The following is a 142,802-nucleotide window of genomic DNA, read 5'->3' on the forward strand; positions in this document are numbered from 1 at the left end:
AAGGACGAGGTGATCAACATCCAGATAGCTGCCCGAGGATGCAACATGCAATCCCTCAAAGAGGCAAGGAAGTCCGAAAAAGGAAAAAGCCCGTCCTTACAGCAGGAAGGCGACCTCATGGATGCAACTAGTGGCTGACTGGGGAGGGGTACCTGTGATGAGCCATTAGGGCATTGGCAATCTCGTAGGAATTTATGTAGTCGCGGAGGTGCCCAAAATAGTGTGGACACCCCAACGCATGTTTTTACCTAATGAAAAACCAGCCAAGCCTTCCATCAAAGCAAAGTTTTCACATCAGTTATCTATCAAGATACCGACGCCGCCACACCGTCATACCGACAAGAGCGGCAGTCGTTGCGAAGACATTAGCGCCGTCGCAATCACCCCAAGTAGTAGACGCCACGGTAGTCACCCCAAGAGGTAGACTCCGTCGCAGTCACTCCAAGTGGTAGACGCCACGTAACACGCTATCAAGATACCGACGCCGCTCACACCGTCATACCGACAAGAGCGGCATCGTTGCATGAAGACATTAGCGCGTCGCAGTCACCCCAAGTAGTAGACGCCACTAGATCACCCCAAGAGGTAGACTCCGTCGCAGTCACTCCAAGTGGTAGACGCCACGTAACACGCTATCAAGATACCGACGCCGCTCACACCGTCATACCGACAAGAGCGGCAATCGTTGCGTTTGAAGAAATTAGCGCCGTCGCAGTCACCCCAAGTAGTAGACGCCACGGCAGTCACCCCAAGAGGTAGACTCCGTCGCAGATCACTCCAAGTGGTAGACGCCACGTAACACGCTATCAAGATACCGACGCGCTCACACCGTCATACCGACAAGAGCGGCGATCGTTGCGAAGACATTAGCGCCGTCGCAGTCACCCCAAGTAGTAGACGCCACTAGCATCACCCCAAGAGGTAGACTCCGTCGCAAATCACTCCAAGTGGTAGACGCCACGTAACACGCTATCAAGATACCGACGCGCTCACACCGTCATACCGACAAGAGCGGCAGTCGTTGCGAAGACATTAGCGCCGTCGCAGTCACCCCAAGTAGTAGACGCCACTAGCCACCCCAAGAGGTAGACTCCGTCGCAGTCACTCCAAGTGGTAGACGCCACGTAACACGCTATCAAGATACCGACGCCGCTCACACCGTCATACCGACAAGAGCGGCAGCTCCATCAAGACATTAGCGCCGTCGCAGATCACCCTAAGTAGTAGACGCCACTAGCCACCCCAAGAGGTAGACTCCGTCGCAGATCACTCCAAGTGGTAGACGCCACGTAACACGCTATCAAGATACCGACGCCGGCTCACACTGTCATACCGACAAGAGCGGCAGTCTCCATCAAGACATTAGCGCCGTCGCAGTCACCCTAAGTAGTAGACGCCACGGCAGTCACCCCAAGAGGTAGACTCCGTCGCAGTCACTCCAAGTGGTAGACGCCACGTAACACGCTATCAAGATACCGACGCCGCTCACACTTTGTCATACCGACAAGAGCGCAGTCTCCATCAAGACATTAGCGCCGTCGCAGTCACCCCAAGTAGTAGACGCCACGGCAGCCACCCCAAGAGGTAGACTCCGTCGCAGTCACTCCAAGTGGTAGACGCCACGTAACACGCTATCAAGATACCGACGCCGGCTCATACTGTCATAACGACAAGAGCGGCAGTCTCCATCAAGACATTAGCGCCGTCGCAGTCACCCCAAGTAGTAGACGTCACGGCAGCCACCCCAAGAGGTAGACTCCGTCGCAGTCACTCCAAGTGGTAGACGCCACGTAACACGCTATCAAGATACCGACGCCGCTCATACCGTCATAACGACAAGAGCGGCGATCGTTGCGAAAAAATAGAGCGCCGTCGCAGTCACCCTAAGTAGTAGACGCCACGGCGATCACCCTAGAGGTAGACTCGTCGTGATCACTCCCACGGTCATTCCGACAAAAGCGGCAATCTCCCTCGTAAGGCGGATACCGCGACAGTAACGGCCATCGCACACTACACTCGCAAAAACAAGCGAAGTGTCTTGGAAGCGTTGAAACACAGTTGAGATACGCACTCTAAAACGGCCCCGGCTAAGTCGAGGCGGAAACAAAAGGGGCGCTCAATTACAGGAAGGCAACTCTGACAAAGATGAGATAAAGACCTCGGCCTGGCCGAAGGCGAAAGAAATGAATTATTATTAGATGTCACAAGGTTACAAGTAAAAAGAATACAGACGACGGCCGTCCCCACAGGGATAAGCCGAAACGTAGCCTACAAAAGTTGTACAAAAAAAAAAAAAAAAAAAAAAGAAGAGATAGCGGGGAGGAAGGGCTGAGTAATTGGCTCCCAAACAGCTGAAGCAGATCTGCTGTAAACTTGTTCTCATCAAGCAGCACATGGCAGTATGCGAGGAGCTGAAACAGATCTGCTGTAGGCTTGCTCTCCTAAGCCTGTCGCTGCCTGCCATCAGTATCGGTAGCCGCATTTTCTTCAGCAGGCAACCCAGCAGCTGTTTTAGCAGCCTCCGCCTTTGCCTCGGCATCCTCAGCTGCCCTCATCCTTGCGGCTTCTTCCTTAGCCACCCTAGCCCTCTCAGCCAGAGCTGCTTTCTCCGCGGCCGCCTCCCTCTCCATCTTCGCCTTCACCGCCTCCTTGGCCTTCTCCACCGCGGCATTCTCTTTAGCCTCGAGCTTGTCATCAAGCAGTGCTTCGAACCTGCCCCACGGGAAGGAACCATCCAGAGGGAAGAGCTCCCCGATAATTTCCCTAGCAGCATCTTCGGCCAAATCCCGGAACTGGGCGCACAGTTTGGGGAGCATGACGGTTTGGAGCATCTCGATGTCCACCTCTTTTTGCTTAATGATGGCCTCTTTGCCCCGAACCACCTCCGCCTGAGCCTTAAAAAGGCCCCTGAGCTCATCCCTCTGCTGGAGATAGAGGTCGACACGCCCCTGAACAAGGTCACATTTCCTCAGCAGCTTTGCAACATCGGCCGCCGCAGACTCTGCCTTAGCCCTCTCAGCAAGGACCTCCTTTTCAGCCTCTGCTCATTGAGGAGCTCAAGCTTCGCCGACGCAGCCACCTGCTTAGTGGCGTTACGCTCATGAACAGCCCGAGCCACGGCCTTCTCTTGCTCCATGAGACGAGCACCGGTAGCCACGTTCCACCTCGCCAGCTCCCTAATCAGCTTCGTGCCCTCCTCTATAAGCTCGGAGACGGAAGCCTTCTGGGATGAAGGGGCGGTGGTCACAATTTGACCACTAGCCCGCGGCTGGGAGACGAAAGCCTTCTGGGATAGAGGGTTGACGGCGGCGCCTCGGTCACCAACCTGCGCAGAGGACCCCACCGCCACCGCCCCGACGTGAGCAAGCAAGCCCGATCGATTGGGCTGGTCTGCAGAAATTCAATTAAAACATCAGTGTCAACATTGACTTACCAAAAACACCTAATGGCACGGCTAAATTTAAGCCACAAGCTAGATAGGTACCGTGTTTGGCCTTCTTGGCCGGAGGAGGCACTTCCTTGCCAGCGGTAGAAACTGTCCCTCTCCTCTTACGGATAAGGGGAGATCCCTCCGCGTCAGAATCCCCCTCATCGGGAATGTCAACAATCTCCACCTTCTTGGGGGAGGGGATGGGAGCGGGAACCGCTGTCGACGCCGTTTTCCGCGTCCGACGCACTACGCCGCTAACAACCCTTGCCTGCGCCTCCTCCTTGCTCAAGCCCTTCAGCCGCTGTTCCATAAGGTCATTCGGCGACGTCCTGCGATCATGGGCTAGAGCCTTGGGATGCAAGTTAGCAACGGTTTTATCTTTGTGCAGCCCCATTCTCCGAAGAAGGTCCTCAGGTAGGTCCGGTCCAAAGTGGTCTGCAGAAGAAACGAAGCAAGAGTCAAGTAGAGGAAATAAATCGAGGTCCGAGAAAACAGGAACATTGAGAGCGGTGATGGGCCTCACACCGACCCCACTCACCCTGCGCCAGGGCCGGTATGAGGCCAACATAGCAAAGCGGCTCATCCTGAAGAATGATCTGCGTCGGGGGGATCCATCTTTTCGACATCCCACTCTTGTCCACCTCGAAGAGCCTCATCGCCAGCCTCTCGTCCTCCTTCAGATGGACCCTGCTGGCATCCATTTTCAGATGTTTCCGGGTGACCCATCTGTCGTGCTCCGCCCTAGTCTCACACCGCAAATTAACCTGGTGCTGGAAGGAGCAGGGCAGCGGATAGTCGTCCGGCACCTTAACGTACACCCACCGACCCTGCCAATCCTTGCAAGAAGAGAGTTTGTCGACAGAGACATAGCCCTGCTCCGTTTGCACACTATACCATCCAACGCGGCCAGAGATCGATGGTTTAAGATGATGAAGTCGGCGGAATAAATTCACCGTCGGAGCCTCTCCCTTAAAGAGACAAAGCCAGACGAAACCGATTATGGTTCTCATGGCCAACGGGTGCAGTTGGGCAACGGCAACGTTCATAGCCCTAATTATGGCCATAACATACTCGTTCAACGGAAACCGGAGCCCGTACTCCAAATGCCGCATGTACACGCCGGTGTGGCCCGGTGGAGGGCAACAGACGGACTGACCCTCCCCAGGGACAACAATTTCATATCCCCTACCAAAGAAAAAATGGCCCTCGAAAAGTTTCTCGCCGGAACAACTGGCAAACTTATGGGACCAAACACGGTCAAGACCGATCTTACAGACATAGCCGTGATCCATGACGTACTGTCTCCCCTCACTAGGACGAGATATTTCCTCCTCCTCACCGAAATCATCACCAAAATCACCACAAGAATCTTCATCCTCCCATTCCTCCAGAATTTGAGGATCAACTTCAGGAGAAGGAGACCTATGACCCTCCGACACAGGCCCACTAGGTCCAGCATCAGCAGAAGACATGTTCACAGCAAATTACTAGCAAGATAAAAGAAAAATTCGTTTGTTTACCTTAAAAGGAAAAAGTGCCCGCCGGATCAAAAACTCTGAAGATTGGAAGAAAAGGAAGCCCTTGAAAGTTTAAGAAAGATGAAGATTTTAGGAAAATTTGAGAAAATAAAATTAGTGACCAAAATCACGGAAAAACTGCCCTATTTATAGGAAAAAAGCCCATAAAGAAGGACCAATCAGAGCACAGCCCATGGAGCGACAGCCAATCAGCGAGCAGACACGTGTCGAGCATGCAACCACGGAATGTCAATCGTCGCAACAGTTAAACGTCAATCAATGCAACAGTGACCAAGCGTCTTCAACACGCCCATTCACATCTCTTCGACTATTCATCTTCCTCAAACAAATTCCTAGGTATCTGGTCACCGTCGGCCACCTGATCAACCAAGCCAGGAAGCACCGGCCGGGGGCAATCAAAATCAACCGGCACTCTCAGCATTGGTCTCGGCCAGCCTCATGTTCTTTTCCACATCGGATGCCCTTTACGCATCCATGTGGAGGGGGGATATGGTATACGGAACGGCCTAACAAGAGTCACGCCGATGCATAAGAAGTAGCCGATACAGAAAATTTTCGGAAAATACTTGTGCAGAATATATGCTCAACGTACATCGGAGCCCATACCACGGCATAGACTACGCTGGGGGCAAATTGATGGGGCATATTCTGCACCGCTGACCAAGTCAACACATTGAGCAAGGTCAAAGATATCCACAGCAAGTCAACGACTTAGACAGACTAGCCGATGCATCCCATCGGCCTGTCACCTGGGTCTCGGCATGACAGCCTGACAGCCGGGACACATACCCGCGTACTCATATCCAAGACCCCTCGGCGGCGAGTCAATACGGCCCGCCGGCCTGCCATAGGTATCTCGGCCGAGGGGTAGATCAGTCTTTCCACCTGCTAGCCACTTGGCCACTTGGCCACTACGTGACAAAAGGTGAAAGCCTATAAATACTCCTCAACCTTCATTGAGGAAAGGATCCCACAACTAAAACCTAAATACGCTATTCATCTGGTAATATCTCCCTTATCTCTCTACAATACGTATCTAGCCAAGTAACACAGCTTAATCCTTTAAGTTTACTGACTTGAGCGTCGGAGTGAGTACGCTTGGCACACAGCCAAGCCCTCAGTTCGTTCATTGTTGCAGGAGAGGCCGAGAGGGACGATAGAAGCAAGAAGGGTTCAACTCAAGACATTATTCTACAAGCCACGGGTGGTAACTAATAACTGCTCTGGAAATTACACCCGGAACAATGACAATACCATTTATTAGGATACTAGGCCCATTAGGGCCGACTATCATTAGGGTTAAGTTATGACGGCTACCGTCTAGGGTTTAGATTAATATGGTTTATTATATATATCCTCTCCGTTATTCCTCCATCCCTCGGATAGTCCGAGTCTCAAATTGACTCAAACAATGTTCAATGGTGAAAACTACGACCTATGGGCCGATGCAGTTCGTAACGGGCTTGACGCTAAGAACAAACTAGGCTTTGTCGATGGCACCGTCAAGAACCCCACTGATGAAGAATCATATGAGGCTGTCGCATGGCGTCAATGTAATGCGATGGTCAAGGGATGGTTACGTAGCGTTATTGATGAGAAGTTACATGCTAGCATAACCTTCTCTGCCGGAGTTAAAGGAGCGCTATTCTACGGGAAACGCGCCCCGTGTTCATCAGCTTAAAAGCGAATTAAGTGAATGCAGGCAAGGCACCCGTTCTGTTGTGGAGTATTACACTCACTTAAAATCCATATGGGATGAATTGGCGAATTATAGTCGAGTTCCAAACTGCACTTGTGGCGCTGCAGCAGAGCTAATTAAGGAGAAGGAGGAGGAAAAAGTACATCAGTTCATTATGGGATTGAACACAAGTTTATATGGTCATATTCGATCGAATTTATTGATGGAAGATAACCTTGGATCTCTGAGCCGGGCTTATGCACTGGTTTTAAGAGAGGAGCGTCACAAGGCGGTTACTCGAGTTCAAGAAGAGCAAAGTGAGGTGGCAATGGCCGCGCGTACTGAAGCAGGATGTGGACATGGTAGCTCTCCAATGCAGAAACAAAAGGAGTATGAACCACCTCGTTGCACTCATTGTAAAAAGTGGTATCATACTGAAGAAAATTGTTGGGAGAAACTCGGGATACATGGCAGAGGTCGTGGCAGAGGTAGGAGAGGAGGACGAAATGGATGTCGTGGTGGCAGAGGCTACGGCAATTCGAATCAGACGGTAAATGCAGCGACCACGAATGAAGGAGAATCGTCCAAGAAAGAATTCACGGCCGAGGAGATTGAACAGCTAAGGACCCTTCTCAACGCTAAGACGGAAGGTAACGAAAAGTTGACAGGTATGAACCATGTAAAATTAAGTGAATGGATGCTTGATAGTGGTGTTTCGCACTATATGACGGGATGTCGAGAATTACTTAAAAATCCGTGGCAGGGGGAGCCATCCACAGTCGGGTTGCCTGACGGATCAACAATCATGGCACAAGAGCATGGGAGTGTCATTTTAAATAATTTTTTCGTACTCCGGGATGTTTTATACATTCCCAATTTAACCTGCCACCTTATTTCGATTCAACAACTTATTCATGAAAATAATTGCTTTGTGACCTTTAATTCTGATTGTTGTATAATACAGGATCGGTCTTCGAAGACGGAGATTGGACGGGGTGAGCAGCGTGACGGTGTTTATTACATGACACGAGTAGAAGAAGTCGTGGCAAAAGCATCAGTCGAAGAAGGACGGGTATGGCATAGAAGATTAGGTCATCCCTCAAGCAATATTTTACCTTTTTTGCGCAATTTAATTACGAAACAATTGTCTTTTAATCAAGTTTGTGATCCTTGTTGTCGCGCAAAACAAACTCGCTCAAGTTTTAAGCTCAATAATAAAAGACATGCCATTTTGTTTAGTTTAATTCATTGTGACATATGGGGCCATATCATGCCAGTAATTTATCCGGGGCACATTATTTTTTAACTATTGTAGACGACCATAGTAGAAGTGTTTGGGTTCACCTCATGAAGGATAAAGGAGAAGTAAGCGATTTGATGAAGTATTTTTGCAAAATGGTACATACACAGTTTGGGAAGCAAGTAAAAATCGTACAAAGTGATAATGGTACCGAATTTCTTTCGGGACAATTAAGACAATTTTACAATGAAAATGGAATGCTTTTTCAAACGAGTACTATAGACACTCCGCAACAAAATGGACGGGTAGAACGCAAACATAGACATCTTTTAGAAAAAGCAAGGGCCCTTCGTTTCCATGCTAATTTACCCATCGAATTATGGGGGGAGTGTGTCTTAACGGCTGCTTACTTAATTAATCGAACCCCTAAACGAGTACTAGACGGTCGTACACCCTATGAGCTCCTATATGGTCACTTACCTAATCTTGATAACTTACGTGTTTTTGGATGCCTCGCCTATGCTCATAATAAACAACGACCAAAAGATAAATTTAAGGAGAGGGGAACGAGATGTTTGTTCATTGGTTACCCAAAGAGTCAAAAAGGTTGGAGGTTGTATGATATGAAGAACTGACGTCACTTTGTATCACGAGATGTCACCTTTTACGAGCATGTTTTTCCTTATGATATTGTGAATGGTACGCCTGACAATGGGATTCACATTGAGTCCAATGATGATGCTCAAACCGAATACACCACTGTTCTTGATACTAGCCAGCCAAATACTTACGGACCCGATAATAGTGAAGTTCGTGATGACGAACCAGCTAGTAATGCGAGTGAGGGGGAGCTCGTTGATGGTCATTCCATTCCCATTGAAAATGAACATGGTGTGGAAACTGGTTTGGAGGATGCTACTGTTGGAACAAATGAAACAGTGGAGGAAGAACCGAAACTCGGAAGAGAAGAACGACAAAAATTCGAGCCCGCATGGAAAAAGGATTACATTTGCAAGTCTACTCGTGTCATGTCCACAAATGCTCACTCGTCTCACACTCCGTCTTCTATGAAAGGTACCCGTTATCCAATAATTAATTATGTCACAAGTAATTGTTTTTCATTGAGTCACAGGAATTTTATCGGGGCCATTGATGCAGCAAAAGAACCACGAACATACTTTGAAGCAGTAAAGAAAGACGAGTGGAAAATTGCAATGGCTAATGATATAGAAGCACTAGAAAAGAATGGCACTTGGAAAATCGTTGAATTACCGAAAGGGAAGAGACCTATTGGTTGCAAATGGGTCTACAAAATCAAGCACAAGGCGGATGGCACAATTGAGCGATACAAAGCTCGATTAGTAGCTCAAGGATTCACTCAAGTTGAAGGGGTGGATTATCATGAAACGTTTGCGCCGGTTGCGAAGATGACAAGCGTCCGAATCTTTTTAGCCGTGGCAGTTGCAAGGAACTATGATATTGCACAGTTAGACGTAAATAATGCTTTCCTCCACGGCGATTTAAGTGAGGAAGTTTATATGAAGTTACCTCCCGGATTCGAAGCTACTGGGTCGAACAAGGTATGTCGCTTACTAAAGTCTTTATATGGGTTAAAGCAAGCCTCGAGGAATTGGTTCGCAAAATTGACGGGTGCACTAAAAGGGTATGGTTTTACCCAGTCTCTTGCCGATTACTCTTTATTCACAATGAACAAAGGAGGAGTATTTCTTGGCATTTTAGTGTATGTTGACGATATGATAGTTGTGAGCAATAATGCAAAAGCATGTGCCGAGTTGAAGCGTTTTCTCGACATACAATTCGGGATAAAAGATCTCGGTCGACTTAAGTACTTCTTGGGCATTGAGGTAGCACATGGCACAGCGGGTTTATTCCTTAGCCAACGAAAATATGCCATGGAGATCATTAAGGAAGCGAAAATGGAAGGGGGAAAACCGGTTACCACTCCTATACCACAAAATCATCAATTGGCGCTTGCAAAGGGCCATGTATTGAAGGACCCTATGGTGTATCGAAGATTGGTAGGGCGTTTAGTTTATTTGACCATTACGCGTCCTGACCTGGTCTACGTGGTCCACACTTTGTCCCAATTTGTTCATGAGCCGCGGAAAGAGCATTGGGATGCCGCACTTCGGGTAATTCGTTATCTCAAGAGTGATCCAGGAAAAGGTATAGTGATGCATCGAGATAACATTTTTCAGCTCAATGGATACTCGGATTCGGATTGGGGTCGATGTCCTCTCACGAGAAGATCTTTGACGGGGTATTTTGTCTCGTTAGGACACACACCTATCTCTTGGAAAGTAAAGAAGTAAAGACACAAAGTAGCTAAGTCATCCGCCGAGGCAGAATACCGAGCATTAGCGGTCGTGACGAGTGAGTTAATCTGGGTTAAGTCTTTTCTACACTCACTCGATATTAAGCATAATCAACTCATGCGTGTTTTATGCGATAATCAAGCAGCGATACATATCGCAAAGAATCCCGTTTTCCATGATCGAACAAAGCACATTGAAATAGATTGTCATTTCGTACGACAACATTTGGTTAATAAAAACATCGAGACAAGACATGTTCGGAGTAAGGAACAGATAGCCGATCTCTTCACTAAGGCTCTTGGTGGTGAAGCGTTCGCCTATCTACAGCGTAAGTTGGGTATTCGTTTACCGAATGCTCCAACTTAAGGGGGAGTATGGAAATATTATATCATATTATATCTCATATATTTTCATATCTTCTCATGTATAATATTATTGTGCATATCTTTCGGTTGCCTATATTGTAGGATATGTTTGACTAGGGTTTTAGGATATCCTTATGTATATATTATGTGCTTTGTATCCTTGTTTTGATTATCAATGAATGACGGCTAATATAGCCTTTCACCAAAGTCTTCTCCTTTCTTAGTTTATCAAAAGGGGAGATAGAATAGGTGATAAACTGATAACCCAACATTATTTCTCCTTTTCAAATTTATGTTTATGATTTTACACAAATCGGTAAAAGTTATATAACTTTATTTAAGAGTTTACGTAATCAATTGTGTTAAAATTTAATACAAAGTTGGTCACGTTGTCTTTCCGCCCAATCTGATATAGACTAGACTTGAAAAAAATAATCACCCACTCAAGATTATATAGTACTTCCTCCATTCAACTCCACTCTACCACTTTCTTTTTTCACGTTTGCCAATGCGTGTTTTACGCGCTAAATATCATTAGTTACGTATTTGCAAAAATTATAAAAGTTAGATATTTTTAATTTACTCGTAAAGACGAATCAAACAAGATCCCACATGAATATATTTTCACTTACGTATCGAGAGAAAATCGAAATTGAATACACAATTGTGAATAGTGTACAAAAGTGAAATAGGTAGAGTAGAGTTGAATGGAGGAAGTACATGATAAATAACTCTGTTTTTTTATTCTACTAGAATTTTTTACAATATTACAAATGTTAAATTCATCCTCGTACGGTGTGGGATAAATATCTGCAGCTATGGTCTATTGTCATCTGGTGTCGTGGTGTAGTTGGTTATCACGTCAGTCTAACACACTGAAGGTCTCCGGTTCGAACCCGGGCGACGCCATACTTTTAATCTTTTTAAATAATCTGTATTTTTTTTTTGGGAGCTCAAATCTGATTAACATGTGCGTACATTCACGTTCCCCATTTCTATAAAACTCCCACTTCAATCTTATGACCAAACAGCATGGCTGAAATTCTATATTCCGACGTATCCAGATTCCAGAAGCATAAAATGAAATGAGAAATGTGATTTATTTCTTTGTTAGGAACAATTTTCCGAAAGACTTTGGAGGGGATTCGGAATTTGTGCGCGCGCGCACTTTGTTATGATCAGCTAAGGAAATTTGGGAAGCAATGAAAAAAGTGATTCATTTGTTCGTTAAGAGCGACAATTTTCCAAAAGACTTGTTAGGGGACTCGGTATTTGCGTGTGTGCCATTTGTTATGATCCCCTGAACAAAACAAAGGAAATTTGGGAAACTGAATGACATTGTCGTACTGGACTTGGAACTTTGATTTAAGATAGGTAAATATACTCACATTACATACACCACATGACCAAAATGAAACATAATTTCAGAGTAAGAGTTCTCTAATTATTAAGAACAGATGATTGACCGTTGGGTCGCAAATCCCCCGTTCAGAAGTTTCAAGGGTTTGAGGCATGTCAGGAGGCGAAAATGGAAGATGAAGTCGAACTAATTACATTTTGGAATGACCGATCCGAACATGAACCCTATGCCATGACGTGTTAAGTATGCCTCTCAAATTCCATATGCTTTCCACACTTTCCGGTTGAACATTAGCTGCAATATCCACCTGCCATTGCGAAAAATTCAAGTTACACACGCCATAGTTCCAAATATTCAAGGTCTCCCACAAATGTCGGGGTAATGGGGGTCAAATGTACTCAGTCTCGCCCCTGTTTCAACAACTATGTTACTACGACACTAGACTTAGGCGTCATGTCGCGTGTTTGACATTCCGACACGTCACAACATTTTCACTTCTTAAAGTATGAACACTGGCGTAGCATTAGATTTTTGTTGTCACTTGTCAAGTCGGAGTAACATAGATTACTGGGAGTACAGAGAGGATATTTCCTATAAAAAAAATTAGGAATCTTAACTCACCGCTTTGGCAACTATCTCAGCACTGTGCAACACCTCGACTTTGGCCTCAAACAGTACCCATGCCCACTTGTCACTATAAGGTCCATCTGCTACATATGGAACATCCGGTTTCTGGTATCTGGAGGCTTCCACCCAGGTTTTACCACCATCTATTGATATATCTACTCTTTCAATTCCGCGCCCACCTCCTGATACTGCATATCCCTGGACTGTTACCTACACCTCATTAAGTAAAAGAAAAACTTGAGGTTCTGTGTTTGGGAATTTTGAGCCTATCTCAAATACAGAATGTAATAAAACGCATTTAGAGGAAAACATCACTGGTTCCAATAAGAAGAAGATCTATCCTAGCTCACTTGTTTTAGGAATAAGTGAAATATTCAGCACTCAACGTCTCAATGTTCAATGTTATACCATACAAGGCTAGATGAAATTTCAAAGCTGTGGATATTTGAACTCGAGCATCCCCAAAAGAGTTGAACTTTTGATGGAATCCGGACTATAAATACTTGGGTGAACGAACGGATTACTCCATCCATCGTAATATTATGAATCATGAACTCAACAATAACTATGGGTAATGTGCAAGAGATTCTACAGTATCAATCCACTGAAGATAGAAGCGAGGATAGCCATTCACATACCCCCGAGTCCTACGCTATATTACTCAAAATTTTACACTAACTTTTTGTATCGCGAAAGTGGTAAACAACCCCCTTAAGTTTACTTCTACGTGAGATTAAGCCCCTTAAGTTTGATTTGGAGTAAATAACCCCCTTAACTTTGCTATAAAGTGAAATCAAGCCCCTTTTATTTTTCCGGTCAAAATCTCACTGGATTTTTCAATTTCTCACCAATTTCTCATATCGCTGTACATATTAGGTATAAATTTCACTCCTTATTACTTTATACATGTAGATGTACCGCAATATTTATAACGTCTTAAAAAACACATGATCATACTCTTGATATTAACAATCAAAATACCAACTAAAATGAGTGAATGAAGAATAATTATGAATTCCAGTAATTGCGCGCACTCAATAATCGTACAACATATTTTTCCCTACCAACACACTTGAATGATGCTAAGAATAATAGCTGCATCGTGAACAATTTAATTTGTAATTTTGGAGGGAAGACCAATTTGGCAAACTATGGATTTGATCTTAGATTAGCGGGCATACAACTCGACAGTTTTTGAGGATCATCATCACCGCCCTTACTTGATGATAGGAGCACACAAATGAAAAAGTAAACGTATCCGAGAAAAATTTATACCTAATATGTACACCGATATGAGAAATTGGTGAGAATTTGAAAAATCCGGTGAGATTTTGACCGGAAAAATAAAAAGGGTTTGATTTCACTTTATAGCAAAGTTGGGGGTTATTTACTCCAATTTAAACTTGAGGGGCTTAATCTCACGTAGAAGTAAACTTAAGGGGGTTGTTTACCACTTTCGCGATACAAAAAGTTAGTGTAAAATTTTGAGTAATATAGCGTAGGACTCGGGGGTATGTGAATGGCTATCCTCGCTTCTATCTTCAGTGGATTGATACTGTAGAATCTCTTGCACATTACCCATAGTTATTGTTGAGTTCATGATTCATAATATTACGATGGATGGAGTGAATGGCTATCCTCGCTTCTATGACTTTTGTCATTAGGACGTGATATCACATAAACGATTCACGTAAAAGCAAAAAGATAGTCCAGTGGAGGCTATTTGGGACGTAGAAATTACCTGACCATCCTTTAAAATGTTGGAGTCTTCTAGGGAACAGATGACACACTGTTAAATAAAAAAACCGTCAGTTCCTAAACAACAAATTTAAATGAACCGCAATAAAACCAATGTGGATTTCTGTTTCCAGCAGACGCAAATTTCATTGTTGTTTGGCTTTTGACTTCGGAAGTAAGAAATAATTTATAGTGGCTCATTAAAGTATTAAACACTTCCGCTCTCATGAATAATCCTATAGACAAAAAAGAAAAGAGAGTTCAAGTTTCAGTGTGAATGAAGCACTTGTCTTGAAGACACCAATTATACAACTACTTCAAATGGCGCACCAAAAAAAAAATTGAACAGTATTTGCAAAACATAATCAATAAGCTTTTACTTTCGGTAGAAAATTTGTAAAAAACTTATAAACATCATCCACAAAAGCCAGTTACCTGAACAGGGAAATCCATTTGAGGCCTCCTGGTTGACCAATTTATATTATCCCAATTAACTGAAGGAGGGAACATTTTATAATCCTTTTGCATGAAGAAGCCCTGTTGATGCAGCCAAAAATCAGGCTTTCAAGTGCACCAGCACAAAAGCATATCAGTTATAAAAGTCAAGCATCAACCAACCTGACATTCTTCTGCAATCACAGCAATGGAATCCAACCATTTCACTGATCGTGCACCTATCACACCGGGGACAACTACACGTAACGGATACCCATGATCCCTGTTTAGAGTCTATTAAAACATCCAAGAAACAGGAAGATTGAATTAAGGGTAGAAAACATAATTCCTACACTTGGCTACAATCTAATTGGACATGACATCAAGTATAAGATACACGAAGCCATAATAATCAGGATCACAATCAACGGTTAGTCATCAAAGAGACAATTTATATCTTTTTTTTTTCCTTCATTGCATCAATAATCAATTTTATCAAACCACTGGAACTTTGGGTTGATAAAGAGAGAGAAAATAAGCTTAAACCACCAATTATGATAGATAAAAAAATGGTCACAGTCTACTGTTACTCGATCTTTCAGATTTCACAAGGATCCAGACAGACGAAAAGGAAGGAAGAATAGCGATCTGGGGCCTCATCTATTCATTTCTGTGTTTATATATCTTAAAAAAATCAATAGGTAAGAAACCTGTGGTAAAGGTGTTGAGCTCTTGGATTAAGTATGTTAATGACAAGAAATGTATAATACACCAGTTGTAATACAGATGTCACATCCTTAACTCTTAGATGTATATTTGGCTGTTTTTAAAGGGCTATAGTGGGGTGAGAGAGTCAATCTTATGGACATACCAAATAAATGAGTAGTTCACGATCAAGACATGACTCACCTCTCCATTCATTTCATAAGCAAGCAATACATCGTCTTCGGGATTAGTTGCTTGGATTAATGGAATTGATGCCTTGTAAGGACCTCCATTCTCCTCCTATTTTATTAAATGGAAAATGATGATACATTTGTCAATCAAGTAGATATAAAAGCAAAGATCCAGTCTTTTAGCTTGTGTGAATAAGAAATCATGAACCAAATGAAGCGTTGAAATCCAGGAAATAGAGATAGAACACGACTTCACCTTGCATCTGTCAACACTAACGAATTCAACATGCTTGCCACCGCTTGGTGTAGCACTTGACAGCTTAGGAATACCAACAAGTTCAAGCACATCCGCCAATTTGGCTCCACTCCATACAGCTGAAAACAGTTTGCCCAGTGTAAGTGTGTAGCTACAGTGGTTCAATAAGTTATTTACAAGTAGAGGGAGGGAATTGGATAAACAAATCCGGTACAAATGCCTACATAAGAATTAGGATCACAATGGCTCATCTTAAATGTGTGATATCTACAGTAAACCCTTCGATAAGTACGCGGCTTTTACTAGGCTACTGTACTTCTCCTTACTTTTTGAAACTAAACAGCTATCTCCCTAGTAAACCATAGTTACTTGAGTATTTTTACTTGAATAGTACTCCATACTGCATATGAGTCTTATGAAAGGTCACGGTATAACACAGCCACAATTTTTCCCCAAGTTATACTTCGTATGATTTACTCAATTGAGAAGCTCCTACCATTTCCAATAGCAGAAACGTCCCAGCCAACTCCTCTTACTTTCTGTACTTTGCTCATCGCTGTCCTGCGATTTCCTGCACACTGAAATATAAATAATTTAATCAGTCATCTTGATTGGTTTACAGAATTAGGTCACAAATTGCATAGGACATATTCAGACACTTAACATACTGACCAATGTATACCAACCTGTAAAGTGGCAGCAATTGTATATTTTGGAAGGTTCCTGGCATAAAGAAAACAATAAGTTGTGAACAGTGAGCTCACACTTGTACAATGTGAAGAAAGGAAAATATTATTGAGGTTAGGTTTGTAAGAAACTCGGGACTGCAACTCGGGACTGCAGAACCTTGACGTATAAGAAGATGCACAAAAGAGTTCAATAACACGGCTTTGTATAAGGGAATACTAAGTACTCTGTAACTATTAGTTTATGACCTCTACGGACACTGACAGGAAAACTCTTTCTAGATTATTTAAACCCCTACTAACCTGATGTCTTTCATTGTGAACTCCGATTGCGTTTTCACTAAGCCAGTAACAGAAAGACGATATCTGCATAACCAAGTAGAGTACATAAGATATAAGAGCATTAAACAGTAAGAGAGCAAAGAAGCATAAATGACATCGGAGTAAAGATGACCTCCCAATGTCATCAACAATAGGTATTGGTCCATGATTTCTCTTGTAAAACAAATCGACTGGAGTCACATAAGAAGATATGAGCGCAGATCGGTGTGGCTCCGCATTAAAAGGCTCCTGCCAGAAATGAATGCACCGATTACTATGGATTCAAATATCAACTATTATGGGACACATCCAAGTATATGTAACGGATTATCAACGCAACATAATGGTATTTTTATTGAAAGGAGCTGTCAGAGTCTCAAAGATGGGCAGTACAGGGGATCAATATGGCAGATACTAGACGATAATTCAACGTGAACATGAACGTGAACATGAACATGAACATGAACAGAGACATGTTTTCAGAGGGAGGCATATCACACGTATGCATATACCACTTTTAGGAGACTGTTGAAAGCTAGCTGTTGGTGGAGCATTCATGAACTAATGCATTAGGGCCTTATCGTGATATCAAATAAGCCAATTTGTCACGGCATAATCTTATTTAACGCAGCCAATACCACCTTAACATGTGATAAAATGTTGTCGTAATCATCTCCAAAACTTCTACAAAACATTTACATTTCAGACTTTCAGTGTATTGGTCTTGATTTAATATCATGCATTGTGACTGGTAACTGGAACTCGACCAAAACTAACGAATCAACAAACAGTGGAATCTTCGGTTTAGATGAACAAACAACTGAGTGTCTCATACTCTCTCTCTGTCCCAATCACAGGTTTAACTTATTTATTCTCTGTGAATAATATTTTAATAAAAGATAAACAAATGACTAGGACCGTATCCAAACCAAAGGAAAACAAATCTACCACTCGTACTCTGCCGTTAATCTAGTCGAGACTAGATATAAGGGTTTCTAATAAGGAAAACAATTCAATAAGGGTCCAAACTCCAAACCAAAGTCATTGGACAAACGATTTTACATATACTCCCTCTGTCCCGGAGATTTGTTATCCTATTCTATTTTTGGGTGTCTGGGTCAATTTTTGTCATTTCTATTTTAAGAATGAACTTTATGAGCAATTTGATCGATCATTCACACGGAACTTGTCCAATTGTCATTTAGTAATTGGTCATCTCCTCTTTCCTTGGTCTTTGTACTAAAACCAAAGGACAACAATTGACGGGGACGGAGAGAGTAAGAGCATCCACATTGAAGAGGATTGCCCATCCTCTTAGATGAAAGAGGGTGTTAAGAGGATGTCCTCTTCAATGTGGCAACATCCTCTTTGCATCCTCTTTAAAGAGGAGGAGGAAGACATCCTCTATAAATAGAGGATGTCCTTGTCTTGGCCCTTGTGCCAAATAAGAGAGAAAATGGGTGGTGGGGACTACTTAAAAGAGAGGAAATAAGATCCTCTTTGATGTGGAAAAGAAGAGAGGAAGAGGATGAAAAAAGTGGGAAATTGGGCAGTGAAAAGAGAAAGTAGTATGACCAATGAAAAAATTAGAAAAAATTGAAGAGAGGAAGATGACCTCCTCTTCAATGTGTATGCTCTAAAAAATATGAGCATTCTAAGTCGACGGGGCAAATACAATTCTAGTTTAATGACCGTTTGTGACGCCACAAATAACACCACTCCTATTATTTCAACTAGATAGAATAGTAGTACATCACACTATTTGCGTCTCAATCATTTGTTATCATTTGTATTCGTTACAAGAATCAAAGGTAAACAAATGATCGGCACATCAATCAATAATAAACAGAATACTGATATTATAAAGAAGATTGACGAAACAAATAAATTAAGGAGATGAATTAAATGAAATAGGAGAAAAGGAAGACGAACCTTGGAATTGATTTGAAGAGAAGGGTTTCGCGAAGGTTCACGGGTGTAATCGGAAGGTGCTCGGAGTCCCGGCATTTTTTGACTCGATCACTGAGTCGAGTACAGCGAGTCACTTCTTATTGAAATGTTGTCAATACCGAATATTTGCGATTGGTCACTCTTGTGAATTTGTGATTACAGTTGTTCGGGTTAATGCAATCCTGTCTTTTAAACCCCATTTATTTGATAGTTAAAACAAATGTATATGAACTGGTTGGTAGGGGCCTAGTACGGATGGGCAGATGCAGATCAGGTTCGAGTCGGGTGATGCCTCATTCGTCATCTATTTATTACTCTAAAATCTCGTTTGACCCATCCATCAATCCATGAAACTTATCATTCGCTATTTATCTTTGGGTGAAATGGGTGGATTGGGTTATATACGGCTGGTTGAATATTTATATGTTTAAAGTTAATAAATGATTTTTTATTCTCTAAAAAATAAAGTTAGATAATTATTTTAGTTTAACTTTCTTGTGTATAGTTACACAAAATATGTATTTTGATAGTAGAAAAATATTGAAAATTAAATATTTTATATCTTAACAATGTATTATATTTAAAATTCGTTAAAATTAAAAATAATAAAATCAAGTGATAGATGAATGACGGGTGAAATTTCTTCATACAACCCCTCGTCCATCCATCATTTGTTTCATCCATCATCCATCCGTCATCCCTTTAAGTCGGGTTTTTATTCATCTTTTAGGATCAGGTAAAATCGTAAAACCAAAGTAATGGCATAACATAAACTTAAACTAAATAGAAGTATATTTTGATTTTTATAATTATATTTGTTTCAAAATAATGTTTGTTTTTAGTTAAATTCAAAAAGTAGGAAAATCAAAAGAATATGATGACAAACCAAACTCAATTCAAGCTCAGTTAATTCCAAGAGGGACCTGAGCATTAATTTTTTAGGCTCGGCGAAATCTGAGTCAGCTCGATATTCTAAGCTGATCCCGATCATATCCGAGATCGAGCTCATATCGGCTTAGTTACAATAAGGATACACATGTGTACAATAGTTTTGCAATTTAGAATTACAACATAAGACGATGTATTCATGATAAAATTCATGGAAGTTACTAAAAAGTTGTTTGGCGATTTTTTGTTTCTATTCAAAATGGCGTTAAAAAAATTTATTTTACGAATTGGGTCCGGAATGAAAGTATTTTAGAGATATGGTGTCCTCATAAGATCAAATATTTGGGATGAGAATTGAGAGTGAACCGTCTTTGGGAATGACAACCTTAATAACCAAGATTCGCACTTCCGAAAGCGGTTATATGTTTGTTATGAATTGACCATGTTAAAATCCTCACTTCCAATGACGGTTCTATCATGTTAATACCCAGTAAGTCGTACATGCAATAAAATAGTTGATGGTGTCAGTGAGGTGGTGGTTGTGAGGGTTAGTGATTTTGGTTGTGGTGGTAATGTGGTATGGAATTATTGTCATTTAGTATGTGTTGGTTTTCAAATCGAACAAGTTCAACTAAAGTATGTTTTTTTTTTTTCCGATTTATTTAGCAAAAAGGACAACTGATTATCGTGCTCTTCCTCTTCTCGTTTTTCGGGGATGAACAGTAGAATGAGTCTTCCCATGCGGGGACATATGCTCCCGGAAAAGAAGAGGACGGAAACCTCTTCTTTAGCCCTTGCCCTCTCGTCTAGTTCATTCCTTCCTTATGATCTTCATATAGATAAGCGAGAAGGAGAATAACAAAATCAGTATACTTCCCGCCAATGTACGGCTGAATAAGTAGGACCTTCTCATCTGTGACACTCTTGTGATCAAAGTTGACTCGAGTAGGGCGACATACTTCTTAACAATTTAGAGAAGATCTTTCTTCGTTGATCTTAGAAAAAGTTAGATTAGACCTTGCTTTCCTTTGGTTTGATCACCTACTGCATGTAATCTTGATCTATAGTACGCTCTTTCTCTAATTGAATCCTGAAAAGCCCTCTAAAGGAGACCAGCTTTTAATAAGAGTTCTTACGTTATGCTTACGCTGCTCCGTAGAAAGATTTTTTTTTCGATATCCCGTTCAAGGATGGAGGTACCCCTGAATTTCCGAAGAACTAATAAGAATTGTACTGTAGAGCATTTGCTTTATCCATTCAAGTTTCGCTTTTCTATAAAAGATGAAAGACTAAAAAAGAAAGTGTTCGCAAGATATACCGAAAGGATACCAGTTACGCCGACCATTAGTGACTGATTCAAACATCACGAGGGGTCTGATCTCTCCGGAGTCGTTTCGACGGCTAAACACTCTTTAAAACTTGTCTTTAGAGGATATTTGACAATTTGAGGTGGTTTTGCACAAATTCTTATGTAGAATGTGTTACATATGTATTTGTGATGAACCTCTTTGTTCATGGAGAAAAAAAAAATCATGTTCGTATGACTCAAAACTAACCACGTTTATCTATGGATATAACAAAGATTAACATAATTTTATGAATTCTTTGTAAGACAAATGTAAATTTTGTAACCAATTTAACTTTATTAGCTGTGTATAAGGTAAATTATCATGTATGTGACAACATCCATTCCACGCATAATAACTTAGACACAATCTTAAGTCAATTACTTTTATGAACGTTTGCACTCCAAGGTTAAGACTATTGAGTTATTCCCCAATGTTTTATCCAACTTACCAGTTTAGTAAACTCGCACAATCATCGTGATTATTAACCAACACTATTATGACATGAAATTGGACGCATACAACAATTATATCCAAATTTCATGACTTATTTTCTCCGTGTTGTAAGTATCTTTATATCAATGCATATAACCATTTGTATTAGTTAGTAGTTAATGTAGTCATCAACTCTTTTGTTATTCATTGTAACAAAAAATTTCGAGTATTAACCACATAATCTATCGAAGTGGAAAATATGAGTTAGTAAAATGCTCTTCATTTGAAAGATATGTATGGTAATGTATTTTAACAGAGTATGCGCGCGCACAAGAGTAACATACTATTTTATTTTACTCGTCAGAAATGCTACACTATGTCACGCCGGGAGAGATGCTAAGTTAAGCTTCATGCTACTTCACCCACATCTCACTATTCGATGCAGATTTTCTACAGTGACCAATAATCAAATTCATGATTTGAAATTATTTTAGTCGAGATTGCGAACTAGATATTAAGTATAATGGTAGTTATTTCTCAAGATCTCACATTTCTACCTCTTAACAACTTGTACATATCCCAAAATCCAAATTCTCTCCATAATCCTTATACTAAAGATCTACAATCAATCATGTACAGAGTATCGACCACCAAACACACCGAATAATTATAATTATTACTGACACATTTTCTTCTTTCATATCGTCTCTATAGACTGTAACACATAATTTTTCTTCTTTTCCATCATCTTCGTAGCACATAATTATGCAATCAAACATAACACTCACATACGTCAGTCACCTAACTTAGTTGATGAATCCGCCAACACCACCTCCACAAGTCCACAACCCATCAACCATGTCCAATGCCTCTAATCCCACAACCCAAAAAAAAACCTGGCTGCTAAAGGTCGTCGACAAATTACTAAATATCGTCGACAATTTTAATGAACTTCCTAATTTGCCCCTCCCTCACACTCCCCCATAATATTTTCCTTTTTATTCAAAAACTACCTATCACATTCCAATTTTTGAAAAAAAAACAACCCGAGTCAGATTTTGAAGAAAAAAACCCGACACAAACGTATCGACCGCATCTTTTCCGTCACGAATTCAAACATTCAACAAGGTATGTGATTCGGGATTAAATTTTTTTTGTAGTATTTTGCTTAGTTTGTAAATGTGTGACGGAATTAGGATAGATGCCAAATTAGTGACGGAATTAGGATAGATGCTTTGATTTCAATCGGATTTAGGCGTGTTAAGCGAAAATCAAACGCAATTATCGTAACAATTAATCGAAAAAAAAAAAAAAAAAAAAGGAAACACGGATTTCTGGGCTGGGACGAGGAACTTCTTCGTCCAAGACCAGGCCCAGACGAAAGGAGATCTCGTCTCATATGGGCCCTGGACGAAGGAAGTTCTCGTCTGGGCTGGATGTTGGACGAAGGAAGTTCTCGTCTGGGCTGGATGTTGGACGAAGACTTCCTTCGTCTGGCCCAATTCTCGTTTTTTTTTTTTTTTTTTTTTTTTTTTTCTTTTTGTTTTAGAATATCTCGTCTTGTTTTGTTATATTTTTTCCGTCTCGTTTTGTCGATGTAAAATATAAATTAATTATTACTAATAAACTTCTTTTGGGGATATTTTGTTTTTTTATTTATTTTTTAATTTACATAAACTTATATTTATAAATTGTTTGTTTTATTAATTTAAGTAATCAAGTTGTTGTAAATATGTTTTTGTTGCGTCTCGTTTAGTTTACGTAAAATATTAATTAATTATTATTAATAAACCCCGTTCCGGATTACTTTGTTATTTTTTTTTTATTTTTAATTTACTTAAACTTATATTTATAAATTCTTTGTTTTATTATTTGAATAGATGGCCGGTGGAGGAAATGACCGTCACGTTCGAGCTCGAAAGGGGCTCCAGTTTGAGTCTGAGGTTGGAGATGGTAGTACCGATTCGTGGACTGATGAGAGGGTGGAGGAGGAGCTGGTTCGGTCAGGTGATGTGATAGGTGAGGAGGAGGCGGGTATTGAGCGAGTGCGTAGGGTGCCACGTAGACGGACCGAGGAGGGCGTTTCGGCGGAGGTCGGATGGTAGTTCTAGTAGTGTGGTGGCTCCGAAGAAGAAGTCGGGTAAGGATGTCTCTTGGTTGATCGATCATCGTGTTCCTGGTGGTCCTGACTTTCCCCACGTGATTCTTAGCTTCGGGGGCCACATTGCCAACACCATATGGTCGACTCCTAATGAGGTCGGTCGACCAGTTTTGACGGGTTACCACCGGTTTGGTAAGACGAGGTTGTTGAGTTGTTGGCAACTCCCTCCGGCCGTTAAGACTATTTATGACGATGATCTTGGTCTTTCTCACCTATTAGATTCCATGACCGAGTATTATAACATGCCCCTTATTTCTGCCTTTGTTGAGAGATGGCAACCCGACACCAACAGTTTTCACATGCCTTTTGGGGAGATGTCCATACTCCTTCACGATGTTGCGCAGATCTTAGGCGTTCGGGTTGCTGGTAACTGTTGTAAGGTGGAGAATAATGACGGGACGTTGGCGGATCCCCTTATGTATGTATGTGGCTTCTTTGGGATTTCATCAGAGCAGTTGAGGTTGCCGTTAAACTCTACTAAGAAGGTCCCTATTTACAAGAGTGGGGGTATATTGGTAGATGCAGTTTGTGAAACGGCGAGAGCTAATTGTGATGTTGTTTTTGCTCAGGGGTTTTTGGCTGTGGTGTTGGGGTCGACACTTTTTGTCGACAAATCAGGTGATAGGTTACGTCCTCAGTTGTTTCCTTTAGTGTATGATACTGATGAAGTACACCACTACGCTTGGGGAGCCGGTGTACTTGCCTTCATGTACCGACAGTTGGGGGTAGCTTCACGTGCTGGTGTGAAGACTATTGGTGGTTGCTTGACCTTGTTGCAATCGTGGATCTATGAGTATTTTCCTATGTTCAGACCCGGTCCACCTTCGGCAATTGACCCTACTCAGCCTCGGTCGTGTTCTTGGAGATCCGTTGGTCCTTTCGCTCAAAATGCGGAGAAATTGTTGGAGTATCGGAGGTTGTTGGATGGGCTTACTTGTGCGTCCATTAGGTGGGATCCGTACGGGCGCGTCGGGAGGAGTATCATCCTCGTACTTTGTATACCGGTTGTATTCGTTTCATGGACATAGCGGAGCCGTACCAGCCTGATCGGTGTTTACGACAGTTTGGGTATGTGCAGATCATACCCAATCCCATTATGAGATTGACAGCGCGTCGTCCTGCTTCGGGTTTCGGGTACGAGGTTAGTGTTGGGGTTGGGGAGACTGATCATCTTTGGGATTCTTTGGCGGGATCACGTGGTTCGACTTTCTCGTAAATCGAGACCGAGTTAGCTTCCCAGGTGAGACGGAGCAGTATGAGGCTTGGTTTAATGGGAATTCTCACCCGTTCATCATTGATCCCGACCACCATGATGCCCCCCTGCCACATGAGGATTTTGATATTCGCCGAGGTAATAATATTACTTACGATTGTTGTAATAATCGATATAATTTTCTTCTTGTTCCTCGATAATGTTTATAATGTTTTAGTTGTTCTTGTCAATTTGCAGATCGCACGTGTCTTTGTAATGTTTCGATTTACGAGGCGAAAAAAATTAAGGATGACAAGAAATGACTTGCCTTCTTCCGCAAGATGATGAAGAACGTCGACCCATTGATTGAGAGGGCTGGGGATATCATACGTCAGCGAGGACCTCGTCAAACACCCGGTGATGTTGTTCAGCGTAGAAGCGAGATGGTGTTTATATGCGATAGCGAGGAAGAGGATAATCGTAGTGGGAGACTAATTTGTGTTTGTTTTCATTTATTTTGTACGTTTTTGAAGACATTATTTATGTTGGATGATTATGTTAGTTTACTATTATTTCAAAAAAATTGACGGTTTTAAATTCTGAAATTTCTTAAATTTCTTAAATTTCTTGAATACATAGCAACTGATGCAAATTCATACATTTCTGAAAATAGTAACTACTTCATGACAATGGCCAACATAATGAAAACAAACAAATACAAGATACACTTGAAATAAAACTTTATCATCCTTGTCATTTCCGAAATCTCCTTTTTTATACCTATCACTTGCTCTTTCATGACATTTCCACTTGATGCATCATCACCTTCATCTTGACATGCTATATTCAACTTTTTTGTTATTGTTAAATGATCTTCAGTCAACCACGACACAAAACGATTGCAAGGTACGCACTTAAAAAAAGCTTTCTTCGGATTAGTAGCTGTCCCGGAAATCATATAGGGAAAAATGTGACCGTTATAATTCAAAAATAGCCGTTATAATTCAAATTTTACCGTTATAATTCAAAATAGCCGTTATAATTCAAAAATAGCCGTTATAATTCAAATTTCACCGTTATAATTCAAATTTTACCGTTATAATTCAAAAAAGCCGTTATAATTCAAAAATAGCCGTTATAATTCAAATTTCACCGTTATAATTCAAATTTTACCGTTATAATTCAAAATAGCCGTTATAATTCAAATTTTACCGTTATAATTTAAAAAAGCCGTTATAATTCAAAAATAGCCGTTATAATTCAAATTTCACCGTTATAATTCAAATTTTACCGTTGTAATTCAAAAATAACCGTTACAATTAATAGGTTATAAATAGGCCATTCTATGTCAATTTCAATCACAACATCCAAATCATCTTCACTCACTACAATACTAATTATTCACTCACAACATCCAATCCTAAAATGGTTCTCACAAATCTTTGAAAAAATCGAGTTTATCAAATAAGAATCGATTTAATTGTTCAAAATTTACCAATTCTAATTGAGCGTCTTGAATCAGTGGTTCCTAGTGACCCGTATGGCACCCGCTTGAAGAGCCTCCAATTGGTACCCTTTGTATAATTTTACAAGGAAACCTGGATCATGTTCTAACTCCAGCAGTTAGAGATGAGGTTGTTTTCGATGAAATCGAACGAGAAGATGTGGGAGTTTCGTAGGTTAAAAAGTGATATCTTTTCATATTTTGAGCGCATTCTCACCGTGATTGATTACCCAAGACTATCAGACTTATGTGCTGGTAGAGTGCCGGGGCAAGGAATTCTTTATCTCTACTTGAATGATTTATTGACTCAATATATGTCTACCCAACCTGAAGAAATTGAGATTCAAGATCATGAAGAAGATGAGGAATCGTCATCTTCATCATCGGAAGATAATTAAGTTCGGTAGTTATTTAATTATGTTATGTTTTAAGTTGGGGTTTAGGGTTTAGGGTTTAGGGTTTGGGGTTTGGGGTTTAGGGTTTGGGGTTTAGGGTTTGGGGTTTAGGGTTTAGGGTTGTTTTAATTAAATTACGTTTTAAGGATTGTTTTAATGAATGTTTTTATTTAAATATGTCAAATTATGTTTTAAGGATTGTTTTAATTAAATTACGTTTTAAGTCAATTAATCGGATGCAGACGATAATAAACTACAATAATCGGAAAATTAAATAAAAAAAAATATAAGGTACAATATTCAGATATATAAAATAGAAGGTACAATAATCGGACAAATAAAAGCTAAGATGAACTCGCAAATTCCCACATACGAAACTGATGTCGATACAGGCTATTATAATGATCTACGCTTGCATCATGTACCCAACAAGGGGCTAATGGAGGCATAGGTGACAAGGGGCGTACCCGGAGCCGCAAATAGTGGTTTCCCGCATGTAATACCCATAAGACACCATATGGGGTACGTACTCCGGGGGGGGCTCGTAAAGGCAAATAAGTAAAACAACCATTCCAATGTCGCTGACCTTCTTGATCGTCAAATGCAGAAATACAACATATCACCCAATTGTACATCGTAGCATAGCCATATAGATCGAAACCGTCCATCCAATTACCCGAGCCACACGGTGTCTGATCCATAAATGTAATTCTAGCTACCTCCGTATCAAATCTCCCTGGGCCATAGATATGATCACGGTAATCGGGACTACGAATTTCCCTAAGTAAATCTGTTCTAGCCATCGTGAAATGAGTTTGGTCACCCCGAACAGCATGTGAGATAACTCGAAAACCACAATGACCGTCTCCGTAAGGATTAAACCATGCTTCTACATACTCGTGAAAAAATGAAGGCAGGAAGTCACGATAAGGAAAATACCTCAAATCACCAATGGTGTAGTCGACCTCAAGAGGTGCGCAATACGTTGTGCCGAAACTCCTCGTAGTCGTGGTAGCAGTGGTAGACGGTGTACCGGGGCCCGTCTGAGTGGACCGGGGGGGTCGATACGGAGTAAAACGAACCGACGGAGTAGAACGGGGAGTAGACGACGGAGTAACAGGAATCGTCGGAGTAGACCGGGGGGTACTAGACGGAGTACGTTGGGAAGACGGAGTACCTACTCGAACACGAACCCGTGCATGCTCAACGGCGGACGGATCTCTACGAGTTCCCCTACTCGGACGTCCTCTAGGGTTCTCGTTAACCCGAGGCTCGTTTACATCCTCCTGATCCGGATGTATCTGAGAGTAAAGGGCATCGAACATGGATGATCTCATACTCGGATCTGCATTCCGAATTTCATCGAATAACTCCTCCAACCGATCATCATCACAAGTCGGCATTGCCTCCGAACCATCGTACTCCAACTTCCTCCAAAATGCATGTAACACATCAACAGGGACCCGAGATCCGTTTCTAGAAATGCGGTGAAGTGAACAAGCACATAACAAACCAAGTGTAGTAGCCTTTACACAACCGCAATCGATCGTCAAGGCATCTTCCGTCATCTTGGCACCTCTTTCGAATTCTTTACGCAATTCGTGGTGATGGCATTCTTTGATATTTTGCAAGAAAGTCCGGAAAATAATCGCTGAATCCCCGTCAACCGCCTCGATCTAGATAACTCCAACGAGTGTCGGATCTCAACATGTTGCGTTTCCATCAAAGAATGAAACCGACTCGGATGCTATCAATCGCCGGTTTCGCGCTATTCACCATCTCTTCAAATTCGCATGAGCCGACTCAACCCGGGATGTAGAAGTATTGCCAAAATGAGTTATGTTGTTCGTTCTATACTTGGCCCATTTTTCCAAGTGCGGGAACCATTGCCTCTCAATATAAGCCGCCACTCCCGCCCATTCCCTTGCCAATTTGCCCCACGCAACATTAAACTTATCTCCGGTCTCCGCCTCGACAACCGCAGTAAACAAGTTAAAAGTTACGTGCTTAGCCCAATTATCTTGACCCGTGATATCAAGTGCTTTCGTCTCCACGTTAGAATATATATGCCAAAGACATAGCAAGTGAGACGAATCCAGGAAAACAAGGAATCGCGTTCAACAAACCTTTCTCGCAATCGGTAACAATAGCAATAGGTTGAACGGCATCATTGAGCGGGGCCTTCGATTTCCGTAGGACCCACGAGATATTTCTCCTCCGACTCATGCGTCACAAGAGCATACGCGATGACAAAGCTCTTCCCGACGGGTGTGACTCCAACAATCTCAACAAGCGGAAGACGGTATTCATTTGTCTTGTACGTGGAATCGATCTGTACCACATAATAGTATGATCGAAACATCTTAACCGCTTCTGGATGAGCCATGAACACGTGGGTTAGCTCATCGGTCTCCTGATCAGTGACCCAATAATGAACGTACTTATGCTGAACCGCAAGTGCTAACATCTGTTGTCTTAGGGTTTCTCCCATCTCTTTCCTCGACCCTTACTTTCGAGAACGGTTGTAGATTTGTCGCCGATTAGGTCTTGACTTTTCCGGATTCGCCGATGTAAACCCGCACTAATAATTGCGGTCTAACGTGAGCTCTAACTTGGGCATCGATATAAGCCAACTCCTCGTCATCAAACTTTGCAAAGTATCTGTCGCCGTCACAATACAACGTTAAACCATGATTATGAAACCCGGATCTCATCACAAGCTGCCACTTATTCTCTTCTAATTCAACAACTTTCATTGAAAATTTGCAATTGCACCACGCGGTAGCGGTGTTACCCCTCATTAAAGAATCGGCATCCTTATTTACGGGACCTTTTCCACCCATCCGACAAACAAAATAACGTTGTCTCAAATTCGTGTTACGACCAACTTTCTTGTTGCTTGATTTTTTTATACCAAACCCGAGTCGGAGCCCGATCTCATATGCCCAATTAAACGCTTGGTACTAGATGCAAAAAATCGGTTGGCGTAAAATGATCCGAGTAATCAACACCGTCTCCATCGTTAATCACTGCGCACGCATTTCAACAAGTTAGTTATTAATTCAATTATTTGCTACGGGACTAGTCGAAGTAAATATAAAATAATATAAAATTAATACAAACACGGTAATAAGTTATTTTTTACAAAACGAGTCGGAAATGTTAAAGATAAAAATTTCATATAAAGACGGTAATTAATTAATTCAATTGTTTTATAATACAAAAAACGGCATTTAATTATTTTGTACACAACGAGTCGGAAATAACGGAAATTAATTATAATTATTTGAATTGTCGGAAACTATAAAAAATAAAAAATTTTAATACAAAGACGGAAATTAATTATTTTATACAAAACGAGTCGGAAAAAAAAAAAAAAAAAAAAAAAGTAACGAGAAACTAAAAAAAAAAAAAAAAAAAAAAAAAAACAACAACATTGGGCCAGACGAAGGAATCCTTCGTCCAACTCCAAGCCCAGACGAAGGAATCCTTCGTCCAAACCCATGAGGAGACGAGCCCATGCTTCGTCTGGACTGGGCCTGGGACGAAGAATCCCCACGTCTCGGCCAGATTCGATGTTATTTTTTTTTTTTTTTTTTTCAATTGCTTTTTATATAAATCCGTCACAAATTCTATCATAATTCCGTCTACATTCATGGCATCTATCCTAATTCGGGATTCAAACGATAATAAAACATAAATTTTTAACAAAACTAAATCGTAAACTAACCTCGTTACTATCTTCATTGTTGAAATCGTTGTTAAAATCGTTCCCGTTCATGTTGTTAATTACAAAACCCGACTTTTTTTTTTTTGGTTTGAAATATTTTAGTGAGACGGTGACTTGTGTTTTAGTGAGACGGTAATTTCATTTCTGTTTTGAGACGGAAATTGCATTTTGGTGAGACCAATATGGAGTCATGATATGGAGGGCAAACTTGGAATTTTACGTTAATTGTCGACGATATTTAGTAAAATGTCGACGACGTATAGCAGGACCCAAAAAAAAACATCAAAATTTCCAAACAAAATCCAAATGGGTTCATGACCTAACAAGACTTGGTCAATATCTCAACTCTCTAATTTCTCATGGTTCAAAGTCTCACACATTTACAAACACAAAAGCCATAGATCAAGCCTCAAGGCCCATAAGCCATAGTGGAGTAGTTCAGTCTTTGCTATTTCCTTGATGTTCTTGTAAAAACAAGCATAAAAACTGGACAATCCTCCACCTTTTTTCAGCAAAACCCTTTATCAATTGCACTTTAGAACAATTATTTCAATTTAATTTCATTTTCCCTCTTCAAATCCAACTCTAAATCGTTCTTCAATTTCATCAATAACCCTTCATCAAGTGCGTATATTTTCTCTCCCTATTTATTGTTTAATTTCTCAATTTTGCTGTATTGTTTTAGATTAATTGTGGGTTTTATTTGTTTTTAATGTTTTCTTGATTAATGATTAATGTAAGTTGTTAGATGATAGATTTACCCATTTGGGTACTAGTAAATTTGTTTTAATCATGCGATTAATTCTGCTGTTTTTACTGTATATATATGGTGTTTGTTAATTTTTACTGGGGTTTAAGGATTTGTACGTTAGAAGTTGTTTAATGGGTGGGTAATTATTGTACTAATAAATGATGCTCAATTGTTGAAAGAAATTTATCTATCGATGATACGAGTAAAATTTCTGTTGGTAAATTTTGTTAATTTTAAGAGGGTAAGTAAAATTTGCTCGGAAACCGCCTCTTTGTGTTCCGTAAGTAAAATTTGCGGGAGCCCTCGAGGCACTGGGTAATATTGTTGTTGTTTAAAAGGGTAAGTGTGGATTTTATGATTTCATCTTTCGAGATGGTGATAATTTTGTACCGATTTTTTTCGTTGTGGATACTGCATTTATGGTTCTTTACTTAATTGTTCGCTTTTTGTCCGATTTTATTGTCTTTTATGTTTTAGGGTTTGTGCGCGAAAATAAGGGATAGAAAGATCATTACTTTGTGTTCACCAGGCTTGGCGAACCAGACCATTTATTGTTGCAACGCAGGGGATGATTTCTGATTGATATCCTAAAATTCTGCAATGTCGGGCGTACTTAATGTATGAATTTCCTTCTACACAGCTAGAATTTTCATTAACGCTCTTTGCCGCATCATTGTGCTCTTAGAAGCATAATTTTATCCTGTGACATACATTTTTTTTTAATATGGATGGTACTTAATGCATTGCTGTCTTGCCACTCTTTTAGAGACATCTGCTTAACAGTCTTAGAAGTCCTTTTGGTTGCTTCATCAAACTTGCTATTGTTTAATGATCTAAAAGGGTAGCACATATATTAACATTAGAAGTTGGGGACATTGGGACTGTGTTCTGTTATGGGGATACAAGGACACGTCGTAGAAATATCATGACTTGTTGCAATTTGTAGGATCAACTTTCATAAATGTATGCGAGGTACCGGCAGAATAACTGGTTTTTGACTCACGGGGTTGATTGAACTGGAACAAAGCATTTTGTGTTTTAATGTATTTTCAGCGTACTCGACTTTTTGTATCATCTAGTTAAGGGTCACCACGCTGTACTCAGATCAAAATGAACCAATAAAATTGTGGTTACAAACCTATTATCTCAATCTTCAGGTAAATGGATCATGGAAATAGACAATTATCGAGTTTGTCATTTCTTGTAATTTAGATAGCAAGGGGTTTTGTCGATTCGTTGGTGGTTCCATATATTGTCACATGGTAGAGTGGTAGTAATGGTTTACAAGGGAGGTTTGCTCTTGTGTGGTGGTTGTTAGTTGATGCTTAACCCTGGCGTTTGACATGCATCATTCTTGTGCTTGTAGTCTTCTTTAAATGGATCGGCTACAAATATAACAGATGGCGCAGGGAGATCATTTTCCTCGTCTTTCTCTGCTCAGCCTGGTGCTGGCACTCCTGTGTTTCATCACACTGGTGAGTATAATTTTGAAGTTTCATATATTAAACTTCTCTTGATTCAGTGCTGAATTGATACGGTTCTTCATGTAGGAATTCAAGGGCTTCATAACATGCACACTAACTTCAACGTTCCCAGTATGGCTGGTTCACTTTCATCAAGAAATTCAGCAATAAACGGTGTACCTTCTGGAGGGATGCAACAATCTAGTGGAAATCTCCTTGCAGGACGATTTGGGTCAAATAATATAACGGATCCTCTTTCACAGGTACGTCTTATTTTCTCATTTGATATCATCATCGTGCATTCATGCTCCAATATATGTAGATTGTCTCTTCATATGATCTGTTTGTAAGATGCCAGGGTCAACAAATTTGGCGACAAATTGGGCACTGGCAATACTATTTAATTGAATTTTTTTTTCTAGATTTCTCATGGTGTCTCACATGGGCATTCTGGAATCAGTAATAGAGGAGGTATGAACATCGTCGGAAGCCCTGGCTATAGTAATAGCACAAATGTTGTTGGTGGTTCTATTCATGGGGTTCTGCCGACGTCTGCTGCTGCGGGTAACCGTGGAGCTATGCCAGGCCTTGGCGTGTCACCTATGATGGGAAATGCAGGCTCTCGAATCACAAGCTCAATGGGAAATATTGTGGGCTCTGGCAACATTGGAAGGAATATGAGTTCTGGTGGGGGAATATCTGTGCCTGGTCTTACTTCTCGTCTGAATTTCACTACCAACAATGGCTCTGGAAGTTCTAGTTTGCAAGGACCAAATGGATTAATGGGCGGTGTCCTTCAACAAGGTATACTTTGTTTTGTCATATCCTTTTTGTTTGTTTTGGCTGATGAAAGCAAATGTCATATAGTGGTTGTAACACTAAGCTTCCATATATTATTTATCAGCATAACTCTGATCATCATTTTCATCATTTTTGCTATAGTTTTTACCCGTGCATTATGCGATCTATTTACCGTGCCGAATTTAGTACTTTGACTTATTATCTAACAACTTCCAAGATACCTCAGTGAAGATAGATGTGTAACCCTGCGATGCTCGGACTTGGATACGAGGATCCAACACGGGTAGGGATCCTAGTGCCGGATCCTTGAAATCTCAAAAACAAGGACTCGGATACGAGGATCCAAATTTAAATTTGGACTCGGCTAATTTTTATTTATTTCTGAAAAATTTGATTATTAGTTAAAAAATCAAAGAAAAGAAAGGAAAAGTAGTTTCTTCATGTTTAACATGAATGAAGACTTTATTACAACATTAAATTCTTGTCAAGATCACTCCTGATATAGGGTTGCGGTACAAAACAGAGGTTTAAAACAAAACACTCTCACACTGATTTCTCATAGAAGGATCCGTCAAGGATCCATGTCCGGATCCTGTCCACCGGATCCTCAGGGTCAGGTGAAGAGTCCGAGCATCACACGTACTGTAACCACCATGAGAAAATTTATATTGAGTAGAGGTACTATTATCCGTGGCTGTTTGGGTGACAGTTAGTTTCTTTGCAATCACTCCAAGAAGGTTCTAAGATTCTAGATCAAGATGTGGTGTTCATTACTTGTGATCTTGTGCCTCACATCTTCAATCTACCTCACAAAGATTTCTTTCCGTCAAAATTTTGTTACATTTGAGAGACGCCGGGTAGTAATATGGCATGGCATGCTTATCATGTGTGTTAAACCATGCCCAAGATTAGCTTATATGCCAGTGCGAAATGACCTTTTATAAATGTTTATGACGTTTTTAGGCGGGCAAGAAAATGTTTTAGAGTACATTGGCTAGGGGGTTGAGCGAATCCTGACGAAATGGTCAAGTGGAAATTTAAAGACAGTATGACATTACACAGGGAAGAATTCTATGGGGCGTGATTTTGTATTTTATCTTTTCTGATTCTTTCACTTTAATTTTTTTTTTTGTTTCTCAGCCCGTTTTCTTTTCATTTGAATCAATTGTGTTACTTTTCCTAATGTCTTGTACTCCGTATTACTTTTAATTTGTCTTCATTCTTATTTTTCGCCATTCCAATTCATAGTACTGAACTATTCATTACAAAGATTTCATCACTTTTGCCTTTTTCTTTACTTCTTTTGAGTTACTCTTTTTTCTTTTGTATATCTTGCTTCGCTTTTTTACTTTTATTATTGTGTTTTCCATTTTCTCCACTTTTTCATTGCTTCCTCATTTCATATTAACGGTAGCCTAACTTGTCTCATATGAGTTCAATTTCCGGAGCCAAATTCTTGTTAATTTTTGCTTTGGAATAAAATCAATGGCTGATATTGCTATGTAGCAGTGGGTCAATGCAATTTTTGTTTTGGGCCATCTGGATGCATTTTGTGTACATCTGACTACCCCTTACCTCGCCATGGCTGGAGCCTTTTAAGGGAATGAGGCTAATGTTGTTGTAGTGACATTAATAGAACAGGAATTATACTAGTTTAGGTATTTTTTTCTTGGCACCCTTCGTGGGTCAATTGCCAGATATATTAGGCTTAAGAATCACTGAAAAGTGCCTTTTTTGCTTTCAGCATCTCCACAGGTACTTTCGATGCTTGGGAACTCCTATGTGTCTGGAGGAAACCTGTTATCCCAGAACCATGGCCAAGCTGTTAATAACCTGAGCTCAAGGGCAATGCTACATGACATGAACTCCAATGATACACCTTTTGCAATGGATGATTTTCCTTCATTAGGAAGTCGACCTAACTCTGCTGGAGCACCTCAAGGACAAATAGGTAACTTGAAGGCCTTATATTATATTTTCTTGGTATTTTGTTTTCCAGTGCATACTGGTGTTACTTGGCCTGAGAGACAAACATCATGGCAGGTTCAATGAGAAAACAAGGTCTTGGTGGTCCTATAGGTCAACGGAACCAAGAGTTCAGCATCCAGAACGAAGATTTTCCTGCCTTACCTGGATTTAAAGGTCAGTACTTGTTGAAGTTTGTACATAAAAATTATGAACGGGTAATTGAAATAATTGCATCTGATGATAATGTTTGTGAACAGTTGTCCGTGAAAGGGGGGTTTCTCTTTCTTGCTCTCACAATTTTAAGTTAAAATTATGACTAACATGAAAATCTAAGGACCGGACTTGAACAAGAAAGCGCCATATAGGAGATTGAGAGGAGGGCAAAATGATAATCATTTTTAAGTCCATATGCCTCATTATAATACGCTGTTACAGGTTGTGTGTTGGAAATTAGCGCCATCTTCATTTTGTTCCTATTGTTTTGCATTCACATGCATGCAGGTGGAAGCGTAGATTTTGGGATGGACTTTCGTCAAAAAGATCAACTTCAAGACAACAGCGTATCGATGATGCAGTCACAGCATTTTTCGGTGAGTAGTTTTTGTACAACTAGATGGTTCTCCTTCTCCCTATCAATGTTCTTATGCTAACAAGGCGTTATGTGCAGATGGGAAGATCGGCTGGATTCACTCTCGGGGGCACATACTCATCTCATCAACCACAGCACCAGCAGCAACATATGCCATCAGTCAGCGGTAGCGGCGATTCATTTACATCAGCAAATAACCAGAGACTTATACAGTCGCATGGATCTGACATGTTCCCTTCCTCAAATTCAACGTTTCATATTCAGGTGCATACAGATAATTCACTAAAATTATTATCCTCCATGCCTAAATTCTCTTTCTTAAGCAACTGCTTAGCATTAGTTACTGTTTTTAGCACCCACCATAAACGACGAATATTCCAGATAATATTTTGAGTTAGATTGTGTTTGTATGTCATGCTATGCAACAACACAGATTAAAAGTCACTACTGATGGCAAAACTTCATATTTGAGGAAACAAAACCATTACTCCAACTCCTCCGGGCTCTTGCAAATGGTGGGTTAGGGGATTAGTTGTACGCAAAATTACTTTGTGTTAATAACATAAACAGGTTTTTTCCAGATAACCCATACTGAAAATTACATCAAGAATTGCATCGAGTGATGGCTAGTAACTAGAAAGAGCTGTCAGTATAGTGAACCATTTTGCTATATTTTTTCCTAATAATCCAGAATCAATTTTGTAGTGCGTCGTTGACTCCAATGGATGAAAACAATGTCATGAGAAAAAGCAGAATTCAGGGTGTCCTTTGTATTGGTGGTAGAGTCAATTCTACATCTACAATGGTAGATAGTGTTTCTTGCATTGGATTATACTGGTATGGAAATGTTCCCTTTGATCTTCTCACCAGATTGATCATAGTGAAAACTTTCCTCGGCAAGGCATGTTTTATTATGAAGCTTCACATGGCTTTGGGGTGCCCTTTGGCTTTTTTCTCTGATCTTGGTTGAACTATAGGACATTTAAAATCACAAATATTCGATGAATGCTCTTTTGCTAGGTTGTGCAGATAAAAGGAATATTTAAGTGTTAAGTTGGTCGAGATCCTCTTACGGTCCTAGACTCCTAGCTATTTATAAAAGGCAAGTTGGTTAAGATCTGAATTTTGGCACGTCTAAAATATTGTTTGAAGGGTGATTGAAGATGATTCTGAATATAGACTATGGATTCTCTGGATACTAGAAGATAGTTATGAGTTATACTGTTTTTAAAACGGATTGAGTATGTCTAGTTTTTCTTTCAGTTACTATAAACAAGGCCGTATATGCTGCTCTCATCCCTTTCTGGATGAAGTAAAGGTTAAATATGCCTTGGCATGAGTCACGAGAAATTTCTTAAAAAGTCTTTCGAAATTAATAGGTATATTATAATATATATGTATGCCTCTCTAAGTTTTATTGTAATTATGGTAAAACAGTTATGGGCTCTTTCCAGGCAAATCTGTTAATGCTGAACTGCTGTTTGTTATACTCTTCTTGCTGTATTCATTTTTATGTGTGAGATAGGGTGGCGAAATTCACATGTCTGTTAATTTCACTGTGATTAGATGACATTTTAAAGGCTTGTTGTGAGGCGCAACTGGTAGCCTTCTTGCCTCTACAAGTCAATATTTGACCTAATCCGGTCCGCCTTTTAAGGTTGTGCACGTGTAAATCCTGACCCATGACTAAAACCCAAAATGAGCTACAATTTCACGGTTTGAACCTACCGGGCCTGTGATAACCCAACCCGAATTGTTCTGACATGAACTGGACCTGTCAGACCCTTTTGACATTTCTAGTTATTGTAGTCGATATCAGTCATAAGTGCATTATCTTGTTTTTTTAGCAGGGCAACAGACCGTCTGATAATAGCCTGAGGAGTGTTAACAATATAAGCACTATTTCTGGTGCGGGATCTTATGACCAACGAATGCAGCAATATCAACAGCAAAGCCAGTCTCAATTTCATCTACGCCAGATGCCCACGGTGAACCCGTCGTTTAGGGATCAGGGAGTCAAGCCTATTCAAGCTACACAACCTGCTGCTGATTCCTTTGGACTGTTGGGGTTGTTGGGCGTCATAAGAATGAGTGATCCTGATTTGACATCCCTTGCTCTTGGCATCGATCTAACTACCCTAGGCTTAAATCTGAATTCCTCTGAAGACCTTCACAAATCGTTTGGTTCACCCTGGACTGATGAGCCTGCCAAGGGAGACCCTGAGTTTGTTGTACCCCACTGTTACCTTGAAAAATTAGCTCCTCCTCTTAATGTAAGTGCTCTACTTATTCAAGGTGATTTTCATTTTGTAGTATAACTTTACTAGGAGGCCTTGGTCAGGGGAATGTCTTATGTTCCTTCCTTTTCCAAGGCCTGGTCACTCACCCTGCTGGGCTTGGGCCTATATAGTAGGCATCTAGCTAGGGGCCTGGTTCTTGCATATTAAAAAACGGCTATTTCGCATATGGGACGGTCTCATGATTATTTTAATATGAGAAGACCCATCTTACAAGAGACTAATTGATCAAAACAGAACTTCTAGTATTTAAGTTTTTTATTTCTTGTTATGGGATTCCTGCAGTATCTCAACTTCATGAAGTTTCCGATAGCAACATTGTTCTACATCTTTTACAGGTGGGTTTGTCTCACTTGTCCCTCTATTTCATTCCTGCAGTATCTCAACATATGGAGTATTATTTTGTTGCTATCTAACATTTTTTCTTGTCCCTTGACCCGTCCTGACGGGGCGGCAATACAGCATGCCGAAAGACGAAGCCCAGTTGTATGCAGCTCATGAACTGTATGTTAATTTTTTTTACTACCAAATTGATTTTCTTGTAATGGTTATTCGTCAGAGAGCTGATGTCACTTTGTGAATCGTTATGTCCTTTCCTTTATTCCCCTTAGTCAAGTCAAGCAATGTTCTGCTGTATGTTTGTCCGACTTTGCTGTTATAGATACGTGTGACCTTGGTTTGCAGTCATAGGAGAGGCTGGTTGTATCACAAGGAGCTCCGGCTTTGGTTGTCGAGGATAACTAATGCGGAGCCTCCGTACAAGACTGCAACATTTGAGCGAGGATCATACAAGTTCTTCGATCCAACTACATGGCAAGAGACACAAAAGGTACGCACGGTCAAACATAATTGCTTTAGGTTACATCGTGACTGTCATTCTTGGACTTGAGTATGGGTGTCAGACTTGGTATGTATCCAAGTGTTGGACTTCTGCGCAGCGTGAATTGAGACATGTAGACTGATCATAATCGAGGATACTGTACTGGTCTAATGGTGACACCTCAATGACCATATACAAGGTCGAAGTTTGAAATATATGGAGTTTTTTAAGCGATACTCCCCCTTCGTCCCAATCATTTGTTTACCTTTGATTAACATACTCCTCACAAAGAATATAAAAGGTAAACAAATGAATGATAGACAGAGGGAGTAACAAAATGTTTGAGGAACAAAACTTAATATCGCTAAACATCATATTTAATGCTTCCCACATCATCTCCTCCTTTACTAGCCTTGCTTTCTATAATTTCACGAGGAGAACTGTCGATTTAGGGGCTGGTGACGAATTCCATATTTGTATCCTGTAGGGTCGCTTGAAACACTAGTATGAGTATGACAGATGACCCTAGAAGTAATTCCTAATTAGTCAGAGTACCTGGATGCCTGAGGCGCCTAGGCTGGAGTGTTTTTCAGTTATCGTGGATATTGAATTATTGATGTTTGGCTTTATTTGCAGGATAACTTTGTACTGCAATACGAGTTGATAGAGAAAAAGGTGACCCTAAATCAACATTAGTTTACTAGTCGGGATGTAAATTCTAATGAAATTAGCAAACAACGGTCAGAAGTGGAGTTTAGTTTACTGCTGCAACAAAATCTTGCATTCAGGATTTACAGTTTATGATGTTTCATACTTCCAGCTCGCAGGTTGGCCTTAACAAATAGTAGTACTGTTTTAGGGAGTAACTGAATGTCATTATTGATAGTTCTATTCAATTACAAGTACTCTGTTGTCACCGACTTTCCGAATTATTAAGCTTAAAAACATCTGTAGTACAGTATATTAGTGTTCAGTTGTAAATTTTCTTTTTCTTTTTTTTTTTTTTTTGTGCCGTGTTTCATTTAGTGATGTAGGTTCAAGCAATTTACAACTTCATCCAGTCACCAAAAATGGTCATTCTTTCATGTGTGCATTCTTCAGCTTTGCATTCTCTTCTTTGAATCCATCTTCCCTTAACACCATCGTACCCACCGTCTCAATCACCTCTTCCGCCCAACGACAACCACCACCACAATCACAGGTTGGATCAAAATTGACTGACGGTAACACTGTTTGGTTCAGAATAATCAAAACATTTTGCACAAAATTATATTTTCGACAAAAAGGAACTAACATATTATGTTGAAATATGGTTTAAATTTTGTCTCGAGGACTGTACAAAACTAGATGAGATTTTTTTGTGAGGGAATATGAAATTCCTTTTAAAATACATCACTCTTATTACACTTTAAATTATATTATTCCTTTCGTCCCAGTTATTTGTTAAATTGTCCATTAAACGCATTACAAAAATAGAAAGTTCAGCAATTAAATGGAATAAACAAACAAATGACTAGATTGGAAAGAATATCTGTTATATTTAATTAACCGTAGTCGTGAGTTTCTCGGTTAACCTCTTTGACAAGGCACAAAAACTCTAATAAATCGCTTATTATTTTACGTAAATACCCCTATAAAATATCTAAATTTTTTTCAAACACTTAATAAAAAAACGATTTAAAATAAAATTATTACAAGGCACTCAGTCTTTAGTTAACCACGAATTCTCATTTATAACGGTAGTAACATCCCACAACCAATTAGATTAATGTTAAAAAGGGAAATGATAATTTCCTCTGAAAATAAATTATATTTCGTCATAAACAAGTTACGTTTCGTTACAAGCAACAATAACACCCGCTTGTGTTAAAAACGTGCCGCTTTATGACTTTAACTGCATTAATAACCATTTGACAATCGCTTTCAATAATAATCTTCCGCTCCCCAGCTCGTCATGCCTCCTTTAGCCCATGTAGAACTACCATGGCTTCTGCAAACTCGGGTTCCCACTTCTGCCGCACTTGAATTGCACATGCTCTTCTCGCCATACCATCCTCCCCACGACAAATTAATCCCCATCCCACACCTACATCCTTTAGCAAACTCGCGTCAACATTAATCTTCACCACACCCACTCCAGAACATCGTCAATATTATCTATTACATTTAATTGACCGTACTCGTGGATTTCTTGGTTAACCTCTTAGACAAAGCACAAAAACTAGTACTCCCTCCTATTCAGGGTTTTCTTCCCTATTTCCTTATTCGGTTATTCGAGTTTTCTTCCCTATTTCATTTTTTTGGGTTGATTTGTGTGGTCCAAATTCAATGGCATGTGGGGTAGTGTATTTTGTGTGGTCCAAATTCATTTCCTTATTTATTGGGTAAAAAGTAAAGAGGGAAAAATATAGTGAATAGGAGGGAGTATAAAGTCATTCTTAATAAATTGCTTGTTATTTACGTAAATACCCCTATAACATTTCCAAATTTATTTCACACTTACTAAATGACGATTTAAAATAAAATTACTACTCGTACATGACACCCGGTGTTTAGTTAACCACGAATTTTCATTTGTAACGGTTATAACGCCTCACAACCAATTAGATTAAAGTCAAAAAGGGAAATAACTATGACCTCACAATCCGTCATAAACAAGTAATCTTTCGTCACAAGCAAGAATAGCACCCGCTTGTCATGCGAAAAATTGTGTTAAAAACGTGCCGTGTCGATTCAACCAAAATTTGAGAGGGAAAATATTAAAAAATCCCGCCTTCGATTCATTCTCCCGCACGCTTCTCTTCTCAAATTTCAAAACTCCCTCATTTTTCAATTCACCCAACCACCTCTTTATAAACCACCCTCTTATCTCCATTCCATCTCAACCACACCTCCAAACCCTAAAAAAAATCCCCAATTCTCCCAAACCCTAAAAAAAAAATGCCTGCAATTATGGAACAATCAGAACCCTTACTCGCCCCAAACCCAGATCGATTCTGCATGTTCCCAATCAAATTCCCCCAAATCTGGGAAATGTACAAAAAAGCCGAAGCTTCTTTCTGGACTGCTGAAGAAGTCGATTTATCTTCCGATTTACGTCACTGGTCCGACACTCTGACATCCGATGAACGTCATTTCATCACTCACGTGCTCGCCTTCTTCGCCGCATCTGACGGTATTGTGCTTGAGAATCTCGCTTGTCGTTTCATGAAGGAAGTTCAACTTCCTGAAGCGAGAGCATTTTACGGGTTTCAAATCGCTATTGAAAATATCCATTCCGAAATGTACTCCTTATTATTGGAGACTTACATTAAGGATTCGGATGAAAAATCGGGTTTATTCCGTGCTGTTGAGACTATCCCTGCTGTCAAGCGCAAGGCCGATTGGGCCTTGCGCTGGATTGATGGCGGGGAGAGTTTTGCTGAGCGAATTGTCGCTTTCGCTTGTGTTGAAGGAATCTTCTTCTCTGGAAGCTTCTGTGCGATATTTTGGCTCAAGAAACGAGGATTAATGCCAGGGCTTACCTTCTCGAACGAGTTGATTTCCCGAGACGAGGGTTTACACTGTGATTTCGCCTGTTTGTTGTACTCGCTGTTGAACAATAAGGCGAGTGAGGAGCGCGTGAAGGGAATTGTTTCGGAGGCAGTGGAAATCGAGAGGGAGTTTGTTTGTGACGCGCTGCCTTGCGCGTTGGTTGGTATGAATGGAGAGTTAATGAGTCAGTATATTGAGTTTGTTGCTGATAGGTTGTTGGGAGCGTTAGGGATTGGAAAGGCTTACGGAGTTTCGAATCCGTTTGATTGGATGGAATTGATTTCATTGCAGGGGAAGACTAATTTTTTCGAAAAGCGGGTTGGGGAGTATCAGAAGGCTTCTGTTATGAATAGTTTGAATGGTCATGGTGGTTCTCATGTGTTTAAGCTTGATGAAGACTTTTAATAAGGATTGTTTATTTGTTTTTCGATTTGTTGTATTGGTTTTAAGTTAATTGTGTGTCGTTTTTCGGGTTTTATTTGATTATGAAGCAGCAGTAGTAGTAAACTAGTAATAGTAGTACTAATTTCTGGCTCCCTGCTAGTAATGTAAAATTGAAGTTCTATTGTATTCGAGTAATTTACTGTTCTCTATCTATCATGTTTGTGCGTTTTGCTATTAAATTTGATGCATCTCTGTTGGATTATTTCTAACTTGGGCTAGTTGGGTGTCTAGTCAAGTTGCTTGAATCGTGCTTGGTTAGTACCGATTATTTATGAATAATGAACATGGTTAATTGAAACGAGTCTTACAAATGTATAATGAATGATGCAGATGTTCAGCATCCTGTACATTATAGCAGGAATTTTTTCGAATATCTGGTTGACAGTGTATTGATGTTCAATGTTCCCTCTGATTTACTGGATACTCCGAATTTGTTACCAGTTAGAGCTATCAAGTTGTAATTAGACGGTTTCGTTCATCTTTGAATGTACCCACCATATCTTCAGGTTTAACAATTGAATAAGCTAACACCTTTGAAATGCCAGGTTTTCACTTCTCCGTTCTCATACCGAACTTGTATCCTCCCAATGTTGAAATGCTGCATTTCTAAGGGTCTCAAGCGAGAGGCTCTAGGATAAAATTGAAAACGGGTTAATGGCTTAATGCCTTCACTCATGCCCGTGACTTAAGGTTAGTGGTTCCTCAATCCTCATGAATGGAGTAGAGGTTTGATAATGGTTGACGAGGTGAAATGAGCGTACCTAAGAATTTCTCTACAATCTCAAAAAAACCCTTAGATTCGCACTCCTTCCAATCATGTTGTCTATTTATCGACTTTCTAACGGTAGCTTTGATTGTAAATAGGCCAAAAATTGCGAAAAAAAATATGAAGGTACTCGTATTATATAGAGAGTATAATATAAAAAAGCCTTTCACAAGGCTACATTGAATTTTGTACACGAGCAGGGGCGTCTAGGGCCTCAGGCAACCACGAGCTGTAGAGCCGGACCTTCGGTTTTAATCACCGAATTTAAAAGCTTTATTGATGAAGTTCAATACAAACCTCGACATATAAAGTTCATATTTGGGGACTCATTTATTTTTTAGTGCACCGAACATCCATTTACTTTAAGATGCCCTGCATCCCACATCCACATTCCCAAATAAATCGATTAAAAGGGTTGTATTCCGTTAAGAGCACAATAATTATGTTATACTCAATATATTAAATACAGAAGAATAAACAAGCAACAAGTTGAAATGGCCGAGTTGGTCTAAGGCGCCAGATTAAGGTTCTGGTCCGAAAGGGCGTGGGTTCAAATCCCACTTTCAACATCTTTTTTATTTTTTTATTTTTTCATTGTACCCGCGTGTGATTTAACTTACCACATCTTTTCAACATCTGAATCTTGAACCAAACACTGTTAATCACTCCGTTTTTCACGAGTCATCTTCATTTACGGTGCATCTAGGGAAGAATGTGGGAATCGGCAAGGAGCACGCGATCTTCTCAGTACTTGATGGGTTGGTTTTCTGTCCTAATTTTCATCAATATAAAAAGAGGACTATTTGAGCATAAAAGGTGTCTCTTACAGTCTTACATATGGATTGATACCCCCCTCGGCCACAAAACTTGTTACGAGCAAGGAAAAGAGAGTACTTGAGGGTACAACACGAGAAAAAGAAGGCGAGAAAGGAAGAATCTCGGGTTGCCATTGGAAAAAAGAGAACAGCGGCTACCAACATGGCAAACATCTACTACATGGGAATCGTCTGCAGAAACACGAGACTGCAGCAACGTACAAGTTTTATATAACAAACTAGTATTCCGGTGTATCTAATTAAACGAAATGCACTAGTCTACATGACAAACTAACATTATGTCTTCTACTTCAAAGTCATCTGATGACCTTGGTCGAGTCGTCCTTGAGGTGTTGCTAATATGTTTTGTATCGAGTCATGCTTAAGAACGTCTCCTCTTAAACTGTTTAGTATTGTGCAAAGACTGGAAATCGATTCATGCTAAACAACATCGCCTCTTCAACTGTTTAATATTTGTCCAAGATGGCGGGGTATGGAAATATAGATCCGATCAGAACCGTCAGTCATTGCTAATTTGCCTACAGAGATCATAACTTCTCTTGTAAGTACTAAGTAGACCTGGAAAATGGGTCAATCGGGACGGGTTCGGGCCTGATCATTTCGGGTCAGTAGACTTCGGGGTGGGTTACGTTCGGGTCAACTAGTATCAAGTTATTTGTGGATAATAATTAGTTTGCAACAAATAAAAATTCGAGTCGAGTTATACGGGATCGGGTCAATTCGGGTTCAGGTCATGTTCGGGTCGTGAGCTCAGGTCATTCGGGTCGGGTCCATTTTGCCAGGTCTACTTGTAAGCTGGTTGTGTTTAACTCGATAAAAATAACCAGTTTAAACTTAGACGGATAGTATCCGTCTTAAACGAGACCATACCCAAGTCCCAACCTAGATGCTTCACAATCACCAACTAAGTGGGACACAAGAAGCTTAGTTGGATCCAATAGAGTTCACTACAACCTTATCCACCTTCACAATCTAATCTTAGCATCATCCACTCCCCACATATCACATACCATTTCACTCAAAACCCAATCAAATAATTCCTCATCACACACTTCTTTACCCACAAAACTCCATTAAGAAACAAAGACATTAAGTGAGACTGTGAGTGTGTGTGTGATACAAGAAATGGCCTCAACAGCATGCTTCTTACACCATGCAGCCATCACCAGCCCTGCAGCTGGTAAAATCCCGTCTTCGCGCTACCCGGCTGTCATCATTAGACCTAACGTGGTGATCTGCAAGGCCCAGAAGCAAGAAGAAGAGGCCCGTATTGATAACGGTACCGTTTCGAGAAGGTTGGCTTTGACTGTACTCATTGGTGCTGCTGCTGTTGGTTCCAAGGTTTCTCCTGCTGATGCTGCTTATGGAGAAGCTGGTATTTTCCCATTTACATACATTCTTCGTCTTGTTTCACTAATTATAATATATGTTACGTGACTTGAGTTTAACACCCGTCAGCATTACAACTTATAGACTATAGTTATCATCATCATCTTCCTCTAAGGGGTAAAAAAAACTATCGGAAAATGCATGTAGTGCCTTTGAGGTTTGATATTTTGTCCGAAATACCCAATTTTTTGATACGAACAACTTTAAGAGACCATAACTCGTTTTATGAGTTCAGAAAGTGATAATTTTTTTTCCAAAACAGTCGGCTTTCCGAGAACTACGATTTGAAGAAAAAAAAATTGTCATGTTTGGATCCTGTACTTATGAGTTTTTGTATGTCAACGGGTTTTTGACCGAACAAACTTTGAGTGAACATATCTCTTGGTCACAAATTCCAAACTTTTTTTCCACGTCGTAGTTCTCGGAAAGATATCAATTTGAAAAAAAAAACAATTGTCACTTTCTGAGCTTCTAAACACGAGTTATGACCTCTTAAAGTTTTCGGAATAAAAAAATTGGATATTTCGGGCAAAATGTCAAACCCCAAGGACACTGCGTGCATTTTCCGAAACACTATGAACCTAAGGGACTTGGTTTCAGAGTCCATTGCCTCGGGCAATATGATCAAGATGTCGAATATCGGACTGAACTTAATCCTGAATCGGTACTAGCCCCATGAAAGGTTTTCGCGATCTATGATTTTATAAACTGGTCGCGTAAGAGAAAAATGTAATCTATTTTACGAAAAAAAATCCTATTAATTTTTTAAAGCATAACTAAATTGCAGCAAATGTATTCGGGAAGCCAAAGTCAAACACTGACTTCCTACCGTACAATGGAGACGGATTTAAATTGTCAATCCCGGCGAAATGGAACCCAAGCAAAGAAAAAGAGTTTCCTGGTCAAGTTTTAAGGTTCGAAGACAATTTCGATGCTACCAGCAACGTGAGTGTCATGATACAACCCACCGATAAGAAGTCTATCACTGATTTCGGTTCTCCTGAGAGTTTCCTCTCCCAAGTAATTCACCTTACTGTTACTCTCTCTTTAAGGGCTCCCTTGTTCTTATCTTCCGCGATATAATAGCTAACTAAACGATGCACTGATTTCGCAGGTTAACTACTTATTGGGACAGCAAGCTTACTTTGGCAAGACCGATTCTGAGGTAATTCCTCAAAAATCCTGGCTCGCAGTTTGCGTTGCAGACTTGCAGTTTCCGTTTTGTTTACTCATTGGCAAACTTTTAACAGGGTGGCTTCGACTCTGGAGTTGTGGCATCTGCAAACATCCTAGAAACAGACACACCAGTAGTTGACGGAAAGCAGTACTATTTCTTGTCAGTTTTGACAAGAACAGCAGACGGTGATGAAGGTGGGAAACACCAGCTGATTTCAGCTACAGTTAAAGACGGTAAGCTTTACATCTGCAAGGCTCAGGCTGGAGATAAGAGATGGTTCAAGGGAGCTAAAAAGTTCGTTGAAAGCGCTGCCACTTCTTTCAGTGTTGCTTAAACTAGCCTATGCCTATGTTATTGAGAGTTTCTATTGTATATCAACTTCCTACTTGTTTTGGGCATCTAATTTATCTGGACACTGTCAATTTGTTAAGATGTTGCCTCGGCAGAAGCTCGAATATATGAACACCAAAGTTCAAATTGTCAGCTGGTAAAGTTATTGAGACGTGGTACAAACGATTTAAATTTGAAACCTCAATTGTTCGTATACCTTTACACAAAAATCAGCAGTCCGCAAAGTATTTCCTACTGTTCACAGATTCCTAAAGATTATCTGATCATATCCATAAACTTCTACCAGTATGGCACGACTGTCTTCATCATCGACCCTTCATATTGTTAGGTTGCTGATTACAACAATAATTTCTCGCACCAACACAATCCACAGTTGCCATATACTACGTATAATTTTTTTTTCCTAATGTTAACAATTCAAAGTCATTCACTGAAGATTATGTAAATACAAGCAGCAGTTTCAGAGTGCATGGAATCAGTTGCTTTTCTGTAAGAATAAACACGACTTGCTTTTCTTACAGCCAAACCGATGCTTCCCTTGTGTGAGAATGCACGGCAACTTCTTTTCACAACCCAGGTCATTCTATCGGCCATTCTCCTTGGGTTGTTTTATTTATTTTATTTTTTGGGTTATTTCATAACAATAATCCATCATATTGGTGGTCTGCAATAATCACTCTATCCTATTAATAATCTCAATTAAATCCAACCTAACCACCATACCTTCTAATAACGAACCAGCTGATATTTTTTTGAAGTTTATGTTGGAATATTTGATAGTTTTTGGACAACCTAGCCGGTATATGTGAAGTTTATGTGTAATATTTTCAAGTGATGAATCAAGAACTTGGTTTATTTGATACACGTAAACTTCAAAAAATATCAGCTGGTTCGTTATTAGAAGGTATGGTGTTTAGGTTGGATTTAATTGGGATTATTGATAGGATGGAGTGATTATTGCAGACCACCAATAGGATGGATTATTGATATGAAATAACCCTTATTTTTTTCACCCATTTTCCTTCAATCCCAAGGGAAAAATCATTAATTGGTCTGAGGCCATGAATAAAAAAGGCAGTCGACTTCACTACCAAATTTAGGGCTTTCATCCTCCCGCCTAATGCAGGTCAAGTACTAATAGATGTATGTTGAAACCTCGACATGCACACGTCTAGGCCCTCACTTGACAGTCATCTGAGACCGAAAAGTTTGGCAATGTGATAAATTTGCATAATTCAATGTTTCAGTCAAATTAGAATCATGTTTAATCAACGCGGTTTTTTTTTTCAGAATATCTCATCTAGATGACGAAAAAGATACAGTTAGCCACACAAGGGGATAAGGAATTGCAGGGAAGAAAAAAAAAGGATAACAGAATGATTGTCACAATTAAAGGCATAATCCACATTTTCTTGGCATGTATAGTCATTGAGAGATATCTTAACGAAAATTTACAAGAAATGAACCACAATAGAAAAGAACGATTACATGCCTCAATAAGCTGATGATGGCTCTGACTAAGGCAAAGGTTTTAAATTGTGCCATTGCCATTGCAATGATGGTTTCCATTGCTCTGAGTAACTCTTGGCCTGATATTCACTCCATTTAGACCCCAAATCCGTATTGTACGGTCATCACTAGCCGATGCTAGCATGTGAGGGTCCGCCGGATTCCAGCTCACACAGTTGACAGCTCCAGAATGGCCCGGCAATACGTCTACGAGCTGTCCTGAACCCCGATGCCAAATGTACACCTACAAGATAAGTTGAATCGTAAATTGCAGTGGCAAATTATACCTTGTCAAGAACGTAGGAGTAAATACTCTGATCCTATGTTACTTCGACACTTCACTTTTGCAGCATGCTACATGCTGCATTCCTTACGCTCTGACATGACACGTTACGACACTGCACTTTAGACCAAAATTCAAAACCTTTTTCAAAAATAGTCGTGTCGATAACATGTCAAGTCCGACACTTGCAGCCAAGTGAGGTGCAATATGGCCCTATTAACTCAACGTCTCATTTTAGAAGGGCTATAGCAATCGTTGATTCTCGTTCAAATCCAGATGACAAACTTTTCTGACAAAGTCCAGTTTTGGTATCAAAGGCCATAAACAGTTGGAAAACCTAGTGATCATTTAAGAGTAACATGAGTATTTACTATAGAACAGATGAAAATCTATCAAACCACCCCACATAATCAAGCTGAAATGACCTATATTATATAGACAAATGCTCGCGCTATTTGTTTAACCATCCAGAAGTAAATCTCTAATTGCAATGTTTGGTACATGTGGCATTCCAAATTTCCATACTCATGAGTCCATGACCTCTTAAAGCCAATGTAGAGCTCCATGGGCTTAAGTCATGATCAGAGTACAAATTCTCACAATTAAGCTTCGATTATAATGAGAACAAGATCCCCGTTACTCCGACTAGGCTGGAAGTGTCGGGTGTAAAATGGCGTCAGAGAATTAGACATGGCCATTATGAAAAAGTTTTCATGTGTGTGGCCAAAAAAGAAGTGCTAAGTGTCGTGTTTGGATGTCGGAATGTTAGGCATGTGAACTCAGCCAAAGTGAAGTGGAGAACTTATAAGTGGGTAGAAAAAGGTCTCGCACATAAGTAACCCTATAATCAATGAATTCATCCGCCCACTTACACTCTTAACATTTCACTTGAACATATGTGCTTATTCCTCCATCAATTTTCGAAGTTCCCACTTCATTGGGCACATACATGAATTTACGAATATATGGTGGAAAATGCAAGCTGGAGAAAAATGTGGGTAACAAAACATAATGGCCACAAACAACAAACAAAAGAGGAAAGATTTTGAAGGCAAGAAGTTTGAGGAAGTTCGACAATGGCCAAAAATAACAAACAAAAGAGGAAGTTGGACAATGGATGAAGCATGAAATAAGTGTTTTCCTCCGACCTCAACCACAAGGTAAAGGTATCCAGTGGTGAGAAACATTATACCACCGCAAGTCCACACAACACAGTAAGACTACCGTAAGTCCCAACATACCAGAAACACAAGGCCTAACAATATAAGTATACACCCATGCTATTTGTCAGCAGATCTATTGAAACAACAAAATCTCACGTGACCGTAAGAAATCTGACATCAGATAAACACAAGTACAAAAAATAGAAACTCACCTGTGAATCCTCACTCCCGCTGGCAATGAAAGATTGCTCAAGCCCACCGAAGCAGGATCTTATTAGGAACCTAGATCGTTTATGGCCTTTGTACTTTGCCACAAGCTTGGCATCCCCATCTATTGTCCAAAGATGGATTTCCTGGTTAATAACACTAACCAGTAAAAATTTGCTATCGTTTGAGAGGCAGAATGAGGTTATTGGGTGGTCTTCCTCAATAAAATGTTCCACATTGGTTTCCTTATTGTATATCAGGATTGATTTTTCTCTGCACATGCTTATGATTTGCTTCCCATCACGCGTTATCTCCAGATCCGAAATCTTAAGTGTTCGGTGACCTTTCCAGCATTCAACCTCTTTCCCATTTAGATCCCACATGCATATGCTTTTATCGGACAAGCCACCAAATACTGTCTTTCCGTCAGGCGACCAAGCACAAGAAACTACAGGAAAACCTGCCTTCTCGTATACTTGAAGGCATTCGCCGGACAAAACATCCCATCGACGTACAGTCTCTTCTGTGCCACAGGTGAGAAGCTGTTGGTCATCTGGGCTCCACGATACTTGTGCAACTGATTTTTGGTGTCCATATAGTCTCTGCTTCAAAATAACTTCTCCGTTTACAACCTATTTACACAAAAATGAAAGACCATATCAGCTAGAAATCGAGCAGTGCACACAATGTGTCTCAACCACTTTCATTTGTTTAATTCCTAAAATGAAAGGCCAATTTTTCCTTTAACCAAAGCAAAATACCTGTCAAATACTCAAATTTCTTACAACCAGCAACAAATTTTGAAATGCAATACTCCAGCCAAAAGAAGAGGTTTATTTATGGGTACAAAAGATAGCCAATTATCAGCAGGCAGTGAAATCAAGCTAGCTACAACTTACAATCATCCAAGCTTGGAAGTTTGTATTTCTAAGTTGTTGCACTTCTAGAATGTCTTATTCATTAATAATTTCTTTTGACAATGTGATGTTGCATCACGCAGATAAGAAAAATCAGAAATAGATATTAATCCACCACGTCTTTAACTGTGAAGGGACATATTACCTCCCATATAATAGCTGACCGATCGTTGGAAGCTGATGCTAAATATTTTCCTTTATGAGAAAATTGTAAAAACCAGACTTCATCCTGATGTTCTTCTAATATCTGCGCATAAATCAGTAGAACATCCTTAGCAATTTGTTTTCAAGAGTCTACAGCATCTCATGAACTGTATGTTTTAGAGTTTAGACATCAACGTGAACCTGAACACGCTCAATAAACTAATTATACTATGATTTGTAAAGCAGTAGTCTGTGGATACAATTCTCATCAAAATTTTCACTGGCTCTGGCAAGAGCCTTGAAACATTGGGAACTTGAGATTATACCTATACCTAACACACGACACACGGACAACCAAATACCAGACCACCCGAAAGATACGTGACCTCATAAAAAGCTTACATCGAAATGCTTTTCTTTTACCATTATCATTAAAACCTATTCTTACTACAAAAGTAGGTGCACCCTTAAAATTGAAACCATCTCAAATTCTTTGACTTAATGCTTAAGAAAATCATCAGATTCATCACCCTTCCAAAAATTATAGATTGCAGTTTAGTTTCTTAGAATCAGGCATTCAGACAGCCACACTAGCCAAGTTAATTGGCTTGCTGCATCAACAAAGTCAAAGCGGGGCTCCATAGCCCAAGAACAATAGTTGGTACTCAGGTACAAAGACTAAACTTCGTTAGGTTAGACTAGGTTAGGTTAGCTTGCTTAGCTACTTATCATCTTTAGCTACCATATATATGGTGTGGTTCATGTCCACAGCTAGGTAAAGATTCAAACACATCATATGAATCAGGAGTGACAAGCCCCAAATGAGGCTTATACGACTTATAACTATCAAGAAACATGTGAATCTGCAAATGTAGGATGTATTGTGAAAAAAGAGGTCAAAAGAGATTGTGAATAGACTACAAACATGGACGATCATCTCACATTTCAGATTGTAAGACTACGCGAAAATTGAACACATTTGATTAAGGGTTTTTTGTAAAAAACTACCTTATATTTAGGGGTACTTGTAAAAATACTACCTTATATTATTTTTCCTGTTTTAGACTACCTTTATTTTCTCTTTTTTTGTTCAAAAACTACCAATGCTGAAAATATGGCGAAATTTGGTCGATTTAACGACATTAACCTATCTCACATTACTTTCTTAACACCAAACAACAGTGATCAAGATCGTTCAAACCACAATTTAACTTCAAATAAACATAATCTCTGTTTTCACATTTCAAAAATAACTACAAACATCTCTTAAAGTTAAGCGTAAGTATATCATGACTTCCCAAAATATGGTCTAAGCAAGTTTGAAACATAAAGGACTCATGCGCGAAAGGTTAAAGCCAGAAAACTAACCAATTCCGTCTAGACTCTTAGCATAGGTAGTTATTGTCCAAAAATAAAGAAACCAAAGGTAGTCAAAAACAAAAATAATAATATAAGGTAGTATTTTTACAAATACCCCTAAATATAAGGTACTTTCTGACAAAAAACCCTTTGATTAATGTTACAAAATTACGGCAAGAAGGATCAACTCATTACGTAACATCTACCATATCACGGATATAAACGCAATCGCAATTGATACTCTCATTGGGGAAACTTCACAAATATTAAATGATAACACAAGTTTAGAGTAGATAGAACATAAAGTGGGAAAAGATAAGGTAGCCTGATTTAGAGGCGAATATCCTTAAAAAGAAGACCAAAGATTGTCAAGGCATCACGTACATAAGGCACCAAATATGACAGGATAAACAGGATGTCGCTGAACAAAATAGATTCAAAATTCATGAAATACATTCTGACCTGAGAAGTGTGACTAGGAATATTATTTTTTCCACAGTGATGATCTGCATACAGCGACATCTCCTGGTCAGAAGAATTGTGAAATATGCAGGTCCCACGCTGCAAAGTCAAAGCCTGTTCAACTAGTTGCTCTAGCCTTCTCGCTGGTACCATTATAGAGGGAGGGAGCAGTTGCTGAAGTTCTTCAAGAAGTTCTGAGCGCGGTTTCGTTCTCAAAGAGTCCATGTGACCATTTTGACTCTCTGATTGAGAAAGGAGACAAGAAGAGAGCTCGTGTACTCTATTTGTCTTAATATGCAGAGTGGAAATTTCCATTCTCAGTGTCATTAAAGCATCCATGGTCTTTCCATCATTTAAAAGTTCAAAAAACTTCTGCTCCAAAATTAAAAATTTAGCTGACTTGATTATCGTTTCATCCTCTAAACCAATTTTGTGCAATGTGGAGACACTTTCATCCCATTTTCCATCAAGAACATGTTGCATAAACAAATTAACTGTAGTAGACTGTAAGGGTATATTCGACTCTTCCTCAAGACATGCACCCGTCCGCTGATATCCAAGAGCATACAAAGAGCCAGCAATGAGTCGAACAAATTCATTCCGTCTTATCACCCCTCTAGAACCAATCACCTCTTCTTCCCCTTGGCATTGTATGGGTCGGGCCATCAAATCCCCCAAAGAGGTAGAATCTATGGGTTCCTCAGCTATTAAGTCACGAGAAAGACTATTCGAACCTGAAAAGGACAATCTTAGCCGCTTCAATGGTGGTTGACCATCCTTTACACCTCCCATGAAAAGTACAAGTCAGCCCATGCATAAAATTGGAAGGACGACTTTCTTGAAGGGCAATTCTACACCTGAAATAACATGGAATTTAGGATGTTCAAATTTTCAGAAAACCAATCTCTACGAGAAGATAAGAACTATAAACTCTAGTGCTTGTTTACTTCTGCAATGGAATCAAAGACTCGCTATTCTTTGATTTTGAATTGAATAAAGCAAAACGAATCACTGAACTAGTTGCACCTAGCAATCATTGACACAATTCTTGACTCAATTGTTAACATAGGGTTAAGGCTGCTTACATCCAATCCCTAACCCCAGCATTTGCAGGACTCGCGTACCACCATTTATATCAAGAAAACATGACAGAAATACTCACATCATCAATAACATCAAGTACTACTAACTCAAATTCTACACAAATATTGACATTGCACATTCTGTTTTCTTCTCAATTTCTCATACTAGAAAGAACAGAGAAGTAAAATGGTCAAAAAATGCTCCAAGATACCCTCGAAACTTCCAAGAACTATACAGCAACATCAACATTACCCTTGTGCCTCAATAGCTCCAGCAAATTGCGGGGCAAGGGGGGTGGAATGTACTAAACATATATATCACTGAATAATCAGTAATTTTAGTGATGGATAAGGTATAGTCCAAAACAAATAGATCAACTACATTTAACACTGATAAATCCCTTTTTAACTTGGGATTCATAGTAAATAGTGATTACGGTTTTCGCCTCATGGAGTATCAGAACAACCATCATTCAAATCGGTAAATGTATAACCAAAACAATCAACACACCCAACAGATATCACATCTTCATTAAACTGATATCAATTGGGAAAAGATTTCATCAAGATTCAATAAGGGCATTTTGGGACATTCAACATAAATAATTAACATCTAATAACCCAATAATCAATCATCAAAAACAGCATTAATCCAAACAAACCCTCAAACAATCATAATCAATCATCTACTTTTAATCAAACTTAACCAAACCATCATCAAACAAACTGCCCTCAATCTTAACAAATCAACTAAAACATTCACAAAATCAACAAAACACAAAAAATTAATCAAAACCCACTACTCTAAACAGAAATCCCATCACAAAAACCCAGAAAATTACATCCAATCCATCAAAATTAACGATGAATTTCAGTAAATATTGCTTTTTTACAAGAAATTAAGCATAAAAATGAAAAGGGCATTAATCAAAATCAACATAAGTCCAACCTAATGATGAATAAATTGGAAAGAAAGAAATTGAAGGAATTTAGTATGAAGAAATTGGGTAATTTTGGGACCGATGAAATTAAGCACACCGCCTTAAGAGAGATCTTCGTTTCCGTGGTATTACAGCACTCTCATAATATGATATGATGGTATTGGTAGGGATTAGGGGAGTTTATAGTTTATACTACTTTGCTACATTTTTCTGATTTCCATTTTTTTTTTTTTTTTTTTTGATTTTGATTTTGTTATTGGGTTTTCTTTTCTTGAGGTAGGTGTCAACTTTCTAGTTTCTACTCCATCTTTTGTTATTGAGGGGGTGGGGGAAATTTGGGAATTGAAGAAAGGAATATTGGGATTATACTTTTATATTGGTATAAGAAATTCGGAATAATTTAAATGGGTATAAGTCGTTTGGTAAAAGAAAATGTTTGGTGTGCGAATGGGGGAAAGTTAAGGTAAAAAATGTGGTGGAATGTGTTTTCGACAAATAGTTGGGTGGATTAGGGGGGGGGGGGGGGTTGAAAGTGCAAGCTCACATAGTGAAGGGGTTAAGATGGGTCGACATCATGATATATGGGTCGATGAGTAGTAAGAGTGTAGAAGTAGGCACACAAGCTATTGGGATGGCATGCCTCACCAGTCACCAGTCACCACAATCCACAACACATGCCTCATTTTAACATGACACGAGATTGGCACGATGCAGCAACATGACATGCCATAAGCCATGCTTGAGTAGAAGTTTGAGAAAGAAAATTATGCTTATCCCAGGTATGGCATAACCCATCGAACACGCTTAAAAAAACAAAAGGTTGAAGGGGAGGAACTACCCGCGTCATAGGTCTTGTCTGGGCCGCCATTTCCATTTCATCGGCATGACAGGAATGTCACCTTTATGTGCACGGGCCGTTTTTCATCTCCCGACACTATGGGCTGGCACGAGGCACAACCCGACACGGTCCACTTCCATCTCTAATGAGAAGGGCGACCAAATATGAATTCCCAAGGTCTAAAAGAGCGTGGTGTCAAGGTGACATTAATCCATGAGTCACTAAATGATAAGAACACTCTTCTATAAGTCCATCGTGAATAGCCGTTTTGTAGCTTGTAAGATAACTTATCTTCAACCTGTGTACAGATGCACACTCTAAAATACTTAAGCGAATAACAAATTTTTAGGGGTTTTTTGTAGTCTCATTCATAAACCTCGATCATTCAAGACATATCCCCAGCCCAAATTATTGATAGTCTTCGATCATGTAAGAAAATACCAAGGAACAATTGATGCTCAAAACGCCAAGAAGTTTAATGATAGTTCTAAACTCGAAACAAGACGCACATGCAACCAATAAAAAATTAGATACAATTTACATAATCTTTTGATAGGTTTTTCATTTAGTTATATATCAAATTCGAGTAAGATATGGTCGGAATGGAAGTTGTTTGTTGGTTAATGGCCAAATAATGGTTAAATGGGAGATAATGGAAATGGATACCCTAAGTGATTTACTTTTTTTGGTCAAGAATGGTGAGTGTTTTAATGGGTGGTTACTAGTATTATATTAACGAGCTAACAAAACTAATTTATTTAAAATTTATTTCTACTACGTATATCCGCCTACAACAAATACGAATGATACCAACATCTAAAAATATCACTCAAAAACATTTCCCCTTTATAGTACACAAATTCTTGTTTGTGACGGCACATATCCGTCACTCTTGAGTGACGGATACCATTTTACCTCACAAAGTACCCACTTTTTCTCTCTCTACAACACTGTTCATGTGGTCCCCTTTTTCCACTAACCCATTTTGTTACCATTTTATCTCACAAAATATCCGCCAGAAATGGTAACCCGTCACAAGGGAGACCAATTGTTTATAGTATATGGTCCATTATCAACAAGATCACATTATCTAATATGAGCTCATATAGCAACACAATTTGTCTACATATTTGGTATTCAACCCCTTCTTTCGCCGTAAATAATCGAATTAATTAAGACAACATAAAACACATTATCAAAATCCAAAAACAAAGACAAATAATAAATACACAAAATCCAAATCCAAACAACATTCTTCCTCTTTCTTTTGCGAAATTTCCTTCCTTTGCCTTATTCCCACGTTCAAATTTTCACACAACTTAAGGAAAACAATAAAAAAACACACCCAAACAAAAAAACCACAATCAAAACTTCCCTATTGCCCTCGATCATCAATTCTCTGTTTTTTTAGGGAAATTTGATAAAAAATTGATTTGGGAATTTGAATTTATTTATAATTAATCTGGGATTTTGATGATGGAGACATTAGACCCTTTAATTGCTGTAAAAGCTTATATTTTGAAAGATGGTTCAAGTTGGTGGAATGATATTAATGCATCAGTAGTTTGGCAAGATCGAATCTTTCATGTTCTTGCTGCTTTATATGGCGTTGTTTCTTTTGTTGCATTGGTAATTCTCTTTTAATTTGTTTAATTTCGGGTTTTTTTAATGTTTGTTTGATTGATTTTGTTATTTTTTTGGGTGAAATATATTAATCTTTTGTAATTGTGGTTTGAATTGTGATTTTTTTGATAGAATTTGAAGTGGGGTTGCTATAATGTTGATGGGTTTGATGTAGAATTGGGTAAAGTTTGAATTTGGGGTAATTGATGTTTAATTTTGTATTGGGTAGTTATCATGTGATGAGTTTGGTGTAGAATTGGATAAAATTTGGTTCTTCGGATATTTGATTTGGTAGGTAATTGGGTAGATATTAGGATTTAGGAGTACTATTTTGAAGTTCAATTAGCCTTGTGTAAGGCGGTTTTGTGTGAAACGGAATTCACTAACATGAATCATAAACCACAAATGTTGTAAGGCGGTTCTACATTAGTATTGTGTTTGAAGCTTAATTTGGTTGGTTTTGGTTGTGTAAGGCGGTTTTACATTAGTATTGTGTGAAACATTAGTATTGTGTGAAACGGAATTCACTAACATGAATCATAAACCACAAATGTTGTAAGGCGGTTTTACATTAGTATTGTGTTTGAAGCTTAATTTGGTTGGTTTTGGTTGTGTAAGGCGGTTTTACATTAGTATTGTGTGAAACGGAATTCACTAACATGAATCATAAGCCACAAATGTTGTAAGGCGGTTTTACATTAGTATTGTGTTTGAATCTTAATTTTGGTTGGTGTTATAGGTCCAATTGGGGAGAATACAATATAGAGTTCCGGATTATGGATGGACCACTCAGAAGGTTTTCCATTTTCTAAATTTTATTGTTAATGGAGGTCAGTTAATTGTGTTCCTTTTGATTATTTAGCAATTAACATAGTGATTTTGTTGGTTTTTATTTTGTCACTTGAGCTAGCTTGACTGATTGTTCATGATGTGCAGTTAGGTGCGTAGTGTTTGTGTTTCGCCGTGATATTCAACACTTGCAGCCTGAGGTTTGATTTCATTCTTAGGCTTCTCTTTCAATGTTGACGTCTTTGTTTATGTTGTGTTGATTTAATTGGATCTATGTCTTATGGTATCCTATGTTACGTGATGTAGATACTCCAGCATGTCTTGCTCGATGTCCCAAGTCTTGCATTCTTCACAACCTACGCGCTTTTGGTCTTGTTTTGGGCAGAGATATACTATCAGGTTCGACTTGTTATATTGGTCATTTATTTATCTTGTAGTTTTCTCTTACCCTTTGGCGGTTAAGGGTAGTTGTCTTATATTCGCTTTCTTCTCAAATGATGTTTGTGGCAGGCACGTGCAGTATTAACTGATGGCCTCAGGCCTAGTTTCTATACAATTAATGCAATTGTGTACATGATTCAGGCGAGCTCACATTCCATACATACATAGAATATATTAGGAAATTTTTGGTTTCTCGTCCTATTTCTAAACTGATTTAATTACTCCAGGGTGTTTTGTGGTTGACCTTGTGGTGGAAGCCTATCCATGTTCTGCTTGTCCTGTCAAAGATGTTCTTTGCAGGTGGGCTCTTTATGCACGGTCCATTCATGGTTTTCAAATAGATTAATTTTTCTTATTATTTTCAACTCACAAATACATGCACTGTGGCAGGTGTGTCTTTGTTCGCAGCTCTTGGATTTCTTCTTTATGGAGGAAGGTGAGAACAAACATGTCTTTTACGATAAGAGGACTGGATATCTAATTTTTGCAGTCTATTTTCCATATGAATAATGCAGTGATGGGATTTGATCCTGTAATTAGTGATTAAAATGTAGTATTTGGAATTCCCTAATTTATGCAGCTGGGTTGAAATATCTTAGTTTAAAAAAGCGCGCCTAGGCGCAAGGCGAGGGTAGGCGATGATGCTAGGGCATTACAGCAACTAGGCGAGTCTGTGTTCAAAAGGCCCTAAAAGGCGAGCGCCTCAAGGTGATGCCCTAGGCGCAAAAAGGCGCGCCTTCTTAACTGGAGGCGCTGACAAGCTTTGTTTCATATATAGTCAGATGTCAAGCACATGACCCTAACTCCTTTTTAATAAAGTTTTATTTTATTACAAAATAACACTCTCTTAACCCTAATTTTTTAGAAGTACAACCTAATCAGCCGTTTACTTATTTCAACTTTCTACTTTCAACTTTCTACTGCAAGTTACTCTTCTTCTTCACATTTTTTTTAAAATTCTCCTGTTTCCTTTCATGTTTTCTTTCTTATAATTTCACTTCTCCCTCTTCTTCTCTCCTTGCTTATATACTTGTTAAATCCTCTACTGACTTACTGACTTCCTCTACTGCTGCCGCTGCTTTTAATTTTAGTTGCTCTCTTATCTTTTCAGTTTTTAACTTCTAGAGTAGTTTGCCTTTTTGTTTTTGCCTTATGTGCTATTTTGGATATAATGGTTAATTAGGTATAAGTGTTTAACGCTTAATTTAACGAATGATATGTGATATAGAACGTAATTTTCTTCCCTTTAATATATTTATGATGTGAATCTATGTTTTTAGTGATGCTTAGTGTGTAGAATTAATTTAGAGGCTCGTACAAAAAAAATGCGCCTCGCGTTCAAAAGGCGTGCGCATTCGCCTTGCGCCTTGCGCCTCATCGCTTTGACCCCTCATCGCCTCGTTGCGCCTTGCGCCTCCTCAAACTAACCGTACTTTATTTGAGTGTCAACGCTTGTGCCACCATCTTCAAACATTTAGAAGGCGCCGTTTAAATTAAAATTTCTTCGTTTGAAGAGCGGCTTATGATTCCCCATGTTCTGGTCAAACTAAGTTTACAGCTACACAGCTACCCACAATGATTAAGCTTGAGCTCTCTTACTTTTAGTTCGCCTTTGTGAGTTAGTTCAAGGCTCATTTCATCCTGAATGTAAGTCATGTCATAGTTTCTGACTTGAGCGCTGTCGTGGTGGTCAGTAGAAGGGAAAAAGGGTAATTCTATATAAGTTGAGTTACATGAAGCTTTGAAGTTCATCCTCTAGAGACCTGTCTCTTTATAGTCAGTCATCAGATATACCGTTTACTTTCAACAATGTATTTCTGTCCTTAATGTTGACAGAAAGATTAAAGTGAACGAATTTATGATAAGTAACATGGTTACTAATCAACGAGCCCCATGGTGGGGTACTAAATTACCCCTTAGTCACTGTAAAAGTTGGATGAATCTTTGATTAGCTAAGGGAACAGCTAGGAAACTTTCGGTTATCATATCCAAGATGCATTAGGGGTTGTTTTAGGCTGGAAGACTTTTATCAAAGTATTTTATCTTATTCTTTTATTTAACGGGATGATGATGTTGCCCTTCAAATGCGAGGAGCTTGTAATTTACTTCTTTGTTTAAGCTTTGGAGGCTCAAGGCAAAGATGCTTCTTGTTCTGGAAGAGAGAGAAAGACGCAATGGTTAATAACGTAGTTGCTGATAGTGAGGATGTGGGAGAAAGAGAGGGAGGAACTATTTTTTGTTTTTCTTTCTATCTCATCTCCTCTTGATTTCTATGTTTAATAAACCACATCGTCTTGTTAATGCGGAAGTTATTGACTTCCTCTAACAAAACAAGGTTATGAAGGAAACTTAATTACTCCCTCTTTTACATTAAAATATGTACACTGTTTTCAGTTCCTAGAACATCTTTTATGATCTTTCTTGGCAGACTTTTCTTAATGTTGCAACGTTTTCCGGTAGAATCAAAGGGGCGGCGTAAGAAGCTTCAAGAGGTACATTGCTTAACACTCTTTATATTGCCAGCGACACGGCCTGTCACCATATTGTGACCGAGTTATCAAGGTTTTGACGGCTGACTGCCAGCCGCATTTATTATACAGTGACCGAGAACGACCAATTCTAAAATGAACTTTCAATTCGATATTAATCCATGCTCTCTTTCCCTCGCTCTTATGTATTTATAAATATAAACCTATCTCTGCAACACTCGTATATCTCACTTTTCATCATTTGGCATCAGGCATTCCTGTACTTTACTTCGATGTTGATTTTGTTGTGACTTCTCGCAGGTTGGCTATGTCACCACAATATGTTTCACGTGTTTCTTCTTACGATGTGTTATGGTAAGTGAATGTATCTTCAAGTAATCTTTATTTAATTACTAGTCCTTTTCAAAATAACAAGATCAAGTAGCACTTTTAGTTTTCCTAAGTTGATGATGTATCATTAAATTATTGTTTCCATCAACTTCTCCTACAGATGTGCTTTAATGCTTTTGATAAAGCTGCTGACCTTGATGTCTTGGACCATCCAGTTCTCAATTTCGCTTATTACCTCGTGAGTTTCTACCTTCTAGCTTGTATTAGTTTGGCGTGACTTAAAATCGACTATTATTAACAATATTCACGCTGCCTTGTAAATACTCCACTGACTCAGCTTGGTTATTTTGTGATTGATGAGGTGTCAGATTGTCGGTATACAAGGGAAGAATAAGAATGTTCATGTGGACTTAGTTTTAAAATAAATAAATTCCAGGATGTCCTTGAGCACAAGGTGACAAGGCTAAGTGAGGTAGTAGTCAAAATGCCTAAGGTGCATTAGGTCATGCCTGACGCACAACGCTAAGCAAGCAATGTGCAAATGCTATGCAAATTCTTTAATTTTTTCTTCTTCCTCTTATTTTACCTCGATTTAAATTTTAAGTTTTTATAAAAGAAATCTGAAATTCGATTTTAAAACCTGTAAGTTTACCTTGACTTTCCATTACAGTTTCGCTCCCCCTTTTATTTTTCATTTTCCTTTTCTATTCGCTTTTTGAGGTGTACGTTCACCTATGGATGGTTCTAAAGGATGATTCATGTCAGCCGACCCCAAATCATTTTGGGATTAAGGTTCTGATGTTGTTGTTGTTGTTGTTGTTGCCTCTTATTTTACCTTTCCTTCGCCTAATTATCACTATCATACATTTTAGCTGTTCTTAAAATAAATAAAAAGGGTACTTTTTTTGCTCATTATTCTATTTTTAAAATAAATATTTTCTTTGTAAAAATGATGCGCCTTGTGTGCATAAGGCGTGCATCTTTGCTTTGCGTCGTATGCCTTGTTGCCATGGACTCTCATTGCCTCAATGCACCTCATGCCTTTTAAAACCGAGCTTGGAACGGGTCAGAGTTGAATTAAGGCTCCCTCAGTCCACAGTCGCCAAGTAAAATTTCCACTCACATCTCCACTCATACCCGCCCACTACACGGCTACACCCCACTGAAATGATTCAGAAAATATTCGCTCTACTACACCATTGTTAAAGTTCCCACACCACACCCAGCAAATAAAGATTTGGAACATACTGCTCCTTTTACCGATCCAATTGTTAACACTACATTCGCCATTATAATATGTTTGATTGAATTACTCGCTATATGTAACGATGCCAAAGGGTGACATCCCATGGGGAAGGGAATTTAAACGGGGAGCCTCCTGTACCAAGTTTCTTGATCTTAACTTAGGTCAAGACACCTCAAAAAAAAAAAACTATTAAGGCTGACTTGGTTGGCTCACCTTGATTTCGAAAAGAAGGAATGAAGTGTTTTGGAGCGGTCTTTGAGAATGGCCTCTTATTGGTCCTAGAGCTCCTTGGATACATCTTATTAAGTTATTAGTACCTTCATTTGTGCCATCATAATCATATATAGCTTCATTTTAAAGACTATATAAGTTTTTTGTATAATAGTGGAGCCTGCAACCAGTATCTTTGGTGCGTGGGGGTTACCCTTGGCATGCGCAATAGCCTGCAAAGGCTCTGACCCAACACAAATTCTCATTGAAGACGGGCATATCCGTCACAAGCTGAAGACGGGTCAAGTAATATCCAAGTGAGTAGATAAGACAAAAGCAGAATACTACTCCCTAGGCATTATGCTTTTGTCTTATCTACCCACTTGGGTATTACTTGACTCGTCTTCAGTTTGTGACGGATATGCCCGTTTTCAATAAGACTTGTTGCTGACCCAATAAGGAGTAATCCCAAACATAATCCACAAGGATTTGAATTTGAGAGATTTGTTTATGTTACAGCCACTTGAGGGTTGACTGTTGAGTCAGCAGTCGGCGTCCATCATATTACCGTTATAATGACGTGAATTACTTTTTTTTTTTTCTTATTAAAAATTTAAACGTCCTCGAGTAAATTCTCATACTCATTCGCATCTTTGTCTTTGAAGCTGGTGGAAATACTACCCTCTGCTCTGGTTCTTTTCATATTGAGGAAACTCCCTCCCAAGCGCAAGGACCTGTATCATCAAATTCGCTAAAGGTAATAATGATTTAAATGGATAATATATATATACTTATATACGTAAGGCTCAAATGATGATGCGGGTCCGCTTCTCTTAATTCTTGAAGACTCACGTAAGGACGGGCGGCAGAGGTGAACACCGTCTCATGTCCAACGGAAAGTTTTCGATAATCTGGCAAATGCTTGTAGATTGATAAAATTCAATCCGTCTCATTATGAGTGTATCAAGAGATTGTGGTGTAATGAATCCTTGTTCATTTTATACCCCGGGTTTCATAATCTGCATGTTTATTGAATTTATTTATCCCTATGAGACAACACTATCATTCATACATCAACAAAGAAAGAAATAAAAAAAGAAAGAAAAGGAATCAAATCTTTTGGAACAGTTTGTGAGGTGAATGTTTGTTTTTTGATGGTGGATGTTTGTCTTAGTCATTTGTTTAATGTAAATAGTTGACGATTGAAAATGGTTTCAGTTATGTACTCTACTTCCCATAACTTTGAGAGATGAATCTTAACAATTGCGAAAATACATACCTCGAGAAACTTGTGATGGATGATCGAGTCTGGACGTTGGAGTGATTTTAAGATCAGAGAGCGAGAGAGAGGGCGCTATCGGGCGAGCTAGAAATACTTATGGAATGGAATGACTTGCGTCTTGACTGGTAGAGATGTTGGACTGTTAGGTTTCTAGCATTTTTATAAAATTACAGTTACTATATTAAAATTATCATTTTTATAAAATTACAGCTACTGCATGTTGCCAACAAAAAATAGCGGTTAAACTTGACTGTCAAAGTCGAATGAGGATAACAGAAATGCGATTTGATGAAATATTAGCGTTGAAATCAATTGTTCCATCATACTATATGCCAAAGATGGAGTCTAAAGAGCATCTGCAAAGCTGAGGTTCCCCATATTTTTTTCTTTTCTTCTCTTATTCGTCCACTTTATTTTTCACTAATTTTTTCATTTACCTTCCCCAATTTATATTTATATCTCTGCAATAACGGGGTTTCCCAACAATATTAATTTACACCCAAAAATTTGGGAGCCTCCAAAAAACAACTCAAAATATCTTACTTTTTCTTTGGGAACCTTCCCTACAAATAGAGGAGCCCCATTTGTTGGGAGGATGTGTACAATAATGGGGTTCCCCATTTGAGGAGAGAAATGGCATATGGGGAGGTTAGCTTCCTACCTTTGCGGATGCTCTTAGGGGGGTGTTTGGAACGGCAGATTGAGAATGTTTCAGCATATTCAAGGCTTTTAGCATGTTTGACTCACCAATCTACTATTTTGAGTGTTTGGCAAATAGTATTGATGGGGCATATTCTGCACCGCTGACCAAGTCAACATATTGAGCAAGGTCAAGGATATCCACAGCAAAGTCAACGACCTAGACAGTTAGCCTAGCCGATGACCCATCGGCTGTCACACTGGGTCTCGGCCGGCAACCACCAAGGGACACATACCCAGTACTCATATCCAAGACCCTCGGCCCGCCATAGGTCCATCGGCCGAGGGTAGAAACGTCTTTCCACCTGCTAGCCACTTGGTCACTTGGCCACTACGTGACAAAAGGTGAAAGCCTATAAATACTCCTCAACCTTCATTGAGGAAATGATCCATAAATGAACCTAAGAATCACTATTCATCTGGTAATATCTCCCTTATCTCTCTACAATACATCCTTAGCCAAGTAACAACTTATCCCTCTAAGTTTACTGACTTGAGCGTCGGAGTGAGTACGCTTGTCACAAAGCCAAGCCCTCAGTTCGTTCATTGTTGCAGGAGAGGCCGGGAGGAACGATAGAGACGAGGGATCCAACTCAAGACATCATTCTACAAGCCACGAGTGGTAACAATACTTGCTCTGAAATTACACCCGGAACAATTGGCGCCGTCTGTGGGAAAGACACTAGAAGCTAGTCACATTCATTCCCAAACAAAAATACACACAAAAAACCCACCCCAAAAGCCAAGAAAATGTCGAAACAACAAGAGGCATTCGTGGATCGATTTAAACCGAATTTTACCAAGATGATACCGTCCACAAACCGGAGTTGTGCAACCCTCCGCCGGTCAAGTGATTCAACCGAGTACGGGATGCCAATAATACCGGACACTCGCCGCTCGCCGACTGTGTCACCATCATGGGACATGTGGTTGACGCAAAGAAAATCGAAGATGCTCCCGGACCTGGTGGGAGTACGCCGGCTCACACTGTCACATCGACAAGAGCGGCGGAAACCGTCCAGGAGACCAGGGCCCAAAATGTGACCCCAAGAAACTTGAATGGACCATTAGGAGAAGCTGACCCTGTCAAGACACCGGAGGAGCCCAAAGTGGACGTGGTAGACCTAAGTTCTTCTCGCACTCATGAGAAGACAGCGTCGCCGCGGCACGAACGAGGCACACCCCGGAGGAGCGAAAGAAGTCCAACCCGTCAGAGTTGGAGAAGAAGCCCAACCCGTCAGAGTTGGAGAAGAAGCCCGACTCGCCAGAGTCGGAGGAGAAGTCCTTCTCGCTACGAGGAGAGAAGCCGGACTAGGAATGCGAGGAGCCGATCGCCGCGTGTCGTTCGACATGTGGTCAGACAGCCCCTCAGCGCCTACGTCCTAGAAGTTCCGGTGCCGACTAAGCTGAAGTTACCACCTATAGCATACAAAGGAGAAGGTGACCCAACCGACCACGTCGAGGCTTACGAGTCTCACATGTCAGTATGGGAGCAACCCGATGAGGTTTGGTGCCGAATCTGTAATACTCCGTATTTATGGTCTTGGGGGTACTCTATCGAGTAGCCCTTACTCTGTCGAGTAAGGGTATGTTGCAGAATAAAATAGTTTCTGACTGTTGGGCACTCGATCGAGTAGTGGGGCACTCGATCGAGTAGGGTACTCGATCGAGTACCTTGGGTACTCGATCGAGTGTCCCGTTTTACGGGGAGTTTTCTCGGGTTTTGTTAATTACGCGATTAAGGTATTTAAACCAATTCGTCTTTGTTCTAAATCACTTTTTACAAAACCTAAAACCTGTTTAAGAGAGAAAGCAACTTGTCTTCTTCCTAATCGCGTTCTTGACAATTCCCGGAGTTCAGACGGTCGGTTTGCATCGTAGTTTGTGTCGTTGGATTCCTTGCGTCGAGGGTAAGCTTTTAATGTAATTTATATAATGTTTTGTTAAGATTAGTGAAACCCTAATTTAGGAATTGGGGGTTTTTATGAATAGTAATTGAATAGTAGTATCTATGTGTTGTATGGTAGGAGGAGAGTTCATAGAAGAGGCGTTTTGAGACAGCTGTAGATACCGTCTGCGTGTTGTGCTTTCGGGTAGGATTTCCTACTCAAGTATTAGTCCCATAATGGGATATTGGTGATGTCTTGTAGTTAGTTGATTGATATGATGATTGTAATTGTAATTGTGATTGTGATTGTGGTTGTGTTTGTGATGGTTCTCGAGATGCGTTCTCGGCTGAGTGGGGTCACTTGCGGGAGTGATCTCACGCCCTAGTTTCGCCCTTCGTGGAACCCGCCACGAAAGGGGATGTGCACATTAATGGACGGGGTTATCGCTCGTACGATGAGCGGGGCTTAGGTGGGAACGGCTGCGGTCCCCCCAGCGTGGTTGGTCCAAAGTGGGATCGGTGATTGAGACGGTTGGTTGGGTGTGTGTGTGTGTGTGGCGTTCATTTGTCTGTTTGTTTTATTGTTGTTATCTATTTTGATTGTGTGATTAATCGACCCGGTGTTGTTTTGAAAACTGCGGTGATCCATTCGGGGATGGTGAGCAGATATTGAGCAGGTATAGAGATGATACGGGGATATTTGCAGGATGGCCACGACATGACGATAGAGTCTTATTTGTGTTTAGCTTTTATTTCTATTTCGATTGAAACGAGTTAGTTTGGAATAATGTATTGTACTTTAAGTTTGGGTTTCAAGGATTGTACCTATTCATTAAATTACTTATAATAAATGTTGTTTCTGTTTTGTCTATTTGATTATCATACCTCGGGCAACCGAGATGGTGATGTCTTCATACCTGAGTGGTCCTGGTAAGGCACTCGGAGTATGGGGGTGTTACAAATGGTATCAGAGCGACGATCCTGAAACCTGTAACCAATGAATTTAATGAACATAGGGAGTCAATTAAAATGAACCCGGGGTAAAAGTTGTAGGAGCTAGTGCAAAGGCTTGGGAGACGTCCTAAAGTCGCGGGGGTCGCCCTACAACTTTGAACCGGTCACATGGGAACGTGTTTGTTGAGTCGTCTGTGTGATTGTTTAATTTGTGCAACAAAGTGATGAAGTGTGTTGATTGTTTGGTGTTGAAGTAGGAGGTTGAGCATGTGAAAGAGAATGATTATATGTTGAACATGTTAATGAGTGATAACAAGTTGAATGATTTACGATGTGGCTTTTAATAGCGTAATGAAATGATTTCGTAGTTAGTAGAAGGATGCGTAACATGTTTATGATGATATAATATGATTTATAAGTTTAGCATGTTAGTATGTGACGTAATATGCGGGTATCTCTTACGTATTGGGGTACTTGATCGAGTGGGGACCGACTCGATCGGGTAGGTTTTTAGCGATTTTGAGTCGAATCGAGTTTTGGGGCACTCGATCGAGTAACTAGGGGTACTCGATCGAGTAGGGGGTCACTCGATCGAGTAGCCTAGATACTCGATCGAGTGGGTTAGAGATCAGAAGGTCCGTTTGGTTCTGGAGTTTGGGTACTCGATCGAGTACATGGGGCACTCGATCGAGTAGCCCGTTACTCGATCGAGTGGGTTTGGATACTCGATCGAGTGGGTTACGGGCAACGCGTGTTCGTGTTTTGAGGTTTAGTACGCGTGTTTATGTTTATCCCTTTCTTCTATAGCTTCAAGATGCCGCCCAAGAGAAATGCCTTGTACGCGAGAGCTGAGCTTATGACTACGGATGACATCGTTAAGATGTTGGAACACCAAGACGCTCTTACAGAGACCCTGAAGAGAGTGAATGAGGACAAGGATAAGAGTAAGGAGAAGGAGGTTGACCATGCTAAAGTCAGCCTCTATATCGCGAGGTTTAACCCGAAGGAGTACAAGGGGGTTGAGGAGCCTAACCACCTTGATAGTTGGTCGAGGGAGATGGAGAACATCTTGGATTTAGTTATTTGTCCGATGAGATGAGAGTGGATCAGCTGCATTCTATCCGAGGGAGGGTGGCAAGTGGTGGGATTCCGTAAAAGTGAGTGCCAAGGAGATATATACCAACCAGGGGTTACCTGCTATACCTTGGGAGGAGTTTCGTAGGGCTGTGAGGAAGGAGTTCGTACCAGAACATGTGAGGAGCAAGTTGAGGGAGGAGTTCGACAAGTTTAAGATGACGGCTGAGATGTCGTGGTCGAGTACTACGGGCAGTTCAATGAGAAATCCAGATATGCCGAGGACATGGGTTTAAGTGAGGAGAATCTGGCTTTGAGGTTTGAGAGAGGGCTAACCACGAAGATTATGGATAAGTTACCCGTGGGAGTCCTTGCGATGTGAAGGAAGCATATGAGAGGGTGGGGAGAGCGAGAGACTAGTGGAGATGGCTCAGGAGAGGTCGGGTGGAGAGAAGAGGAAGTCGGAGAGCGAGGGTGGTGGCCAATCTAATTTCAAGAAAGGCAACCACAATCAATCTAAGGGATTTTCTTCTGGTTCTGGGTTTAGTGCTGGAACTTCCTTTGGGCGAGGTCGTGGGAGTGTGAGCAACAGCTGGGGAGTGACCTGCTTTGGTTGTGGTGGCGTAGGCCACAAGAGACATGAGTGCACGAGCGCACCGGGATCTTTTCGAGACCCGCACGAGCTTTGCGAGCAACGGACCACCGGTGGATCATGGCCAAACCGGGAGGTCGAGCTATCGAGTGGAGGCAACCGCAACGGCGGTAATTCTTATCGAAGACACCGATGAACAACAACAACAATCAAGGGTCGGGTGCTAAGCCGATCGCATCGCCTAGTACTTGTCCGGGAGGTGGGCGGAAGACCGATGGCAAGTTGTTCATGATGGACAAGAAGGCGGTGAGGAGGATGCGCACGTTATCACCGGTACATTTCTTGTTAATGGTATTCCTACGTTTGTTTTGTTTGATTCGGGGGCTTCTCAATCGTTTGTGTCTTCGAGTCATGTAAAACAGTTGGGTTTGAGAGTATATGAGTCTGTTAGGGAGCAAGTTTTCATACCTTCAGGAGAGTCTGTATCGTGTGGGAGGTTGTTTAGAGATGTATCCTTGATAGTTGGGCAAGTCGATTTCCTTGTAGACTTGCTAGAGTTTCCTTTTAATGGTTTTGAGATGATAGTTGGGATGGATTGGTTAGGAAAGTATAAGGCTAAGATAGACTGTCATCAAAAGAGAGTGTCCCTTAGAGGTCCTAAGGGTGTAAGTGTGTCTTATCGTGGGTTTCTAGTCAAACCCAAAGTTAAGTTGATTGCAGCTGTCACTTTGAAGTCGTATCTGAGGAAGGGATGTCCTCTGATTTTGTGCCATGTGAGAGATGACCGGATAGAGAGCCCGGCAGTTGAAGAGATACCAGTGGTGGGAGAGTATGCAGATGTCTTTCCAGAGGAGATTCCGGGGTTGCCGCCGAAGAGGGAGATAGATTTCACCGTTGAGTTGAAGCCAGGGACGGGGCCAATCTCTAAGGCACCGTACCGTATGGGTCCTAAGGAGATGGAGGAGCTTAGGAAGCAGTTGGATGATTTGATAGAGAAGGGATACATTAGACCAAGTGTATCGCCTTGGGGAGCACCAGTTCTTTTCGTGAAGAAGAAGGATGGAACTTTGAGGTTATGCATAGATTACCGGGAGCTGAACCGTGTGACGATAAAGAACAAGTATCCTTTGCCAAGGATAGATGACCTGTTTGATCAGTTGAGTGGTGCAACGGTCTTTTCTAAGATCGATTTGAGGTCGGGATACCATCAGGTGAAGAATAGAGATGTGGACATACCGAAGACGGCTTTCACGTCGAGGTATGGCCATTATGAGTATGTGGTGATGCCATTTGGGTTGTCTAATGCGCCGGCAGTGTTTATGGATTTGATGAATAGGATCTTCAGACAGTTCTTGGATCAGTTCGTAGTAGTGTTTATCGATGACATCCTAGTCTACTCTAAGACTAAGGAGGAGCATCTGAGGATCGTGTTGCAGACGTTGAGAGATCATGAGTTGTATGCTAAGCTGTCTAAGTGTGAGTTCTGGTTGGAGAAAGTTGTTTTTCTGGGGCATGTAATCTCTAAAGATGGGGTAACGGTGGATCCGGCGAAGATTGAGGCAGTGACAAAGTGGGAAGCACCGAAGAATGTTGCTGAGGTGAGGAGTTTCTTGGGTTTAGCTGGATACTACAGGCGGTTCGTAAAAGATTTCTCCAAGATAGCTAGACCGATGACAGCGTTGATGAGGAAAGAGAACAGGTTTCGTTGGGATGAGAGTTGTGAGAAGGCGTTCCAAACATTAAAGGAGCGTTTGACCACAGCTCCTGTCCTCGCATTGCCTGAAGGGAGCGAGAATTTCGAGGTTTATACGGATGCTTCGAAGAATGGGTTGGGGTGTGTGTTGATGCAGAGTGGTAAAGTGATCGCCTATGCTTCTAGGCAGTTGAAGCCTTATGAGGAGAACTACCCTACTCATGACCTGGAGTTGGGTGCAGTGGTGTTTGCTCTCAAGATTTGGAGACATTACCTTTATGGAGCAATCTTTAAGGTATTTTCTGATCACAAGAGTCTCAAGTACATCTTCACGCAGAAGGAGTTGAACATGAGACAGAGGAGGTGGATGGAGTTGATTGGCGATTATGACATGGAAATCATCTACCATGAAGGAAAGGCCAACGTGGTTGCGGATGCTTTGAGTAGAAAGAGTGTACATTCCATGTGTACAGCTCTATCTTTGATGAGGCCGAGGATGAGGTAGCGAGCTTTGGGATTCATATGATGCGAAAGGGGATGCTATGGGTGATATGACAAAGACACATGGAGTTTTATGATGATATTCGAGGTAAACAGGCTTTGGATCCTAAGATAGTGGAGTGGAGAGAGCGAGTAGAGAAAGGGACAGTGTCCCGCTTTTCCATTCATACGGATGGTAGTTTGAGGTTTGATGGTAGGTGGTGTGTTCCTAATGATGAGGAGTTGAAAAAGACAATCATGACAGAAGCGCATTGCACACCATATTCGGTTCATCCGGTGGAGACAAGCTTTACAAAGATTTGAAGAAAACGTTTTGGTGGCCTGGGATGAAGAAAGAGACAAATTTGAGTTTGTGTCCCGTTGTTTGACATGCCAGAGAGTTAAAGGGGAACAGAGAAGACCACAAGGTAAGATTCAGTCTTTGGAGGTGCCTGAGTGGAAGTGGGAATCCATTTCCATGGATTTCATTGTGGGTTTACCTAAGAGTCAACAAGGTAACAATATGATTTGGGTGATAGTGGATCGGTTGACCAAGTCAGCTCACTTTGTTCCAATGAAAGATACATGGACTAAGGCACAATTGGCTATGGCCTATCGAAAGAACGTGCTGAAGTTACATGGAGTCCCTAAGGACATAGTGTCTGACAGAGATGCGAGGTTTATATCAAGGTTTTGGAAGGAGTTGCAGGAATCGTTGGGAACAACCTTTGAAGATGAGTACAGCATTTCATCCTGCGACAGATGGGCAGACCGAGAGAACAATCAAGACTCTTGAGGATATGTTGCGAGCTTGTGTGATGGATTTTGGTGGTAGCTGGGAGCAGAGGTTGGACTTAATAGAGTTCTCTTACAACAACAGCTATCACACTAGTATTGGTATGGCACCGTTTGAGGCTTTGTATGGAAGGAGATGTAGGAGTCCGATCTGTTGGGACGACAATGCTGAGGCAGTGGTTTTAGGACCAGAGATAGTACATGAGATGGTGGAACAGATTAAGATGATCAGGGAACGGATGAGAGCAGCCCAGGATCGACAGAAGAGTTATGCAGATCTACATCGTCGGGACATAGAGTTTCAGGTTGGGGACAAGGTTCTTCTGAAAGTGTCTCCTATGCGTGGAGTCATGAGATTTGGGAAGAAAGGCAAGCTAAGTCAGAAGTTTATAGGGCCTTATGAGATCTTAGAGCGAGTTGGGGAAGTGGCTTATCGTTTGGCTTTACCGGCTGCTTTGGAGAGAGTGCATAATGTGTTTCATGTATCGCAGCTGCGGAAGTATGTGAGTGACCCGTCACATGTGTTGGAGGCAGAGAGCTTAGAGCTGGATGAGTCTTTATCGTACCTCGAGGTGCCTAAGCAGATCCTAGACCGAAAAGTTAGAAAGACCAGGAGCGGTGAGACAGTTTTGCTTAAGATCCTTTGGTCTAACCATGAGACTGAGGAAGCTACATGGGAGGCGGAGGATATCATGAAAGAGCGTTACCCTTTCCTTTTTGATCAGGTATGTATGGTTACGGGGACGTAACCTTGTTTCTTTTAGGGGGGTAGGAGAGGATCGCGAGAGTATTTAAGAGTTTTTACACCCCTTGTATATGTTGTGTCGGTATGTTTGTCGGGATAAGTTGGGTTAGTAGCATGTTTTACGTTGTGTTTATGTTGACCTTCGAGTCGGGAAGCTTATGGGAGTACCTTTGTTTGGTAGTGGTTTGAACTTCGGGGACGAAGTTCCTTTTAAGGAGGGAAGACTGTAATACTCCGTATTTATGGTCTTGGGGGTACTCTATCGAGTAGCCCTTACTCTGTCGAGTAAGGGTATGTTGCAGAATAAAATAGTTTCTGACCTGTTGGGCACTCGATCGAGTAGTCTGGGGCACTCGATCGAGTAGGTACTCGATCGAGTACCTTGGGTACTCGATCGAGTGTCCGGTTTTACGGGGGAGTTTTCTCGGGTTTTGTTAATTACGCGATTAAGGTATTTAAACCAATTCGTCTTTGTTCTAAATCACTTTTTACAAAACCTAAAACCTGTTTAAGAGAGAAAGCAACTTGTCTTCTTCCTAATCGCGTTCTTGACAATTCCCGGAGTTCAAACGGTCGGTTTGCATCGTAGTTTGTGTCGTTGGATTCCTTGCGTCGAGGGTAAGCTTTTAATGTAATTTATATAATGTTTTGTTAAGATTAGTGAAACCCTAATTTAGGAATTGGGGGTTTTTATGAATAGTAATTGAATAGTAGTATCTATGTGTTGTATGGTAGGAGGAGAGTTCATAGAAGAGGCGTTTTGAGACAGCTGTAGATACCGTCTGCGTGTTGTGCTTTCCGGGTAGGATTTCTACTCGTATTAGTCCCATAATGGGATATTGGTGATGTCTTGTAGTTAGTTGATTGATATGATGATTGTAATTGTAATTGTGATTGTGATTGTGGTTGTGTTTGTGATGGTTCTCGAGATGCGTTCTCTACCGAGTGGGGTCACTTGCGGGAGTGATCTCACGCCCTAGTTTCGCCCTTCGTGGAACCCGCCACGAAAGGGGATGTGCACATTAATGGACGGGGTTATCGCTCGTACGATGAGCGGGGCTTAGGTGGGAACGGCTGCGGTCCCCCATCGGCGTGGCTGGTCCAGTGGACAATCGATCGGTGATTGAGACGGTTGGTTGGGTGTGTGTGTGTGTGTGTGGCGGTTCAAATTGTCTGTTTGTTTTATTGTTGTTATCTATTTTGATTGTGTGATTAGTACTGACCCGGTGTTGTTTTGTAAACTGCGGTGATCCATTCGGGGATGGTGAGCAGATATTGAGCGGTATAGAGATGATACGGGGATATTTGGGATGGCCACGACATGACGATAGAGTCTTCATTTCGTAGTTTAGCTTTTATTTCTATTTCAGTTGAGAACAGTTAGTTTGGAATAATGTATTGTACTTTAAGTTTGGGTTTCAAGGATTGTACCTATTCATTAAATTACTTATAATAAATGTTGTTTCTGTTTTGTCTATTTGATTATCATACCTCGGGCAACCGAGATGGTGATGTCTTCATACCTGAGTGGTCCTGGTAAGGCACTCGGAGTATGGGGGTGTTACAGAATCTTCCCAACGACACTGCATGGGATGGCACAGAGTTGGTACAAGGGGCTACCCGACGGGTCGGTATACTGTTACGCCGACCTAAAGGACACGTTCCTAACCCAGTATTCCTGCAACAAGAGGAGAGCCGTGGAGACATCGGACCTCCTGACTATCAGACAGGAGGGAGGCGAGTCTCTCCGAAGTTATGTGAAGAGGTTCGACGCCAAGGTTCAGCAAATTCGGGAGCTGAACAATGAACCGGGCGACCTTGGCGCTGATGAAAGGCCTCCCAAGGGGAGACCTAAAAAACGAGCTCATCAAAAGCGGCGGCCTGACCTTGGACGCCGCCAGGAAATTGGCTGATCAAGCCATTAAAGTGGAGGACTACCACAAAACCTGGGTAGGCCCCAGCGAGGCCGAGCACTCGGAGAAGAAGAGCCGCCGGGAGGATAACCCGGATAAAGGACGCCGTGACAATAATCGGTCACGATCTGCTGAAAGACGCCGCGACAATGATAGGTCACGGTCTGACAAGTCCGCCAGAAATGAGCTCGGCAGCGCCGGGGAAGTTCGGGAACGATTACCAAAGATCGGTACAAAGATCGCACCCCCTGGTCGTATCGGCCGCATAGGTTTTCGCCCTGAGCAAGAACGAGGGCCGAAGTGGGAAAGACCCCAAGCCGAAGGGAGACGGTGACACGAGCCGATCGTGAGTACCACGGCCACACCGGTCACCTTATCGACAAGCGTCGGCATCGAAGAATGCCATTGAAGAGCTGATCCGGAAGGGGAGCCTCGGCAAGTACGTTGCCAAAAGCCAAAAGAGTGACGCCGGCAGTTCAGATAAGAAATCCGTCTTCGAACGAATAGGAGTAATCCATGTTGTCATCGGGGGCAACGAGAACGGAGGGTCCGCTCATGGACACAAACGGCACCTGAACGAGCTATATCAGGCCATCAACTTTGTGCCCAACGCAGCGATCCCCGCTTCCAACATCCCCGATATGACTATTGGAAGGAGGGACTACGAGGGAGTCATCGCTCCTCACAGCGACCCACTCGTAGTCAATTTGGACATATCCAACCACCTGGTCAAGAGGTGCCTAATTGACACAGGCGCCTACACGAACATCATGTTCAGGGAGTGCTTCCTCAGCCTCGGTCTGAAAGCCAAGGATTTAAGCCCCTGCACCAATCCACTATACAGCTTCTCTGGGGCCGGCCTGGTACCGTTGGGGTCAATCAGACTACCGATGATGTTCGGCGAAGGGAACGCGGCTAAGAATGTCCTAGCTGAGTTCGTGGTCATTGACGGCTCGTCCGCCTACAACGTTCTCATAGGCCGAGTCACCCTGAGCGAGGCCAACGCAGTAATGTCCATCCGGGCCCTAACACTGATGTATGTCTCGGACCGGGGGGAAGCGCATAAGCTCGTCTCCAAGGACGAGAAGGACGAGGTGGTTAACGTCCAGATAGCTGCCAGAGGATGCAACATGCAATCCCTCAAAGTGGCAAAGAGGTCAGAGAAAGGGAAAAGTCCATCCTTACAACAGGAGGGCGACCTCATGGATGCAACAAGCGGCTGACTCGGAAGGTGTGCCTTTGATGAGCCATTAGGACGCTGGTAATCTCGGAAAAAAACTTTGTATAGCGGCGGAGGTGTCCAAGATAGTTGTTGGCACCCCAACGCATGTTTATACCTAATGAAAAATCGTCCAAGTCTTCCATCAAAGTGTCCATTTTCCCCCATCAGTCATCATCAAGAAATAGACGCCGGCTCACACTGTCACACCGACAAGAGCGGTAGTCTCTATAAAGAGGCAGGCACCGTCGCAGTCACCCCAAGTAGTAGACGCCACGGCAGTCACCCCAAGAGGTTTGACGCCGTCGCAGTCACTCCAAGTGGTAGACGCCACGACCGTCATCAAGAAATAGACGCCGGCTCACACCGTCACACCGACAAGAGCGGTAGTCTCCATAAAGAGGCAGTGCACGCCGCAGCCACCCAAGTAGTAGACGCCACGGCAGTCACCCCAAGAGGTTTGACGCCGTCGCAGTCACTCCAAGTGGTAGACGCCACGACCGTCATCAAGAAATAGACGCCGGCTCACACTGTCACACCGACAAGAGCGGTAGTCTCCATATAGAGGCAGGCACCGTCGCAGTCACCCCAAGTAGTAGACGCCACGGCAGTCACCCCAAGAGGTTTGACGCCGTCGCAGTCACTCCAAGTGGTAGACGCCACGGCCGTCATCAAGAAATAGACGCCGGCTCACACTGTCACACCGACAAGAGCGGTAGTCTCCATAAAGAGGCAGGCACCGTCGCAGTCACCCCAAGTAGTAGACGCCACGACAGTCACCCCAAGAGGTTTGACGCCGTCGCAGTCACTCCAAGTGGTAGACGCCACGACCGTCATCAAGAAATAGACGCCGGCTCACATTGTCACACCGACAAGAGCGGTAGTCTCCATATAGAGGCAGGCACTGTCGCAGTCACCCCAAGTAGTAGACGCCACGGCAGTCACCCCAAGAGGTTTGACGCCGTCGCAGTCACTCCAAGTGGTAGACGCCACGGCCGTCATCAAGAAATAGACGCCAGCTCACACTGTCACATCGACAAGAGCGGCCGTCATTACCAATAAGCAGACGCTGGCTCACACTGTCACACCGACAAGAGCGGCAATCACCCTCAGGAAGCGGACGCTGCGGCAGTTACGGCCAGCGCAGTTGATAATCGCAGAAACGATCAAAACGTCTTAAAAGCGTTTAAACACAGTTGGGATGCGCACTCTAGACTGCCTCGGCCAGGCCGAGGCGGAAACAAAAAGACAACTCAGACGAAGACGGAAAAAAAAAAAAAAAAAAAAAAAAACCCTCGGCCAAGCCAGAGGCAAAGTGAAGACGCTAAGTACAGTTGATACGCTCAACTATTAGCGCAAGGAAACTCAAAGTGAGGTAAAGACCTCGGCCAAGCCAGAGGCAAAGCGAAGACGCTAAGTACAGTTGATACGCTCAACTATTAGCGCAAGGAAACTCAAAGTGAGGTAAAAACCTCGGCCAAGCCAGAGGCAAAGTGAAGACGCTAAGTACAGTTGATACGCTCAACTATTAGCGCAAGGAAACTCAAAGTGAGGTAAAGACCTCGGCCAAGCCGAAGACAAAAGAAAGAACTCTTATTAAAAATGATAAGTTACAAGTGACGAGAATACAGACGACGGCCGTCCCCATAAGGATAAGCCAAAACACAACCTACCAAAGTTGTACAAAATACAAGGAAAAGAAAAACAAAAGATTACAGGTATCATTTGAAGCGCCAAAAATGGCAGGGAGGGAAGGCTTAATAATTGGCTCCCGAACAGCTGAAGCTATCCGAGACGCCGGGTGAGCCTGGTGACGACCGCCCGTCTCCCTATGCCTGTTGCTGCTTGCCGTCAGCAGCGGTAGCAGCATCTTCCTCGATGGGCAACCCAGCGGCGTTCTTAGCAGCCTCAGTTTCAGCAGCCTCAGCCTTAGCCTCGGCAGCCTCAGCTGCCCTTGCCCTCTCGGCTTCCTCCTTAGCCGCCTTAGCCTTCTCAGCAAGGGCTGCCCTCTCCGCGGCCGCCTCTTTCTCTATCTTCACCCTCACCGCCTCCTTGGCCTTCTCCTTAGCTTCGAGCTTGTCGTCAAACAGCTCGTCAAATTTGCCCCACGGAAAGGAACCCTCGAGAGGGAAGAGCTCCTCAATCACTTCCCTGGCAGCCTCCTCGGCCAGATCCCGGAATTCGGTGCACATGTTAGGGAGCATGACGGTTTGGAGCATCTCAATGTCCTCCTCCTTTTGTCTAATAATGGCCTCCTTGCTCCGAATCACCTTCCCCTGGATCTGATGCATGCCCCTGAATTCATTCCTCTGCTGGAAATAAAGGTCGGCGTGCCTCGAACAAGGTCACACTTCTCCAAAGACTTTGCAACTTCGGCCGCAGCAGCCTCGGCCTTGGCTCTCTCAAAGAAGGACCTCCTTTTCAGCGTCCTCCCCGAGTTTTCTCTCGCCAAAAGCGCTTTCTCAAAGATCTCCCTAAGCCTCGCTTATTGAGGAGATCCAGCTTCGCCTTCACGGCCACCTTCTTAGTGGCATTAAGCTCAAGAGCAGATTGAGCCACGGCCTTCTCCTGCTCTATAATCCGAGCACCGGTCAGCCCGTTCCACCTCGCCAGCCTCTCGATCAACCTCGCGCTTTCCGCTACAAGCTGGGAGGGGAAAACCTTCTGGGATGAAGAGTCACAGACGTTTGATCACCGACTGCGCACGGGAGGGGGAAACCTTATGGGATGAAGAGTCAGTGGTGACGTTTCGATCACCAGCCTGCAGTCGGGAGGGGGAAACCTTCTGGGATGAAGAGTCAATGGGGACGTTATGATCACCAGCCTGCGCGGGGTCCTCCTCTACTTGCTGCTCAATAAGAGCGACGGCCGACGGCGGCTGACCTACAAGATTTAACGAAAGCATCAGTATCAACATGCATAGACATGCCAGAGAGCCCGTCATCAGCAGCGCCTAATGAACCGGCTAAATCTGAGCCACAAGATAGATCAGTACCATGCTTCGTCTTCTTGGCCGGAGGACGCATTTCCTCGCCAGCAGCAGAAGCAACGGCAGCGGTAGATGCTGTCTCCTTTCTCTTACGGACAAGGGGAGACCCCTCCTCATCAGAATCCTCCCCATTGGTGATATCGACGATCTCCACCGTCGCCTTCTGAACAGGGGGAATGGGAGGTGGAACTGATGTCGACGCCATCGCCGCCAAAGACTTTGTTTTTCGCGTATGGCGCGGCATGTTACTAACAACCTTCGCCTGGGCCTCCACCGCATTCAAGCTTTTCAGCTGCTGATCCATGAGATCATTCGGCGACGTCCTGCGGTCATGGGTTAGAGCCTTGGGGTGCAAGTTAGCAACGGTTTTATCTTTGTGCAGCCCCATTCTCCGGAGGATATACTCAGACAGGTCCGGTCCAAAGTGGTCTGCAAAGGAAACAAAGCAAGAGTTAAGTAGAAGAAATAAATCGAAGTCCGAGAAACAGGAACACTGAGAGCAGTGATGGGCCTCACACCGACCCCACTCACCCTGTGCTAGGGCCGGTATGAGGCCGACATGGCAGAGCGGCTCATCCTGGAGGATGATCTGCGTTGGGGAATCCATCTTTTCGGCACCCCACTCTTGTCCGCCTCAAAGAGCCTCATCGCGCCTTCTCATCCTCCTTAAGAGGGACCTTGCGGCATCCATCTTGAGCTTTTTCCGGTGACCCATCCGTCGTGCTCCACCTTAGTCTCACACCGCAAATTAACTTGGTGCTGAAAGGAGCGGGGCAGCGGATAGTCATCCGGCACCTTAACATACACCCACCGATCTTTCCAGTCTTTGCAAGAAGTAAGTTTGTCAACAGAGACATAACCCTGCTCCGTTTGCACACTGTACCATCCGACGCGGCCAGAGATTGATGGCCGGAGATGATGAAGCCGGCGGAATAAATTCACCGTTGGGGCCTCTCCCTTGAAGAGACAAAGCCAGACAAAGCCGACTATGGTCCTCACAGCCAACGGGTGCAGTTGGGCAACAGCAACGTTCATGGCCCTAATGATGGCCATAACGTACTCATTCAGCGGAAACCGGAGCCCGTACTCCAAGTGTCGCATGTATACGCCAATGTGGCCCGGGGGAGGGCAACAGACCGCCTGACCCTCCTCAGGGATAACAATTTTGTATCCCCTGCCAAAGAAAAAATGGCCCTCGAAAAATGTCTCGCCGGAACAACTGGCGAACTTATGGGTCCAAGCACGGTCAAGGCGGACCTTACAGGCGTCGCCGTGATCCATGACGTACTGCCTCCCCTCATTAGGACGAGCCTTTGCAGCATCATCACCAAAATCGTCTGCGTCATGATCGACATCATCGTCATCCTCCCATTCCTCCAAAACTTGAGGATCAACTTCGGGAGAAGGAGACCTAGGGCCCCCAAACCTTATCGGGATGGCATCTAGTATCCCCTCCCCATCAAGACGCGACGGGGAACCCCCCGGCGCAGAAGTGCTAGTCCCGGCGTCAGCAGAAGACATGATAGCAATGATTATCTAACAAAATAAGAAGTGAGTAAATTTGTTTGTTTACCTTGAAGAAAAACACTCGCCGGAGTAACAACTCTGAAAATTAGAAGACAAGGAAGCCCTTAAGAGTTTAGAAAAAAGAAAAATTTTGGAGTGTGAAATTGGTGGCCAATTTCACGGAATAACTGCCCTATTTATAGGGAAAAGCCCATGAAGAAGGACCAATCAGAGAGCAGCCCATGAAACGCCAGCCAATCAGCAAACAGACACGTGCCAGACATGCAACCATGGAAAGTCAATCGTCGCAACAGTCAAACGTCAATCAATGCAACAGTGATGAAGCGTCTTCAACACGCCCCTTCATATCTCTGCCTATTCATCTTCCTCAACAAATTCCTAGGCATCTATTCTACGCCGGCCACATGATCAACCATGCTAGGGAGCACCGGCCTGGGGGCAATCAAAAACAACCGGCACTCTCAACCCTGGTCTCGGCCAGCGTCACTCTCTCTTCCACATCGGATGCCCTTTACACATCCATGCGGAGGGGGGATGTATATGGTACGGCCTAAGCAAAACCAGGCCGAGGTAGAAGAAGCCGATACCAAAAAGTTTCAGAAATTACTTGCGCAGAATATACGCTCAGCATACATCGGAGCCCATACCACGGCATAGACTACGCTGGGGGCAAATTGATGGGGCATATTCTGCACCGCTGACCAAGTCAACATATTGAGCAAGGTCAAGGATATCCACAGCAAAGTCAACGACCTAGACAGTCTAGCCGATGCGCCCCATCGGACTGTCACACTGGGTCTCGGCCCGGCAACCACCACCAAAGGGACACATACCCGCGTACTCATATCCAAGACCCTCGGCCGGCCTGCCATAGGTCCATCGGCCGAGGGTAGAACGGTCTTTCCACCTGCTAGCCACTTGGCCACTTGGCCACTACGTGACAAAAGGTGAAAGCCTATAAATACTCCTCAACCTTCATTGAGGAAATGATCCATAAATGAACCTAAGAATCACTATTCATCTGGTAATATCTCCCTTATCTCTCTACAATACATCCTTAGCCAAGTAACAACTTATCCCTCTAAGTTTACTGACTTGAGCGTCGGAGTGAGTACGCTTGGCACAAAGCCAAGCCCTCAGTTCGTTCATTGTTGCAGGAGAGGCCGGGAGGAACGATAGAGACGAGGGATCCAACTCAAGACATCATTCTACAAGCCACGGGTGGTAACAATACTTGCTCTGGAATTACACCCGGAACAAGTATATTGAAAGAGTAGATTGGAGCTCAATCTACCGTTTTCCAATATCCTGCTCAAGAGCATATTCACATTAGTAGATTGTAAAATATGAATCCGTCAACCATTTACACTTAGATACAACAATCTATTAACCAAAATCCGCTAATTACCAAACACTTCTACTAAATCTGCTAATCGAAAAATATTAGTCAAACCTGTCAATCAAATCTGTCATTTATAATCTGCTTGACCAATCTGCTTCTACTAATATTAATCAGCTGATTACCAAACATGGCCTTAAGATGAGCTCATGATGATCGTTTAAAACTTGACTAAATGGATACAATCATACACGGCATTGTTTGGTTCTTGATTTGCATAAATTCTTGTTTAAGTGAGAATATATCTGTTTCACTATTATAAAACGAGTTAAATAGGTACCATTTGACTATCAAGAACTAGCAAAATTCTCGCAATAGGCAAAAATTCATCTGGAGAGAAAGGAAGCAGGAATGCTACATGAAACAAATTGACCCGAAGGAAAAAAAAAAAAATTCTCACGTCAACTACATCTCAGAATTTGTTTTGCTATATTAGGGTTATTTTCCAATTTCATCAGTTATTAACAAGTAAATGCGTGTTGGTTTTCCACAAGAAGACCTATAGTTCTCCAGTAGTCCTAATCCCTCTTAATTTCAGAGAAGTCTGATGTTATTACACCCAATTTGCTTTGCTTCGTCACTGAGATTTTCAATCCACAGCGAACCAAGCTGACCCAAAAGACGTGTAATAAATCCTCGGGTTTCTGAAAGAAAAACGTGAACTGATGATGGCATTGGCAAGATATACCATGAAGTCTGAATTATCGCTGTCAACATAAAAATAATATTGACACACATATGTACACTAAACGGATCCAACGGAAAAGAATCATTTAAGAGTTTCATCTAACTGTTTTCTCTTTATATACCAGTCTGGAGAAACTCGCAAATGATTGGTTTGCCTGAGACTGCTCCAGGCCTTGCTTCATCATGCAATCAGTCATTTCAAAGCTTTGCCAATATTTTGCCATGAATCAGCGTATGCGCATGTTAAGCAGATGGGTAATGCATTGATAACCTTTCCTTAATCTCGCTTTGCTGCCAAAGTTTTCAACATTCCTTTGGTAATCTTCGCAAACCACATCAAGTTCAAAACTCCGAGCACACATGGAGAGACCAACATCAAGTAATAGCCAATTGTTGACAGCTGCTTAATCTGTCGGATTAACAATGGGATAAACCATTAGGCCAGAAGTACTGAACTTCTTGATGATGTCAAATTGTTAATCATAAATTAAGTAGATACAAGCAGACTGGCCTCTGTAGTTCTCCCTTTCATCGGGATGTGTCCAACAACAGTTAGTCTCACACAAAAGACGGTTATTACACTCTTGATGAGTATTATATCTATTGCTTAGCACAGCACATAGTTTGCTAAAATTAAAATGGAGAACTAAAATGATTAAATTCCCACTAGCAGATATAAAAGCACTCACCTAGTATCTCACTGATAGAGGGAGGTAGTATTGTTAGAAATTTACAAAACGACACTTATCTGGGCAATGGGCACAGGAGAATGTGAACTAGGCACTTATAAATGGACACAGGGAGTGACAAATTACAATCAAACCCTCAACAAGACATTCTTGTCGCAGATTAACAGACGTTCTGGACATCGTCATCTATGCAAATTACTCCGTATTAAACTGCATTCGCATAAACGATTTCACATCCATGAAAATTTACTATGCAAGTATTGTGACTAGCGGTAGCCTAAGTTTCAGTGGCGTCATGGCATGCAAATAACCTAAGGAGTAAGGACTTGGTTATTTTTATATCTGTGCATTAGAAATTACTTGCCAGTTGTTAACCCTAAAGGTTGTTCCTAAGCACCAATAAGGCAATAAGTTGAACTCTAATTTACAAAGACGTCCATTGTCCGAATATGAGAAACCTGATGACATACAGCAAACCAACTGTAGTAACATTACCAACCACAGTAAACAATGGGAAAACAAGGCCATAACTATGCAACTTTACCTGATCGAAATGAGCATAGATGTGGTAGAAAATGTACATGAATAGAAGTATCCTAGCAACCTGCAAAAAGTGCAACTATGTTAAATCCATGCAGGCTTGCCACGTCGAGTTAAAATTAGATATTTCAAAATTATTTCATTCGTGGTGGAGTCATTTCAAAAGTACTTCCAATTTATTAACTAGTTAAACATTCAAAAAAGTCAAGTTAATGTCCGAAGACATCTAGCCTAGACCAAATTAGAAATGAAGATAAGCCATGTTAAACTTGCCTAAAATAATTAGTTGAAGATAAACATCCTTCCTTTAAGTAAATGACTAACTCACCAGCCAAGTAAGGAATACAGCAACTCCATTTGCAACATAAGCTCTTGATTTCTTCATACCAACTGCGTCAAGATACCTTCACCAACAGAAGAATTATGAAATCTTGGAAAAGACAATTTATCCCTGTCTACAATATAGGCGAATACTGATGATGTCTTACCATCTCAAATTGATCCCAGGTGTCGTCAACTCAGAGAGAAGCGCCAGAAAAGTATAGACTTGTCCCTCCTTAGTCAATATAGCATATACTAGTGCTGACATTGATAGAAGATGATGAAGCACCTGAAGAGTCATCCATCATTGAGCGCAACTTAACATTGATCTCCCCACAGAGCAGCTTTTATAGTTACATTTCAATATATTATAACAATAATAATTTGTTAAACTCCTTGGGTCGAAGTCACGTGAAACACCTTTTGACAGGTTTGAGTAACATAGATACAGAGAAGCTTCCAGGTTGAGTAAAAATTTAATTCTATTTCTCATGAAGGAGTAAATTAACACAAATTAAAAATTTAACTTACATATTCCATTCCTCCCAAGGCAGGATAAAACCACAGTATCATGGAAATATCAGAAATGAAATATCCAACAGAAACCTGTTTACACATATATGTTACCGAATAATTAGTACAGTGCACTTCCAATCAAATTGAGACAAATTAGGATCACGGATGAAATAAATGACACTACTGAGAACAGTTGATAAAAATCTCCACAAATTCGGTAAGAAAGAATTAAAAGGCATATCATGAGTTTTAATTTTATGATTTGATTTTCAAGCAATTGCGAGACAATAAGTTGAGAATGAACTCTTTGGCAACAAAAGTTTAATTAAAATGCTCTGCACATGAACATGTATATTTTTATAAGTATTAATGAAGGGACACCGAGGTGGTGATGCCGATGTACAAAAAGTTATCATAGATGTAATGCTCATCTACAAAAAGACACCATAGGGGGTAACACCCTCGTACATTTTCCACCATAAGAGTTATGCATACCATGACACCAAAGATATATTCTGCTTCAGAACACACAGTTTGTGTCGGCCTATGCTTAAAAAATATCCCAAGCGTGTGAGGTGGGTACACATGCAGTCATATGATGATGCACTGGACTAACGGAGCTCCTATTGGCCTTAACATTCAGGTCTGATCTGCTTGTATTGTGATTGATAAGATAGAGTCAGATTTGATGTACATTTCTCATGACTGAAACGTGTGCTTCCAATAGTATGCTTGATTCTTCCGGGTACACCCATCAGAATTTAGGTTTAATGTAATTGTGATTTGTCTATCCCAGGGTTTTGCTTTTCTTTGGGGACTCAGAAGTCGAGAGTTTAACTCTGGCTTGGATGGACCTTATGCTATCTAGCGAACTGATCCACAGTTAGTTGTCTCATCTAACAGGAAAACACAATTAGAAAGGACAATGTTCTTGCAAGAGGGGGGGGGGGGTGTTTCATGGATTACTTGGCTTTTATTTGGTTAGCTGACCTTAACGAAGGTTCGAAGGGGAAAACCCAGACATAAGCTGATTTTCTCATGACATAGAACAAGAGATGTCTTTTGTATCTAAAGATTTAGACAATTGTACTTGGTTGGAATAGGTATATGCTCCCATACCCATTCCAAGTACCAGAACATACGACGTATTGCAGTAACACTGGATCAGACTTCCAAGACTAGAGAGAAGCAAAATAGATACTGAACTCCGAAGCAGAGGAATATTCAAGCTTGCTTCAAGAGCAACAGATACTCATTTAGTTTCTTGAGAGTAAGAAAACGATATGAGAGAGAAAGGGGGGGGATGGGAAAAGTATTATGAGCACCACAAGTACAACTAAATACCCACGTTAAGGAAAACTGAATGGGAAAGTGAAACACACTGTAAACAGAGTCCAGAAAACAAAAGATGGGAAGTCCAGAAATGAAGATTACCCCCAAGACAAATGTTGAGAATGCTGAGCTCCTAAAAAGAGCAGACCCACGTTGTTCATCATCAGCGTAGAGATCTGACCAGAATGCCAAATATATCGACAAAGCCGCAACAAATACTGCATGCAAGGTTGAAATAACCCTACACATGGCAAAATCCTGTAAGAAATATAGGAGGCTTGAAGAGAAGTACTGATAAGAAGCAAGTGTTTGGAAAACCACCTGTTATCCCATTCAACTTGTTTCATTCTTGGTAGGCTACCGTAATGCTTGAAGCACATTGCACTGAGTAACTGAGAAGAATCATATATCTGAATAGAAATGTAATAACAAATCAGAGAAGGATAAAAAGAATTTGGCAATCCCTTCATGTCATTTTATGGTAACACTACAAGTCTACAACTAAAATAATACCTTCACATACAGGTTACAAAAGTATACTTTCATCCCACTTTTATTGTCTCCAATTAAATATAGCTTATATTTAATATTTAGTCATGAAAAATCATCGCTACCCGCTGACTCAAAAGAAATGTTACTTAACTACAGATAGTATAAGAAGTTCACTTTTTTTTTTTTACTAGATATAGAAAAGAGTCAATTATTTTGGGATGGAAATGGGGACAATAAAAGTGGGATGGAACATGGAAAGGTAAGTACAAATGTCTATGCTGTATCAAATTATTGAACTTCTGCCAAAGGGGGATGAGACAATACCAATTTGCAGGCTAAGATACCACATAAAACAGAAGTGCATGGATAAGCTGAAGGATACTCTTTCAGTAGCTCAATAACCCGATTTTGATAATCAGTTACCATCATCAGAGGTTGGTTCTACAAAAAAAACTCACTGCAACAAGAAAACACTCATATTAGCAATCTCACAATTATCATAAGCCTCGGAGAAAGCACATAATCACATAGATAATCTCAGAATGAAACATCTGATTCCACATGATCTGCCATATGACACTAGTCCACTACTACAAAGTAGCATCAACTGCTTCCATAAAAGATGGTGCACACATCCTATAGATAATATCAGTTGTATTCAGTTCAGAACTTCAGATGGTATGTGATATACGCAACAAGTCACTTGGAAGCATTCAGCAAATTCTTATTAACTTTCAAACCAGAGTAAGCACAGTTATCTCCATATTGGCTTACAATTGGTCACCTGAGTTTTTGCACACAATACCATTAAGGCTTATTCATTTATTCTCCCTGCTCTCACGACTTTAAGCCTAGCTACGAAAGTGCAAATTTATGCTAACATTTGTTCTCCCGCTCTCACAACTTTAAGCCTAGCTACGAAAGTACAATCTTTAGCTAAGTAGCTATTAGAAAACTATAGGGTTGCCCTGGCACTAGATATGTTAGCCAAGCACTCTGATACCATGCCATTGTTTCCCTCTATTACACACAACATTAGACATTACATGCATTATCCAAGGGAACTCAAGTCTTCCAACAATAGCCAGTATAATAGTTCAAACACTACCAACGAAAAATCTGACAGCGGCTACTCCAAGCTCATTAGAGGAGCTAGAATGGAATGGCGTTCTCTGTCCACATATACATGAACTACCACGATAATAAAAGCTACAGCTAACAATATTGCCATCACTAAACATAAGCAATTCTTTACAACTAGTCCGAAAGTCTGATACTCAACAAGTTACGCTTCGCTGCTATCCATTTGATAACATCCTCCTCCACAAGGACCACAATTTGATAACATCCTTTGGTTTTGGCACAAAGACCAAGGAAAAAGGAGAGAGCCAATTACTAAATGACAAGTGGACCAAATTGAGTGTGAATGATCAAATTACTCATCAAGTTTATTCTTAAAATAGAAAGTACAACAATTGACTGAGACACCCATAATGGAAAAGGACAACAAATGACCGGGACAGAGGGAGTAATTTCTAAACCTTTTATTCCTCTCCTCAAGACCTAAACCATGTACTTACAAAACCTTTCATTCACCTATGCAACCAGTTAACAAGCCTACCAAGAATCTTAACCTCGAACATGCATATAGGAAGGCAAACAGGTATCAAGTGCTCCGAATACTGTCACCCATACGAGCTCATAAAGGTTTCAAAGATCACTGCAACCGCATTTTAAGAACATTGGCAACATTTAGTGAAACTAGGCTCTGATTGTGGATATCACGATCATGACTAAAAACCGAGAGTTAATACAATAATACTACGAATCAAAGAAACTTAAACGCAAAAGTTCAGAAGAAACTCAGCTCTCTGTTCAATCATAGACGAAAACAATCAACAATAACAACAATACAAAAGCTCAAAGTACTCAAACTAAGTAATACGAATACGAAAATCAAACGAAACATAATCAGATGAATTTAATCACTTCATACATGAATAAAATGCGCATTAAGAATACATTACCAATAAATTGCAGGAAAATGTTGCAAAATTGGCAAAAAAAAATTGATGAACTATTCAACTAGTTCGTAATCAACACAAAAGAAAAGCAGAATTCATACACTCGAAAACGATACATGAATAATACGCATACATAATCATAATATTAATCGAAAAACTGTAGATAAAGATATTAAAAAGAAGAGAAAGATGCATACGAGAAAGCGAAGGAAGGTTCTGGAAAGTGTAGAATATTGTAGGAAAGATGGAGGAAAGAGGAGTATGGTGTGGGGTCAGAGATGTTGATTGACGAAGAATTTATAGCAATTTTGATAATGATGTAAAGGAAGATTACTTCTATTATGAGAACAAATTGTTTGTAGGTAAAGATGAAGAAGAAGAATAGAATCTTGACGGAAATGGGGATGACCACGTCGTCAATTATTCATTTGTTTACCTAGCGTCCTAGCCGACTGTGTCTTATGTTCATCGTCTTTTTCTAGTCCCGCAAAACGGGTCACTCGGGATCCGTGACGGGTTTTGGTTTTCGTTTCAGATTCGTTGGGTCGGCCTATTCTGGGCGAAGTGCTACGGTTACGTATAAAATCTTCTGTACACCACGAATACAGTGTTAACACGTGGCAGATGTATTGTTTAATTATTGATGGAATTATCTTCAAATATGGGAAGCGTAAGGGGGGGAAATTATTAGATATGAAATTATCAATATATAATTATATTTTCCTTACATTTACTTGCGTCATTGCTCATTCATGTATAACTTTTATTCATTCATGGACTTTTTGTCATTGTGTTTCTTTACCTTAACCTTCTAAAAAAAAACCAAATTCTCTCTATCTCTCTTGCTCCCAAAACTCATCAAATTAATTCGATTAGAATACTAACTCTCGTGTTAATCAACTAATCAAGTAATGAAATTTATTTAATTAACTATGAATGAATTATACTCCCTCCTATTCATTTTAACCTTCCCCTTTCAAAAGGGCACGCAAATTAAGGGTAGGATTATTTTATTGTAAAGTATTGTGGTGGTGTAAGGTAATTGGAGAGAGGGAAGGTATTATTGTGGGTTAAGATGATTAAAATAAGTATTGTTGTGGGGTAAGGTGATTAAAATAAGATAAAGTATGAGTATTGTGGGGTATTGTTGTGGGGTAAGGTAATTAAAATAAGTATAAAACTTTACTAAATAAGGAAATGGGGAGAGTTATATGAATAGATGAAAAAGGAAAGGGGAAGGTTAAAATGAATAGGAGGGAGTACTTATTAAATTAGGGAGATATACTCAATTAGAGTTAATTAATTAGGGTTTATAAACTTTTGTGTTATTGAAAATTAGGAACACGGGAAGAGCAGAGTTCGGACGTCGGAGGGCGGCGTGTGTTGGCCGGCGTCAGAAGACGAGGGAGAGGGACGACAGGGATGCGTGACAACAATGTTATTGCTGTGGTTTAGGAGGCGAGGGGTAGGGTCTGTATGTGATTGTCGGCGTTTTGGTGGCTATAGACTATAGTGCTGGAGATGTGGTGCTAGGGATTGATCCCGACCAGATTCAGGGAAGCGACAAAAGGGGCGGCAAGAAGGTGACGGTTGTCGAGTGCAGGTTTGAGGCTTGGGTTCATGGAGTCACCTATTCGGGGGTGGTGCAGCGGTTCTGAGGGAGGCCTGAACGGTTGTGGTGGACATTGATGGGTGGGTGGGTGGGTGGTGGTTTTATGTGGTGGTTGGTTGAGAGTAGTTTTATTTATTGGAACAAAATGGTTTAAAAAGGGCATAATGGTCATTCATGTTCATGATTGATTAAATCATGTCCATGAATGAGCATGACCCTTTACTTAACTCAAAGATAATATCTTACACTAATACTCCCTCCATACCACACCAATGGTAACATTGACTTTTTTACACTTGTCGAGACACGTTTTGCAACGTAAATATCTTTTGTCTTATAGATTAAGAATTCATGGCGATATTCTTAAAGCATTCAACGTAAAAAAAGATCTCACATGACTATATTTTGTCTTATAGATTAAGAATAATATCGAAGATTCCCTACGACCATGAATTCAACGTAAACAAATTTGATATTCTTATAGCATTCATGACGATAAATCAAACAAGATCTCACATGACTATATTTTGTCTTATAGATTAAAAATAATATCGAAGATTCCCTACGACCATGAATAGTGTCAAAACGGTCAATGTTACCATTGGTCTGGTATGGAGAAAGTATTATTTAACATAAATCCTCGGCCCAATTTCGACAGGATCAAACTCCGGCGCCGGAACACTTACACACTTCCTCTCCTTAAAAGCCTACCTCTCCGTTTTGCCAGTGGAGGTACCTATCCAACATCGACGCTACCACAGGAGAAAGGAGGGATGGTATGTTGGTGGACGGCGTTAGTTACTTGGCGGCGGATCGGCGATGAAGTGGGACGAAATTCATTCGGTGCAGCCGGTGCTAGTTCCTGTGGTGAGGGAGTGGAGTCGATGGTGGGTGAGGAGGGCGTACGTCAGCATGTAGGGACGCGGGTGTGTGGTGGCTGGCGGAAAGTCGGTGGTGTTGGCGGAGAGTCGGTAGTGGTTGAATGAGTTGGTGGGTTAATTGGGTATAGTTTGGGGTGGTAAAACACGTATTATTATTGAAGGAAAAAAATTAATAATCTAATTAATTAATCATTAGATATTAGTGTACCATATATTTTAAATATGGGGAAGGTATTAATTAAAATAAATGTTTTATTTTATTTCTTTATTTTTTTTATAAGGAAAGAAAACTAGGTCAATCGAAATTGATCTATAACATCCTCACGGATGTGAGCGGTAATCGAAAGTCAAAAACTTTCAAATTACCCAAATCATAAAAATAAGGGAATCAAAGAGTACAAATAAAAACTTTCGAAAAAGTCTTCTGAAACTTTGCAATCCCACATGAAACATGACAAAAAGGAGAAAAAAGAAAAACAAATAATAAAAAACTAAAGATATACAGGCTCTGTTTGGTATTTAGCAGATTAGTATTAGCATAAGCAGATTGGTCAAGCAGATTATAAATGATAGATTGGATTAACAGGTTTGACTAGTATATTTCGATTAGCAGATTTAGTAGAAGTGTTTGGTAATTGGCGGATTTTGATTAATAAATTGTTGTATCTATGTGAAAATGGTTGGCGGATTCATATTTCACAATCTACTAATGTGAATATGCTAGGTGGAGCAGCATATTGGAAAACAGTAGATTGAGCTTCAATCTACTCTTTCAATATGCAATTTACCAAACACTCAAAATAGTATATTGGTGAGTCAAACATGCTAAAAGCCATGAATATGCTGAAAATTTACCAATCCGCCGTTTACCAAACACCCCCATAGTAAAGGAAACTGAGGTGTGTAGGGACAAACAAAGGGAAGCATATCTCCTTCTCCGAATGATGCTACTGTAAAAAAAAAAATTCACACCAATACTCTAAACATCAAGAAAGGGTTTTAAAGATTCAGATCTCCATTTCAAATCAACAAAAGAAAATGGAGAAAACAACCAAAAAAACCAAAACACAATTTCTAATACTCCCTCCAATTCTGCCTATAGTTCCCCTTTCTTTTTGGCACAAAAATAAGAAAATGAATATGGACCACACAAAACACCCTACCCCACATGAAAATGAATTTGGACCACACAAAGATTACCAAATAAGGAAAGAGGGAACAAAACGTGACTATCATCAAAAAGGAAAGAGGGAACTATAGGGAGAATTGGAGGGAGTAGAATTTTGCAGAAATCCATTCATGAGATTAAACCTCATAAGGTATTCTGTTTAAATTTCGGCCTATTTTAAACCTTCAAGCTAAAGATGTATGATTGTAAGTAACCCTCCGGTGCTAAATATGGAGAGTACAAATCATCAAATCTTAAAGAAGGTAAAAAATAAAACCGGAAAATTGACTGAAAAATGTGCTCAAAGAGAAGAAAGGAAGAGATAGCTAGAAAAGAGAAAAACTTGTGTTTACCATTTTCCAGAAAAAGGCTAGAAAAAAGAGAGAAATCTCAATTTTATTTTTCTTTCTCACTATCTCTCTAAAAATTTCGAGAGAAGGAGGATCTTTTTTTTTCTAGAGAGAGGAGCTCATATCGTTGCGTAGATTCAAGATTATGTTTTATTTTAAATTGGTTTTCATATTTATGGCTCACAAAGGTAACGAAATTAATGTTAAAAATATTTTATCTCATGGCCCACAATTGCTATGTGTTATTAGGTTACTCGTAGTGTATAAAAGATCTGAGTGAAATCATAGCCTTTTCAATTACTTCTATTGCCTAGCTAATATTTTTACTGGAAAGCGTGTGATATCCTCAACAAAACTGGGGTTTCTAAACTATGAATAGCTCATTAACCCTGCAACTCCACCCCAATTGTTAATTTAATCTATTGTCTTAATTACTTCTTTGTTCTTTAATTCATGCTCTTAATCATGTCTCCTTTAAAGTTTAAATCTGTTTGTTGTTTAAATTTACTATGAGTAACTAATTTATTTTTTGGGGTTAATCTTGAATGATAAGGGAGGATAAATTTATCTAACTGATTGTTTTTCATATCATTGAAAAGACTATCATTTGGATTATCGTCTTAATAGTTAACTAGTTTAGGTCCCGTGCAACTGCACATTTTTTTTAGATTGTATGTAGAGAAATTAGCATTTAGCAATTAAACTTTAAATTTAATATTATAGTTTACAATTATTAATGATTAGTATTAAGGGGTAAAAAGTACATTAATTTCTATTTTCATTAAAAGGTAAAATTAATGATTATTATTTATTATTAAGAGACAACATTTACATTTAACTTGTTAAATTTTATGTTGTAGTCTACATTTCTTATATATTAGATACATTTATGGTAAAAAAATGATGATAAATGAGTGTTACTAAAATATTCAGTAGTTTGACGGTGTATGAATGTATGATACAATAATGTTACACGTACAATGTATGATAGTCCAAAATAATTGGTAGAATAAATTTCTACAAAGATTGACACAATGACACATGAGAGTTGCAAGTATATATGTAAAGCCCAACATTTATATAGAATATCCAAAATTGTTAGGCCCAATTTGTAGGAAAATGATCCACCTATTCTTTTAGGGTCCTGCTATACGTCGTCGACAAATTACTAAATATCGTCGACAATTAATGTAAATTTCCAAGTTTGCCCTCCATATCATAACTCCATATCCGTCTCACCAAAATGCAATTTCCGTCTCAAAACACAAATGCAATTTCCGTCTCACTAATCAAACAAAAAAAGAAGTCGGGTTTTGTAATTAACAACATGAACGGGAACGATTTTAACAACGAATTTATGTTTTATTATCGTTTGAATCCCGAATTAGGATAGATGCCATGAATGTAGACGGAATTATGATAGATTTTGTGACGGATTTATTTGAAAAAGCAATTGAAAAAAAAAAAAAAAAAAAAAAAAAAAATTACACGGACTAGGCCTGGACGAAGAAATTTTTCGTCCAGACCAGGTATTGGACGAAAAATTCCTTCGTCCATAATGGGCCTTGGACGAAGGAATTTTTCGTCCAATACCAGGCCTGGACGAAAAATTCCTTCGTCCAAGGCCCATTATGGACGAAGGAATTTTTCGTCCAGGCCTGGTTTTGGACGAAAAATCCTTTCGTCCAAGGCCCAAACCGTGTATTTTTTTTTTTTTCTTTTTTTTTGTTTCCGACTCGTTTTGTATAAAACATTTAAAATAATTAATTTCCGTCTTTGTATTATATTTTTTTTATTTTTTATAGTTTCCGACAATTCAAATAATTAATTACCGTCTTTATATTATATTTTTATCTTTAATATTTCCAACTCGTTTTGTATAAAATAATTAAATACCGTCTTTGTATTATAAAACAATTGAAATAATTAATTACCGTCTTTATATTAAATTTTTATCTTTAATATTTCCGACTCGTTTTGTATAAAATAACTTATTACCGTCTTTGTATTATTTTTATATTATTTTTTATTTACTCCGACTCGTTCCGTAGCAAATAATTAATTAATAACTAATTTATCGAAATGCGTGCACAGGTGATTAACGATGGAGACGGTATTGATTACTCAGATCATTTTAAGACTAGCTTGTTCTTTGCATCTAGTATTCAAGCGTTTAATTGGGCATATGAGATCGGACTCCGACTCGGGTTTGGTATAAAAAGAGCAAGCAACAAGAAAGTTGGTCGTAACACGAATTTGAGACAACATTATTTTGTTTGTCGGATGGGTGGAAAAGGTCCCGTAAATAAGGATGCCGATTCTTTAATGAGGGGTAACACCGCTACCGCGTGGTGCAATTGCAAATTTTCAATGAAAGTTGTTGAATTAGAAGAGAATAAGTGGCAGCTTGTGATGAGATCCGGGTTTCATAATCATGCTTTAACCTTATATTTTATTTTATTTTTCCGATTATTGTAGTTTATTATCCTCTGCATCCGATTAAATGACTTAAAACGTAATTTAATTAAAACATTCCTTAAAACACAATTTGACATATTTTAATTAAAACATTCCTTAAAACGCGTTTTGACATAATTAAAACATAAACCAATAAAAACATAATTAAAACATACCATACCCCTAAACACCAAATCCCTAAACACCAAACCCTAAACCCTAAACCCCAAACCCTAAACCCTAAACCCCAAACCCCAAACCCTAAACCCTAAACCCTAAACCTCAAACCCATACCATAAACGATTATTACTTAAAACATAACATAATTAAATAACTACCGAACTTAATTATCTTCCGATGATGAAGATGACGATTCCTTATCTTCTTCATGATCTTGAACCTCAATTTCCTCAGGTTGGGTAGACATATATTGAGTCAACAAATCATTCAAATAGAGATAAAGAATTCCTTGCCCCGGCACTCTACCAGCACATAATTAAGTCTGATAGTCTTGGGTAATCGATCACAGTGAGAATGCGCTCAAAATATGTAAAGATATCACTTTTTAACCTGCGAAACTCCCACATCTTCTCGTTTAGTACTTCATCAGAAACAACCTCATCTCTAACTGTTGGAGTTAGAACATGATCCGGGTTTCCTTGTAAAATTATACAAAGGCTACCAATTGGAGGCTCTTCAAGCATGTGCCATACAGTGTCACTGGGAACCACTGATTCAAGACGCTCAATTAGAATTGGTAAATTTTGAACAATTAGATCGATTCTTATTTGATGAACTCTGATTTTTTGAGCATTTGTGAGAACCATTTTAGGATTGGATGTTGTGAGTGAATAATTAGTATTGTAGTGAGTGAATATGATTGGATGTTGTGATTGAAATTGACATAGAATGACCTATTTATAAGCTATTAATTGTAACGGTTATTTTGAAAAATAACGGTCACATTTGAATTATAACGGCTATTTTGAATTATAACGGTAACATTTGAATTATAACGGCTATTTTTGAATTATAATGGTTATTTTGAATTATTATTTTGAATTATAACGGCTATTTTTGAATTATAACGGTTATTTTGAATTATAACGGTAACATTTGAGTTATAACGGCTATTTTTGAATTATAACGTTTATTTTGAATTATAACGGCTATTTTTGAATTATAACGGTTATTTTGAATTATAACGGTAACATTTGAATTATAACGGTTATTTTGAATTATAACGGTAACATTTGAATTATAACGGCTATTTTGAATTATAACGGTAACATTTGAATAATAACGGCTATTTTTGAATTGTAACGGTTATTTTTGAATTGTAACGGTTATTTTGAATTACAACGGTAACATTTTTCCCTATATAAACATCTACATAATGTTGTATTTCTGCACTCATCTTCAACCTTTTCTATTTTCCAATCATCTTCATCTTCTTCCATTTTCTTCTTCAAATCTTTACTTATGTCAACATCATCCTCAATGTGGGGAACCCACCCAATTGAAGGCCTTGATTTTAAGAATCAAATTTGCAATCGTTGTCAAAGAAACGCTATCATCAAGATTTCCGGGTCAGTTACTAATCCGAAGAAAGCGTTTTTTAAGTGCTTACCTTGCGATCATTTTGTGTCGTGGTTGACTGAAGATCATTTAACAATAACAAAAAAGTTGAATATAGCATGTCAAGATGAAGGTGATGATGCATCAAGTGGAAATGTCATGAAAGAGCAACTGATAGGTATAAAAAAGGAGATTTCGGAAATGGCAAGGATGATGAAGTTTTATTTCAAGTGTATCTTGTATTTGTTTGTTTTCATTATGTTGGCCATTGTCATGAAGTAGTGAATATTTCCAGAAATGTATGAATTTGCATCAGTTGCTATGTATTCAATAAATTTAAGAAATTTCAGAATTTAAAACCGTCATGTTTTTTGAATTAACCAAGGTTCAAATAGTTAACTAACATAATCATCCAACATAAAAAATGTCTTCAAAAACGTACAACATAAATGAAATTAAAAAAAAAAAACTAGTCTCCTGCTACTGATCATCCTCTTCCTTGCTATCAGTGTACACACCATCTGCTCTACGCTGAACATAAATCAAGAATTTATAAATATAAGTTTAAGTAAATTAAAAATTTAAAAAAAAAACAAAATAACCCGGAACGGGGTTTATTAATAATAATTAATTAATATTTTACGTAAACAAAACGAGACGCAACAAAAATATATTTACAACAACTTGATTACTTAAATTAATAAAACAAAGAATTTATAAATATAAGTTTAAGTAAATTAAAAAATAAATAAAAAAACAAAATATCCCCAAAAGGGGTTTATTAGTAATAATTAATTAATACTTTACGTCGACAAAACGAGACGCAAAAAATATATATTTACAACGACTTCGCCACGGACGATAATTATTATTAATAATTTATTAGTTTATAACGATAACAAAACAAGACGGAAAAAAATTTATTTAAAAAAAAAAAAAAAAGTATCGAGAAATTCTAAAACAAAAAAAAAAAAAAAAAAAAACACACGTGAACTGGGCCAGACGAAGAAATTCTTCGTCAACTCCGAGCCAGGCACGAAAGAATTCTTCGTCCGAGCCCATATTAGACGAGGAATTTTTTTCGTCAGGCCTGGACTGGACGAAGAAGTTCCTCGTCTGGGCCCGGGGCCCATTCTCGTGTTTTTTTTTTTTTTTTTTTTTTTTTTCGATTAATTGTTTCGATTATTCCGTTTGATTTTCGCGTAACACGACTAAATCCGATTGAAATCAAAGCATCTATCCTAATTCCGTCACAACTTTGGCATCTATCCTAATTCCGTCACAAATTTACAAACTAAGCAAAATACAACAAATTTTTTTTTAATACTAATCACATAGCTTGTTGAATGTTTGAATTCGTGACGGAAATTATGCGTTCGATACGTTTTTTTGTTGAAATTTGAGTCGGGTTTTTTTTTTTCAAAATTTCGAATGTGAAAGGTAGTTATTGAATAAAAAGGAAAATATAAGGGGGAGTGTGAGGGAGGGGCAAATTTGGAAGTTCATTAAAATTGTCGACGATATTTAGTAATTTGTCGACGACCTTTAACAGCTAGGATTCTTTTACACTAGTAGATAGTGGATAGCGGATCGATTACTGCCATTTTTATAGTCCATTTTAATGCCGGATCAGATTTATAATTCAGTCCAGTTTGATTTAAGACCGAACTTTGTAGGTCTAGTCCTGCCTCCACAATTTTGACCATTGCCATTTGGTTTGACGACAAGGGAAACAAATTTAAGTCCAAGGAGTGAAGGGTACCCCTTATGCTATAAAGATTACATATCCTTAACAAAACAAACAACAAGAGCCACACAACAATACAGCATAACATTGAGTCAATAATACTGATAGAAGTAGAGAAATATAAAGCAAAAATGGATGCCATGCAGATAGTAATACCAGTAGTAGGAATCATAGCTGCAGCTGCAGTTACTTTCTATGCTGTTAGTTTCTCCGAAATACGCGAGGTAAATATACACTTCCATATTTTTTGATAAATGCTGCATTTTCTTTCGCTTAATGGATTTTGAAATAATGAAAATGGTGAGCAGAAAACTTTCAGACAACTGGATGAAGATGATGCTCGAGACGGATATGGTTTCAAGTCATCTATGAGTTCCAGAGAACGCCGTGCCAAAAAGAAAGCCGATAAGAGATCTAATACTTGATACTCCAAACATTCCTGTATCTTTCCTGGATGCTTCTATTGAATTATCGGCGAGGTAGATAAAATTAATAGTGTCATCAAAATGTGGGGAGCTGTTTTATTGAATGGCATGTTATTGCAGTTTTCGTGTATTTCCTGTACAATCTTGCTAATGATTGAACGTTGAGCGATGGATACAAGCGGCTTCATTAGAAAATATAGACCAGTACAAGTTACATTGGCAGTTCGAAACCATATATGTTATTCACTTATTCTTATCTCAATTAGAGGCTCCATCCTAGACAAAGAAATAAGGGAAACATTTCATTTTCGCCATCATCATTCATAGCTAACATTCTTACTTCTCCTGAGCTTTGAGTTCCTGGACTCTGTCCTCAGTGTCCTTGAGCGCTTTCCCATACTTGATAATTAACTGAAACACGATAACATGTTAAAGAGTAAGCATGGAAATCTGATGCAGTAACTTATCGAAGCATATTGTAGGCTGCAATGAAGATCGACATGTATTAGCCCCAGGGGCTCAGAGGCATAAGCTTAAAACTTTGCCCCTGTGCTGAAAAAGGCAGGGAAGCTGTTTTGGGATGCACATTGCATTGAAAAACTGAAAGGCCTTATCATCACTACTTTATATACCCTCCCAAGTCCCATCAATATCGTCTCCACGACTCCACTTAACTTTGGTAGTCGAAGATTATGTGACAAACCAAGATTTTCTCATTTATTACAGTTCTACGAAAATCATGAAACTGATGGTCAAAATTGACATTGGTCCATAGAAGCCAAATGGGAATAATAATTTGGGATAGAGGTAGTAATCTACAAAGAGCCGAGCGATCCAGTATCATAATCCAGTTGAGTAGTTACTCCTATGAACTTACTATTGTACCTGACGATCTCACATGTGAGGCCAAACTTTCTTATGTACTCTCATTTAGTTATAGGTATCACTGTTGGTCTCACATGTAAAACCATCTCATATAAAGTCATATGTAATGAAAATACGGGCTAGTGGGCTACCTCATCAACTTCTTCCTCGGATATTATTAACGGAGGGCATAGCATGATGTTATCACCAGCCACGCGAATTAACATTTCATGCTTCTCACATTGCGCCCCAAAATATGCACCTATTCCTGTATATTCAAAATTGCCAGATTTACATCGACGCTCGACAATATTAATTTAGCAAACCTCTAAGATGTAGAACTCACCACCATGGAAGAAGTTCTAATTTTAAATTCTTAAGAACAATAAAAAATTGATTGAAGAAATTCACTGATCTCAAATAAGATGACAAATGGATTTATATTTACCCCATTTAGCAGGAAACGGATCATTTGGGGACTTGTTGTCTGTGAACTCGGTTCCTAAGATCAAGCCTGTTCCCCTTATCTGTAAAATCAATTTTTGAATATCGATAAATGCCAAGAAGAACTAGTAGTTGTACGATGAAGACATCAACTATGTAATGTGGAATATCTATCTATGTAACCAAAAAGATATAGATACCTCTCCGATAATAGGACTGTCAGCATAAGCTTTGATTCCATCTTGGAATTTTGGTGCAATGCTTTTTACTTTCTCAACAATATTTCTTTCCCTGGAAAGAACAATAATGTCAACTCAGAACATGGTCCAACAAAAAAAAATTACATACATGTTAAGTTGACCTCCAAGCTGTAACAGAGGGAAAGCAATCCACATAAACATGTAAATGAACCGAGGTTCTGTTGCCTAAACAAATATTTCCTGACTAATATTCCGTACAGGTTATAGTCGGCTTTTTTTCCCAGGTATGCCAATTTTCTTGTAGGTATGCAAATTTCCTTGCAGGTGTTCATAATTATAAACTCCAAATGCTTGACAGTAAAATATTGCTAAAAACTGGAATGTTCCCTCTTTATGCCAGCTCTGCACGATCCAATCTAGAAGATAATCACTCTGAAGTTTAGGAAGATCACATCTTAGAGAGATTGACAACGATAAAACTAATAGAATCTACTCAAGATTCCTAATATTCACAACAGATTTTTCTTACTTAAGGTGCTTGATATGACGGTCATCTCTTGGAAGTTCCAGCATAGAAACATATAGGAAAGATTAACTACGACAAAGGTAATAAAAATCTAGCAAATATCCATTCTTGCAAAGAATGTCAACATGAAGGCTTGATACAGAAAAGAACTTTGGGGAAGAAAAATTCACAATGATCATACTTGTACAACTTCAGTGCTTCAATTGCGACAGCACATGATACTGGATGTCCCGAATATGTAAATCCATGAGAAAACGATCCTACAGCCGAAGAATGGGGTCTAATTAGTGGTTTCCAGGATCCAATAAAGCGTAAAACAGATCGTGTCTTTCAGTTACTCTTGGAAATATGGATACTGATTGAATAGTGTAGGTAAAGAATAAAATGCATACTTACCAAGTTTGTTGCTTTGAGAGTGTATAACCTCCGAGATTTCAGGGCTTACAAGAACTGCTCCAATGGGCATGTAAGCTGAAGATAGAGCCTATAGAAACAGTGGGTTAGATCAAGAAGAGCTAACTGTACGAAAATCAATTTTCTTAAGACCACCAAGTCTACCTTTGCCACAGAGACAAGGTCCGGTTTAATGTTGTATTTATCACACCCAAACATCTCTCCAAGCCTTCCAAACCCACAGATAACCTACATGATGAAACATCTTTGCATGAACAAGAGAATGAGTAATGCAACATCATGATTAACGGGATACTCCTTTGAGGACATAGGGGTTGTTTTATGCATTTTAATCATAATAAAGAAGTTTTGGACAAACTAGCAACATGATTGACATAAAAATATACCTCATCTGCGATAAAGAGAATGTCATATTTCTTCAAAACAGCTTGAACCTGTACCAAATACAATGACACGACCAACTTTTACTGGCTGAAGAACATCTAAAATAAAGCGACATAAATACACAGACCACGGACAATTCGACAAAGATGGATGGATCAAATCAACAGATACCGAGCACTGCTGTCATAACATGAAGAATCCTAATGAACAGAAGTACAGAACTATTACAGAGCGTGTTGAGCTTCATATGCAGTGCCTGACTCACAGGCAACTATGATACAACTTTTATGGCATGCTACACTAAGCATAATATGAAAACTGAATTGAAAACAAAACTGCTTTCAAACACAAAAGTGCAAGGTACAATACAATATTTCGCTATTGGCGTGCAAGGACATCCATTGCAATCGATATTCATATATACAGTTCTATTTCAGTGGGTGATAAATACACTTCTGCAACCAGAAGACAGATAAATTTTAAGTAAGTGTATCCACCCTAACTTCTCATCTTTCTGGTTGGCAATCATTTCACAGTTTATTTTTTGAGAAATATACTTAGTAACAAGACAACAGATCTAACAGTGTCCACCAAAGCAGACCTTCACTTCTGCAGTTATACCACATCTTCTGCCCTACACGATAACTGGCCTAACTGTGTCCACTCTGATCAATTTTGGAAAAAAAATTAAGAAACTACTACGCCCCAGGTATATCATAGATGTTCAAGCTTATACCACAGCTGTACCTCACAAATCTCACTTTCCTTTGTTTGCACCAATCTGATTATTTTTTTTCCAAATTCTTTATCTTCAACGATTGCTGATTACCACTAATTCAAAGCATGAATAAATGCGATAAATTGTTTTCATCACATAATTCCATCCAGTGGGATGTCAAGTTGCTAAAGTAGCAGTGCCAAACCTTTTCGAAATACGTTGCAGGGGGAAGCATCACTCCACCTGCTCCCATAACAGGCTCAGCAATAAATGCAGCAATCTGAAATAGTAAAACAGAACATGTTATTAAAATTTACATATTTATATTCTAATCTGTATTTGAAATAAAAATAAGGCTACCGTCTCTGGTCCCTCTTTGAGGATAAGGTTTTCCAGATTAGTAACCAATCTGGTTGCAAACTCTTCTTCTGTCTCACCTAAAATAGATAAAATATTCCGTATCATACTTGTATCAGCAATTAGTTACAACAGAAAATGGGAGAGTATAACACAGGCAAAGAATCCATCACAACCTGGCAGATGATAACGCCAGTAATGAGGACAGTCGGTATGCAAAACAAATGGAGCTGGCAGATCAAATTGCTGATGCAGAGCTGGAAGTCTGATAAGAAAAGTTATTTAGTTGCTGCAACAGCGTTCATGAACAAAACTCGCACAGTAAAGTGACCAAGAGTTTACCCTGACAGGCTAGCTGCTATAAGAGTGGAACCATGGTATCTGTCAAAAATCCAAGGGGTAAAGTTAATTAATTGTCAGAATTACAAAAAGATCTGTAAACTTCGGTTGAAAAATTACGATTTTGATCGAGCGATGAATTTTTTCTTGTTTGGTCTTCCAAGGGCGTTGTTGTAATACCAAACCAGCTTCACCTGAATGCAAAGTTGCAAACTAATCAAAAACACTGAATGTCTTTATATTTGACATTATTTGAGTTTCTAGGGCATAAGCCAGTAACGATTGTGATTTGTGATATTGAACATTGAATGTCTTTATAGTCTGACACGTCCCCTTAACTCATGTGTGTGTTATTGACTCATTTATGTGTTACAGTTACGATATAGAACATTGAAATAAAAGTTCAGAGTTTAAATCAAACATGTCAATGATGTCACTAAAAGTCCAAGAAAGTACAACCAAATATGGGTTTCTGGAGATGCAAGGCGCAAGAAGATGGCCACATAACAGATCTCTGCTATAGCATTTAAAAGTTGAAGTAGGTAAGCCTAATTAGTTTCGCTCTCGAAGCGGCAAAAACAAGTATAAAACACATTGAAATTCTGACTGTAAGTGGATAGATCATAGGGCTTTCACCATCTGTTAACTGTTTACAAATGAAACAGTTTAAAAAAGTGCCTCTGCAGATTTTTCCATGAACATGTTACAATAGCTGAAGGCCTATGCATTTAAAATTTTAAAGGAAATCTCACAGAACTATAGATTTATAAGTACCTGAGTGTCATTGGCTTCTGAACCACTGTTTACAAAGAATGCTTTAGCCATTTTTCTAGCTGTGAAAGTTTCCAAGAGGTCTTTAGCAAGGTCCTGGAAAATAGATAGGAGCAAAATGAGCAATATTAACTCCTTGCAAATTGAATCTATGATGGAACCTTCTCTATTGATGAGAAACAAGGAAACGACTAAAAAATTTACATTATTTCCATTAAGTTGGTTGAGATGAAAAGGATTTCTAACTGTTTAATTATGAGATATTTTGACTCCAATACTATGAACGAGCAAACAAACATATCATAGCTCATCCGATAAAATGGGCCTGATAAACCATTACATCAGGACTTCAGGAGGGACAAATGGATCTCCATATAGAGGATACAAACAAATGAGCAAAAGTAAAAGCACTGCAGCAAAATGAGAAATTAACCTAAACTAGAATTTCCTAGCACGAGCTAGATGAAACTTTCTTACATCCAACCCGCAATGAAAAAATCTGGCAAATGGAAATTCAACACAAGAAAGAAGTTCAGATTAATGTTTACTGCTCCATGCCCAAAATATTCCTATGTAACCTATCCACATCAGCTTTAATAGCCAAAAAGTTTGATTTTTATCATGTAACCAGCTTAGGCAAAATTTTGATCTAAAAACAAATGCAATGAATCCAACGGAATGGAGGGAGTAACACATCATAACACCCATTTAGTTAGTGAAGTCTGTACAAAAATTTGTTTTTCACTTTTAGTGCAGAGTCGTGTCTGTCGGCTTTCAGGAGCAGGAGAAATATGTATTGTAGGGTTATTAAATCATACTAGATCTCAGCCTAGATTCATATCGTCATCCAATCCAAAGCCTCCATTCCCTCGCTAAATTATTTCAAACGGAATATATAACATTTCCTCAAATAAACAAAGGTACAAGAATTATATGAATTTTTATTTTGGTGAAGCAAACATTTGTATGGACATGCCAACAAAATAGCTGAATGATGGAATAAATTATTCACAAGACCCTTATTTAACTGACAGAAGTGTCAAAGCTTGATTAACACAAGTAACGGAGGGAGAGTTGTAAGTGCAAGAAACTCTGCAGATAGGGACTGTAGGGTTTACCAGAGACACTTTTGTAGTTCGGTTCCAAAAAGAATGATAAAACGGCAACGTCTTCAACTGCTTGATTGCAGCATCAATAAGTCGAGGTTCATTTCCTCCTGCAAAATTCAGATCAGATGTTGCATGGGTAAAACTTCCAATGTAACAGCAATGAATCTCTACTAGAATCAAGAATATCAGTACCTAATGCTGTGCACCATAGGCCAGCAAGTGCATCAAGATACTTCTTGCCATTGATATCATATGAATAGGAACCCTAGCAGTAATAAAGCATAGAAGCAGCGATATTAAATATCTCAGTTGGACACACTTCGTTAATTTCTTAGAATCGTTACCATATGGTCCATACTCCATACAAGCATAAGACCTACATACCTCAGTCTTGTCTATCACCAATGGATCTGTATCTGTTGTTTGCCAGCCAGCAGTGAATGGTGCCAGCATAGAATGCCCTTTGTAACTACATCAAGACAGTTACAGAAATGAGATTACAGATGGAATTCTCCATGAAAAGGTCGAATGTGGATGAAAATTAAAATGAACATCCACTGAGAATGACTTGAAAAGTGAATAAAGAACTTTAAGTCCCCCAGCGAAGAGAAGTCATATATGTAGGGCAGTCATACGAACACACATAATCAGATATTGGCAATGGTGACTTTAACATGGAAAATTACAAAGACTTGTCTACCAGTGCGATATACAGCACAAATCAATTGACACTTAATATGTACAATCATATATATTACCCTAGCAGCAGATACCAACATGAGTCCATAAAGACATTCGAGGATTCAAAAACAGTGGCTTCATAAAAACTGATTACGTCATAGCAGAATGGCAGCCACCTTTCAACTTAATTGATCAGTGAGATAAGAAATCTAAGTTTATCGTAATTTAGACATCACTAAAAAGTACCTTTTTTCCGCGCTGGGCTCTTGTGGCTGTGATGGATTAGTGCTGGTGGTGAAACATCTCACAAGGTCAGAGCTTCGGCCACCAGAAGCAGCTGCATTTCTTGTATACTGAAAACAAATCATTGCAGCAACCAATCATTTGCTTACCTTTGATTAAAATATCCCTCACAAGGAATAATAAAGGTATAAGTTATTTTGCTTTATTTCATCATAATCTACAATCAAAGAATAGCGTCTCTTTGGTTCTCCAGGAAATGTAAGTGATACTCACAAAATGCATTACAGACAACAGCACAACACTTATATTACATACTCCGTATATGTAATAAAAGAACTAACACTCCACATTGTACTCTCCAAGAAGACAATAATTATTGTGTAAGACTGTCTTACAATGGAGACGATCCTTATATACTTCCTCCTTCCGTCCGGTCATTTGTTTACCTATTCCATTTTAGGGTCTCATTCATTTGTTTACCTTTCTATATTAGAAAAGTTTTTTATGAGTAATTTGATCATAAACATCCTTTAGGTCCATTTGTCATCCTCTAACAAACGCGACAAATGATCCCCTCTCATTTCCTTGGTCATTGTGCCAAAATCAAAGGATTGTAAGACCGTCTTATTCTATAATCAATTTACGCGCACCTCATGTAATTACAATTAACGCCGTAAAATTGATCAAAACACCCTAACTTCTCAAAATCCGCACATCATAAAATAAAAACAGAGACGTGACAATCAATTTCCATAAGTTGACTACCACTCTATACATTACACTCTCCTTTTATACTAAAAATTCAAACTATTTTTCACATTATACATCATCGATCAAAATAAATCATACGAAATACAGTTCAATTTGTAATAAAAACAATCAAAATACGATGAAGAAGCAAATTAAACATTGAAATCAAACAAACAGAAAACACAAAATTAAAAATACGAAATTAAAGGAGAAAGAAGAATGATCGCAACCTGAAGTGTTTTGAGAGAAGATTGAACTAAACGTTTCATAATATTAATGTTACTGCGCTGAAAATGCAGAGAGAGAAAGGAGTGAAGGAAGAAGAATGAAGGAAATTCAAAGTGAAAAAGCTGACGAAATCAACTTTAAAGTCTTATTATTACTGTCTTAATTATGCAGATTACGATTTGAATATTGATTACCAACTTTGGAAGTACGTACTTTAGCAGCTATATTTAGCAGATTAGCATTTATCAGTTGATTCGTCAAGGTAATTATGTACTCGGACATAAATACGCACCGTATTCATTAGATTCGACAAACGGGTTAGTTAGGTTGGGTTCTAATTGGATCTTCGGGTCATATCGAATCGTTTTGGATTCGGATTAGTTTATTTCAAGCTATTTAGGGAATAATAGATTGTGTGCAACAATAAATATTCGGGTCGGATCATTCAAGTCGGGTCTTCAGCTCGAGTGTTTGGTCGGTTATTCAAGCCGGGTCAGTTTTGCCAAATCCAGTATTCATATATACGCTTCTCGTAAATGAAACGAAATTTAAAAGCTCTTTTGTCGTCATCTTAAAGCACCAAAATTCTCGAACATATAATATTTATTTGCATATCAAACAAGTAACTATTTCGGTATGTTAATTGAATCTCGTACATTAGTAATCATACACTCTGTAACCCCATTTACGTGACGAAAACAATTATACTCCGTATTTACAAAGCACTGATTTTGAAATTGAGAATGAGACCAATTGAAGAAATAAACAAATTGGAAAAAAGAACTGATTTTGATGAAGAACAGATCGAATTACATCTGGGTATCTGAAGACACCATTAAAATGGTCCAGTTACTGTGGTTGAGAAGTTTTGAAATCTATTCAATGGTGTCGGAGAGAGATGATGTTAGTCGAACAGTTACATCTGCCTTGAGCTTCTTTTCTCACACAATTACCATTTACCATCTCCATTCTTAGGCTTTAATTAAAACATGGCAAGCACTTGACAAGAAGTTAAAGCACAAAATTAGTTTTGAGATGCAAATTATAATGTCGAGCCCATCTGCCCATACACACAAAATCTTGTACGAGCCTATGAGTATATGTTACATACTTCAACGCGTTTTAACAGCCACTAATACATAAAAAGGTCTCCAAGGTCGAAAACATCACAGTAAAACTTTAACATGAAGGCAAAGTCCGAAGGTGAAAATATCATGGAACTCCATTAGTCGACAGCAAGACGTTACTTTAGGAGTGTCTTAACAATTGATTTCACATTGAGTTTCTTCAAGTCCGTGTAGGACTGTCCACAGCCGACGAACATGACAGGCGCCCCTGATATATAGACCATGGACAATGCTGCTCCGACCTGAAACACCAATATCATGAAATTAATAGCAAGTTACAAGTACCGTCAAATTCCAAGTACAGAACAACAATAACATTAACACATATTTCAAAGGCTCTTGCTTATGGCCTTATGGGAGAAGGAGGTCGGATGAACACATGTTTATGCTGTATGAAAGACGGTTTCTGAATAATCCAGAAACAATATGCACCAAGATTGCATCAACTGAATACAATAAGTATTAATGATCTATCTTTCTTTAGAACTACAAAGAAAATGAGTATATTGAAAAAACAACATAGAATACATTGAAATTGTTACAGCAGAAGCTTACCTTGTCATCAATGGTGTCAAACTTGGTAAGAAGGATTCCGTCTATTAACCTTGGGTTTGGCGAGGGAGAAAGATCGGCAAGTTTCTGTCAAAACAAAATAATGCGAGTAATAAGAAACTAGTAACAAGAAACAAGAGCTCAGATCTAACAAATCGCCTACAAGGCCTGCCAACTGATCCACATTCCACAGTATACAAACCTGATTAAATTTTGAAAGTTGATCCACAGCATCATTACCAACAAGAGCTTCACCGACAAAAAGGACAAGATCTGGATTGTTAAGGTAAATAAGTTTTGAAAGTGCACGCATCAATGGTTCATTGTCCTGTAGAAAAAGGAATATTTGATAAGCCAGTGTTAAGTTGGATAGAGAGTATACATTGAACAGTCAAGCAAACAAAAACAAAAGCATCAAACATCAAACATCCCAAATTAACTTCAACTGCATAAAGCACACACCCATAGGACTTGCGTCATACTCCCTCCCTTAAAATGAATTTAAATGAACGTCATACGTTTGATTAGGCTATACCTCATATATATAAAACAAACGTATGAAATTCATTAAAGGAGGGAGTGATTAATAAGCACTACAATAGAAAAGGGATCGAGATAGGACAGACAAAAACCTGCATACGTCCAGCTGTGTCGACAAGAACAACATCCGAACCATTGCGGCTGGCCTCTTGGATTGCTTCTTTTGCTACAACAGCTGGATCTTTCTCATAACCTTTCTCAAAAATTGGAATCTGTAAATGCCAACATCCAAAAAACATTTATAGTAATAGTAATTTAACGAAAATCTGACAATTAGAGCTGCTTAAGCTAACCATCTTACCTGAAGTCTTGATGCATGAGTTCGAAGCTGCTCAACTGCACCAGAGCGAAAAGTGTCACAGGCAGCCATCATGACACTGACTTTGTGTTGTAACAGCCAGTATGCAACCTATTGAAAAACAATGAATTAGTTTTACATTTCGACTTGAACAAATTTCATACAAATACAGGAGGCCTATGTTTTAACTCACTTTTGCGAGATTTGTGGACTTTCCAACTCCATTAACACCAACAAATACGACAACATACGGCTTGCCTTGTTCTTTGGCAGCATGGACATCTCTCAGTATGTCAATAGAGCGTTTAGGAGTGAGAATACGAACTAGGGCATCCTCCATGGCAGCCTGAAATGTACAAAGGTAGAATTTAGCATAACTGACAACACACAAATAAGTTCGACATATATATTTCAGATTTGAATAAGAACCAAAGCAAAAATAACGTGGAAGCAGGAAATACCTGAACAGTAGATGATATCCTAGTAAATGAGGCTAGCTTTTTGCCCTCAAGGCTCGCCGCAACTGATTCACATAGCTTCTCAGCAATCTCTTCAGCCTGTAAACACCACAACCCACAGACAGATTAGATAATATACGATTCACTATTGCTTATTCTATTGCAAACATGCAATACCAATCTATATTTGTAAACCATAACGCTTAATTTGGCTGATATTTCAAATACGGACAGTCATCATGTTTTATTCGCTGAGTGCGGTGTATAACATGAAGTTATGAATAAGACTTGAAGTATATTGCAAACAGAACCCATGATAAATAGGTTATAGTAATGGCATCACAAAATGCACTGCATTGCATCCACATGGAAGACAGTTAAGAGAATCTAGAATACCTAGAATAGCTACAGTGCTACACTCTAGTATGAAGGCTGATGCAAGTTTTAGACCTGAGCAATTCGTATCCATTCATAAAACACCTAGAAACAAAGCCTTCACAATTGATAACCAAACACTCTTCAAAACGACTCCAATGAAAAATTATGTAAACAAGTTGGTTGAGCAAAAAAGCCTAACCACCCTGATCAAGTAGAACAGCTGAATATATAGATCAATGTCATCCCAAGGCAGAAGTTGACTCCCGCAAGGAAGACCAAGAGTGAATCTCCACCCAACATAAACAAGTTATAGATAGATACTTCTAAAAAGTTCTAACTGAGTATGAGTGACATAGAAACTCAATTTGGGTACAAAGAAATACTTGGCCGGCTAAGCTGGTTCTAAGCACATCAGAGTACACCTAGAAACTCGATTTGGGTATAAAGAAATACTTGCCCGGCTAAACTGGTTCTAAGCACATCAGAGTGCACCTAGAAATCTAAAAACACAGACTGATCAGCACATAGACAATATAGCCCTCCTAACAGCCAGAAATTAGAAAGTCACCTATTTGATGTTTGGAAGCAAACCGAAACAAATTTTTGCCCTCCATTTTCTAGTTCACGCGCACCCCTATTACACTCTTAACAGCTACACCCATCCCAAGTGAGTCCATTAAGTTAACACATTACTTAACAGCAGATAATGTAAAACATAAATGGACTAAAATGCTGTTGTTATGACATCATGAAATTATACTACTATCCAAATTGAGTTCAATCTAATTAACTCAACATTTAGAAATGATGAAAAACAAAAGCACAAATAGTAGTTATAGATACAAAAAACATACCACGTTCTTGGTCATTAGCCTGTCCTTCAGAGCCTTCAGAGCCGGCTCAAGATCAGTCCTCTCAAGATTGGCCTTGCCTACAATACTAAAATACAAAAACATTATACCACGTTTATAATCCAATATTACAACTGTAGACATGTGTAAATAAAATGGAATATGATCAGTAACATAGAAGCACACAAAATACCAAGGTTAAGATAAGGACATAAGACAACTATTAGATAAAGCCATTGATTTCGACAAATGGAAACCCCAGAATTTTGCGGAGGGGTAACAAAGTATAACACACTGTCTATCAATATGATTGTCTATCAATATATTGAGGAGAATAAAAAAAAATATCATACAAAGCTTGTTCTTCAGAAAATTCAACCTTAATTCTGAAGCATTCTTTGTAAAAGAAGTAGTCTATATCTACATCATAAATTCTGATGTCGATGAGAAACTATAGTGAAACCTTGGTTACCGGATTCGCTATGAATACGTCCTAACCAATTCGCGATTCGCTCTTATGTAATGTGTGTGATATGTATTTTCAGTAAGCAACATGATAGAATTCGCTTTTAGCAATTCGCGATTTGTAGGGTACCAAGCGAATTCGGTAACCATGTGAAACCATAATAACATCTTTAAGAAACAGGGGGCCATTAGTTTTAATGAACACAAGTAATTTCAAAAAATTACCTAGGGAATATAGAAGAAAGCCACCCCTTAGGTTTCGTCTTCGCCTTGGCACTGTTCCCTGCCTGCTCAGCTTCTTCTTCATCTTCATCATCACTACTGAAGACCTCTTCCTTGTCCATCATACTCTCACCCTCATTGACTGGCACAACGTTCACGTGTTTATCTCCGTTTTCAGAGACAGGATCTGTATAATCCAGTTTAGCCTGTGGAGTCGCATCACCCCAAACCCTATTCTTCTTGGTAGCCTTTTTATTGGGCTCCGCCTTGGAACCCTTAGTAGTAGTAGTAGCAGCAACAGTATCATTCTTCTTTGCACCTTTAGATCGTATTTTTTTCAGCTTTTCTCTATCAAAACCTTCATTGTTCGAGCCCTGGTTCTCTTTCCCATTTACACCACCCTTTGATTTTGTTTCCTCTACAAAGCTGCTCCCATTTACATTACCATTTTCCAACTTATACCCTTTCCCAGAATCACCATCCCCACCATCATTTTGCAAATCTCCGCCACCAATCCTCTTACCACCTTGATCATACTTTGTCTTCTGCACATTATCTTGTTTCTTACCAATATTTCTTGAACCCAACTTTGACGATTTCTTAACCTCCTCCGCTCTAGCCTCAGCCTCCAACCTAAGCTGCCTATAAACATCGTCAAAATCACTATAATCCATCCTACAAGGATCATAAACAGCCGAGAACTCACGCTTAACCATAGAAAGCAAATCATCCACATAGAGCAAATGAAAAATCTTCTGATACACAGCCACAAACACAAGACCAAGATCATTGTGAAACGTCCATTTCAACGTGTAATTTGCTCCGGGGACATCATAATTAAACGATGCCAACCCGGATCGCTCCTCCAGCAAACAAGACCTAATCAAAGTATCAATTGGTGATCCTTTAAGAGCATTCCCAAGCTCCCTACATGTCCAGAGGATTAATCCTCCTCTTGTAAAGATCAACAGTTGCTCTAACATCGTACTTCAACTTGATCTAAACCTAGGTTAAACTATGTATATCCCAAATCTACCGATCAATTAATCAAACCCTAATCTAATACAAAACCTGCAAATCAAATCAAACAACAATTACGCAGATGTTTAGAATTAACAGACAATCAAGGCATAAACTACGCTCACTTCAATCTATACAACTATACCTACGTAATATCCCAAATTTATCGATCAATTAATCAAACAAAATCTAATCTAACACAAAACCGACAATTCAAACAACAATTGAGCAGACGGTTAAAATTAACAAACAATCACAGCAAAAACTGAGCTCGGTTCGAACTACTGATAGGTTAAACTATGTATATCTACCGATCAACTAATCAAACAAACCCTAATCTAACACAAAACCTGCAAAATAAATGATAATTGAGCAGATGATCATACTTTACAAACAATCAAGGCAAAAACTAAGCTCAGATCAATCAGAACCTAGGCTAAACTATGTATATACCAAATCTATCGATCAATTAATCGAACAAACTCTAATTTAACACAAAACCTGCAAATTAAACGACAATTGAGCAGATGATTAAAATTTACAAACAATCAAGGCAAAAACTAAGCTCGGTTCGATCTGAATGTAGGTTTAAACTATGTAAAATCCCAAACATATGAATCAATTAGTCGAACTAAACCTAATCTAATACAAAATCTGGAAATTAAATTACAATTGCGCAGATCGTTAAAATTAACTAACAATCAAAGCAGAAATTAAGCCTGAATCATAAAAGTTATGAACAGAAAATCAAAGAGTTGAAGAAGAAGAAATAACTTACGATCGAATCAACGGAATGAATCGGAAAAATAACGCGCCAAAATATAACGGAAAAAACGATGAAATGAAGACAGAGAAAGGAGAGACGATCTTACCGAGAAGGTTGACAACTTCGAAGACACAAAGGAAAGTACCTCGAGAATAAATCTTTTTGGACTCTTTTTTTTTATATATATTTTTCATCTTTGTTTTTTCTATCCTAAAAGGCTAAAACCATACGAATAACTGAATAAGATGCTCGTCATTAAAAAAAAATTATCATCTTTTGAACTCGTATATACGAGTTATGTCTCTTAAATTTTTCCGGATACAAAATTGGGTATTTTGGGCAAAATATCAAACTTTAAGGGTAACACGTGCATTTTTCGAAGATAATTTACTTTACAAATTCTTAACTAAGACGAATAAATTCGTCTGAACTTTCTATATATACTTGTTATATTAATAGAAATAAATTATGTTTTGCAAAGATGCTCAGCACACTAATTTGATAAATAAAAATGTGGTCATATTAATTAAAAAAAATCTTTAGATTATTTGCGTCAAATGCCCTTTTTATTAGTTCAACCAAATATAACAACTTGAAAAGGAATTGTATTGGTCATATACTTAAAAAAATCGTCAAACCAATCAACAAAAACCGCTACTACATTTGTCATTCCTTATTTACAAAATTAATAGGAAAAGTTCTAAATTTTCTCGCTTAAACTACATTTCCTACTTTGATACAATCTCTTATTTATCTTCCTATTTTGATATAATCTCTTATTAAAATTTGTCTCTAAGATTTTTGTGATAAAAGTTCGTTCTTTGTATGCTAAATCGTATCTAATGATATGCTAATAAAAAAATTATAAACAATTTCATTAATTTTGTTTATAAATATATTCATTCCATGACATTACTCAATTTTTTAAATAGTTTTATAGTTAATTTTTTTTTCCTAAAAATAAAAACTCTACAATTATCGCGCATTTATTGCGCGAGATCTAAACTAGTATTACTTAAAACTTAAAAGCGATGGCTTAGCGTTAAGGCGAACATCTATATTTGTGTTTTATATTATTATGCGAATTCTCAAGTTTTATTTGGTGTTTAATCTCTTTCCCATTTATTTTATCACACCTAGATTATACTTGACAAATAAGTGATAGTCAACAATTAATATTTAATATTAATATTGCTTGTTACAAAAAAAAAAAAAAAAAAAAATAATATCAATATTGCTTTTTCAGATTATTTTGGCATTTGTGACATGTTTACTTGACAAATAAACGATCATCCCCACATGATAGCTAAATTAAGTGGTACAATAACTGACTAAAGATACTAACAACCAAAGTTCGAAAATTATCAACAACATGTCTACTCTTGTGGCTCTCTTTACACAAGAAATATAAACTGGCATCCCGTCGTGCAGTGCAATCACCAGATAACTGCGTTGCATCTTCGACACAGGATGACAGGACTGTGGTGCACTATCATACAGTACTATGATTTCAGGCATTTAGGAATATTAGACAAAAAAAACCTATTGGTTGATGAGTATAGCTCATATGGATTGTGTCGTCGTGGTTTATGTGGTCGTGGATCTTGGCCATTTTGGTGTTCCCCTTCCCCTCGCCCCTTCCCCCACCATTTTGGTTCCATTTTCGTCTTATTAGTGTATGTTGGTGCGTCCCTATTGGTTGAACTTGTTGCATGTTAGCCGAGAGTCCGGGGTATTGTTTGATTCATGGGTGTTGGTTGTTGGTCTCTTGGTGTCAGCTGATCCAGCTCCGTTTGTTGGGTTCGTCGTTTTTTTTTTTCTGTTCGTGAAAGGTCAAGGCTGGGGTTTCTGTGTCTGAGATGTATGTCGTATGGTAGAGTCGGGTGTTTGCCAGTGTTGTTGGATAGGGTCGGATGCGGTGGACCCACCTCTAATTAATGTTTATTTTCGGCTTATCGTGTTTTTTGTTATTTCAAATAACAAGTTCTTGTTGTTGGTTTGGGGTGTCTTGTCCCCTTATCCATGGGTTAAGTAGGACGACTGCTACATTGCATGTGGTCTGTGTTGAGCCTAGCTCTCTATGGTCTCCAGAGATGGTTTTGGTAAGGGGGATGTTCAAGTGGTTTTCTCCTTTATTACCCATTTATTTACTCGCTTTTCTTAGCTATGAGGTCCTAGTCAACATGAGTTGTGTTCCAAAGTGTAGGAGTTTACTCTCCTCAGGAGACAAATTTTGTGGTCTGCTTTCCACCTTTTCTTTCTACGTCCTTGGGGCGTAAGTGCACTTTGTTCTCTCTCAATTAGTCAAGGGGCTCGTTGGATTCTAGATGACGTATATTACAGCCAAGGAGATGAATCTCCGAGACGCTTTCTTGGGTCTTGTTGCAAGTATTTCTCTTCTCTGAAACTGTATCGATCAAGACGAGTAAATATGAGTTTATGGTATTTCTCTGAAACTTCATCAATTAAGACAAGCAAAGATAAGTGTTTTCCTTTTGGTCAGCGCTGCTCATCCATTCAAGATTGTTATGGATGTTGATTTTGAAGTTTGTGTTCAGACATCCGTCGTACGCCATCAATACGTTGGTGTTAGCCATACAATTACCTTGTTGTTTTAGTTTATGCTATTAGTAGTACTTTGTTGTTTTTTTTGTTGATTTCAACAAATCATTCATCAAAATCGATAACTAAACGGAACATCTTGATGTTTTTGATATTTGGAAGTGAAATTATCACACAACCAGAAATCTCGATCAAATCAATACCCAACCTGCTTCATATGTCCATTCTCTATCATACACAATTTACTCTTATCAGTTATCACATTGCTGATTTGCTTCCAATATAAGAAATTTGCGTCTTTCTGGGAACTCGTTCTTCCTGAATCGAAAGAGAAGCTAATAAATGAGATCGAAGTAACACACATCACCCAGGAAGAAAATGAATATACCTGAAGGCGCCAAAACACTTCAAACAATAGTGAGAAGGAGAATAAATTTCAGAGACGGCCCGATGTTTTGCCTACAGAATTATGATCTAGCACGGCTATATCAGTACAAGTTACATCTCCACATTCGGAGCAAAAAAACTGTTAGTTGTATTATAGACATGAAAAGGTCTACAAGAAAGAGGAATGTATACTTGAGCTCATCCGTATGAAGAAAGTCTTTCAAAAAATACAAAGGCAGGCCTCCATTGCCATATATACCATGAACACAAGAGTAATGTAATGGAATGGTCCTCAGAAGCGGTTACAGGATTCTATCATCCATTTTGTAGTATAAACCTATAGTTTCAGCACAGAAGACTATGCAAAAGCATCTTTCGAGCCATATGATGGTCATAAGTAATGAACCTCCGTCAAACACAAACATTTAGGGCTTGTTTGGATACCAAAATAGAAGGGAAGAGATGGGAGAGGAGGCCGGAGGGGAAGGAGGGAAGAGAAAGGGATGGAAGGGAAGGGAGAATGGAGGATGTGATTTTCCCTCCAAATCTTTTCTTTGTTGGAGGGGAAATAATTTGGCTTGGAGGAGGGAAATGAAGAGATCCAATTTCCCTCCCCTCCAAATCCATCCACTTCCATTTGCGAACCAAACAAAGATTTCTCATCCCGTCAGATCCCTCTCATCCCTTTCCCTCCAAATCTCCCCAATCCAAACGCACCCTTAGAGAGCACAATAGTACTAGTAGAGAGCATAACTCGCTACTAACATGTCTGAGTCAGCAGAAGTCTTCAAGGCTCGGGTGTTTATACACACTCAATAGTTGGCCACCAGAAGTACTATAAAATCCCATTATCCTCTCGAAACAATGGAGAAAATTAGCTTTAAGCCTTTAATTAAGTAGAAGAATAGAAACAATGGGTCATTTGGAAACATCCTCTTTGAGTTCTAAACATAGGGGCAAAAGGTTGTACGTCTGACCCCACCATTACCCAGCTCTTAGCAGCCTAGGAGTTGCAGCCTTGCAGGAGTCCCTCCCTTGAGGGACTGGAGTAATGTTTCTCATATCACATGTCGAAATACTTCTAACACTTGGATCAATGTTATCTTCGTCGCATAGTATACAGGAAGCAATTTCACCCAATCAAGAAATTCGTCCAGTAAGAACAAGCTTCACTTTGACCGGAATTTGTGGTTACTACGAACTTTTTCAACTCAGCTACTCATTTTCAGATAGTCACTCATCTACATCAACGAGATGGTCCATTTGTGGACAAGAAAGAATGCTATCATCAGCACCCTCCATGTCAGCAACCAACTTTTCCAGCATCTCATATATTACTTCACAATCTTGGTGATTTCGATCTTTGGACGCAAAGTAGTTTACATTGCCAGAAATCTCTATCCAACTACGACCTACCTCTTTTTTCTCTCGCATGTCTTTTCTAGCTTTGTCAGCGAGTTCCCAATTTCCTTCATCCGAGTATACATTCGACAGTAAGACATGGTACCCACTCTTGCTACTGCTACACTCCATGTTAATTAACTTATTTGCTACAATTTTCGCCAATTCATATTGTCTATGAGTTTTGCAAGCTGATAGAAGTGCTCCCCAAGCTTGAATTGTCGTACTATCCTCGCCCAAATTTTCTGCCAACTCAAAGGCCTCCTTTAACCTTCCATCTCTTCCCAACATGTCCACGACACAAGCAAAATGCTCATTCGAAGGCTTAATCCCATATTTACTCTCCATTGCCTCTAAAATTTGAAGACCTTCATCGACTAAACCAGCATAGCTGCAAGCCGATAAGAGTGCAACGAACGTGACAGGATCAGGCTTTAAGCCCAAGCTCTGCATTTCATCAAATAAAGACAAGGCTCTGTCCCCCATTCCATGTTGACCAAAACCCATGATCATGCTTGTATATGTAACAACAGTCTTTGTGAGCATCCTAGCAAACACGTTCTCACCAGAAGCAAGGGCTCCTAACTTGGAATACATGTCGACTAAAGCAGTGCCCACGAAAACATTCTGGTCAAGAGATTGACGAATAGAAAAACAGTGCAGCTGCTTACCGAGTGTTACATTACCCATTTGACAACAGGCTGGGAGAATTGATGCAATGGTTACAGCATTTGGCAATGCATTTCTCTCAAACATTTGGCGAAATACATCAAAAGCCTCGTTAACCAGCCCATTTTGCACATAACCAGAAAGTGCAGCATTCCATGTTGCTTGATCTCTACTCAGGCTATCACTCGCTTCAAACAGTACTCTTGCTTGCTGAATCAAACCAAATTTAAAATACATATCTATTAAATAGCTGTCCATACCCTCAAATTCAATTTGGTTCCTTATAAGATACGAATGAGTCTGCTTTCCAAGGGCCTCATTTCTAAGATTTGATGCCGCTGAGAGTATTGCAGTGACGGTTACTGCATCAACCCTAAACCCCTGCTTTTGCATCTCATAAACAAGCATCAACCCTTCCTCATACATCCCATTTTGTACAAGAGCAGTAATCACAGTATTCCATGACACAACATCTCTTTTAAGCATCCCATCAAAAACCTTAAAGGCTTCCTGAATACAATTACACCTAGAATACATAACAATTAGAGCATTAATCACAGTAACCGACAAACCAGTCGCATTCTTAATCACAAGAGCATGTAGCTGTTGACCAAGAACCATGTCCTGCAACTGTGAAACAGTTGTTAGAGCTGAAATATAACTAACATCGTCAAGCGACATATTCTCCAAAGTAAGTGCATCAATAAAGAGATCAAGCGCCTCAACGTAACAATTATTCTGCAGATAGCCACCAATCATACTATTCCAAACCTCCACATTCTTGTTCAAACACCCATCAAATATCTTCCTAGCCAAGTCCATACACCCCATCTCGGAAAACATAACTATCGCTGAGCTAACAACGAACAAATCATCAACATACTCGCCACCAAACTTAACAAGCATCCCAAACAAAACACCAGCAATTTCATAATCACGAATCCTCGACAGAGCAGGAAACACGTTAACAAAACTAACAGCAGTAGGCTTAATCCCCATCCTCATCATCAACCTAAAATGCCAAACCGCCTCATCAAACCTCTCATTCTTCACAAGCCAAGAAAACATAATATTCCACGCGACAACATCCCGCTTCTTCAACGTCCCAAATACTCTACTAACCAAATCAACCCCAACCCGCGAAACAACATTACCTCCCAAACAACTAGAATACATATTCAACAAAGAATTATACACAATCCTACTAGCATTCACCTCAGACCTCACAACATGACAATGCACAGCCTTCCCAGCCTTTAAAAGCCGGGTTTCGGCACACGCCTTAAGAACAGCCGAATACGTATAAGAATCAAACTTAGTCAATGCAGTCCCCCTCATTCGCGCGTAAAACATAAGCGCATCAAAGGGAAGATTATTACAAATAAACCCAATAATAATAGTGTTCCATAATACAGTACTTGGGTTAGGCAATGCGTCGAACAGTTGGAGTGCAATGTGAGGTTTTCCGTCTCTGCATAAGTCACTTAACCGGGTTCGAATTGAAGGTGTTTTGAGCGACATTGGAGGTTCGTCGAGAGGTGGGTTTTGTAAGGAGAAGTGTTGGGAAGCGTGACGGTGTGGAGGGAGTGTGTGGGGGTATGGTGGTGTAGAGAGAGACATGGTTGAAGACGCCATGGATGTTGTGTGTGAAGAGTGTTTTAGTGATGTGATGAAGGGGATTGAATTGGGTATTTGAGTGTGAAGTTTCATGGAATTGTGCATTGTTGTTAGTGTAATTGCAGAATTTTCATGGTGGATTGGTGTAATGATGATGATGATGATGATTGTTTTTGGTGTTCCTATGGAGCATAATTCAAGTTCAAACCAATGATCCAAATGAGAAGTAGATAAGGTGAGAGACCTCTCAAACATCCAATCTCCGGGTCTCGTGTTCGAATCCTGAAAATGCAGTAGTGTTAAAACTCATGATGAAAAAATTTACCGCCCAATAATCCTACCCGATTCGAATCCGGACTACGCCGGCTGGTTTACACACAAAATATCCAATCTCAAGGGAAGATGTTAGATTTTTTTACGGGCTTTGACTTTTGAGCCCGTCTCGTATGAAAAATATTAGGATATTTGTATTTCTGTGTAGTATCGTCTAATAAAATCTAAGCATAAGTGCATAACTACATGTTGGCTCGTAAAATGGAAAATGAAGTCACTCCATGTAAGAGGGTGACGCCCAAATTGGGTGTCAACCGGTGGCGCCAGACACATTTTAAGTAATAATAAAAATTGGACACAACAACAAATTAAAAGACACAATTAGACACATTTTTAACATATTATCTTAAACAAATTCCCATTTCTTTTCCCTACATTTTTTTTTTTTTTTGACAGCAACAAATAACATAGCTTACACAAGAACTCTCTGAGTAAGATTATGAGCTATCCTATTCACTCCCTTAGGACAGAAACTAAGAGAGCAACAATGAAAGTGAGATGCAATAGCCTTAATATAATGGATAATGCAGCTGATAGATGCAATTGGCTTCTCCGCTCCCGCAGCCTGCAAAACCAAGTTAAGACAATCCGTAACAAGTCTAACATGAAGGTACCCCTCGTTCAAGGCCCATCTTAGCGCCATGATAGCTGCATGTCCTTCGGCATGCAAGACAGAAGAGGCAAACGAGCGAGCGTGAGCAGTATTCCTTAAGATCCCATTACCATCCAATAAACACCACCCCATGCCAGCACTTCTATTATCCCTCCAGGCAGCATCACACTTGACGGTACAAATATTTCCGCACCCAGGTCTACCAACAATCCAATAGGGGAAGGAGTTTCTAATCCTCTTAGCTAACCCAAAATCAGGGGAAGAGTCCAGCAAGGACGCTCGCAGGAGGCTAGCATCCTTACTGCACACAACCTCCTTCATACACTGAATGTCACCCTGAATAGAAAGAAGAGCACTCATAGGCCAGGGGCGACGATTCTTGAAGACCATATCATTCCTGCAACACCAAATTCGCCATAGGGTAGCGATTAGAGGGAAAATGAGGGAGTTAGGATCTGGGCCACTTAGGAAATAAGTAACCCAGTTAATGACCCAAACCCTAACATCAATGTCCACTCCTCCCGTGATTTTAAGACCTAAAGGGCAGCCAAACCATAAAGCCTTTGCAAAGCTACAATCTCTAAACAGGTGAGAAATAGATTCCACACAAGGAGAAGAGCCATCACAAAGAGTACAGAAGGAGCGCCAATTCATTTTTCGTCTAAGAAATTCAGAACCCATTGGAAGGGCATTAGCCATAAATTTCCATAAGAACACCTTTAGTTTGTTAAAGATAGGCAACTTCCACAGTTTAGATCTGCAAAAAGCCACAATTGTTGCAGACATTCTAGAAAGATCAGCAGTCGAGGTAGGACCATTGTTTAAGGCCATAGCAACGACATAGTATCCTGACTTGACAGTGAATGCACCATGTTTAGAGAATTTCCAATAGAAGGAGTCATCCGAGGGTTGACACGGGATATAAGTTGCGAGGATTTTCTTTGTAACTCCCTCACCCGGATCGAAACCAAGAGAAGAGAGATCCCATCTCCTATGACTATCATGAAGGTCACCAACCAGTAACGCTGGATCAATAGGAGCATCACAAAACTCCCCACAAAGATCATGAAGACTATCACCCTCTATCCATTTGCTCTTCCAAGCATTAAGACGAGAAGAAGATCCAATAGTCCAAGCAATATTATTATAGATAAGATCGGATCTTCAAACAAGGTTTTTCCCTACAAATGATACACTAGTGGTTGTATGCAGTTCAAATCCCGATTAGGAGTGAAAACAAACATTTTACAATAACAGCAAAAACAATTACACCAACATGATATTGTTCTTATACAAAGTGGAAATCTTTGAATATAATCAATAAACCAATTGACTAATTTATTCAAGACTACAAGCTTAAAAATCTAGAACACAACACTTCCTTGCAACATTATGGCTAATTAACTAATTAAGGTTGATTTTAAAGTCAACCACTAATGAAATCAAATAAAAAAATAGACTACAAATTCTGACATTGCAAATAATCAGCAAGAGTAATGCGAGAATTAGGATTGTGATGAATTTGATGATCTTTCTTCTTCTTAAATTGCTTTGATGTCATCTTCAATGCTTTCTTCCATCCCTACATTCATCCAAATTCATAATTCAATCAACAATGCAACCAAACATAATTCAATACACATAAAACCCTTCAATTGCACTAGGGTTTTAGTTAAAATTTCCGAATTTTAAACATTTTCGGGTGAAAATTGTACCGATTATCTTACATTGTGTTAGCTTATTAGTTGAAATTCACTAAGATTTTAGTTGAAATTCGGAATTTCCCAAATTTACGCAAACCCATGTCCAAGAATCGAGTATCTTACCTTGGTCCTTACTAATCAATCATTACATACAAACAAACAATTCATCAAATCAAACCCTTATCCTTATACTAATCCCTTGTCAATAAACATAAAAAAAAAAAAACAAATAAATTACCTTATTAGAAGAAGGAGAAGACTTAGGAGGAAAATCAGAAACCTTCGACTTATGTTTATCAAATTTCATCAACTTCTTCTTCTTCAATTTAGCATTCAATTTCGACCCGAAAGCGCAAACCTTCTTCTTAACACCAGACAAATGAACCTTCCCAAATACACTACAACCATCACCAACATCATCATCATCATCAAATGAAATCTTCTTCTTAAAATCAGGAGACTTGTGACTCAAGCAAGACAGTGAATGAACTCTAGGCACCAACGGAGACCAAATAGCACTCTGAGAGTAATCGAAACCGAAAGCGGAATAATCAGGAAACTTATCCAATAGATTGTTTGACATTGTTGGATTTACATACCGAATTACTATCACTTCTCTTCCTTTTAACAATGATTCTTTGCATGATTCTTCCATGTTTTTTTACTATGATTTCTGAATTGATGAAATATGTGTGGGTTTTTATTGTGGTTCTGGGTTTTGTAGCCGTTGAGGAGAAGGAAGAGGTAACAGTGAGAAAAACAGAGGAATATTGTGAAAAGTTACCGTTAGAAATACGTTAAAAATTGAGAGTTTGATGTAAGGCGGTGGGTTAAGAAGTGGGTCTTTGTGTTTTGTTTTGTTATTGGACTACATGTATGGCCCGGCCCATTTATTCTTAATTACTCTAGTGTACTAGTGTGTCTACAATTCTATGTGTCTTCAGTTTTGAATCGTTTGTCCCGGTCATTTGCTTACCTACTTCATTTTATGGTGTTTCGTTCATTTGTTACCTTTCTATTTTTTTTTTTTTTTGAGGAAAAAGCCAAGGGCTCATTTCATTAACGATAAATCAAAGAGAACAGCTGAGTTCGCAGTCGGCGGTAAGGGATCGGACCATTCCACGCGACCTGACTCACTAACTAAAACATGAGCTAAAGCGTGAGCAACCGTATTGTTTACACGACTAGTATACGACCAAACAAATGAAGAAAACGAAGTACATAAATGCAAAATATCTTCTAAGACTAAATGAAATAAACTCCTGCCAAGCTTGTTGTTCCGAAGAGCATCGATGACTTGTAAGCAATCACTTTCGATTACTACCTTGTCATGTCCCTTTCGAACTGCCTCCTTCACGCCTTCGAGGACTGCCACCGCTTCCGCCATATGAGGTTCCAACATCTGTGCCTGCAAAATAGAGAGCCCCCACCGAACTCGACCCCCACTACTTCGACAGACCACCCCCAATGCCTACACCCGTACCCTCCTTGACTCCCGCATCTACGTTAAGCTTCACAAAACCCTCCTCTACGTCTTGCCACCTCTGCCCATTACCCTTCTGATCGTCTTGACTGCTCGTGGTCCTCAGCCTCCCTTTTGACCCCGTATACCCGCCACTTGCAATCTCCTCCAAGACGTCCCTACTCCGCTGTAAGACTCTCCGCGGGTCCACCTCTCTCCCTTCAAACAGAGCTTTGTTTCTGCATTCCCAGAGAGCCCAACACCCGACCATGAATTTCCCATGTTCCACAGCTCCCAAATCACGCCATCTCGCCTCAACCTGGGTCCACGCAAACCCTCCTTCTTCTTCTTCCTCTCTCGCCAAACCCAGACCCTCCCAGACCCGATTAGCCACCCAACAATCACGAAATAAATGGAGACTCGATTCAAAACAAGAATTACATAAAGGACACAAGAAGTTCTCACCTCGGACTCGGGAAGCAATGTTCGCACCTGTAGCTAGAGCCTCGCTGTAACACCCCCATACTCCGAGTGCCTTACCAGGACCACTCAGGTATGAAGACATCACCATCTCGGTCGCCCGAGGTATGATAATCAAATAGACAAAACAGAAACAACATTTATTGTAAATAGTTTAATGAATAAATACAATCCTTGAAATCAAACTGAAAGTACAATACATTATTCCAACTATCTCGTTCTCAATCGAAATATAAATAAATGCTAAACTACGGCGGAAGACTCTATCGTCATGTCGTGGCCATCCCAGCCTATCCCAAGATACTCATCTCTATACTCGCTCAATATCTCGCTCACCATCCCCGAATGGATCACCGCAGTTTTACAAAACAACACCGGTCGATACTAATCACACAATCAATATAAAAAAGAAGAATAAGACAAACACACAAAACGAACCGTCACACACACACACACCACCAACTCCCATCATCTCAATACTGACTGTCCACTGGACCAGCCCTGCCAGTGGGGGACCGCAGCCGTTCCCACCTAAGCCCCGCTCATCGTACGAGCGATAACCCTGTCCATTAATGTGCACATCCCCTTCCGTGGCGGGTTCCACGAAGGGCGAAACTAGGGCGTGAGATCACTCCCGCAAGTGACCCCACTCAGCCGAGAACGCATCTCGAGAGCCATAGACAACCAAACACAATCACAATCACAAACACAATCATCATATCAAACAACTAACTACAGCACATCACCAATATCCCATTATGGGACTAATACCGTAGTAGAAATCCTACCGGAAAGCACAACACGCAGACGGTATCTACAAGTTTTGTATCAAAACGGCTCCTCTACGAATTCTCCTCCTACCATACAACACATAGATGCTACCATTCAAATACTACTCATAAAAACCCCCAATTCCTAAATTAGGGTTTCATCAATCTTAACAAAACATTATATAAATTATATTAAAAGCTTACCCTCGACGCAAGGAATCCAACGACGCGAACTACGATACGAACTGACCGTCTGAACTCCGGGAATTGTCAAGAACGCGATTAGGAAGAAGACTAGTTGCTTTCTCTCTTAAACAGGTTTTAGGTTTTGTAAAAAGTGATTTAAAACAATGACGAATATGTTTAAATACCTTAATCGCGTAATTAACAAAACCCGAGAAAACTCCCCCGTAAAACCGGACACTCGATCGAGTACCCCCTTACTCGATCGAGTGCCCCAGCTACTCGATCGAGTACCCAACAGGTCAGAAACTGTTTTATTCCGCAACTTGCCCTTACTCGACAGAGTAAGGGCTACTCGATAGAGTACCCCAAGACATATAAATACGGAGTATTACAGTCTTCCCTCCTTGAAAGGAACTTCGTCCCCGAAGTTCAAACCACTACCAAAACAAAGGTACTCCAAAACATTCCCGACTCAACACCCAAAACAAAACTCAACATAAAACACGCTACTTACCCAACTCATCCCGACAACCTACCGACGCAACATGCAAAAAGATGTGTAAAACTCTTAAAAACTGCTCGCGATCATCTCCTACCCCCCTAAAAGAAACAAGGTTACGTCCCCGTAACCATACATACCTGATCAAAAAGGAAGGGGTAACGCTCTTTCATGATATCCTCTGCCTCCCATGTAGCTTCCTCGGTCTCGTGGTTAGACCAAAGGATCTTAAGCAAAACTGTCTCACCACTCCTGGTCTTTCTAACCTTTCGGTCTAGGATCTGCTTAGGCACCTCCAGATATGATAAAGACTCATCCAGCTCTAAGCTCTCTGCCTCCAACACATGTGACGGGTCACTCACATACTTCCGCAGCTGCGATACATGAAACACATTATGTACTCTCTCCAACGCAGCTGGTAAAGCCAGACGATAAGCAACTTCCCCAACTCGCTCTAAGATCTCATAAGGCCCTATAAACTTCTGACTTAGCTTGCCTTTCTTCCCAAATCTCATAACTCCGCGCATCGGAGACACTTTCAGCAGAACCTTGTCCCCAACCTGAAACTCTATATCCCGACGATGTAGATCTGCATAACTCTTTTGTCGATCCTGGGCTGCTCTCATCCGTTCCCTGATCATCTTAATCTGTTCCACCATCTCATGCACCATCTCTGGTCCTAAAACCCATCGCTTCAAGACTATCGTCCCAACAGATTGGACTCCTACACCTCCTCCCATACAAAGCCTCAAACGGTGCCATACCAATACTTTTGGTGTGATATTTGTTGTTGTAAGAAAACTCTATCAAGTCCAACCTCTGCTCCCGGCTACCACCAAAATCCATCACACAAGCTCGCAACATATCCTCAAGAGTTTTGATTGTTCTCTCGGTCGCCCATCATCGTCGCAGGATGAAATGCTGTACTCATCTTCAAAGTTGTTCCCAACGATTCCTGCAACTCCTTCCAAAACCTCGATATAAACCTCGCATCTCTGTCAGACACTATGTCCTTAGGGACTCCATGTAACTTCAGCCCGTTCTTTCGATAGGCCATAGCCAATTGTGCCTTAGTCCATGTATCTTTCATTGGAACAAAGTGAGCGGACTTGGTCAGACGATCTACTATCACCCAAATCATGTTGTTACCTTGTTGACTCTTAGGCAAACCCACAATGAAATCCATGGAAATAGATTCCCACTTCCACTCCGGCACCTCTAAAGACTGAACCTTACCTTGTGGTCTTCTCTGTTCCCCTTTAACTCTCTGGCATGTCAAACAACGGGACACAAACTCAGCTGTCTCTTTCTTCATCCCAGGCCACCAAAACGTCTTCTTCAAATCTTTGTAAAGCTTGTCTCCACCCGGATGAACTGAATATGGTGTGCAATGCGCTTCCGTCATGATTGTCTTTTTCAACTCCTCGTCATTCGGAACACACCACCTACCATCAAACCTCAAACTACCATCTGTATGAATGGAAAACCGGGACACTGTCCCTTTCTCTATCCCAGCTCTCCACTCCACTATCTTAGGATCCAAAGCCTGCTTATCCCGAATGTCATCATAAAACTCCATATGTACTGTCATATCACCCATGGCATCTCCTTTCGCATCATATGAATCCCAAAGCTTGCTACCTCATCCTCGGCCTCATCAAAGATAGAGCTGTACACAGGGAATGTACACTCTTTCTACTCAAAGCATCAGCAACAACATTGGCCTTCCCTTCATGGTAGATGATTTCCATGTCATAATCGCCAATCAACTCCATCCACCTCCTCTGTCTCATGTTCAACTCCTTCTGCGTGAAGATGTACTTGAGACTCTTGTGATCAGAAAATACCTTAAAGATTGCTCCATAAAGGTAATGTCTCCAAATCTTGAGAGCAAACACCACTGCACCCAACTCCAGATCATGAGTAGGGTAGTTCTCCTCATAAGGCTTCAACTGCCTAGAAGCATAGGCAATCACTTTACCATTCTGCATCAACACACACCCCAACCCATTCTTCGAGGCATCTGTATAAACCTCGAAATTCTCGCTCCCTTCAGGCAATGCTAGGACAGGAGCTGTGGTCAAACGCTCCTTTAATGTTTGGAACGCCGTCTCACAACCCTCATCCCAACGAAACTTGTTCTCTTTCCTCATCAACGCTGTCATCGGTCTAGCTATCTTGGAGAAATCTTTCACGAACCGTCTGTAGTATCCAGCTAAACCCAAGAAACTTCTCACTCAAAGAACATTCTTTGGTGCTTCCCACTTTGTCACCGCCTCAATCTTCGCCGGATCCACAACTACTCCATCTTTAGAGATTACATGCCCTTAAAAGCAACTTTCTCTAACCAGTAACTCACACTTGGACGCTTTTAGCATACGGCTCATGATCCTCAAAGTCCGCAACACGATCCTCAGATGCTCCTCATGCTCCTCCTTAGTCTTAGAGTAGACTAGGATATCATCGATAAACACCACCACGAACTGGTCCAAGAACTGTCTGAAGATCCTATTCATCAAATCCATAAACACTGCCGGCGCATTAGACAACCCAAATGGCATCACCACATACTCATAATGGCCATACCTCGACGTGAAAGCTGTCTTCGGTATGTCCACATCTCTAATCTTCACCTGATGGTATCCCGACCTCAAATCAATCTTAGAAAAGACCGTTGCACCACTCAACTGATCAAACAGGTCATCTATCCTTGGCAAAGGATACTTGTTCTTTATCGTCACACGGTTCAGCTCCCGGTAATCTATGCACAGCCTCAAACTTCCATCCTTCTTCTTCACGAAAAGAACTGGTGCTCCCCAAGGCGATACACTTGGTCTAATGTATCCCTTCTCTATCAAATCATCTAACTGCTTCCTAAGTTCCTCCATCTCCTTAGGACCCATACGGTACGGTGCCTTAGAGATTGGCCCCGTCCCTGGCTTCAACTCAACGGTGAAGTCTATCTCCCTCTTCGGTGGCAACCCCGGAATCTCCTCCGGAAAAACATCTGCAAACTCTCCCACCACTGGTATCTCGTCAACTGTCGGGCTCTCTATCCGGTCATCTCTCACATGGCACAAAATCAGAGGACATCCCTTCCTCAGATACGACTTCAAGGTGACAGCTGCAATCAACTTAACTTTGGGTTTGACTAGAAACCCACGGTAAGACACACTAACACCCTTAGGACCTCTTAGGGACACTTTCTTTTGATGACAGTCTATCTTAGCTTTATACTTTCCTAACCAATCCATCCCAACTATCATCTCAAAACCATTAAAAGGAAACTCTAGCAAGTCTACAGGGAAATCGACTTGCCCAACTATCAAAGATATATCTCTAAACAACCTCCCACACGATACAGACTCACCCGAAGGTATGAAAACTTGCTCCCTAACAGACTCATATACTCTCAAACCCAACCGTTTTACATGACTCGAAGACACAAACGACTGAGAAGCCCCCGAATCAAACAAAACGAACGTAGGAATACCATTAACAAGGAATGTACCGGTGATAACGTGCGCATCCTCCTCAGCTGCTTTCTTCTCCATCATGAACAACTTGCCGCTGGTCTTCTGCCCACCTCCCTGGACAGTACTGGCCGATGCGGTCGGCTTAGCACCCGACCCTTGATTGTTGTTGTTGTTGTTGTTCATCGGTGTCTTCTGATAAGAATTACCGCCGTTGCGGTTGCCTCCACTCTGGTAGCTCTGACCTCCCCGGTTTGGCCATGATCCCGCCGGTCTGTTGCTTGCGAAGCTCTGCGCAGGTCTCTGGAAAGATCCCGGTGCACTTGTGCACTCATGTCTCTTGTGGCCTACTGTAACACCCCCATACTCCAAGTGCCTTACCAGGACCACTCAGGTATAAGGATGCCACCATCTCGGTTACCCGAGGCATGATAATCATAAGACAATGAAGAAACATACTTTATTAAATAAGTTTAAGTGATTACATTATAAAACCAAAACTAACAAAAGGAATTACAAGGTTCTCATACGGTCTCTGACTAAAACTATCAAAGCTACTAGACTTCGTCGACACACGGAAGACTTCTAAGCGCCACGTGATGACTCATCCCGGCTATCCCATACGCGTCATATCACACTCGCTCAATAATCGCTCACCACCCCGAATGGATCACCGCGTTTTTAAAACATTTAAACGGGTCGATACTAATCACACAATTCAATACATATATCAACAATAAGATAAACAGACAATTTGAATCACACACACACACACACACACACCACCAACTCCCATCGTCTCAATATCGACCGTCCCTTTGGACCAGCCACCGCGATGGGGACCGCAGCCGTTCCCACCTAAGCCCCGCATCATCGTACGAGCGATAACCCCGTCCATTAATGTGCACATCCCCTTCCGTGGCGGGTTCTACGAAGGGCGAAACTAGGGCGTGAGATCACTCCCGCAAGTGACCCCACTCAGCCGAGAACGCATCTCGAGAACCATCACAAACACAACCACAATCACAATCACAATTACAATTACAATCATCATATCAATCAACTAACTACAAAGACATCACCAATATCCCATTATGGGACTAATCGAGTAGGAAATCCTACCTGGATAGCACAACACGCAGACGGTATCTACAGCTGTCTCAAAACGCCTCTTCTATGAACTCTCCTCCTACCATACAACACATAGACACTACTATTCAATTACTATTCATAAAAACCCCCAATTCCTAAATTAGGGTTTCACTAATCTTAACAAAACATAATATAAATTACATTAAAAGCTTACCCTCGACGCAAGGAATCCAACGACACAAACTACGACGCAAACCGACCGTCTGAACTCCGGGAATTGTCAAGAACGCGATTAGGAAGAAGACAAGTTGCTTTCTCTCTTAAACAGGTTTTAGGTTTTGTAAAAAGTGATTTAGAACAAAGACGAATTGGTTTAAATACCTTAATCGCGTAATTAACAAAACCCGAGAAAACTCCCCCGTAAAACCGGACACTCGATCGAGTACCCAAGGTACTCGATCGAGTACCCCCCTTACTCGATCGAGTACCCCTGACTACTCGATCGAGTACCCAACAGTCGAAACTATTTTATTTCGCAACTTGCCCTTACTCGACAGAGTAAGGGCTACTCGATAGAGTACCCCAAGACTTATAAATACGGAGTATTACGGTCTTCCCTCCTTAAAAGGAACTTCGTCCCCGAAGTTCAACCCATACATAAAAACAACCATACTGACTCGACCAAGACACAACAACTTAGCTAAGGACTCGAGAACTCGACCGACCATAGAACATGAACTCTTAACCCCCATTCTACCAGCTATGTTTACTTCCACAACATGACTCACTACATCGTATCTACCACATATATATCTTTCACGACACCAACTCCATACATAACCAACTACCATCCTCTAATGCTGCTAGCTCCATAATATCATCAACTATCAAATCCAATACCAAGACACTCATAGACATCAAACGGAATGTTACATTCCACCACCCTTAAAAGGAACTTCGTCCTCGAAGTTTACTCACACTCATAACATCATCCTCCAATCAACATTATATAAAATATTCCCCACTCAAGCATCACACTACTACGAGCACGGCCATGGCCTTTTATAAGTATTGTCCACAAAACAAATCCCTCCTTTACGCTACGCTAACACTCTACTTCCAATTATATTACCGCATGCACCACCATGAAACTCTCTTTTATTGCATCCTACTCCTCTTAAGACAAATGTTACGTCCTCGTAACTCGCTAATACCAAACCATGTCTATATCTCATTACCCCCTATACCACCACATGTCAAAGATAACCGTCTATAAACCAAACACTCACCATTCTTATATCCAAGGCTCCCATACATAAACATTTCCCATTCCTCAACTCATTCGGCAGCGCACCTAACCTATACCATAAACTCGTAGCAAATCACCATACCCACTCTTCATTATTACTGCCAACAACATACCTCTCTACGTAAGGCACTTATCTCCCAGAAGCATAACTCACGGTCCGCACTCGTTACGTACACGCACACTAGATCCTCAAGTTCTTTCTTTCATTACCGCAAAATTCATACACAACTTAACATGACACTAATTTCCCCAACACCCTACCCTCACTGTCTCATCAAAAGATTATGAACTACCTGCCGCTTTCAGATCATTACAACACATGTTCCACGAATCATTTTCCATTACCATGTCTACCGATGTCTCATCTGAAAACAAGATCAAAGTTACTGTAACAACCCCTCACAACCGTGTCCCATCAACAGATTATCACTTTCCCATGACCACAACGAAACATATACAACTCTATTTCACATCATACTCTACCTCATTCCCGACTTTACCGGTAAAGAAAACATGAATAAGCAAGACAATCGTCTATCAAAGACAAATCGACACTCGCAGAGAGCAACATCAAACAAAACAACAATCTATGTATAACTGGTATGTACTTTCGAAACCCGAATCATGATCATCCCGCCTACTCTACCACAACCGGTGACGGCATCACAACACCGCCACCAACAGCCACACCGTAGTGCGAAAGTACCCGCATCACAACACTAAATATCGTGCCCGGATCACCACCCGAGGCACCACCACCACATCGATAGCCATCACAACCGCATACAACTCCCACAGATCATCGACTTAGCATAACTTCTCAGACAAGAAAAACTTACTCAAATCCACTTTACTCAATCACAACGCAACATATTATATGAATAAACAGATAAGCATCTCATGAACATCATTTCTACCATTTCACGAAATACACGTGTGTTATTAATACACATAAAATTATAACTAGCCATGTCAAATTAATCAAGTTATTACCTTTTTGGATATCATTCAATTAAACTACCGTGTCCAACATATATATATTACAGAACATTCATAAAATAGCCTTATAATTATCACACCGTACCACTTCTTGTGAGGTCAGAACCTCACACAAACATTTACACATATCATAGACCCGTAATCACAACCAACTAGTCAATCCTGACCACGTAAGTTACCACTCAACAAAGGTTACCTGCTGTCCGAGCTTAACTCGCATGCCCCTCATCACATTCTTCCATTCGCATCACCAAGACCTTCGCCATACATAACCATACGACTAACACTCATTATGAGAAACCACCTCCTAAGACTATGTCTTATACTTCCTGAAACCATACTTTTATCAATTCAGTCTTTACAAAATCAGCCTCTTTAGAATTGCCACTTTTCTAATATACACTTTTTCTTAACCACTAGTCAAAGACCATAACACTACCACTGTCCGGACATCAAACCTCTTCACTCATCTCTAAATATCATGATTTCTTTTCTATCTTTGGTTAACATCCCAAACAACGAACATCGAATCCATTAACAAAATTATCTCAACATTCTTCCCAATATTTTCCTTAATTGAATCATCATCCATTTCTCCACCAAAATCTCATATCATGCAGATATTCTTCTAACTTCTTACTTTCCTTAATTCCTCGAAACTCATTATCAATCATGTTGTCCTGAAACTCCTATATAACCTTCAGCTAACATCTTCGTGATACTATCACACATTTCGATGATTCCTTACCTTTACATCACATAACTCCGGTGAACATTTTCCTCAGCTTACTTTTATCCTTCTTTTCTCTTTACACTCAATAATACCAATTTAATAGCTCAACTCCTTATTACTTCTATCCAACCCTTTTGTGCACCAATTACCTTCTCATCGCTCCAAAACTCAAATCCCATTATTTTATATCGATATCATCTCCCTCTTTCTTACCACAAATATTCTCTTATTATGTCATCAATCACCCTTGCCACTAATACATCCATAGAATCAACGTTTACTGTTCAACAATTGCATCTCCCTTCTTACATCTCTAGAAATCAAAATTCCTTTCATACCGCCAATTACCCAAGGAACTCACACAGTAGTTTCATCTTTTAATAAACCTCCCAAACTCACTCACTGTCTATAAATACACCTCGCGACATGTCCCCACAAAGTTCACTATATATTACTCTTCTCAACCCCCCTTTAAACGAACTTTCACTACATAAATCCATAACCCACACGACTCCTAACCATTTCCCTCCTTAACTCTTTACACATCTCAAGCTGCCACCATCCACATTCTTACTTTCAATCTTTTCATTCTCACGTTCATTATACTCACATCATCCCTTGTCTATATTCACTTATTTTTACATTACTCAACATACAATCATATCACTCATCCCGTCTCGCAAAACGTGCGCCTTGCCTCAATAAACTATACCAATCTTCCTTTTCTTTTTCCACCATCTATCATAATCACTCATAATTCATGTCCTCCCCACCGAACTCATACTCATCATAGTGCCACTCCTTACATCATAAGATTGGGTAACTTACGCTTCAGGACCAACACATACGTAAAACAATGCATAAAGAAATAATACAACACCTTTGAATTAAACATAATATGCAACGAATGTCAAAAGCCAAACATATGACCCGAAATACGCATATGACCTGCACAGACCCCACTCGATCGAGTACGTAACCTACTCGATCGAGTTGAGGCTACTCGATCGAGTGCCCAACATGCTCGATCGAGTGCCCGACCTTAACCCAAATAGACCTTTCGATCTCGACTTACTCGACCGAGTAGCCCGGCTACTCGATCGAGTGACCCCACACTCGATCGAGTGCCCTAGGTACTCGATCGAGTGCCCAGAAACACGATTCTGGTCAAAATAACGACAAGTACCCACTCGATCGAATCAAACCCACTCGATCGAGTCAAACCCACTCGATCGAGTCATGCAGACTCGTGAATACTACCCGCATGTTATCTCACATACCCTAACGTACTATGCATTCATTATTATTTCAACATTATGATTACAACTACGCATTCAAATCTGCGCGACTCCTCATACAATCAACAAAATAATCTACTTCGTGTTATTAAGTGTCACGTTATAAACAGCCATCATGCTTTTCATCCAATTCGTTATACAAAACACATATCATTGAACCTCTATTCTTCATGTTACTACTTACCAAAAGTCAAACATTACCACCTATCATGCTCATATAACATTCAACTTTCAATTATGTATTACTCGCATGTTTTAAATTTTCATAACTTTTCATAACACAAACCACACCCATACACTACAAATCCTAATTCCATGTTGCTAATACAACAACATTACAAATCCACTTCATCACACATCATCATATACGAACCACTTTCTTTTTCTACCATATCATTCATCATTCTCATATACTTTTCCAACGATTCCAACCAACATGTCAACCAACTATCATGCAACATACTTTCAACAAACCATATACAGCACAATTAACATACACGTCGCACATATACACACGGACTCCACGTTCCCATACCATGTGACTGGCTTAAGTATCATGGGGCCAAGATTTTGAAGTGAGGGCGCCTACTCACCCAAAACCTAGCATCAGCCGGGGCTCCCATTACACATACACCAGGTTCATTTTATTAGACTCCCTATGTTCATTATGTTCATTTGTTACAGGTTCCAAAATCGTCGCTCTGATACCATTTGTAACACCCCCATACTCCAAGTGCCTTACCAGGACCACTCAGGTATAAGGATGCCACCATCTCGGTTACCCGAGGCATGATAATCATAAGACAATGAAGAAACATACTTTATTAAATAAGTTTAAGTGATTACATTATAAAACCAAAACTAACAAAAGGAATTACAAGGTTCTCATACGGTCTACAGCTAAAACTATCAAAGCTACTAGACTTCGTCGACACAAATGCGGAAGACTTCTAACCGCCACGTGATGACTCATCCGGCTATCCCATACGCGTCATATCACACCGCTCAATAATCGCTCACCACCCCGAATGGATCACCACAGTTTTTAAAACATTTAAACGGGTCAAGACTAATCACACAATTCAATACATATATCAACAATAAGATAAACAGACAATTTGAACCGTCACACACACACACACACACACCACCAACTCCCATCGTCTCAATACCGATCGTCCACTTTGGACAGCCCGCCAGTGGGGGACCGCAGCCGTTCCCACCTAAGCCCCGCTCATCGTACGAGCGATAACCCTGTCCATTAATGTGCACATCCCCTTCCGTGGCGGGTTCCACGAAGGGCGAAACTAGGGCGTGAGATCACTCCCGCAAGTGACCCCACTCAGCCGAGAACGCATCTCGAGAACCATCACAAACACAACCACAATCACAATCACAATTACAATTACAATCATCATATCAATCAACTAACTACAGCACATCACCAATATCCCATTATGGGACTAATACCGAGTAGAAATCCTACCCGGATAGCACAACACGCAGACGGTATCTACAAATTTGTCTCAAAACGCCTCTTCTATGAACTCTCCTCCTACCATACAACACATAGACACTACTATTCAATTACTATTCATAAAAACCCCCAATTCCTAAATTAGGGTTTCACTAATCTTAACAAAACATAATATAAATTACATTAAAAGCTTACCCTCGACGCAAGGAATCCAACGACACAAACTACGACGCAAACCGACCGTCTGAACTCCGGGAATTGTCAAGAACGCGATTAGGAAGAAGACAAGTTGCTTTCTCTCTTAAACAGGTTTTAGGTTTTGTAAAAAGTGATTTAGAACAAAGACGAATTGGTTTAAATACCTTAATCGCGTAATTAACAAAACCCGAGAAAACTCCCCCGTAAAACCGGACACTCGATCGAGTACCCAAGGTACTCGATCGAGTACCCCCCTACTCGATCGAGTACCCCAGCTACTCGATCGAGTACCCAACAGGTCAGAAACTATTTTATTTCGCAACTTGCCCTTACTCGACAGAGTAAGGGCTACTCGATAGAGTACCCCAAGACTTATAAATACGGAGTATTACACCTACGCCACCACAACCAAAGCAGGTCACTCCCCAGCTATTGCTCACACTCCCACGGCCTCTCCCAAAGGAAGTTCCAGCACTAAACCCGGACCCAGAAGAAAACCCCTTAGATTGATTGTGGTTGCCTTTCTTGAAATTAGATTGGCCACCACCCTCGCTCTCAGACTTCCTCTTCTCTCCACCGACCTCTCCGAGCCATCTCCACTAGCCTCTCGGCTCTCCCAGCCCTCTCATACGCTTCCTTTACATCAGTAAGGACTCCCACGGGTAACTTATCCATAATTTTCGTGGTTAGTCCTCTCTCAAACCTCAAAGCCAGATTCTCCTCACTCAGACCCATATCCTCCGCATATCTAGATTTCTCATTGAATCGCTGTAGTACTCGGCCACAGACATCTCGTGAGTCATCTTAAACTTGTCGAACTCCTCTCTCAACTTACTCCTCACATGTTCGCACGAACTCCTTCCTCACATGCCCCCTACGAAACTCCTCCCAAGGTATAGCGGGTAACCCCTGGTTGGTATATATCTCCTTGGCACTCACTTTCACTGAATCCCACCACTTGCCAACTGCCTCCCTCAAATAGAATGCAGCCTGATCCACTCTCATCTCATCAGGACAGCGAACTAAATCTAGTATGTTCTCCATCTCCCTCAGCCAACTATCAAGAAGGTTAGGTTCCTCAACCCCCTTGTACTCTTTCGGGTTAAACCTCGCAATATAGAGGCTGACTTTAGCATGGTCAACCTCCTTCTCCTTACTCTTATCCTTGTCCTCATTCACTCTCTTCAGGGTCTCAGTAAGAGCATCCTGGTGCTCTAACATCTTGACGATGTCGTCCGTAGTCATAAGCTCAGCTCTCGCATACAAAGCGTTTCTCTTGGGCGGCATCTTGAAACTATACATATATAAGATAAGGAGTAGATATGAACATACGTACTAAACTTGAAAACACGAAAACACGCTGCCAGAACTTACTCGATCGAGTATCCAAACCCACTCGATCGAGTAACGGGCTACTCGATCGAGTGCCCCCATGTACTCGATCGAGTACCCAAACTCCAGAACCAAACAGACCTTCTGATCTCTAACCCACTCGATCGAGTATCTAGGCTACTCGATCGAGTGATTTTCTACTCGATCGAGTACCCCTAGTTACTCGATCGAGTGCCCCAAAACGCGATTCTGGACTCAAAATCGTCAAAAACCTACCCGATCGAGTCAGCCTCACTCGATCAAGTACCACCCATACGTAAGAGCTACCCGCATATTATGTCATATACTAACATGCTAACTTTATAAATCACATTATATCATATCAATCATGCTATTAATTGCCACGTTGTAAAACATTCCATCATGCTATCATTTCATCAACAATGTCTATGTATATATAACATCACTTTTCTTTTATTTCATCAACTTCCAATTTGAACATCCAACCATCAACACATTCCATCACATTATTACGCAAGTTACTAAGCACACACATGACTCAACACACACATTCCCCCCATGTGACCGGTTCAAAGTTGTAGGGCGACCCCCGCGACTTTAGGACGTCTCCCAAGCCTTTGCACTAGCTCCTACAACTTCTACCCCGGGTTCATTTTAATTGACTCCCTATGTTCATTAAGTTCATTTGTTACGAGTTTCGGGATCGTCGCTCGATACCATTTGTAACACCCCATACTCCGAGTGCCTTACCAGGACCACTCGGGTATGAAGACATCACCATCTCGGCCGCCCGAGGTATGATAATCAAATAGACAAAACAGAAACAACATTTATTGTAAATAGTTTAATGAATAAATACAATCCTTGAAACCAAACTGAAAGTACAATACATTATTCCAACTATCTCGTTCTCAATCGAAATATAAATAAATGCTAAACTACTACGGAAGACTCTATCGTCATGTCGTGGCCATCCCAGCTATCCAAGTACTCATCTCTATACCGCTCAATATCGCTCACCATCCCGAATGGATCACCGCAGTTTTACAAAATAACACCGGGTCGTACTAATCACACAATCAATATAAAAAGAAGAATAAGACAAACACACAAATTGAATCGTCACACACACACACACCACCAACTCCCATCATCTCAATATCGACCGTCCCTTTGGACCAGCCCGCGATGGGGGACGCAGCCGTTCCCACCTAAGCCCCGCTCATCGTACGAGCGATAACCCCGTCCATTAATGTGCACATCCCCTTCCGTGGCGGGTTCCACGAAGGGCGAAACTAGGGCGTGAGATCACTCCCGCAAGTGACCCCACTCAGCCGAGAACGCATCTCGAGAGCCATAGACAACCAAACACAATCACAATCACAAACACAATCATCATATCAAACAACTAACTACAGCACATCACCAATATCCCATTATGGGACTAATACCGAGTAGAAATCCCCCGGAAAGCACAACACGCAGACGGTATCTACAAGTTTGTATCAAAACGGCTCCTCTACGAATTCTCCTCCTACCATACAACACATAGATGCTACCATTCAAATACTACTCATAAAAACCCCCAATTCCTAAATTAGGGTTTCATCAATCTTAACAAAACATTATATAAATTATATTAAAAGCTTACCCTCAACGCAAGGAATCCAACGACGCGAACTACGATACGAACTGACCGTCTGAACTTCGGGAATTGTCAAGAACGCGATTAGGAAGAAGACTAGTTGCTTTCTCTCTTAAACAGGTTTTAGGTTTTGTAAAAAGTGATTTAAAACAATGACGAATATGTTTAAATACCTTAATCGCGTAATTAACAAATTCCGAGAAAACTCCCCCGTAAAACCGGACACTCGATCGAGTACCCAAGGTACTCGATCGAGTACCCCCTTACTCGATCGAGTGCCCCAGCTACTCGATCGAGTACCCACAAGGTCAGAAACTGTTTTATTCCGCAACTTGCCCTTACTCGACAGAGTAAGGGCTACTCGATAGAGTACCCCAAGACATATAAATACGGAGTATTACACTCGCTGCACAGTTGCCAGAAGAATAGCTTGACACGGGGCCACACCGGAATTTTCCATAACCGATTCCATAACCATTTCTCCCTTTCCCATTCCGACATATCCCCATAATCCACTGACATTTTGGCTCCAACAAGCAGCTTATACGCCGTTCTCACCGAGTACACCCCATCTCGTTCGGGTTCCCAATACTACAAGTCACTCGTCCTATTTTCACCAAGTCGAATATTTGCAATTCGTTCTCCCTCAAAGGGGAGGAAGGTCCCTTGCAGTAACCCGACATTCCAGCTCTTGCCATCGCTATTCAACAAGTCCGAAACTCGCATTTCCTCCTGACCCTGCTGGCATGGAGATAGAACCCGCCCCGATTGTGTCCCCGGGATCCAGGCATCCCTCCACACACTCGTATCCAGCCCGTCCCCAATACGTCTCCTTAACCCACAGTCCATCACCTTCCTCGCTTCAACTATACCTCGCCATGTATAACTGGGGTTATGTCCCAAGCTTGCCGTGAGGATAGTACCATTGGGATAATACTTTGCGCGCATCATTCTCGCCCATAGGCACTCCGGGTCCGTCACTAACCTCCAAACTTGCTTCCCTAGAAGCGCAAGATTGAAAGCCATAAAGTCCCTAAACCCCATGCCTCCCATGCACTTCGGTTGACACAATTTCCTCCATGCCACCCATGTAATACCCTTCTTTCCCTCTTCATGATTCCACCAGAACCGCGACACAATTGATTTAAGCTCGTCACAAAAATTAGCTGGGAGTTTAAAAACACTCATCACATAGGTAGGGAGTGAATTAGCTACCGCCTTTATGAGAACCTCCTTACCCGCTCTAGACAACAATTTCCCGCGCCAACCATGTAATCTTTTACTAAGCTTATCCCTAATTATGTCCGTCAGACCCTTTTTTGATCTTCCAACCACCGTGGGTAGCCCAAGGTATCTAGCTTGCTCATCAACCTCGACAATGCCCAACCTAGTCGCCAAATTACTCCTCTTAGTTCGTGGTACCCCCTTGCTAAAGGAAATAGTAGTCTTATCAAGGTTAACTAGTTGACCTGATGCACTTTCATACCATCGCAACACCTCTTTAATTACATCAGCCTCAGCCTTCGTCGCTTTAGCAAAAAAGATACTGTCATCTGCAAAAAGGAGATGTGAAACCTCGGGTGCTCCATTCGAAATTCTGACACCATGCAATGTCCGTGCCTCCACCGCCCTCTTCATGAGATTAGATAAAACCTCCGCGCAGAGAATAAATAAGTAAGGCGATAAAGGGTCACCTTGTCTTAAGCCCGTGACGGCGTAAATTCCCGTGAAGGTGTCCCATTGATTAGAACAGCAAAGGAAACCGTTCTGACGTACTTCATCACCCTATCAATCCACTCACAATCAAAACCCATCGTGATCATAACCTGCTCCAGGAAGGACCACTCGACTCGATCATAGGCCTTAGCCATGTCTAGCTTTATGGCCATATGTCCCTCAGTGGATTTCGAATGCTTCATGTAATGGAAAATCTCGAAGGCAATTAACACATTATCAGATATAATCCGCCCCGGAGTAAACGCACTTTGATTCACCGAAACTATTTCCCCCAGGAACGGCTTTAACCTGTTTGCGAGCACTTGGGA

General features: G+C 40.2%; 12 protein-coding genes and 3 non-coding genes across 22 annotated transcripts; 7 read left to right on the top strand and 8 right to left on the bottom strand.

Annotated features, from left to right (window-relative positions):
• Positions 1-11,422: 11,422 nt before the first annotated feature.
• TRNAV-AAC (transfer RNA valine (anticodon AAC)) lies at positions 11,423-11,496 on the top strand. The gene has a single exon. It is a non-coding gene; the product is annotated as a tRNA-Val (tRNA).
• A 427-nt stretch (positions 11,497-11,923) lies between these two features.
• LOC141643631 (sulfite oxidase) lies at positions 11,924-19,055 on the bottom strand. The gene is made up of 12 exons (XM_074452861.1): positions 18,838-19,055; positions 17,039-17,154; positions 16,888-16,950; positions 16,585-16,621; positions 16,395-16,476; positions 15,899-16,017; positions 15,656-15,751; positions 14,930-15,040; positions 14,747-14,848; positions 14,316-14,363; positions 12,569-12,784; positions 11,924-12,254 (listed from the first exon to the last, which is right to left on the bottom strand). Exons 1-12 carry the CDS (start codon positions 18,910-18,912, stop codon positions 12,138-12,140), a joined length of 1,182 nt encoding a protein of 393 aa, XP_074308962.1. The 5' UTR covers positions 18,913-19,055; the 3' UTR covers positions 11,924-12,137.
• Positions 19,056-30,903: 11,848 nt separating this feature from the next.
• LOC141643636 (putative NOT transcription complex subunit VIP2) lies at positions 30,904-40,186 on the top strand. Of its 4 annotated transcripts, none has more exons than XM_074452867.1 (14): positions 30,904-31,130; positions 31,735-31,875; positions 32,624-32,732; positions 32,808-32,983; positions 33,143-33,524; positions 35,266-35,472; positions 35,565-35,663; positions 35,991-36,079; positions 36,157-36,342; positions 37,926-38,351; positions 38,661-38,713; positions 38,838-38,879; positions 39,060-39,204; positions 39,832-40,186. In XM_074452867.1, exons 2-14 carry the CDS (start codon positions 31,858-31,860, stop codon positions 39,889-39,891), a joined length of 1,992 nt encoding a protein of 663 aa, XP_074308968.1. In that variant the 5' UTR covers positions 30,904-31,130; positions 31,735-31,857; the 3' UTR covers positions 39,892-40,186. The 4 variants fall into 4 exon arrangements, with proteins under 4 accessions (XP_074308968.1, XP_074308970.1, XP_074308971.1 ...); XM_074452869.1 differs by having other exon boundaries at positions 37,929-38,351; XM_074452870.1 differs by having other exon boundaries at positions 30,974-31,130; positions 31,787-31,875; positions 37,929-38,351.
• LOC141645284 (small nucleolar RNA snoR35) lies at positions 32,652-32,732 on the bottom strand. Its single transcript, XR_012544865.1, has one exon. It is a non-coding gene; the product is annotated as a small nucleolar RNA snoR35 (small nucleolar RNA).
• A 1,843-nt stretch (positions 40,187-42,029) lies between the features above and the next one.
• LOC141643637 (ribonucleoside-diphosphate reductase small chain-like) lies at positions 42,030-43,324 on the top strand. The gene has a single exon (XM_074452871.1). The coding sequence runs from the start codon at positions 42,136-42,138 to the stop codon at positions 43,132-43,134; it is 999 nt and encodes a 332-aa protein (XP_074308972.1). The 5' UTR covers positions 42,030-42,135; the 3' UTR covers positions 43,135-43,324.
• Positions 43,325-44,427: 1,103 nt separating this feature from the next.
• On the top strand, positions 44,428-44,508 carry TRNAL-AAG (transfer RNA leucine (anticodon AAG)). The gene has a single exon. It is a non-coding gene; the product is annotated as a tRNA-Leu (tRNA).
• Positions 44,509-45,674: 1,166 nt separating this feature from the next.
• Positions 45,675-47,771, top strand: LOC141643638 (oxygen-evolving enhancer protein 2, chloroplastic-like). Its single transcript, XM_074452872.1, has 4 exons — positions 45,675-46,150; positions 46,952-47,184; positions 47,279-47,329; positions 47,415-47,771. The coding sequence occupies exons 1-4, from the start codon at positions 45,901-45,903 to the stop codon at positions 47,673-47,675; spliced, it is 795 nt and encodes a 264-aa protein (XP_074308973.1). The 5' UTR covers positions 45,675-45,900; the 3' UTR covers positions 47,676-47,771.
• Positions 47,772-49,061: 1,290 nt separating this feature from the next.
• LOC141643639 (WD repeat-containing protein 26 homolog) lies at positions 49,062-56,103 on the bottom strand. Its single transcript, XM_074452873.1, has 5 exons — positions 55,768-56,103; positions 53,737-54,593; positions 51,917-52,018; positions 50,860-51,486; positions 49,062-49,445 (listed from the first exon to the last, which is right to left on the bottom strand). The coding sequence occupies exons 2-5, from the start codon at positions 54,526-54,528 to the stop codon at positions 49,224-49,226; spliced, it is 1,743 nt and encodes a 580-aa protein (XP_074308974.1). The 5' UTR covers positions 54,529-54,593; positions 55,768-56,103; the 3' UTR covers positions 49,062-49,223.
• A 1,582-nt stretch (positions 56,104-57,685) lies between these two features.
• Positions 57,686-64,740, top strand: LOC141643640 (protein TOM THREE HOMOLOG 1-like). The gene is made up of 12 exons (XM_074452874.1): positions 57,686-58,226; positions 58,960-59,050; positions 59,157-59,209; positions 59,316-59,408; positions 59,520-59,591; positions 59,678-59,750; positions 59,841-59,886; positions 61,879-61,942; positions 62,240-62,293; positions 62,430-62,507; positions 64,391-64,482; positions 64,572-64,740. Exons 1-11 carry the CDS (start codon positions 58,071-58,073, stop codon positions 64,478-64,480), a joined length of 870 nt encoding a protein of 289 aa, XP_074308975.1. The 5' UTR covers positions 57,686-58,070; the 3' UTR covers positions 64,481-64,482; positions 64,572-64,740.
• An 18,875-nt stretch (positions 64,741-83,615) lies between these two features.
• On the bottom strand, positions 83,616-90,036 carry LOC141643641 (uncharacterized). 4 transcript variants are annotated; one of them, XM_074452877.1, is made up of 9 exons: positions 89,773-90,036; positions 87,876-88,008; positions 87,381-87,469; positions 87,162-87,300; positions 85,743-85,817; positions 85,379-85,500; positions 85,219-85,294; positions 84,895-84,954; positions 83,616-84,070 (listed from the first exon to the last, which is right to left on the bottom strand). In XM_074452877.1, the coding sequence occupies exons 2-9, from the start codon at positions 87,978-87,980 to the stop codon at positions 83,939-83,941; spliced, it is 798 nt and encodes a 265-aa protein (XP_074308978.1). In that variant the 5' UTR covers positions 87,981-88,008; positions 89,773-90,036; the 3' UTR covers positions 83,616-83,938. The 4 variants fall into 4 exon arrangements, with proteins under 4 accessions (XP_074308978.1, XP_074308976.1, XP_074308979.1 ...); XM_074452875.1 differs by lacking the exon at positions 89,773-90,036 and adding an exon at positions 89,186-89,772; XM_074452878.1 differs by lacking the exon at positions 89,773-90,036 and adding an exon at positions 89,579-89,716.
• Positions 90,037-99,406: 9,370 nt separating this feature from the next.
• LOC141643634 (uncharacterized) lies at positions 99,407-100,125 on the top strand. The gene is made up of 2 exons (XM_074452864.1): positions 99,407-99,592; positions 99,677-100,125. Exons 1-2 carry the CDS (start codon positions 99,500-99,502, stop codon positions 99,791-99,793), a joined length of 210 nt encoding a protein of 69 aa, XP_074308965.1. The 5' UTR covers positions 99,407-99,499; the 3' UTR covers positions 99,794-100,125.
• Positions 99,963-107,953, bottom strand: LOC141643633 (gamma aminobutyrate transaminase 3, chloroplastic). The gene is made up of 19 exons (XM_074452863.1): positions 107,824-107,953; positions 106,847-106,953; positions 106,304-106,388; positions 106,112-106,184; positions 105,929-106,026; positions 104,814-104,906; positions 104,160-104,233; positions 104,043-104,081; positions 103,877-103,965; positions 103,704-103,780; positions 103,549-103,623; positions 102,628-102,675; positions 102,386-102,469; positions 102,224-102,311; positions 102,009-102,087; positions 101,302-101,392; positions 101,106-101,184; positions 100,810-100,925; positions 99,963-100,204 (listed from the first exon to the last, which is right to left on the bottom strand). Exons 1-19 carry the CDS (start codon positions 107,860-107,862, stop codon positions 100,130-100,132), a joined length of 1,509 nt encoding a protein of 502 aa, XP_074308964.1. The 5' UTR covers positions 107,863-107,953; the 3' UTR covers positions 99,963-100,129.
• An 879-nt stretch (positions 107,954-108,832) lies between these two features.
• LOC141643635 (uncharacterized) lies at positions 108,833-114,700 on the bottom strand. Of its 2 annotated transcripts, none has more exons than XM_074452865.1 (10): positions 114,605-114,700; positions 112,716-113,783; positions 112,029-112,113; positions 110,800-110,895; positions 110,532-110,684; positions 110,342-110,449; positions 110,133-110,252; positions 109,703-109,828; positions 109,504-109,587; positions 108,833-109,190 (listed from the first exon to the last, which is right to left on the bottom strand). In XM_074452865.1, exons 2-10 carry the CDS (start codon positions 113,693-113,695, stop codon positions 109,065-109,067), a joined length of 1,878 nt encoding a protein of 625 aa, XP_074308966.1. In that variant the 5' UTR covers positions 113,696-113,783; positions 114,605-114,700; the 3' UTR covers positions 108,833-109,064. The 2 variants fall into 2 exon arrangements, with proteins under 2 accessions (XP_074308966.1, XP_074308967.1); XM_074452866.1 differs by having other exon boundaries at positions 114,511-114,611.
• A 2,775-nt stretch (positions 114,701-117,475) lies between these two features.
• On the bottom strand, positions 117,476-121,411 carry LOC141643642 (pentatricopeptide repeat-containing protein At3g22150, chloroplastic). The gene has a single exon (XM_074452879.1). The coding sequence runs from the start codon at positions 121,387-121,389 to the stop codon at positions 118,681-118,683; it is 2,709 nt and encodes a 902-aa protein (XP_074308980.1). The 5' UTR covers positions 121,390-121,411; the 3' UTR covers positions 117,476-118,680.
• A 1,786-nt stretch (positions 121,412-123,197) lies between these two features.
• On the bottom strand, positions 123,198-124,544 carry LOC141643643 (uncharacterized). The gene is made up of 2 exons (XM_074452880.1): positions 124,022-124,544; positions 123,198-123,662 (listed from the first exon to the last, which is right to left on the bottom strand). The coding sequence occupies exons 1-2, from the start codon at positions 124,436-124,438 to the stop codon at positions 123,540-123,542; spliced, it is 540 nt and encodes a 179-aa protein (XP_074308981.1). The 5' UTR covers positions 124,439-124,544; the 3' UTR covers positions 123,198-123,539.
• Between the last annotated feature and the right edge of the window lie 18,258 nt (positions 124,545-142,802).

This window comes from Silene latifolia, chromosome 2 (assembly GCF_048544455.1).
Source record: "Silene latifolia isolate original U9 population chromosome 2, ASM4854445v1, whole genome shotgun sequence".
In the NCBI taxonomy this organism is placed as follows: domain Eukaryota; kingdom Viridiplantae; phylum Streptophyta; class Magnoliopsida; order Caryophyllales; family Caryophyllaceae; genus Silene; species Silene latifolia.

Bases quoted from the DNA above. Each gene is read 5' to 3' on its own strand.
- LOC141643631 (XM_074452861.1), bottom strand. From the start codon at position 18,912: ATGCCGGGACTCCGAGCACCTTCCGATTACACCCGTGAACCTTCGCGA. The intron at 16,951-17,038 runs GTCATCTTTACT...TTGGTTATGCAG, and splicing joins ATTGTTGATGACATTGGGAG to ATATCGTCTTTCTGTTACTG. The intron at 15,752-15,898 runs GTGAAGTCGTGT...TTAATAAAATAG, and splicing joins TTAGTGTTGACAGATGCAAG to GAGGAGAATGGAGGTCCTTA.
- LOC141643636 (XM_074452867.1), top strand. The intron at 32,984-33,142 runs GTACGTCTTATT...TTTTTTTTCTAG, and splicing joins TAACGGATCCTCTTTCACAG to ATTTCTCATGGTGTCTCACA. The intron at 33,525-35,265 runs GTATACTTTGTT...TTTTGCTTTCAG, and splicing joins GGGCGGTGTCCTTCAACAAG to CATCTCCACAGGTACTTTCG.
- LOC141643637 (XM_074452871.1), top strand. From the start codon at position 42,136: ATGCCTGCAATTATGGAACAATCAGAACCCTTACTCGCCCCAAACCCA.
- LOC141643638 (XM_074452872.1), top strand. From the start codon at position 45,901: ATGGCCTCAACAGCATGCTTCTTACACCATGCAGCCATCACCAGCCCT. The intron at 46,151-46,951 runs GTATTTTCCCAT...ACTAAATTGCAG, and splicing joins TGCTGCTTATGGAGAAGCTG to CAAATGTATTCGGGAAGCCA. The intron at 47,185-47,278 runs GTAATTCACCTT...CTGATTTCGCAG, and splicing joins CTGAGAGTTTCCTCTCCCAA to GTTAACTACTTATTGGGACA.
- LOC141643639 (XM_074452873.1), bottom strand. From the start codon at position 54,528: ATGGGAGGTGTAAAGGATGGTCAACCACCATTGAAGCGGCTAAGATTG. The intron at 52,019-53,736 runs GTCAGAATGTAT...ATTTATGCGCAG, and splicing joins TTCCTAGTCACACTTCTCAG to ATATTAGAAGAACATCAGGA. The intron at 49,446-50,859 runs GTGAGTTTCTAT...CTTATCTTGTAG, and splicing joins GCGGGAGTGAGGATTCACAG to GTGTACATTTGGCATCGGGG.
- LOC141643640 (XM_074452874.1), top strand. From the start codon at position 58,071: ATGATGGAGACATTAGACCCTTTAATTGCTGTAAAAGCTTATATTTTG. The intron at 59,751-59,840 runs GTGGGCTCTTTA...GCACTGTGGCAG, and splicing joins GTCAAAGATGTTCTTTGCAG to GTGTGTCTTTGTTCGCAGCT. The intron at 62,294-62,429 runs GTAAGTGAATGT...CTTCTCCTACAG, and splicing joins TCTTCTTACGATGTGTTATG to ATGTGCTTTAATGCTTTTGA.
- LOC141643641 (XM_074452877.1), bottom strand. From the start codon at position 87,980: ATGATGGTAACTGATTATCAAAATCGGGTTATTGAGCTACTGAAAGAG. The intron at 87,301-87,380 runs GTGGTTTTCCAA...TGCCATGTGTAG, and splicing joins CAAGTTGAATGGGATAACAG to GGTTATTTCAACCTTGCATG. The intron at 84,955-85,218 runs GTGAGTTAGTCA...CACTTTTTGCAG, and splicing joins CTGTATTCCTTACTTGGCTG to GTTGCTAGGATACTTCTATT.
- LOC141643634 (XM_074452864.1), top strand. From the start codon at position 99,500: ATGGATGCCATGCAGATAGTAATACCAGTAGTAGGAATCATAGCTGCA. The intron at 99,593-99,676 runs GTAAATATACAC...AATGGTGAGCAG, and splicing joins GTTTCTCCGAAATACGCGAG to AAAACTTTCAGACAACTGGA.
- LOC141643633 (XM_074452863.1), bottom strand. From the start codon at position 107,862: ATGAAACGTTTAGTTCAATCTTCTCTCAAAACACTTCAG. The intron at 101,185-101,301 runs GTATCTATATCT...TTGATTTTACAG, and splicing joins ACAGTCCTATTATCGGAGAG to ATAAGGGGAACAGGCTTGAT. The intron at 100,926-101,105 runs GTAAATATAAAT...TTGAATATACAG, and splicing joins TCCGTTTCCTGCTAAATGGG to GAATAGGTGCATATTTTGGG.
- LOC141643635 (XM_074452865.1), bottom strand. From the start codon at position 113,695: ATGTTAGAGCAACTGTTGATCTTTACAAGAGGAGGATTAATCCTCTGG. The intron at 112,114-112,715 runs GTAATTTTTTGA...TTTGTATTTTAG, and splicing joins CTTTCTTCTATATTCCCTAG to TATTGTAGGCAAGGCCAATC. The intron at 110,253-110,341 runs GTAAGATGGTTA...TGGCATTTACAG, and splicing joins CTCATGCATCAAGACTTCAG to ATTCCAATTTTTGAGAAAGG.
- LOC141643642 (XM_074452879.1), bottom strand. From the start codon at position 121,389: ATGTTTGAGAGGTCTCTCACCTTATCTACTTCTCATTTGGATCATTGG.
- LOC141643643 (XM_074452880.1), bottom strand. From the start codon at position 124,438: ATGGAAGAATCATGCAAAGAATCATTGTTAAAAGGAAGAGAAGTGATA. The intron at 123,663-124,021 runs GTAATTTATTTG...GGATGAATGTAG, and splicing joins CTTCTCCTTCTTCTAATAAG to GGATGGAAGAAAGCATTGAA.